At 26.5% G+C, this 125,689-nt stretch overlaps 3 protein-coding genes across 3 annotated transcripts; 1 reads left to right on the top strand and 2 right to left on the bottom strand.

Annotated features, from left to right (window-relative positions):
- Positions 1-37,293: 37,293 nt before the first annotated feature.
- On the top strand, positions 37,294-49,910 carry LOC145838259 (threonylcarbamoyl-AMP synthase-like). Its single transcript, XM_082945821.1, has 7 exons — positions 37,294-37,405; positions 39,611-39,705; positions 42,547-42,741; positions 43,756-43,905; positions 45,779-45,917; positions 48,366-48,541; positions 49,247-49,910. The coding sequence occupies exons 1-7, from the start codon at positions 37,383-37,385 to the stop codon at positions 49,366-49,368; spliced, it is 900 nt and encodes a 299-aa protein (XP_082801947.1). The 5' UTR covers positions 37,294-37,382; the 3' UTR covers positions 49,369-49,910.
- A 21,482-nt stretch (positions 49,911-71,392) lies between these two features.
- Positions 71,393-81,588, bottom strand: LOC145838942 (cysteine protease ATG4C-like). The gene is made up of 10 exons (XM_082946561.1): positions 81,497-81,588; positions 81,190-81,306; positions 79,425-79,538; positions 77,218-77,307; positions 75,690-75,797; positions 75,510-75,641; positions 74,730-74,873; positions 73,090-73,281; positions 72,744-72,850; positions 71,393-72,375 (listed from the first exon to the last, which is right to left on the bottom strand). Exons 1-10 carry the CDS (start codon positions 81,567-81,569, stop codon positions 72,010-72,012), a joined length of 1,443 nt encoding a protein of 480 aa, XP_082802687.1. The 5' UTR covers positions 81,570-81,588; the 3' UTR covers positions 71,393-72,009.
- Positions 81,589-111,499: 29,911 nt separating this feature from the next.
- Positions 111,500-120,880, bottom strand: LOC145838941 (uncharacterized). Its single transcript, XM_082946560.1, has 10 exons — positions 120,807-120,880; positions 117,709-117,794; positions 116,847-116,960; positions 116,230-116,333; positions 115,373-115,522; positions 114,789-114,972; positions 114,331-114,531; positions 113,078-113,227; positions 112,290-112,387; positions 111,500-111,571 (listed from the first exon to the last, which is right to left on the bottom strand). Exons 1-10 carry the CDS (start codon positions 120,827-120,829, stop codon positions 111,500-111,502), a joined length of 1,182 nt encoding a protein of 393 aa, XP_082802686.1. The 5' UTR covers positions 120,830-120,880.
- Positions 120,881-125,689: the final 4,809 nt, after the last annotated feature.

The following is a 125,689-nucleotide window of genomic DNA, read 5'->3' as shown; positions in this document are numbered from 1 at the left end:
TAATATGCTTGATTTTTGTTAATCTCTGCTGAATGAAAGTACTTGCTTCTTTTTATTAAGATAAAGTTGTTATAATAACAATAAAAATATTGTATAGTAATCAGAAGTCAAAAGTATAATGATAAAAATTACCGAAATTTTTAAAAAAGTATTTTATTTGTATTTTTCTGAATGATTATTTTATCTATTGTACATACTAATTGTTTCTATAAATATTAAAGTTTGGTAGCTCATAAAACTTAAAAGCAGTTCTAAAAACGTTTTTTCCGTCTAAATTAAAATTTCAGAAAATTATATTTCTATATGTTTAAAACATAATTTTAAGTTTTAAATACCTTATGAACAATTTAAAGTTGTATCAATAATGTTTGTAAAAAAATCAGTTGTTACAACTATTGTTTAAAACATATAATTTTCCAAACTTCTACTTTAAAAAAATAAATCTTTAGCAAGTAATATATTATACAAAGTATATATTTTGTTAGATAATGTTAAAGATAACACAAGTATTTTCGTAATTTTGATTTTGATTTCGAAAACTTGTGTTCGTTTTTGAAAAAATCGTACTTTATAGTATTAAAACTACAAAGAAAAGGTGTATTTTGAAATTTCTTAACAAAAAAAACTATAAAATAACTTTTATGCTTATTACTAAATAAAAAACACTTCAAATAGTTACGATTAAATTTTTGTTTCAAAAATTCTTAGATATTTTCATTTTAGATATGAAAGTTTCTCTTTTAATAACTTTTAACTTTTAAAAATAAATTTAAAAGATAATGTTTTTAGGCTACCATACATTATAAGAAAAATAAAACAGAAATTATTGATGTCGTTTGTATTTGATTTATAAGATATTAATATATAATAATTCTTCATATTATTTTGTGTAATAGAAGTCATAAAGTATGTTATAGTTGTTTAAAAAATTATTTAATGGCTAAAAGTTTTAGAACTAAGGATTATAAAAACATTTAAAGTTTTTGTTAAAGATTTAGATTAAGAAGTTATTTTCAACTGGCGTTGAAAGTTATGAATATTTGTTTCTGTATGAAACAAAATAATTAAAAATCAATAAGTCTGATTAAATTACAAAACAATTAGTATTTTACCATAACAGTTAGCTAAAAGTTTAAACAAATCTTTAATACTGTAAGTTTCTGTTCCTCTTACATTAACTAGCTCATTATACAACACAAATTAACAAATAGTTGTTTTCAAAAATGTGTAACTTACATATTTACATGTATTAAAGTTGTCAATAGTAATTTCTATATGAGTTAATTAGATTAAAAACGTAAAAATATTTTATTAAATGAAAAATTAAAACTCATTGAATTAAAAAATAAAAATCTATTACTTTACATTCTAAATCAAAAATTTTTGACTTTTTTTTTTATTATTTTTAGTCGTTTTAATTAAGTATATTACTATTTTTTGCAAACAAATGAAATTTAGTTTTGGTTTTAAAAAACATTTGTCAAACTAATTATAGATATAAATTCTTAAGTACATACACTTAATAATTTAGTTTTTCTTGTGACTTAAGTTATAAAGCTATTAGTTTAGTATTTTTTCATGTTTAAATACACATGCTAATATAAAATAATAGTTGTATATTGGAAAAGTTTAAGTAGTTATTTTATTTTAAACGTCTGACAGAAATACTTAAAAGTCGCAAAAATAGTAAGTACTTAACTTATTTATGTAAAAATACTTGGAATGTTCTTAAAAGCATAATTTATACTTTTTAATCTGAAATACTTTTTCAGGTATTAAAAATGACGTCAACTTACATGCATCATCAAAAGTGGAAGAAAAATCTCCCGCCAAATTACATTTTTGATGATCGAGCCTCTTTGTCAACGGGTAAAGCTGAACAGCTGAGTGAGTTCTACAAATCGAGGTACCTGTACTACGTTCAGCAAAAAATGAGGTGCACGCTCGACTATGACGACATGGCAGTGAAAAATATTGATGTTGATTTCGGCATGCGAGATTGTAAAAAGGTGTATGATAAACTTCGCGTTAAAATTATGGAAATTAAAGGTACTAATAGAACATTAGACATTGTTGCACAAAGTAAAGGGTCTGAATTAGTAGATGACTATCAGAAAAACAATAATAGTAATGAAGTTCCTAATCAGTTAAATTCAGATAGAACTTCAAAGGAAAATACATCGCTTAGTTCTGCTTCTGACTCACTTTATTCATCCAATTTTCAAAAAACTGATAAAGAAATTAACACACAAGCAGAAAAGTTAATAAATGAAGAAGTGATGCAAAAAGAAAGGAACGAATTGATTCAGCTTGTAAAAAATATTAGCTCTGGTAATAACTGTGATAAATATGTTGAAAAAAGCGAGAAAAAAGTTTCAGATGGCGGGCTACTAGAAACACCAGTTACAGGTAATCCAGATCATGAAACTAACAAGTTCAAAAGTTTAAATATTGAATTTGAAAAAGAAGCTAAAGAATCATTAAAAACAAAAACACAAGATCAGTTCAGTCATTTCACTTGGATAAAAAGTTCCTCTCAAAACAGTACAAAGATCCAGGGTTTTGTTTCAAACGCCGACTTGGATCTTTCTGACGACCTATGGCTGTCCCAACTGCCGAAAGTCTACCAATACATCCTGTTGATGTTGGAGGCGTCGGACAAGCAAATGAAGCAGATCACTTTGATCAACTCGCTTCTGTTCGCAGACTCCGAACTTAAGCCAGCCCACTTGATCATGCTAGCTTATACGCGCAAAAACCCCCTGATAAAATTTTGCTGTGAGAGGCAGGGTGAACCGCTTCTGGCAGAGAAACACTTCAAAAATGTTGATTTGAGCTTGGCGCGAAAGTGGAGCGTGAATGAAACCGGCGAGTCGGCGGTCGAGATGGCGGATCGCAAGCTGGTCTCCCTGCAAGTCGAAGTTCAGGCGCTTCTGCTGAAGTGCAAACAATTAAAAGTAAAGTTCGAAGAAATGAGTAGAAGCAGCATCGGCAACACTCTCGTGCAAGTCAGGGAGAGGTTCTTTTATTTTTTCGCCAAGAAGTCTATGAGCGCTCTGGAGGACGATGACTACTTAGATTCGGAAGATTGCGTTCGCGTTAACAAGGTGCTTGGAACCTGTTATGGTCGGTATCAGAGAGTCAACGCCATGTTTGTGAATTTCGAAGATGTTTTTGCTAAGACCGAACATAAACCAGATGATAATCATGATAATCGTTTTCGCCCAGAAACTATTCGGCAACCTGTACCGTTGTACAAAAAAGTACCGATGCCAACTAGTAATATGCTACGAGCAAGAAGAGCACCAATGCTGCCAGTTTTAGATCAATTCGATTCTTATGATGAAGAAAGTTTTGAAGAAGAATGTTATGTTGATGAAGGTTTTGTCTATTCCGGTTAATGTAGTGCCTTTAGGATCTGTTACCATTGCTGAAAACAGAGAGTGTTATTTTGATTATTGATTGCGTTTATCTCTTGTTTATATTTTGTTGAAACTGTATGATTTGAGTTCTTTAAAAAATAAACTTACAAAAATAAATAGTTTTGCAAAAGTTAGTTTTTTTATAAAAGCAAAGTCCATACGCAAAATAATATTTAATTGATTATAAAAATTGAGATATCATTCAAACAAATTTACCTACCTCAAAAATTTAATACATGTGACTTCAACGAGTTTCAGCTTTCAGTACAGATGTTGTTTATGAAAAATAGTTCTTTTTAAAGATAACTTTATGAAACATTAAGATGGATATATATTGATATAATTTGTTAAATAAAATTGTTATATATATTAATCGTAATAGTATATATATACTATTTTGTTCATTAATAAGGATCTACTTTTCACAATCTTAATGTAAAGCTGGGTTATTAATACAGTTTGTGGGCAGAATGTCTAAAAACTTAGAATTTGGTAGGGTCTAATTTAGTTCTCAAAAGTTGCTTAATCATCCATTTCATAAAAATAAAATACTAATTCTATGTGAACTTCTTTAGTCTATTAACTATTGAAAGTTTTAAATATTCCTTAAGCTGTACGCAACTTTTTTTTCTCTTCATTTCAAAGTTAAGAGTATTATCTGGTGAAGTTATTTCAAATTGGTTTATCGGGCCATGTTTAGCGGACCAAGGTCACAAAATTTACTTTTTTCTAGCCGGATTTCACTTAAATATTCTAAACATCGGCGGACCGGTATTTTACATTCTGCAAGCCGTACAATATTAAAATACAAACTTTAGTTTATAAGATCTAGTTATTGTGATTATATTCATCTAATAGTATTGGAAGAAAAGTACAATTTGAATAAGTTAAAGTAAAAATTGAAATTAAAGGCCAATAATCTTCGTAGACTTAATATTGTAATGTTTAAATTAATGTATTTTAGCTTTTGACCACTATTCAACATTATGGTATATATTGAATAAGTAAAACTTTTTTAAAAATGTTTATCAAAGTAGTTACAATTTTTAAGTCTTTTGAAAAATATTTCAATACCAATACTTGTTTTTATCGTTAATTCTCGTATTATTGTACTTTAGTTCAGAGTTAAGAGAAAAACTATCTAGTTTAAAGGCGCTTATATGCTTTTAAATTTGAGGAGGCGAAATTCAAGGTTTGAATAAATTAAATGTATTTTTTAATGTAGTTCATGCAATAAAAAGTCTCTTTTTTTAGCATAAATTAAATAGTTTACCTACAGAATGAATTTAAAGAAAAACAACAACAGTCCTTTAAAGTCCTCAACTTATTAGTCTGTAAATCTTACGTCTGACTTTTATTTCTCTTCACTTAAAACCCCAAAATATTTTGTTTCCCAAGTTTTCTTTCGCACGCTAAATGTTGTACTTTTCTTTGGACGCATTTGATCCACCGCGAACCACAATTTGCCGAATCTAGTGTCAGCTTCAAAATTTGGTTTGGCGAGCCAGATTAACACGCTCGTGGGCCGCAGTTTTACCTTTTTCAGGCCGGATTACAATTACTTTTCTAAACTTTGGTAGGCCAGTCATTTTCCTCTCACGGATTGGATTCGGCACGAAGTTTGCCGACCTCTGTCTTAAGCATCAGTTATTTGACTTAACTAAATATTTTCTTTGGCTGTGTAACGTATCTCATTAAAAAAACTTATTTTTCCGTTGTAATAAACCAAACTATTGATTGTTGATGCATCAAAAATTTTAAAGATTTTTTTTTTAAGTTGTCTGTTGTTTGTTGTTTGACGTAGAATCAAGAAATAATTTGATACTTTGAATATAATTTTGAAACTTGTTTTGAATATTACATGTTTTTTTAAGTTTTTTTATTTATTTAGTACATTTTATAAGGTATAAATAAAGTTACTAAACGGTTTATACAATAGAACATGATTTCTATCTTTTTTTAGTTTATAAAATTTTGATAACTTTGTTATTTTAGCTCGTAATGATTAGCTAGGCTACACTTATTTCAGAGAATAGTTTTGAGAAATTGAAATATTTATTATACTTACATACTAATTTAGTGAGCAGATGATAACTTTGTGAATTCAAGTAGTTGATATTCTATATCTACTGCTTGAAACCACAGTAATAGTACATACTAGCATAAAAAAATTCTCATAAAAGTATTTTATTTTTACAGTAGCTAAAATATTCTAAATTAACAAAGCTTCGTGTAAGTGTGAGAAAACTTTAAATTTTTTAAAGATACTTTACAACAGAATTTTAAATCGAAGTCTAATTGTTATAATAAATTAAAATACACAGCGTAAAAGTGTTCATATTCAACTTTATCGTAAAATATAAAAACTTTTACGGTAAGAAATAAAGGATAAACAAACGTATTATTATCTACTTCAATTCTTTTTCAGCCTTAACTGTGAAACATGCTTAAAAAAGTCTAGTTGAGGTCTGCCGACTTGTTGGAGTTTCAGAAATTATTTACAAAATTTCCAAAAGAAATCTTTACAAGTTTTTTACAAAAACAAATCTTTAACGTTGTGATCATTGTTTTCACCCAGAAATGATTCAGCCACAAGCGCGTAGAGGACTGATGCAGCCAGATTTTGATCAATTTGGTCATTCTGTTGAAGAATGTTTTGGAGAAGAATGTAATGTTGATGAAGGTTTTGTCTGGACCAGTTAATGAAATGCTTCTAGGGTAATTTATCATTGCTGAAGAAAGCGTGTGTTTTTTTATTTTTTAGTGTTTTTTCTTTTATTTATATTTGTTGAAACTAATTGATTTAAGTTCTTTAAAAAATAAACTTTTAGAAGTAAATTGTTGCAGTGATTTTATTCATAAAAAATATCTAAACAGACTTAATACACAAATTTAAATTTTAGAAAGTATAAAAGTTATTAATGTTCTAAAACATTTTTGTTCATTTTACTAACTTAATAAATAAGACTGCAACATTTTTCACTTGTGTTTCAGTTGTTTTGTTCAATTCGTTATAGTTACTCAAAGATTATTTCATGTTAAATAGCTATTTATATATATAACTGTTCAAAATATAGTTTTAATCGTTTGTTAACAAAAGATCCTAGTGAGGTAACTTCACTGGAATATAAATAAAAACAAATTATACAGTAATCTTCCTTTATTCTACCAACATATGCTTCTGTGTGTCAACAAATCAATACACTTCAACTGTGTTGTTAATGGGAAAGATAACTCATATCAGATAACTCATATCAGTTATTTTTCCCATTAACAACACAGTTGAAGTGTGTTGATTCGTTGACACACAGAAACATATGTTGGTAGAATAAAGGAAGATTACTGTATAATTTGTTTTTATTTATATATATATATTTATACTAAAATACACAAAATAAACTTTTGCTTCGGACAGCTGTTTCTGCGTTTAATACGCGTCTTCAGCCAAGTTTTATTCAATGAAAAGCAAACTTGTAAGTACAGCAATAAAATTATACAAAATTAGGTATTATGTAATAATAGAATAGTTAGTTGATTTTAGACAAAATTATTAACAGTGTTTTTAGATAAATTGTTTTCGATAATGTATACAGCCACTTTGGAATTCGTTTCTTTTGTTTAGATATTCAGATTTTTAAACTTTTAAAATTTCGATTTTTTCCGCATTTCACAATTTACTATATTTATCCTTTTTTTTAGCTATATTTATTTTTCGTTCTTGTTAACATTTCCCATTGAATTTTAAAATTAACTTTGCTTTTTTTTTATTTTCCAAATGTACTGCGATAAAATTGTCGTATTTCTATGTTTTTCGTGTTTGAAGCTGTACTTGTGCTTTGTAAATGGAGCATTGAAACGTAAAATACTTATTCTTCTTTTTTTCTTGTTTTTACCCTTCTCGTTTTTGTGGCTATAGGCTAACTCGTGATCGTACCCAATTTCTCTTACAGCTTCCTGGTATTGTTGGGTTGTTTCCTTGAAAATGCTTTGACTGCTAGAAATCTTTTGGAGGCGGTTATTCACTGCGACCGGTATGTGTTTAAACACATGCTCTGGGTGGTTTGACTTGCTATTCACATAAACCGTATGCGCATTAAGTTTTGTATACGGCTTATGGCTTTCATTTTGAAGATCTAAAGTTACATCTAAGAAGTCTGTTACAAACAGATTGGCTTCTATGGTAACATAAAAACCAAGTTTTAAAAAAACTTTTCTTAGATGTTTGACTTTTTTCTTAATATCTGGTCCCAGTAGAATTTCCTCCTTTGCTAAACCATCGTCACGGTATATGCCAAACTTATTATGTCTAAAGATCTTTTCATTCTTCAATATATCTAAAATATATAGGCCAACCAGTTCGCAAATTTCTGCGCCATGGAAGCTTCCCGTTAATACATCAAAACTGTTCTTTTTATGCTTTTTCGACCATGGTTCACCTTCGTAGAACAATACTGGTTTGCAGCAATGTCTGACTAGCTCTTTTTCATTTTCAGTGATTTCAGTTAGGCCTTCAGCAAAGTTGAAGGATTTTTCTAAAATTGTTGCTGAGATAGCTGGAAAAAAGCTGACTATATTAAATTTGATAAACCTTGAAGTTGATTTATTACTTAAGTTATTGTACCAGTTCAATACCTCATAAGTATTTTTCCATTGTATTAAATTACTTTTTGACCTTATTAAATTTTTGATCTTATCTTAATTTGTTTTCGCAGGTTTTACAATAAAAGTTTCTGCCGGGTTAATTATTCTACAGCTTAGTTTATTTGGGAAGTTTAGTTTATGATCTTTTAAAGTAATGTAACATTGTTGTTGACAAGGTTTTGGATTTTACCTTTTATTTTGTTTTTCATTACTATTTCCTTTGCTTAATTATCAATTTTTTCTATGATACTGTTTTCCGATTTTTTGTATGTAGATGTAATTTTTTCTATAATTAATTTTATATATTTATCCGGACTAATTTTGTATAGGCTGTGAGATTTATCAGCAAAAACAAAAACTTTTTTGGTGGACCTTGTTTCTTTTAAGTCTTTGTTAAGTTTTCGGGTAAAAGAGTTTTGGTATTTTTGGAGTTTTAAATTACTTATTAACTCGTCAAGGTCGTTTTCAAAGTTTGTTAAGAGTTTATCCTCGGGAGCTTGTTTTTTTGTTGGAAATAAACCGTCATAACCTGAAACTTTAGCTTTTGTGTTTTCATCCCTTAAATGTAATGCTTTCCATTTCATTTTATTTATCAGTTTATCTACTTTTTCGTACATTACAATTTTCAACTCTTTATTACTACTACTTATTGGTTTGATCTTTAATGAATAATTGAAGTTTATTGGTCTTGAGTCGTGTATGCTTTTAATCATCTTTAAATTAATAAACAAATATATATATATATATATATAATTATTTATTACATTTAATTGTTAACAAGGGTCTACTGTTATAAGTCTTGAGGTAGGGGTTGGCAATGTTTTTAGTCGGCGATCCAGGTGTCAAAAAAGTTTTCTTGAGCTGGCCGGACCATTTCATGTATTTTAATCACAAAAATTATTGAATTCCAACTTATTTCAACAACATATTAACTCTATTTAATGTTTTCAGTTAATAATCTAGATAAAGTTTTTTGTATAGTGTACCTCAAACCGTGTTGTTCTCTTTAGTTTGAATCTCAGAATAAAAAGTCTTAAATATAATTACTTCAAAAATGTTAAATATTTAAATTGTTAATAAAACTACTGTTAAATAAAAATTGGAAATATTTTAGCTAGTTTTGTATTTATTTTCTTCTGTAATAACTAAAATAGTTTTTTTATTTTGCTGTTTGCATAAGTAGTTTTTCCTGTTATTAGTTGAATCTCTAGTTACAGATACATATGTAACTACATTTTTGAACAATGTAAAACTAGTCAATAACCTGATATTTTGATATAAGCAAAATTTGTTCTACAAAATAAATACCGTTTGTGTATTTTTTTAACGATAAGTTATTCTGAGTAGAGTATTTTTTTTTTTTCAACTTGTGTTTTTTAAATGAAATGTCCTATAATTTTTAATTTTTTTAAAAACGTCCTACAATGCCGTATAAGCTACTTGAATCGTCATTATGTTGAGTACATATTTTAAGAAACCGCAAGTTAAAGTTTTAAATGGTTTATTCTCGAGCTTGAAAAAATCAGCAATCGTAAACTTTCACTTCGCATATACCATGAAACAAATCGTCGCACGGGTAGTCACAAAGTTTCAGCCCGGGCCACACGACAACGCATTCCTCTCCGTTCCCTTCTCCGTTGTTCGGTTCTCCTATTCCCCATGGGAACAAGGATCCTTTAGAGTTTGGGTCGAAATACTCGCTGCTAGGAAGCCTCCAAATTCCCTCTCCACTCCTATCGTTCAAACCCACAAACAAACCCATGTCCGCCTGAACCACAAGATCTTTGATTGTCCTGAAACGTTATAACGTCACACTCGAATTTTTCCAAAAATTGGTTTGTAATCAATTTTTTACTATATTAACTTCGTTAGATGAAATTTCACTTTTGTTCAGTTTTATTATTTACTGTAAAAACTCATCAAATTTATAAATTGTTATAAAACAAAATTATCAAATAAAGATAAAAAGATATAGTTTCTGGGGTTAGATAGTAAAGATTACTTTTAAACTCTTTTAATTGAAATAATTTTACTTTAACTTTAATAATTACATAGTATAAGACAAAAGATGTTTTTATATGCATATAACATTATAACTTTTAGAAAAAAAATTTGACACGAAAGTTACAAATAAACAATATTTCTAATGGTGCATATTTCGAATTTCACTGCACGCTGAATTTAATCATAAAATTCATACTTTTTTTTTCGGTACAGTTATGTATATCAATACAAAGTTTAAAAACACCATTTATATAGTTAAAGGTATTAAAAATTGGTGCAAAGTAAACATTTCTTTTAAAGTTTTATAAAAACTTAATTAATAAACAGTTCATATCTTTTGCTTGGATATTTGTTTTACATATCGCTAAAGAAGAATTTTTGATAATGAATGCAAATGTTTTGTCTTTCTAAAGCTTAATATTATACTAATAATATATTGTTACTATGTTATATTTATAGACCTTACAAATAATCTATATCTTTACAAACTGTACTAAGGTATCAGATTAAAAAGAATAATAATAATTTAATTTCTAAGAACAAATTAACTTATTTATATAGCCTAAAAAATACAAGTAGCATAGTATTTCAAATTAACAAAAAATAATACTACTGTTTTGATATGGTATACATTATTTCGAAACTACCAATTAGTTTAGAATGATAAGGGACAAAACAACTCATCATAAAACTAACCAAACTAGTATCTAATACTCAACATAAAAATTTTTCATATTATTCCTATCGAGTTATAACACACAACCAATTTCTTAAATCATTTAAAGGCTTAATAAGCACTGCTGTAATGTATTTTATTTACAAGTTTAAACATGTGTATAAACTAAATAATTAACACCAGTAAAGCAACATACTCGTGATACTGTGAGTTTTCTGCCTTCATGCTTTCACTGATCAGGTCTCCCCCCATCGAAGCGCATTGGGCGCGAACGTTGTCAAAAGTACCGGTACTTGCCGTGATCCTGAACTCGTATCTCACTGTTTTGAAAGTATAAACTTTTACGTCTAATAAATGTATAAAGATATGTAGTATATCTTAGTTATTTATAATTAAAAAAACCTCATATGTTTTAGCTACAACCTTTTGTTTAGAAACAGTTAACTTTAAACTTTAAAAACATTATTTTTTAGAACAAATTTAAAATTTTAATATTTCACTCACAATCAAGTATGCTTCTATAATGCTACGGTACTACAGTTTAGTTTTTGATTTCTAAAACTAAATGATTAAAACAGTAGCTTTTGATAAAATACTAACAAAAAAACAAACCATTGTAAGATTTTTCAACTTCATCAATTTTATCTTGAACAGCTGGGCATGTAGATTGAGTAAAAGTAGATGTATCAGATTTCAAACTGAAAACTCCACTGGTCAATCCGATAACAAAACAAAAAAATATAAAAAGTTTCATATTTTTATATCTCTACTTATAAATCGAAAGTTAATAATATCTAGCTTCGTTCATTATACAAAAACAAAAGTTTATAGAATATGTAAAACATATGTTTTGTGCTTTTTTATGTTTCTTTATAAGATACAACATATTACATCTTCATATAAAGTTGTATAAACTGATTTTTTTTTCTCTATTGTAAGCAGTAACTAGCATGAAAACTTTAATGAACTGACTTTTTTGACAGCAAACACGTAAATATATTTCCTCTGTACAACAGAAGTTTGTTTTCACACTGGAATAAAAATAGACAATGGAACGCCTATCTTTTGTTTGTTTTTAAGTCCAGATGTTGTTGTTTTTTTATTTGATGATGTGGCATTTTACACATTTCAACAAAAAATTGAAAACAATATGCTATATTAATTACTCAAAAGTAACTCAAAAAATTTACTAAATTGTATTTGACTATGTTTACATGGCATTTGAAATTCTAAGACTTCTGAGGTATTGTAAGCTAGATCTTTTGATATGTTTTTTAAACATTTCATACTACTGTCATGTTCTTAAAAATTAAAACTATGAGTTTATTCTTTCAATAATTTATTTCAATTAATAGCAAAACATATAATATTATTTAAAACTATATGAAAATTTTTATTTGTTGAATATTTGTTATATGCTAAATAAAAACATTTTAAAATCTAAAGCAAAGTAACACGATAATATTCTAAAAAGTAGTTATCTTAATAGAAAAATTCAAATTTTTCGATAAAACAACGTAATAAGAAGTGTAAAATAAAAAGAGGTTGTTTTTTTTTGAAAACACTTAAGCAAAAAATGTATAAGAAAATCCCAAAAATAAAGCATTTTATTAAACAACATTATGAAAGTTTATTTGGCCAAATACTTTTAAAAACAGACCAATTCAATACTCTGTTTAAGATAGCAGTATATAATTCACAGGTCAATAAATAAATTTCTAAGCAAATAATTCATTTTTTAAAGAGCGTAGTATAACTAAATACTTTTAAAGAAAAAAAAACTGTATAATAAAGCTAAGTTTGAACGATCGAAAGGTTTACATTTCTATGTTTGTTTTAAAAGATGCAAGCTCATAACTAATAACTATCTAAAATAAATTTTAATCAAAAACCTTTTAGAAACTAAACTAAAAGTTTCGCTAATATTACCTATTGAGATTTAAAAACAGTTTGAAAACTATGTTTGTTAAAACATTTTTGGGTTTTATTTTCGAAAATATTTTCAGTTAAGTATTTATAAATAAAACTGATGCTATTTATTAAATAAAAAATTAAATAAAAAAAATCAAGGTATATTATATGCAGGAGTTTTTTTTATATGTATAAGTATTTATATTATAGTATATCATAGTAGAAGCTTAAACATAACCGACTTTATACGACAAATAGCAGTTTTAAGCACGAGAAAAAAAAACAACTCAACTTTATCAAAATATATTTTACGAAAAGTTACCAACTATAGTTTAATGCTAACTTCTTTAAAGTGGTGTAATGCTTAAATCTGAACAGCTAGAGCAGTTTTTAAAGATGAACTTTAAACTTATACAGTTATTAAAAACATCTACTAATCAAAAAAGCTATACAGTGCTCGTGTTTCCGATGCGCTTTCTTTGAAACTGAAAATCTTAAAAAAGGGACTATAAGAAACTTTTTGTCGCAGGTGACGCAGTAAAACGTTTTTATTTGACTTTTAAATGGCTGCTTTGAATATGAAAATTGAGCTTCTTTTAAGCACTGTATGCTGCCCTATGCGGACTTTTAACTCGTAAATTTGGTTTTATAATAAAGACAAAAAAATAATGAAACAAGTTTGAGTTTTATCAATGTAATTTTAACAGCTATTTTTTTTAAGTAAACTAGTAATTGTAAAATTTGTAAAAAATTCTTCAAGTACTGTGGATTTAAAAATTATAAAAGTGACGGCGATAACGTACGTTCTTTGAAACAAAAAAGGTTTTGAAGACAAAAAAAAGGTAAATAACGTGAAAAGCGTTCCTTAGAGTTAAGCGAAAAGTTTAATTTTTTAACTTCAAGTAATTGCTAATGTATACCAACTTAATATTTAAAAACTAAATAGACTGCTCATGCTAAGTTTTAAACATAATTTTTTTTAAATAGTGTTATGCAATTAGCAGTATCATATAGAAATAAGTCGTAATAATCTTCCAAACGTTAAAACGAATTTATAAAAAAAAATTCTTAACTAATACAATAACTTGTTTCTATATCAAATGTTAAGTTTGTAATAAAGAAATTACGTTTATGCGAATTTAAAATAGAACAACTATTTTATCTATTGATTTAGTTTATACCGTTTTTAGATATTTATAATGTATAGTTATCAAGGTTACATGACAATTCAAGTTCGGACTATGCAAAACTCCGATAATTCAAACTCTTAAAAAATATTTAAGAGACCATATCTCAAAAAGCAAAATATGTATAAAAAATACATAAATAGGTATTTAGGTCTTATTAATATCAACAAGCCATACTTTCTTATTTTCAAAATTTTGAACATGAGTGTTGCCGATGCTGCTTCTACTCATTTCTTCGAACTTTACTTTTAATTGTTTGCACTTCAGCAGAAGCGCCTGAACTTCGACTTGCAAGGAGACCAGCTTGCGATCCGCCATCTCGACCGCCGACTCGCCGGTTTCATTCACGCTCCACTTTCGCGCCAAGCTCAAATCAACATTTTTAAAGTGTTTCTCTACCAGAAGCGGTTCACCCTGCCTCTCACAGCAAACCTTTATCAGGGGGTTTTTGCGCGTATAAGCTAGCATGATCAAGTGGGCTGGCTTCAGTTCGGAGTCTGCGAACAGAAGCGAGTTGATCATAGTGATCTGCTTCATTTGCTTGTCCGACGCCTCCAACATCATCAGGATGTATTGGTAGACTTTCGGCAATTGGGACAGCCAGAGGTTGTCAGAAAGATCCAAGTCGGCGTTTGAAACAAAATCCTTGATCTTTGTAACGTTTAGAGAGGAACTTTTAATCCAGCTGATCAATAAAATGTTTATGTGTTTCTGTTTTTACTGACTCTTTAAATTACTTTTCAATTTCAATTTTTAAACATTTGGTTTTATTATTTTTAGGACATGAATGGCAGCTAGCTGGTGTTTCTGGTAGCTCGCCATCTGAGATTTTTCCTCGCTTTTTTTATTATATCCTTCTTACTTATTACTAGAGGTAATTATTTTTACAAGCTGAATTAACTCATTCTTTTTTTTGTGCAATGTGTCTACATTCATTAGTTTTTCGACTTCTGCATTAATTTTTGCATCAAACTCTTTAAATGGAATGAATAAAGTAAGTCTGAATCATAATAGAGCAAAGTTTTTTCCTTTGAAGTTCTATATGATTATGACCTTCATGACTTTTATCGTTTTTCTGATAGTCATCTACTAATTCAGACCTTGTATTTTGTGCAACAATGTCTAATGTTCTACTAGAACCTTTCATTTCCATAAGTTTAACGCGAAGTTTATCATACACCTTTTTACAATCTCGCATGCCGAAATCAACATCGTATACATTAATATTTTTCACTGCCATGTCGTCATAGTCGAGCGTACACCTCATTTTTTGCTGAACGTAGTACAGGTACCTTGATTTGTAGAACTCACTCAGCTGTTCAGCTTTACCCGTTGACAAAGAGGCTCGATCGTCAAAAGTGTAATTTGGCGGGAGATTTTTCTTCCACGTTTGATGATACATGTAAGTAGGCGTTTGGTTTAAAACGTGCTAAAATATAGTTTGATTCAAATTTAGAACTTATGCTTTCAAGAGACATTTCAAAATATCTAGGTTTCGTTGTTTTAGCTTTTTAGTATTCAGATATATTGTAAAACGTTATGTAAAACAAAAAAGTTTATATTTATAACACATGTTTTTTTTTTCTTAGTACGTTTAAAAATTAAAAACAATTTTAGAAAAGATACATATTATTAATAGTATAGTAAATTAACTAACGATATAAGAAAACACTTTTTATTTAAGTAAATGCTTAAATTTATAAAGAGTGCTTTAAATTTTTATCTCAAAATTAAGTTGAAAATCTTAAAACTTACAAAATATGGTAATACTTTATTAAAATCACAAACAAAACTCTTGAAATATGTTTGAAATTCTTTCTTTTTTAAGCTAAAAATATTTAATAGATTTTTAATTATTTTTTTACAAAACCTGGTAATGCTTGATTGAAATTGAAAAACAAACTATTTGTTGTTAATTTAATAAATTGTTTTTATACAGTTTGAAATATTCATAATTTTGATTTGTTTAAAAAAAAAGATTTTAAAAATTGTCAATTGCAAAATTTGTTTTGATTTTTCAATTCAAGTCACTTATAGGTAACATTCTTACAGTCTTTAACAGTAATTTTCTTTTATCACTATTATAACCCCTGAAGTGTTGTTTACTAAAAATTTAACTCAATATACTTTATTAGCACTGTAAGATATGGGAATGGGAAAGATAACTCATATCAGATAACTCATATCAGTTATCTTTCCAATTAACAACCCAGTTGAAAGGTGTTGATTCGTTGACACACAGAAACATATGTTGGTAGAATAAAGGATGATTACTGTATAATTTCTTTTTATTTATATATATATATACATATATATATATAACTAAAATACACAAAATAAACTTTTGCTTCGGACAGCTGTTTCTGCGTTTAATACGCGTCTTCAGCCAAGTTTTTTTTAATGAAAAGCAAACTTGTAAGTACAGCAATAAAATTATACAAAATTAGGTATTATGTAATAATAGAATAGTTAGTTGATTTTAGACAAAATTATTAACAGTGTTTTTAGATAAATTGTTTTCGATAATGTATACAGCCACTTTGTAATTCGTTTCTTTTGTTTAGAGATTCAGATTTTTAAACTTTTAAAATTTCGATTTTTTCCGCATTTCACAATTTACTATATCTATCCTTTTTTTTAGCTATATTTATTTTTCGTTCTTGTTAACATTTCCCATTGAATTTTAAAATTAACTTTGCTTTTTTTTTATTTTCCAAATGTACTGCGATAAAATTGTCGTATTTCTATGTTTTTCGTGTTTGAAGCTGTACTTGTGCTTTGTAAATGGAGCATTGAAACGTAAAATACTTATTCTTCTTTTTTTCTTGTTTTTACCCTTCTCGTTTTTGTGGCTATAGGCTAACTCGTGATCGTACCCAATTTCTCTTACAGCTTCCTGGTATTGTTGGGTTGTTTCCTTGAAAATGCTTTGACTGCTAGAAATCTTTTGGAGGCGGTTATTCACTGCGACCGGTATGTGTTTAAACACATGCTCTTGGTGGTTTGACTTGCTATTCACATAAACCGTATGCGCATTAAGTTTTGTATACGGCTTATGGCTTTCGTTTTGAAGATCTAAAGTTACATCTAAGAAGTCTGTTACAAACAGATTGGCTTCTATGGTAACATAAAAACCAATTTTTAAAAAAACTTTTCTTAGATATTTGACTTTTTTCTTAATATCTGGTCCCAGTAGAATTTCCTCCTTTGCTAAACCATCGTCACGGTATATGCCAAACTTACCATGTCTAAAGATCTTTTCATTCTTCAATATATCTAAAATATATAGGCCAACCAGTTCGCAAATTTCTGCGCCTTGGAAGCTTCCCATTAATACATCAAAACTGTTCTTTTTATGCTTTTTCGACCATGGTTCACCTTCGTAGAACAATACTGGTTTGCAGCAATGTCTGAATAGCTCTTTTTCATTTTCCGTGATTTCAGTTAGGCCTGCAGCAAAATTGAAGGATTTTTCCAAAATTGTTGCTGAGATGGCTGGAAAAAAGCTAACTATATTAAATTTGATAAACCTTGAAGTTGATTTATTACTTAAGTTATCGTACCAGTTCAATACCTCATAAGTATTTTTCCATTGTATTAAATTACTTTTTGACCTTACAAATTTTTGATCTTATCTTAATTTGTTTTCGCAGGTTTTACAATAAAAGCTTCTGCCGGGTTAACTATTCTACAGCTTAGTTTATTTGGGAAGTTTAGTTTATGATCTTTTAAAGTAATGTAACATTGTTGTTGAGAAGGTTTTGGATTTTACCTTTTATTTTGTTTTTCATTACTATTTCCTTTGCTTAATTATCAATTTTTTCTATGATACTGTTTTCCGATTTTTTGTATGTAGATGTAATTTTTTCTATAATTAATTTTATATATTTATCCGGACTAATTTTGTATAGGCTGTGAGATTTATCAGCAAAAACAAAAACTTTTTTGGTGGACCTTGTTTCTTTTAAGTCTTTGTTAAGTTTTCGGGTAAAAGAGTTTTGGTATTTTTGGAGTTTTAAATTACTTATTAACTCGTCAAGGTCGTTTTCAAAGTTTGTTAAGAGTTTATCCTCGGGAGCTTGTTTTTTTGTTGGAAATAAACCGTCATAACCTGAAACTTTAGCTTTTGTGTTTTCATCCCTTAAATGGAATGCTTTCCATTTCATTTTAGTTATCAGTTTATCTACTTTTTCGTACATTACAATTTTCAACTCTTTATTACTACTACTTATTGGTTTGATCTTTAATGAATAATTGAAGTTTATTGGTCTTGAGTCGTGTATGCTTTTAATCATCTTTAAATTAATAAACAAATATATATATATATATATAGAATTAAGTTATTTAACTTAATAAATTAAATTTTTCACACTGAGCCCACCTTAAGGGCTTTATTAGTAAAAAAGTTTATTTAAAGATGCAAAACTCAAAGGACTCGAGTTTCGTGACTATTCACTCATCAGCTTCAAAACAAGTTTAAAATAAAGCACAAAACAAAATCACTAATGAAAGTAAAAAATTTTTTGCATAAATAGATTATGACGTAATTTTGAAACTATCAAAATTCGTGCAAAACGGCTTGTGCAAAAATTAATCTACCAACAGACAATAAACTAGCAAAAATTCATATAACTTCAGTGAGTAACTATATATTAGGACAGATAATTGAAAGAGATAAAGATAAAATTAAGATGCAAATTGAAATTTAGGTTATTTTAAGATGAAATTAAAACTTGTTAAACTTTAAAAGCGACTTTTTTATATGTCTACAAGACGATACAAACTCGCTTCTTTTGTTTAAACATCTCTTGTCTTTCAGTGCATAAACAACGGCTGATGCTTCTTTGAGACACAGCCTACATATTGGGCTATTGCCGTCGGCTATAGGCTGTGCTCTTTTTATAACTTCCCAGGATATTTCGTAGTCAATGCCGCTGCGCTTTAAGCCACAAACATACTTCGAAAGTTTAGTGTCATTTTCATATATGCCGCCTTTAAAAGATTTTTTATGATTGGCATACCTGAATCTAAACTGAGTCGAGCACAAGCCGACATAGAACCTCGTCTCAACGCCAGAGTTAACTGTGGCCTTGTATACGATGTTCTCTGAACGGCAATTACCCCCTTTCAAATTATATTTACAGCTACCAGCGCAGCCGCATTGACTTTGAATTCCTGAGGTTTGATTTAAAATTTTTTGGTTGTGTGCCTTAATAATATTCTCTAAATTTGCCGTACACGAATAACTGATTCGCATATTATGTTTGTTGAAAATTTTTGTTAGCGGATTTTGTTTATTGAAGTGTTTTTTGACTAGATTTATAAATTTTCTTCCAATATTAGTTTTTACAGAATTGCTAAAAGGAGGGTTGTACCAGATTACATTTCTTTTTCTTTTGTGTTTTTGATTATTAGGTTGTTGCTCAGGTTTTCAAATTTAAGTTTGTTTTCGTATCCGCATTTTTTCATTATTTTTTCATATTCATCTTTAGTCTTTAGAAAATTTTCTTCTTTGCTTGATCGTTTATTTAGGCGTTGATTTATTATGTTCGGAATTTGTTTTATAATGTTTTTAGGGTGGCTTGATTGTTTGTTGACATACATAATTTTAGCGTTTTGTTTAAGTTTAACAAGTTTTAATTTCATCTTAAAAAAACCTAAATTTCAATTTGCATCTTAATTTTATCTTTATCTTTCAATTATCTGTCCTAACATATAGTTACTCACTGAAGTTATATGAATTTTTGCTAGTTTATTGTCTGTTGGTAGATTAATTTTTGCACAAGCCGTTTTGCATGAATTTTGATAGTTTCAAAATTACGTCATAATCTATTTATGCAAAAATTTTTCTACTCTCATTAGTGATTTTGTTTTGTGCTTTATTTTAAACTTGTTTTGAAGCTGATGAGTGAATAGTCACGAAACTCGAGTCCTTTGAGTTTTGCATCTTTAAATAAACTTTTATATATATATATATATATATATATATATATAATTATTTATTACATTTAATTGTTAACAAGAGTCTACTGTTAGAAGTCTTGAGGTAGGGGTTGGCAATGTTTTTAGTCGGCGATCCAGGTGTCAAAAAAAGTTTTCTTGAGCTGGCCGGACCATTTCATGTATTTTAATCACGAAAATTATTGAATTCCAACTTATTTCAACAACATATTAACTCTATTTAATGTTTTCAGTTAATAATCTAGATAAAGTTTTTTGTATAGTGTACCTCAAACCGTGTTGTTCTCTTTAGTTTGAATCTCAGAATAAAAAGTCTTAAATATAATTACTTCAAAAATGTTAAATATTTAAATTGTTAATAAAACTACTGTTAAATAAAAATTGGAATTATTTTAGCTAGTTTTGTATTTATTTTCTTCTGTAATAACTAAAGTAGTTTTTTTATTTTGCTGTTTGCATAAGTGGTTTTTCCTGTTATTAGTTGAATCTCTAGTTACAGATACATATGTAACTACATTTTTAAACAATGTAAAACAAGTCAATAACCTGATATTTTGATATAAGCAAAATTTGTTCTACAAAATAAATACCGTTTGTGTATTTTTTTAACGATAAGTTATTCTGAGTAGAGTATTTTTTTTTTCAACTTGTGTTTTTTTAAATAAAATGTCCTATAATTTTTAATTGTTTAAAAACGTCCTACAATGCCGTATAAGCTACTTGAATCGTCATTATGTTGAGTACATATTTTTAGAAACCGCAAGTTAAAGTTTTAAATAGTTTATTCTCGAGCTTGAAAAAATTAGCAATCGTAAACTTTCACTTCGCATATACCATGATACAAATCGTCGCACGGGTAGTCACAAAGTTTCAGCCCGGGCCACACGACAACGCATTCCTCTCCGTTCCCTTCTCCGTTGTTCGGTTCCCCTATTCCCCATGGGAACAAGGATCCTTTAGAGTTTGGGTCGAAATACTCGCTGCTAGGAAGCCTCCAAATTCCCTCTCCACTCCTATCGTTCAAACCCACAAACAAACCCATGTCCGCCTGAACCACAAGATCTTTGATTGTCCTGAAACGTTATAACGTCACACTCGAATTTTTCCAAAAATTGGTTTGTAATAAATTTTTTACTATATCAACTTCGTTAGATGGAATTTCACTTTTGTTCAGTTTTATTATTTACTGTAAAAACTCATCAAATTTATAAATCATTATAAAATAAAATTATCAAATAAAGATAAAAAAATATAGTTTATGGGTTAGATAGTAAAGATTACTTTTAAACTCCTTTAATTGAAATAATTTTACCTTAATTTTTATAATTACATAGTATAAGACAAAATATGTTTTTATATGCATATAACATTATAAAGTTTTAGAAAAAAAAAAATTGACACAAAAGTTACAAATACACAATATTTCTAATGGTGAATATTTCGAGTTTCACTGCACGCTGAATTAAATCATAAAATTCATACTTTTTTTTGTGGTACAGTTATGTATATCAATACAAAGTTTAAAAACACCATTTATATAGTTAAAGGTATTAAAAATTGGTGCAAAGTAAAAATTTCTTTTAAAGTTTTATAAAAACTTAATTAATAAACAGTTCATATCTTTTGCTTGGATATTTGTTTTACATATCGCTAAAGAAGAATTTTTGATAATGAATGCAAATGTTTTGTCTTTCTAAAGCTTAATATTATACTAATAATATATTGTTACTATGTTATATTTATAGACCTTACAAATAATCTATATCTTTACAAACTGTACTAAGGTATCAGATTAAAAAGAATAATAATAATTTAATTTCTAAGAACAAATTAACTTATTTATATAGCCTAAAAAATACAAGTAGCATAGTATTTCATATTAACAAAAAATAATACTACTGTTTTGATATGGTATACATTATTTCGAAACTACCAATTAGTTTAGAATGATAAGGAACAAAACAACTCATCATAAAACTAACAAAACTAGTATCTAATACTCAACATAAAAATTTTTCATATTATTCCTATCGAGTTATAACACACAACCAATTTCTTAAATCATTTAAAGGCTTAATAAGCACTGCTGTAATGTATTTTATTTACAAGTTTAAACATGTGTATAAACTAAATAATTAACACCAGTAAAGCAACATACTCGTGATACTGTGAGTTTTCTGCCTTCATGCTTTCACTGATCAGGTCTCCCCCCATCGAAGCGCATTGGGCGCGAACGTTGTCAAAAGTACCGGTACTTGCCGTGATCCTGAACTCGTATCTCACTGTTTTGAAAGTATAAACTTTTACGTCTAATAAATGTATAAAGATATGTAGTATATCTTAGTTATTTATAATTAAAAAAACCTCATATGTTTTAGCTACAACCTTTTGTTTAGAAACAGTTAACTTTAAACTTTAAAAACATTATTTTTTAGAACAAATTTAAAATTTTAATATTTTACTCACCATCAAGTATGTTTCTATAATGCTACGGTACTACAGTTTAGTTTTTGATTTCTAAAACTAAATGATTAAAACAGTAGCTTTTGATAAAATACTAACAAAAAAACAAACCATTGTAAGATTTTTCAACTTCATCAATTTTATCTTGAACAGCTGGGCATGTAGATTGAGTAAAAGTAGATATATCAGATTTCAAACTGAAAACTCCACTGGTCAATCCGATAACAAAACAAAAAAGTATAAAAAGTTTCATATTTTTATATCTCTACTTATAAATCGAAAGTTAATAATATCTAGCTTCGTTCATTATACAAAAACAAAAGTTTATAGAATATGTAAAACATATGTTTTGTGCTTTTTTATGTTTCTTTATAAGATAGAACATATTACATCTTCATATAAGGTTGTATAAACTGATTTTTTTTCTCTATTGTAAGCAGTAACTAGCATGAAAACTTTAATGAACTGACTTTTTTGACAGCAAACACGTAAATATATTTCCTCTGTACAACAGAAGTTTGTTTTCACACTGGAATAAAAATAGACAATGGAACGCCTATCTTTTGTTTGTTTTTAAGTCCAGATGTTGTTGTTTTTTTATTTGATGATGTGGCATTTTACACATTTCAACAAAAAATTGAAAACAATATGCTATATTAATTACTCAAAAGTAACTCAAAAAATTTACTAAATTGTATTTGACTATGTGTTACATGGCATTTGAAATTCTAAGACTTCTGAGGTATTGTAAGCTAGATCTTTTGATATGTTTTTTAAACATTTCATACTACTATCATATTCTTATTAATTAAAACTATGAGTTTATTCTTTCAATAATTTATTTCAATTAATAGCAAAACATATAATATTATTTAAAACTATATGAAAATTTTTATTTGTGGAATATTTGTTATATGCTAAATAAAAACATTTTAAAATCTAAAGCAAAGTAACACGATAATATTCTAAAAAGTAGTTATCTTAATAGAAAAATTCAAGTTTTTCGATAAAACAACGTAATAAGAAGTGTAAAATAAAAAGAGGTTGTTTTTTTGAAAACACTTGAGCAAAAAATGTATAAGAAAATCCCAAAAATGAAGCATTTTATTAAACAACATTATGAAAGTTTATTTGGCCAATTACTTTTTAAACAGACCAATTCGATACTCTGTTTAAGATAGCAGTATATAATTCACAGATCAATAAATAAATTTCTAAGCAAATAATTCATTTTTTAAAGAGCGTAGTATAACTAAATACTTATAAAGAAAAAAAAAACTGTATAATAAAGCTAAGTTTGGACGATCGAAAGGTTTATATTTCTATGTTTGTTTTAAAAGATGCAAGCTCATAACTAATAACTATCTAAAATAAATTTTAATCAAAAACCTTTTAGAAACTAAACTAAAAGTTTCGCTAATATTACCTATTGAGATTTTTAAAAAGTTTGAAAACTATGTTTGTTAAAACATTTTTGGGTTTTATTTTCGAAAATATTTTCAGTTAAGTATTTATAAATAAAACTGATGCTATTTATTAAACTAAAAATTAAACAAAAAAAATCAAGGTATATCATATGCAGGAGTTTTTTTTTATATGTATAAGTATTTATATTATAGTATATTATAGTAGAAGCTTAAACATAACCGACTTTATACGACAAATAGCAGTTTTAAGCACAAGAAAAGAAAAAACAACTTAACTTTATCAAAATATATTTTACGAAAAGTTACCAACTATAATTTAATGCTAACTTCTTTAAAGTGATGTAATGCTTAAATCTGAACAGCTAGAGCAGTTTTTAAATATGAACTTTAAACTTATACAGTTATTAAAAACATCTACTAATCAAAAAAGCTATACAGTGCTCGTGTTTCCGATGCGCTTTCTTTGAAACTGAAAATCTTAAAAAAGCGACTATAAGAAACTTTTTGTCGCAGGTGACGCAGTAAAACGTTTTTATTTTACTTTTAAATGGCTTCTTTGAATATGAAAATTGAGCTTCTTTTAAGCACTGTATGCTGCCCTATGCAGACTTTTAACTCGTAAATTTGGTTTTATAATAAAGACAAAAAATAATGAAACAAGTTTGAGTTTTATCAATGTAATTTTAACAGCTATTTTTTTTAAGTAAACTAGTAATTGTAAAATTTGTAAAAAAAATTTCAAGTACTGTGGATTTAAAAATTATAAAAGTGACGGCGATAACGTACGTTCTTTGAAACAAAAAAGGTTTTGACGACAAAAATAAGGTACATAACGTGAAGAGCGTTCCTTAGAGTTAAGCAAAAAATTTAACTTCAAGTAATTGCTAATATATACCAACTTAATATTTAAAAACTAAATAGACTGCTCATGCTAAGTTTTTAACATAATTTTTTTTAAATAGTGTTATGCAATTAGCAGTATCATATAGAAATAAGTCGTAATAATCTTCCAAACGCTAAAACGAATTTATAAAAAAAATTCTTAACTAATACAAGAACTTGTTTCTAAATCAAATGTTAAGTTTGTAATAAAGAAATTACGTTTATGCGAATTTAAAATAGAAAAAATATTTTATCTATTGATTTAGTTTTTACCGTATTTAGATATTTATAATGTATAGTTATCAAGGTTACATGACAATTCAAGTTCGGACTATGCAAAACTCCGATAATTCAAACTCTTAAAAAATATTTAAGAGACCATATCTCAAAAAGCAAAATATGTATAAAAAATACATAAATAGGTATCTAGGTCTTATTAATATCAACAAGCCATACTTTCTTATTTGCAAAATTTCGAACATGAGTGTTGCCGATGCTGCTCCTGCTCATTTCTTCGAACTTTACTTTTAATTGTTTGCACTTCAGCAGAAGCGCCTGAACTTCGACTTGCAGGGAGACCAGCTTGCGATCCGCCATCTCGACCGCCGACTCGCCGGTTTCATTCACGCTCCACTTTCGCGCCAAGCTCAAATCAACATTTTTAAAGTGTTTCTCTGCCAGAAGCGGTTCACCCTGCCTCTCACAGCAAACTTTTATCAGGGGGTTTTTGCGCGTATAAGCTAGCATGATCAAGTGGGCTGGCTTAAGTTCGGAGTCTGCGAACAGAAGCGAGTTGATCAAAGTGATCTGCTTCATTTGCTTGTCCGACGCCTCCAACATTATCAGGATGTATTGGTAGACTTTCGGCAGTTGGGACAGCCAGAGGTCGTCAGAAAGATCCAAGTCGGCATTTGAAACAAAACCCTGGATCTTTGTACCGTTTAGTGAGGAACTTTTAATCCAGCTGATCTATTAAATGTTCATGTGCTTCTGTTTTTACTGACTCTTTAAATCATTTTTCAATTTTAATTTTTTAACATTTGGTTTTATTATTTTTAGGACATGAATGGCAGTTAGCTGGTGTTTCTGGTAGCTCGCCATCTGAGATTTTTCCTCGTTTTTTTTTTATATGCTTCTTACTTATAACTAGAGGTAATTATTTTTACAAGCTGAATTAACTCATTCTTTTCTTTATGCATTGTGTCTACATTCATTAGTTTTTCGACTTCTGAATTAATTTTTGCATCAAACTCTTTAAATGGAATGAATATAGTAAGTCTGAATCATAATAGAGCAAAGTATTTTCCTTTGAAGTTCTATATGATTATGACCTTCATGACTTTTATCGTTTTTCTGATAGTCATCTTCTGGTTCAGACCCTGTATTTTGTGCGACAATGTCTAATGTTCTATTAGAACCTTTAATTTCCATAATTTTAACGCGAAGTTTATCATACACCTTTTTACAATCTCGCATGCCGAAATCAACATCGTATACATCAATATTTTTCACTGCCATGTCGTCATAGTCGAGCGTGCACCTCATTTTTTGCTGAACGTAGTACAGGTACCTTGATTTGTAGAACTCACTCAGCTGTTCAGCTTTACCCGTTGACAAAGAGGCTCGATCGTCAAAGATATAATTTTGTGGGAGATTTTTCTTCCACGTTTGATATTGCATGTAAGTAGGCGTTTGGTTTAAAACGTGCTAAAATATAGTTTGATTAAAATTTAGAACTTATGCTCTCAAGAGACATTTCAAAATATCTAGGTTTCGTTGTTTTAGCTTTTTAGTATTCAGATTTATTGTAAAACGTAATGTAAAACAAAAAAGTTTATATTTATAACACATGTTTTTTTTTTCTTAGTACGTTTCAAAATTAAAAACAATTTTAGAAAAGATACATATTATTAATAGTATAGTAAATTAACTAACGATATAAGAAAACACTTTTTATTTAAGTAAATGCTTAAATTTATAAAGAGTGCTTTAAATTTTTATCTCAAAATTAAGTTGAAAATCTTATAACTTACAAAATATGGTAATACTTTATTAAAATCACAAATAAAACTCTTGAAATATGTTTGAAACTCTTTCTTTTTTAAGCTAAAAATATTTAATATATTTTTAATTACTTTTTTACAAAACCCGGTAATGCTTGATTGAAATTGAAAAACAAACTATTTGTTGTTAATTTAATAAATTGTTTTGTATACAGTTTGAAATATTCATAATTTTGATTTGTTTTAAAAAAAACATTTTAAAAATTGTTAATTGCAAAATTTGTTTTGATTTTTCAATTCAAGTCACTTATAGGTAACATTCTTACAGTCTTTAACAGTAATTTTCTTTTATCACTATTATAACCCCTGAAGTGTTGTTTACTAAAAATTTAACTCAATATACTTTATTAGCACTGTAAGTAACTAATTGCATAAGTCTTATAAACTAGTTATCTACAAAAACAATTGATTAGCTATGAATTATTTTTATATAAATTTAAGATTTTTAATACACCTAATTAATATGTTTATCTCTGCTGAATGAAACTACTTACTTTTTATAATTAACATAAAGTAATTTTACCGACAAAAAATAATTTATTATATATGAATCAGAAGTCAAAAATATAAAGATAAAAGTTACCGAAAAATTTTACAAAAGTATTTTATTTGTATTTTACTTAATGACTGATTTATCTATTGTACATACTAATTATTTGTATAAGAAGTAAATTTTGATTGCTCATAAAACTTAAAAGCAATTCTAAAAACATTTTTTCCATCTAAATAAAAATTTCAGTTTGAAAATTATGTTTCCATATGTTTAAAACATAATTTTAAGTTTCAAATACCTTATGTACAATTTAAAGTGGCATCAATAATGTTTGTAAAAAATAAGTTGTTACAACTATTGTTTAAAACTATAATTTTCCAAACTTCCACTTTAAAATAATTAATCTTTAGAAAGTAATATTTTATACAAAGCATAAATTTTGTTAGATAATTTTAAACATAACACAAGTTTTTTGTATTATTAGTTTTGATTTCGTAAACTTTTGTTCGTTTGATTTAAAAATCGTACTTTATAGTACCGTAACCTCTCGCTTATTTACGCACATTGTGTCCACAGAAAAAGTACGTAAAGATACGAGAGATCTTAAAGATACGAGAGGTACCAAATATACTTACTATAATAGCTGTTTTATGATATTGCTTCTAGTTAAAAGCAGACTGGGGACGTTCCCACTTTTAACAATTTGTTTATTTTATTTATAGATATGAAAACAAAAGATAAAACTATACATAAAATAGAATAACTGATTAAAACTTATATAAAATAATAATACTTGTAGAAAAACTTTACTATTTATAACAATAAGTAGGTTTTATCTTTATTTAATTTATATGTGACTTATTTTATACTTAAAATTTATATTCTATTCATCTAACTAGTGATATGCTTACTATAAAACCAATTGAGATTTGTGTTAAGTGTAAGCTCTATATCTATTAAGTATCATTGCTATTTTTTGCTAGGAAGTTTCATTAGATTTCCTTTTTAGATGTTTATTATTTATTATTATATAGGGCTGTATTATTTATTTGTGTTTTAAACTCTCATTTCATTATACATTCATTATTTAACACAGTCATATTTCGGTCAGAATTTTTATTTAATCACTTATTGTTAACAAAATTTCTGATATACTGAAGTATAACTAAATGTTTATCAATTAGTCTAAAGATATAGAGAGGTGGGTTAGCATTTAATAAAATATTTTAAATAAAAAAATTACAATAAACCTAATATGTGCAACATTAAAAATAATTAAAATGTTTATTTTTATAATTTTTAAAATTCTAAAATGCGTAACTAAACGAGAGTGCGTAACGTCACGAGTGCGTAAAGATGCGAGAGGTTACTGTATTACAACTACAAAGAAAATGTGTATTTTAAACTTTCTTTACAAAAAAGTTATTAAACAACCTGTCTGCTTATTACTAAGTAGAAAAAAAACTTTAAATAATTACGATTAAGTTTTTGTTTCGAAAACTCAAAGGTAACTTTATTGTAGATATGAAAATTTTTCACAATTTAACCCTTAAAAATAAATCTGAAAGATGAATTTTTTTTAACCAACAACCGTTTTATAAGAAAAATAAAACATAAATTATTGATGTCATTTGTTTTTAATTTATAAGATACTAACAAATAATAATTCTTCATACTATTTTGTAAAATAACATTTATAAAGTATGTTATGGTTGTTTAAAATAATAATTAAATGCTTAAAAAAATTAGAATTAACGATTATTAAAGTTTTTTAAGTTTTTATAAAAGATTTAGATTAAGATGTTATTTTCAACTTGCGTTGAACATTATGAATATCTGTTTCTGTACAAAACAAAAGAATTAAAAATCATTAAGTCAATTAAATTACAAAACAATTAGTCTTTTACCATGACAGTTAGCTAAAAGTTTAAACGAATCTATAAAACTGGAAGTTTCTGTTCCTCTTGAATTAACTAGCTCATTATACTACACAAAATAAGAAATAATTGTTTTCAAAATTGTATAACTTACATATTTACATGTATTAAATTTGTCTATAGTAACTGCTATATGAGTTAATTAGTATCATAACGTAAAAATCTTTTGTTAAATGAAAAATTAAAACTCATTAGTTTAATAAAGAAAAATTTATTAGTTTATATTTTAAATCAAAAACTTTTGATTTTATTTCAAATTATTTTTTGTCGTTTTAATTAAGTATATTACCATTTTTTGCAAACAAATTAAATTTAGTTTTGGTTTTAAAAAGCATTTATTAAACTAATTGTAGATATGAATTTTTCTTAAGTACAAACACTAAACAATTCAGTTTTTCTTGTGACTTAAAATAAAAAACTATTAGTTTAGTACTTTTCCATGATTTAATACAAATGCAAACAAAAAATATTTATTCTAGTTTAAATAATTTTATTATTAATTTTTTTTTAACGTCTGACAGAAATACTTAAAAGGTACATAAATAGTAAATACGAAATTTATAACTATGTGAAAATACTTGGAATGTTCTTAAAAGCATAAATTATACTTTTTAATCTGAAATACTTTTTCAGGTATTGAAAATGACTTCAACTTATATGCATCATCAAACGTGGAAGAAAAATCTCCCGCCAAATTATATATTTGACGATCGAGCCTCTATGTCAACGGGTAAAGCTGAACAGCTGAGTGAGTTCTACAAATCAAGGTACCTGTACTACGTTCAGCAAAAAATGAGGTGCACGCTCGACTATGACGACATGGCAGTAAAAAATATTGATGTATACGATGTTGATTTCGGCATGCGAGATTGTAAAAAGGTGTATGATAAACTTCGCGTTAAAATTATGGAAATGAAAGGTTCTTGTAGAACATTAGACATTGTCGCACAAAGTAAAGGATCTGAATTAGTAGATGACAATCAGAAAAACAATAAAAGTAGTGAAGTTCCTAATCAGTTAAGTTCAGATGAAACCTCAAAGGAAAATACATCGCTCAGTTCTGCTTCTGACTCACTTTATTCATCCAATTTTCAAGAAACTGATAAAGAAATTAACACACAAGCAGAAAAGTTAATAAATGAAGAAGTGATGCAAAAAGAAAGGAACAAATTGATTCAGCTTGTGAAAAATATTAGCTCTGGTAATAACTGTGATAAATATGTTGAAAAAAGCGAGAAAAAAGTTTCAGATGGCGGGCTACTAGAAACACCAGTTACAGGTAATCCAGATCACGAAATTTATGAGTTCAAAAGTTTAAATATTGAATTTGAAAAAGAAGCTAGAGAATCATTAAAAACAAAAACACAAGATCAGTTCAGTCATTTCACTTGGATAAAAAGTTCCTCTCAAAACGGTACAAAGATCCAGGATTTTGTTTCAAACGCCGACTTGGATCTTTCTGACGACCTCTGGCTGTCCCAACTGCCGAAAGTCTACCAATACATCCTGATGATGTTGGAGGCGTCGGACAAGCAAATGAAGCAGATCACTTTGATCAACTCGCTTCTGTTCGCAGACTCCGAACTGAAGCCAGCCCACTTGATCATGCTAGCTTATACGCGCAAAAACCCCCTGATAAAAGTTTGCTGTGAGAGGCAGGGTGAACCGCTTCTGGCAGAGAAACACTTCAAAAATGTTGATTTGAGCTTGGCGCAAAAGTGGAGCGTGAATGAAACCGGCGAGTCGGCGGTCGAGATGGCGGATCGTAAGCTGGTCTCCCTGCAAGTCGAAGTTCAGGCGCTTCTGCTGAAGTGCAAAAAATTAAAAGTAAAGTTCGAAGAAATGAGCAGGAGCAGCATCGGCAACACTCTCGTGCAAGTCAGGGAGAGGTTCTTTTATTTTTTCGCAAAGAAGTCTATGAGCGCTCTGGAGGACAATGACTACTTGGATTCAGAAGATTGCGTTCGCGTTAACAATGTGCTTGGAACCTGTCATAATCGATATCAGAGAGTCAACGCCATGTTTGTGAATTTCGGGGAAGTTTTTTCTAAGACTGTACATAAAACAGATGATAAACATGATAATCGTTTTCGCCAAGAAACTATTCGGCAGCCTGTTCCGATGTACAAAAAAGTACCGATGCCAACGAGTAATATGCTACGAGCAAGAAGAGCACCGATGCTGCCACTTTTAGATCAATTCGATTCTTATGATGAAGAGAGTTTTGAGGAAGAATGTTATGTTGATGAAGGTTTTGTCTAATCCAGTTAATGTAGTGCCTTTAGGATATGTTACCATTGCTAAAGACAGAGAGTGTTATTTTGATTATTGAATGTGTTTATCTCTTGTTTATATTTTGTTGGAACTGTATGATTTGAGTTCTTTATAAAATAAACTTACAAAAATAAATAGTTTTGCTAGTTATTTACACTAATTATTTATAAAAGCAAAGTCAATACGCGAAATAAAATTTTAACGATTATAAAAACTGAGATATTATTCAAACAAATTTACCTACCTCAAACATTTAATATATGTGACTTCAACGAGTTTCAGCTTTCAGTTCAGATGTTGTTTATGAAAAATAGTTCTTTTTAAAGATAACTTTATAAAACATTTAGATGGATATATATTGATTAAAATTGTTATATAAAATTGTTATATATACTAATCGTAATAGTATATATACTATTTTGTTTATTAATAAGGATCTTTTTTTCTCAATCTTAATGTAAAGCTGGGTTCTTAATACAGTTGGTGGGCCAAATGTCTAAAAACTTAGATTCTAGTGGGGTCTAATTTAGTTCTCAAAAATTGCTTAATCATCCATTTAATCAAAATAAAATACTAATTCTATGTGAACTTTTTTAGTCTATTAACTATTGAAAGTTTTAAATAATCCTTAAGCTGTACGCAACTTTTTTTTCTCTTCATTTCAAAGTTAAGAATATTATCTGGAGAAGTTATTTAAAAATGATTTAGCGGACCAAGGTCACAAAATTTACTTTTTTCTGGCCAGATTTCACTTAAATATTCTAAACATCGGCGGACCGGTATTTTACACTCTGCAAGTCCGTACGTTGCTACTAATAACATACACTATTAAAATACAAACTTAAGTTTATAAGATCTATATATTGTGATTATACTATACTACTTTTCATCTAATAGTATTGGAAGTACAAATTGATAAGTTAAAGTAAAAATTGCAATTTAAGGCCAGTAGACTTTATATTGTAATGTTTAAATTAATGAATGCTTTTAGCTTTTGACTACTATTCAACATTATGGTTTATATTGAATAAGTAAAACTTAAAAAAAAAAAATTTATCAAAGTAGTCACAATTTTTAGTCTTGTGAAAAGTGTTTCAATACCAATACTTTTTTTTATCGTTAATTCTTGTAGTATTGTACTTAAGTTCAGAGTTTAGAGAAGAACTAACTAGTTTAAAGGCGCTTATATGCTTTATAATAGAGGAGGCAAAATTCATGGTTTGAAAACATTATAAAGTATTTTTTAATTAAGTTTATGCAAAAAAAATCTCTTAATTTTTTAACATAAATCAAATAGTTTATCTTCAGAATAAATTTAAAGAAAAAACAACAACAGTCTTTTAAAGTCCTCAATTTATTAGTCCTGTAAATCTTAAATCTGACTTTTTTTTCTCTTCACTTAAAACCTCAATATTTTGTTTCGCAAGTTTTCTTTCGCACGCTAAATGTTGTACTTTTCTTGGGACGCATTTGATCCGCCGCGAATCACAATTTGCCGAATCTAGTGTCAGCTTCAAAATTTGGTTTGGCGGGCCAGGTTAACACGCTAGTGGGCCGCAGTTTTACCTTTTCCAGGCCTTTTTTGTGTAGAGTATCTAATTTAAAAAATTAAAATTTTTTCTTTGTAATAAATCAAGCTATTAAGTTTTTATGCATCTAAAATCTAAAAGAAGTTTTTTTTAAGTGAGCTATTGTTTGTCGTTTGACGTAGAATCAGGAAACAATTTGGTGTTTTAAATATAGTTTTGAAGTTTATTTTAAATATTCCATTATACTTTTAAGTTTTTTTTTAATTTAAAATGAGTTAAAGTTTATTCGAATTGAATCAAAAAAATTAACTGATAAAGCCTAGAAATTCTTAAGAACATCCTATTACAGCAAATATTATACATTCGAGCAACATTTACATTTTTTGAAAATTGTTTAAAAATGAAAAAACAGTATTGTATGCATAATCAATTTCTCTTAGTAAAAAAATAAAGCCTGATAAATAAGAAATGAAGTATGTTAAGAATAGTTTTAGTTTTTCTAAATATTTTTTTCAGTAGTATTTTGTTAAACGCATTTTCAACATTTTAATCTAAAAAAAGATTACTATCAATTAGTTGGAATGTTGCACCCATTTAAAAAATTTTAGCTAAAATCTTTTACACTACAAAAAATAATTTACTGTTTTTTGACAGCTCTTTCTGCAGTAAAAACTATTAATTTTTCCTAATAATTATACTGTATTAAAACTTGTTTATATTATTGAGTTGTTTGAAACTATTCAATGTTTATCTTTCATTATATATTACAATCATCAAAAAATCAGTGAACCAAAATAAAGCTTCTTTGATAACTAGATTATATCCAAAATATTTTCTTTAACTGAATGTCTTTTTCTTTCAGCTAAAAGTAGAGGAATGGTTTAGTTGAATCAATTAATTAAAAAAAGTCATTATGTTAAAAAGTTTTACTATTCTTAGTTAATTTAATTATTAACGAGGTACCTTACTTCTGCTTTTACATATTATTACTTATAAAGGCGAAATATTTGAAAGAAAATGAACCTAAAGATAGCCTGATTTCAAAGTTTTATTTTTTTAAATTGTATACAACCTATTTAAGAAGCTATAAGGATAAAATTATAAACTTAAAAGATGAGTTTTAGTAGATGATGGATAAGATTTAAGTTAAGAAGGGACCAAGTTTTGGAAAACAAATTTTTTTTGAAGGAATTTGAGAAAAGAAAAAATAAGTTGATCGAGAAACAAAGGTTGCTAAATTTTTTTTTAAAGTTCGATGGCGAGAATGGTGATTCTTAAAAATTGGTTAAGGTCTTAAAGACAATAAAACAACAGAGTCGGTGTTGCAAGACAAGATAGTTGAACAAAATAGAATTTTAGAGCAGTTGTTTAACTAGAACGACGTCCTTTAAAGCTCTTCTAAAAAATATCAATTTTTTTTTCTGTGTTTAAATAAAAAATATTTAATTAGAATAAAAGTGTTAACCAGTTAACTTGTATTTATTATGCATTCTAAAAAATTTTAAATAGAAAAATGTATTTTTCTAGCAAAATTCTCCTAAAAGGTCTGTTAAGCCTTTACTACTTTTTTTAATGCAATTAAACCAGTTAAAGTTAAATAAACATAACATTATGTTTAAAAATAAGAAAATTTATCTATAAAAGAAGTTTATTTATACGGTTTAGTAATAAATAGTTTAAAGATATTTTATTTTTAAAATTTAACCGCAAATACTTTTAAGCGTACTAGTATTAGTACACAAAAATAATCAGACATTTTAGCATTAATCGATTTATTTACAAATTTTTTAAAAGTTCTGTTTTGCAGCTTATTGCGGTTTATTAATCGAAAAGTTCATATTTTTATTAAAAAAAAAGATAAAGTTTAGATTAAGAAAATAAACTGCAAAGAAGTATATTTAAAAAAAAATAATACTAATAATTTTTTTTAATGCATATATGATATATCAAGACTAAGTTTTTTTTTTAATGCTATGTAGAAAAGTAATAAATATTACAAAATATATCAGAATTTTTTTTTTGTCAATTTTCTATAAGTTTCGGGCTAGTTTTACTAAAAAAACATGCTAGCTTGCCACTTTATACAGAAAAGAATCCACAGGGCACAGACCGCATTTATTTGTAGTGATAGCAGTGATATGTCTAAAAATTATTATTTTTAAAACAAAATGTAATACAATAAGGATTAACAAGAACAAGTCATTCTTAATCATTGAATTTAGAAGCTGATTAAAACTTTCACGATAAAACTTACTTTTTATTTGTAGAAATATTTGTTAATGGAATTTAGTTGCTAAAAAATCTAATGGTGTGTGATAAAATAAATAAACGGCTCGCGGGCATAATATGAGCCAATAAGTAAACAAATTTGCCCGTAATATGCCTACTAGTTGAATTAAAACTTTGCTAATGAAGCATGTTTAAGCTTTTGTTATATTAAATTATTAATCTAGTCAAAAAATTGCGCATTTATATATTTCTAAATACATATATTTAAGAACAACAGCCCCTAGATGACTTTTTCTTTTTACATGGCTCGCGAAGAATTTTTCAGTAAACCCGTGCCTTTTTCGTAAAAAGTTTTTGACCCATTGCTTGGTATGGCATACTAAATTTTTGGTTACAAATTTAGTGACTAATAAATTAACAATTACTTTATTAGCTTTGATAACATAAACTACAATTCTTTTTCAGCTCAAAATAGTTACTTTGGTCACCATAAAAGCTTGCAGTAAATGATATTAATTCTTTTGCAGAAAACCAAGCTGCAGTTAGCAGGTTTAGAAAAATTTTGGCTATCAAAACTTGCAGGTTATGTAACTAAGTCAAGCTATATTTTTATATTAATCCATAAATCTTCCATCGTTTTTGAACAACAGTTTAGTATTTATTAAGTTAATGGGTAAATTAGTTTTGTAGTCAAATTTATAAAATTTTGTTAGTACAAGTTTTGACTTGTTGCAACGTTTTCACTGGAAGGTACCTAAGTTGTTTAAAATCAATAAGTACTTAATCTAACCAGATGAGGTAGGGCAGGTTTAAAAAGGAAGAATTTTAATTCACTTAAAAGATCCTATCTATCAAAAAAAAATTACCAAAAAATTACTCAATAGGTTATTTTTCAAAGATAAAACTAAATTTTTTAAATTTATTTTGAAAAAAAGCATGTATTAAATAAGTTTATAAAGATTTATAAAATTATATATTTAGCCCGCATTTTGCTGACCCCTGGTGTAGGGTCTATAACAGGGTTTCCCAAACTTTTTTGCTAATGGCCCCCTTCAACATATAGATTACTCATAAACTACGATAAAATACACATAAGACCTTTTTTTTTTTTTTTGCTCTTCATCTGAAACTAAAGAATATCTAGTGTAAGTTTCTAAACTGCTATAAAATACACATTAGACTTTTTTTTTTTTTTGCTTTTCATCTGCAACTCAATAATATCTAGTGTAAGTTTCAAGTTATGGCCTCATGGCCCCCCCTGTGGCTCCTTTACTGCTCATGGCCCCCCCTCTTCCCCCTTTGCTGCTGATGGCCCCCTGAGTATCTGTCATGGCCCCCTAGGGGGCCACTTGGCCCACTTTGGGAAACCCTGGTCTATAATGTTTTGAAAACCCTGTGACTTCAATGCTAAAACCTGGTAGTTAGCACATGTACAAAAAAAAAACAATCTTAATGGTAACAAACTGTTTGCTAAAAGCTATATCGTTAACATCTTAGCAGCTCTGAACATTCCAAAACTGATTTTAACTTTAAATTATAGTATTTTGAATAAATTTGAAGTTAACCAGAATGTTTTTTTATCAGTTTGTTTAATTAGTGCAGGAAATTTACAAAACTTTCAAATTATTTTAGCTTTGAAATTAAAAGGCCCTTTACATTATTTTTAAAGTTTTAAGTCCTTAATTTTGACCTACTGTCCTGGGTAAGCTTATAAGTTTTTTTAAACAAAATTAGAAAATTAATTATTATTTAATCTATTTTCAAATTTACAGTTTGGCATTCCAGTTGAGCATTTAAAATAATGTGTATTTTACAAAATATTATAATTCTGTAAAAGATTTTTTAGGGTAGTTAAGTTAAGAACAACTTAATAGGAATTTAATTAATTTGCATAATAACTGCTGCTAAAAATTTTTTCAATAAGGTAATCTTTTATTGCAATTTTAGTTACAATAAAATTAATCATTAAACCTTGAAATAAAAAAAAAAGTTACAAGTTTAACAATGATATAGTTGAACTAACTAAATACTTTTCTGTATAACTTGAGCAAAAAAAAAGTTTTTTAAGGGATGCATAATGAAACTAAAACATTTTTTTCCCTACAAAATAGTATTTAAAAAACTTATTTCAACTTTTAATGTGCACCATCAGATATTATGGTTATTAGGAAAAAAACAGTGTTTTAGAAATTATATTGTAAATAAATGGATGACTGTCTTTAATTGTTTTAGTCCTGGAAAAGACTTATCTGTGGTGTATAACAAAAAGGTTCTTAGTGCACCATGTCTAAGGATATTGCTTTTAAGTACGTAAATTTAAATTATAATTAAATAAAAGAAATTTAAATAAAATTTTAAAATAAAAAGAGATTGGTCTTCTAAAACCTCTGAAGAGGAATCCAGTAAAGTTTCAGGATTCCAAATGAACCAGAAGTTACCTTTTCAATTTCGCAAAGTTATATAATATTTATTTATTTGTATATCCCAATATTGTAATGTTAAATATCACCTAAACTTCCTATCCATGTATTTTATGCGCTTTTTTTGTTGCTCAATAAACTATATTTTAAAAAATCAAAGTAATTTTGAGATAAAGCACATCAAAAATGTAGAGTTCATTGCTAAACTAAAACACCAAAAAAAGGGTATTGATAATCATTTATCTTCACATACAGTTATTGAGCAACCTATTCAAAATGTCCTAGTTTAATATTTATAAAGTATTTACTAGTTTGTTGAATGGATTTTTTCAACTTTCAACAGTTTTTTTTTTTTGTATGAAAAAAAGCTCTTTTTTCTTTATTTCTTTACAGTTGTCTACAAAAAAATGTTTGAAATCATGCAAGTAACATTCCTCAAAAATTAACATTTAGATAAAAAATATTTGTAATTATTTTTTTAGCAAACTTAAAACCTTTTGAGGAAATTAATTGAGAAATATTTTTTATCATTTGTTTTGGGAACTTTTCTCAAAACTGACTACATCTCAAAAGTTTGTTAAATATTTTATTTGCTAAGTTTTTACTTATAGTTTATACTCTAAATTAACTTTATACCTTAAAGGCATCAAACGTAAGAATATTTTTAAACAAAAATTAACATTAGCTGCCATATGAAGGCTTTATGTAAAAAAATAAGTCAGTTTTTAGAAAATATTCAAAAGTTGATCAACTTTTGAGACATAATACACTTTGTAAAAAGTTTCTGATCCAAACATATTGACCAGTTTTTTTGTTGGAAACTTTAAAATTAATCAAAATTTAGTCTTTCTATTTTAGCTATAGACCTAAAAATTTCAAGAAATAATTCTCAAATAAAAACAAAGTGCCACAAACTCCGGATATTTTGAAATTTTAGAAAATCTAAGGATGACCAATGTACTTCAGCATAACTCGAAATATTTTAAAACTTTTTTTCGAGTTTAGGCTGACTCAAGGTAGTTTTTTTTTTTTAACTCAGAATAATTTTTAAATTTCTGAAAAACTCAGCCAGTATTAGATTCCAAATGAGGTTTATTTTATTCAAATTTAATACTTTGTTATTTTATAACCAATTTTGTAGAACCACTTGAATTTTTGATTTTGAAAAGTTTATAATTTTCTTTTAAGGATTTGAAAAACTCAGGATGAATCAGGACAGTTTTTATGACTCAAAAAGTGGCAACCCAAATAAAAAGAAATAAAAATAAAATAAAAAGCTTCTGATGGATTTATTAAGTAACAGACTAACTCTTAAAGTTTGAAGATAATTGGTTAAAAAATGAAGGAAATAATATAAATATGATATTAAATAATTTGACCAATGAAGTCAATATCATCCATATTTTCTTTCTGTTACGCCTGTTTAAGGAGTATTTATTTTAGTTTAAGTTTTGATTTTTTTCTTATGTTACAGATTCTTGATACACATAGTTTTTTCATTGTTTATTTCACTTTAAGTGGTTTTGAATTTACATTGATCATTATAATGAATTAAAACAGTGCAAAATAACTAAAATTTGTTCTAAATAACTAAATATATATTAAAGCAAATTAACTAAATAGATATATAAAGTTATACATTAAGATTTATACAGTACAGTAAAATTACAAGGCTGTATTATTTAGGTAGATAAACCTTATACATTTACTTAACATAATACCAAAATTTATAATATGCAGTTTTGTAGTATGTTATTTTTAATGTATTACTTTATAAATCTTGTAAGTTAATTTGTCTTATATGTTTAATTGTTTAGCACTAATTCTAGTCATTTTGGACAGTTTTGTTTATGATAATGACTAATGTAAAGTCAAAATGCCGTCAAAGTAAAAAAAAACTATGAAAAATTTATGTGTCTTATTGAAATGGTTTTGAAAAGTTCAAATTTGAAAAGTCCCTCCTGTATTTTGTTATAGATTCTTGATAATTTGTTTTACTTTTCAATAATAAAATAACTTTTCAATTATTAAAAATTCAAATAAATTTTAAGTTTTAAAAATGCAGACAATAAACATTTTATCCTTTTTAAGAAATTTAAGCAGTACTTCAAAGAAGATGACTGGTGTGAAAATTACCTCAATCAAAAGTGCTGATAGCTTGAATGAAAACTCTAAAATGTACAAAGGTTAGATTTTAAATGATTTGTAAAAACTCATTATTATGTTTTGAAATAGGGCTTAAAAAAGTAATGAAAATTTATAAATGTAAAATTTAAGACTTTTAATATTTTGAGTTCAGAAAAATATACATTATATGCAAGCTGGGTTCATTATGTTTTGCATACAAAATGCTTCATAAAATTGAATATTTTCTAAATAAAAACATTTATTACTAAAGCTTTGCCTGATTAGTTACACACTTAAAGTACTACTTTTGTTAAACTTAATAAAATCATTAGAGATTTATAAAGTTTTTTAAGTATTAATGATTTTTTTTTACACTTTATATGTTTCTGTTAATTTTGTTTGAAATAAAAAATGTCATTAAATTTAATCTTTTGTTACATATCATTGCTTAAAGCTTAAACTAGTGTATATCCTTTTAGTTGTGTTTTACTTTTTATTTAACTCTATTTTAGGTTTTCACCTTTGTAATTAGAAGTAGTTAAAAATTTAAATTTTTAATATCAATTTTTTTATTACACAAATATAAATTTAATTTTTGTAACAGAAGTCTATAAACTAAATAAATCAATGTTATTATAAAGAACTATATTTTGTAAGTGTCATTTTCAAATAATTTGGACAGAATAAATTAAAATAGTTATAAATTAAAGAATATAAAGAAATCTGTGTAAAAAAACATAAACTTAGATAACAAAATACATGACTTAAAACAGGGTTGTCAAAAGCCTGGAATCCTAGTAAAACCTTGAGTTTGAAATTATTTTTACATGTAAAGTAATGAAATTACAATTACATATGAAAAATGTAGTCAAAGATAGAAAATACTTTGAATCATTAAAAATTTAAGTTTAGAAAAACACATTTTTAGTAGCTTCACATATTTTTTCAATGTTGTCATTCTATTTAAGATAGTTCTTAACCTTGAATTATGTTTTAAAATAAAGATAAACCTAAAATATTTTTCTTTTAAAAACTTGAAAGAAACTCAGAAAACTTGTATAAATTCTGAAAAAAAAACATTTAACAAACCTGAAAATATCTATGAAAGTACAATCCTTATTCACTTATCCGGACAAGTTGGGCAAGATTTTTCTGCAAACATGTCCGGATAACCTAAATTCCAGATAAGTACAAAAATGAATTTTTTCATATAATAATATGAATTTGAACGATGCTTGCTAAAAATGACAATGTTCACTGTAAATTAAACGGTGTAATTTAGAGGCATTTTCTAAGAGTATTTGACCAGTTGTTGGACAACCCTTATTGCGTTCCTGACAAAACCATATATATAACTTTTAAACTTATATAACTTTTTAAAATGTGTATATAATCATAGTCATGCATATCATGTTAAACAAAAAGTGTTAGAATTAAGAACTTTTGTAATGCTGTTTGAACTAAAATCTAAACATAAACTAATATTCTAAAAATCAGAATTTAATTACCTATAAAAAAAAACTTTGAAAGTTTAAATAAAAAACTAAAAGTGATGTTTTAAATAACATTTCTTTAAAAATTTCTAAACTGACTTACTTTACATGCAAAGGTTTTTGATAACTAAACTAGTTTTAAACAAAGATAGAATGTAATCTTTAGTAGGATTATTATGTCATAATAATGAATAAAATTGTAGAACTTATAAAATCTTTGAACAATTTTCTTACAGCATGAAAGATTAAACATTTGTATCATACAAAAATGTTAAATTTTAATATTAAAATTTTTTTTTGACCAAAACTGTCCGGATAAGTGAAGTCTGGATAAGTGAATAAGCACTGTATTATCTTTTTTTCACAGATAATCTTTGGTAAAAAACCAAAAAAACAACTAGCAAATACACAAGATTTACAATAATTTACTTTTAAACTTACAAGCAACAAATAGCAAATAATGCTTATTACTTACAGAAGCACTTTTAAAATTATTACAACTTAATATAATCATAATAGTTTATTTTTAGTTTTTAAATATTAGAAAAAATTGTCAGGCATTCAAAATTAAAAGTACTACTTATTGAATAAGAATTAAAAACAAAAGTAGTTAGAGATCATTATTAAAACTAATGTTTATTTACAATCATGCCTTAGCTTGTATCAGTAATAATGTAAAGAGCTTTTCTCCAACATCAGGCTATATATTTCAATGGAAGTTATCTTTCAATTTTTTTTGTGTGCATTTAAGGTACATCAAGTTATTTTCAATCGAACCTTTAAGGTAGTATTAAAAAAAATTCAGTTGAATATATTTTTAGTGTCAAAATATTGCACAAGTTAGCTGCTTAACCTTATTTTGTTTTAGCTTATCTAAATTACCAAAACACAATAAAAACTTAATAAGTAGATTTTGTATTATTTTTTTGCAAAAAGTAAGCAATTTGAAATTTATACCCTAGGGAAAATAGTTATAAAAGTTAAAGAGAATATTCACAGCATTATAATCAAGTTAATTTACTATTGAATATTTGCTGCAATATATGCATTAGATAAAATATTTAAAATTCAATCTGACCTTTTTGCTGCAGAAAATTAGTTGTTTCAATAAGGATTAATAAGCATTAAAAACACTTTTAACGTTTAATAGTTGGTGCATCCTGCTTCTTAAAAATTCAAAAAATACACTTTAATAATTTTTTCAGTAACTAAACAGCTAAAAAAGTAATTTTAAATGTCAAATAAGATTTTCTTTATGTTTTCAAGTTATTAAGCTAAATAAACGGCTTTACAATGCATACAAAGCATATAAAAGTAAATGTTGTCTTTAATCAATAAAACATATATGTGCTTTAATTTTTTGAGCTGTTTACATTGCCTATAAGTGAATTTATACTTTTTTGTTAGAAACAAAAGCAAAAGAAGCAACAGGCTGCAAAGTTTTTAAGCTGTCAAAAACAAACGACAACAGCGACATCATTGAGATGATAGTGCCAATTTTACAGCACGGCGGAGTTGTGGCACTCCCGACCGACACCATTTACGGGCTGGCATGCCTTGCTCAGAGCACTGAAGGCATTGAAAAGCTGTACAAAATCAAAGGTGATTTTTGTTTAATGATGTTGCTAAAGCTAGTTGCAAAAATTATTCTTGATCAACAGTATTAGTCGAAGCATAAAACATAATTGTTCAGACAAATGCTTGTTTTAACTTAAATACTCGTTGAACATTAAAAAGTCATTATTTATTTACTATTATTACTCTTACGTCAATTAATTTTAAATACGTGAGTGAAATTTTACTTAAGCATGCAGGCATTTCGTCAAAGCTACATGTACTTTTAAGAAGTAGAAGTTAAAATTGTCTTAGCTAAACTGTGTTTCTGTATTGCTATGTTATTGTTAGTTTTAACTTATTTCTTTATTAATTATTTTTATAGTTATTTATAGATCAATAGATTAAAAAGTTATGCTCATATAAAAGTATAATGAAATAGTATTTGGCTAAAAATTACTAAACGCCAGGACTTAGTTAAAAAGGTATTTAGTTAAGTTTCAACACTTAGGTGCTTAATTATACAACCTTTTGAATATATTAAGTATTCTAAATTCACTATCATTTCAAATCTTATGCAGTCTTGTTTTCACTGAAAGTTTTAAAACTTTCTCATTACTTTATTTTTGCTAACAAGAAAGCTTATTAGACTTGTTTAGGTAAATATAAATTTCTTATCGTAAATTACCTTAATAACAAAAATATATTAGAACTTTTAAAAAGTTTAAAGATAAAAAAAACAATAACCTATTTTTTTCACAGCAGGTTTTTTAAATGTTATAAAAAGATGGGGAATAGGATAAATCTCAAACATGAAAATAACAGTTTTACCTTAAAAATAATTAAAAATGTATTGTTTCTTTTTTCAAGCAAATTAACTATTATACTCTAGTTAAATCCTTATCACCAAAGTTGACAAAAAGCATTTAATTTTAGCATTTTCTCCTAACTTGTTTAGAAGAATCCTTAGCTGTAAGTTATTGAATAAAGTATAAGAAATAAAATAAAACACGCTTTAGTAAACAGCTATAATTAATGAAGTTATCACAAATGTTTTTGCAGGCAGGGAAGTTTCCAAACCGATTGCGATTTGCGTTGGTGAGAGTTACGATGTTTGCCAGTGGACGAGGTTTCCCCAGCCGCTCATGGACATGATCGGCGAAAAAACCGGCAAGGTCGACGATCAGACCTACCAGAGATCCACATCGCCTGGTTTGCTTGGTTACATGTATACATAGCTAGTTTATTGTTTTAATGATATTTTGAAGCCGTACTGGGAGATGTAAATTACTTTTTTTGATAACTAAGTCTTATTTTTATATTAATATTAAGGCTACTAGTTTGAGTTATAAAAAATCAAAGTTTAAGAGTTAAATAGGTTATTATTGACAGGCTTTTTTTCAAACTTTCTAAGTCTAATTATTAGAAAATAAAAAAAAGTTTTGTTGAAGGTCTTTTAATTTAAAAGTAATTAAAAAAATTGTAAAAAGCACATTTTAAAATTGTTTATTTTTTATTTCAGTTTAAGTAATATAAATTTCTTTGACATCTTTCTGTAAATTTTAGTAAAAAGAAAAATATTTTTAACAGCATTGTATAAAACAACATATAAATACTTTATGAGATTTTTTTCGCGCTAACTATGTCCTTTTAATTTTTATTACTTGAAGCTTTATTAGTACAGTTTGTATTGTATTAATTATTCAAATATCACATATTTTTTGTAACTCCTTTGTACTTAATTGAATAGTTTTGAAATAAAATTTTACAGTAATTTTGTTTGATATTATTATTATCCTATGATAGTAAAATTCCGATTGATGTTATAAAAACAAGTAGGTAGAAAAGTATAATGTATTTTGAAATCTAGCAAGTTTTCTTTATAAAATTTGATGTTTTAATATATAACTAGAAAAAACTGTCCTAGAAATTTTAATTTCTTAACAAATAAACAATTCTTGCTTACGTGTTGCGTAATTGCTTCTTGCATTCAGCTGTCCACATGAAAAAGCTTCTTGTGTTCTTCAATCAAGCGTGTAGTATTGAACATTTTGCTTTGTTGTAAATGAAACTCTTATATATATATAACAATTGCAAATAATGTATTTTGAAGTTGTTTTAAAAATTTTTAAAATCATTATTATTTTTTTTAGTTGAATTTTTATTTATTTTTTAATTGATTTTTTTGATAAAAATAGTGAAGAAAATTTGTTCATAAAACTAAAAACATTTTTGTGAATAAAGCAAAAAATTGCACTAACTTTGTAAACAGAACTATTAAAACTATTAAATTACAAACTAATTTTGATTGTTAATAAAATACATTATCGTTTACTAAGGCAAATAGACATATACAAATTTGTTTTTGTATTATTTTGCAAAATATAGCTTAGTTGATAAAATATCTGCAAAACTGATTTCTTAAAATAAAAGTTTGTCGTTGGTTATAACAGTCTAGCGAAGTTTAAATCACGTATACATTTGAAAAATGTATCATGCAAGTAAAATGATAAAATTTAAATCAATAATAAGATTGAAGCCAGTGAGAAAAAAATTTAAAAAATTAAATTTGAACGAACAAAAGCAAAAGGTAATTGTTCTAACAAGAAGTAATAAAACTATACGAGAATTTTAGTATAAATTAATATTTAAACTAATAGCTTATAAATAAAAATTCTAATTAATTTAAACTGTAAGCTTAAAAATTTACAAATTTTGTGTGCAGGTTGCTAATAACAAACAAAATATTTTTATAAATAACGATTTAAATTTTTTTTTTGCAGATCAAGCTGTAAAAGTTTTCACCATAATACTTAGGAATGTTATGATTGATTTGAAATAGAAATTTAGGGACTTGTTAATTACATTTTCCATGTAGAATAATTTGGCCATTTAGTTTTTATAGTTGTTTGTGTCTTTTCAAACAAAACTATCAGACTTATCAATTTTCAAGAGTTCCGAAAGGAACAAAAAATTGTTAAGTGCAATTTCTGTGTAAAATAATTTATTTTATTCAAAACCGTGTGTATTTTTTAATTTTAGACGAAACTATAAAACCTTTGTCATTTAGTTATGAAATTTTCAGGAGTGTTAAACGAACTGCTCCGCAACTTTCTTCCAGGCCCGGTGACGGTGATCACCGAAAGATCTCAGGCTCTCAACACAGATCTCAACCCGAAGAGCAACACAGTGGGTGTGCGAGTACCCGATGACGATTTTATCAGGTTTGAGTTACAGAATAGTTAGTTTTTACATAAAAAAAATGTGACTAAAAGTTGTCACACAAATTTGTTTAAAGCTATGTTGACGATTTTATGAGTTTTAAGTAATTAAAAAATAGTTTATTTTTACAAAAAAAAATGTGACTAAAAGTTGTGATACAACTTTGTTTAAAGCTATGATGTCGATTTTATTAGGTTTAAGTAATTAAAAATAATTTGTTTTTAAATAAAAAAATGTGACTAAAAGTTGTGATACAACTTTGTTTAAAGCTATGATGACGATTTTATTAGGTTTAAGTAATTAAAAATAATTTGTTTTTAAATAAAAAAATGTGACTAAACGTTGTGACAGAAACTTTCCAAATAGGTGAAGATGTAAAATAACTTACAATATTAAATAATATTGCTTTAATGAGTCTGAAACTCTATAAAATATTCAAACAAAGTCAAAATTAATTAACATTCAAACTGATTAACTTTTAAGTGAAATATATAGTTATAATTAATTTTAATGATAGTTTGGTATTACAACTTATTATAGTTTACTTTATTACAGAGATTCAATGCACTTTACCTAGAAACCTGGAAAAATCTGGAGTTTGACAATTTAGGGATAAAAAACCTGGAATTAGAGAAATTTTGAAAAAAAAAAAACTGGAAAAACCTGGAATTTTGAACATTTTTAACATGTTCTGGAGTAAAATTTCGATTTGACACAAAAAATCTATCATATAAATAAAGTATTTTTGACATCATCAAAAATTTTTTTTATTTAAAAACACATTTAAAGTAACTTTACAGTATCTTTTCAATGTTTTTATACTATTTAACCCAGTTTGTTACATTAAACTTATCTTTAAACTAAAATCCAAAAACGTGTACTTTTAAAAACCTGGAAGAAATTTGAAAAACCTGGAAAAAACTTTGAAAAAATGAGTGGCAACCCTGATCAATAAGTTAGCTTTAATTTATTTAAATGTTTGTGAAATTACTCCTTTAAGCGTTTTTATTTAAATTTTTATGGCTGTAAATGTAATTATTATTAGTAATATTTATTTAAGTTGTAATAACACTACAGCTCTTGATTTTAAATTGTAACTTTCGTATTAAACGTATACAATTTTCAATAATAATCAGAAATTACTAATTATTCGTCTTTGAAAGTTGGTTTTTTAACCATTGCGATTTAGAAACGTTAAGCAAGCATACAATGGCACTAGTATAGTGTTATAAACTAGATTATCTTTATAACTTTCAATTAAGGCATTTTTAACATAGTACGGTTGAAACTATTGTTGCTACTAATGCTTTAACTGTTACCTTCACTAGCCCTTTACTAAGATTCGTGTTGCAAAGCTTAAAATCTAAGTTAAAGGTTTATTATTATAAAATTTAAAATGTGTATAAGATTTTTAGTTTATCATTACCTTTTTTAGGATGACTTCTTAGAAACACTATTAGATATGATAACTCAGAAAGTTTAAAAGGTTTCTAATTGATTAATTACATACGCATTAATTGTAGAACTTCAGTGTTTGTATATTTATATTTCTTTCTCTCAATTAAAAAAGAAGTAATTTATGACCTAACTTGTTTCAAAACAAATTCACTTTTTGAATTTAACTTAATAAATGCATAAAGACTGTTCATTTTCCACTCCTCTGCAAGTTATACTGGAAAGCACTTGGATAGCTAAGTGTTATTTTAAGTTTTCTGTTTAGATAAGTTAAGGTGTAGTGTATTTTTTCTTATGGTTTTAAGTGTTTGTTGAAAATGAAAAAGCTAAGGTTCGACTGTTGAAATTGAAATATTATTGATTTTGTGTTATTTCTATAATTAATTATTCATTGAAAACATGTTATTGCCTTGAAGCAATTTATTATAGCAGTACTTAAAAACATCATCTTTACACAAATAAATATTAGCATCAACTTTTTTCCTTTTTTTTTATGAAATTAAAAAAGTTTAGACTGTTTTCTTTAAATGATGTTTGTTGAAGTCAAGAACTTGCATTTGAAATTAAAGATTAATGGTTATTTAAAAAATAATTTACCAAAATTGTTTTATGTTTTTTAAATCACATGATATATGATAAAATTATTGAAACAAATTCATAAAATTTCGATATTTTTATTCTAAAGTAATAAGAATTTATGCATGTTTAAAGTTAAACTGTGTTCAAATCTACAGTATATATAAAAATTAAACTTTATTTTATTTTTAGACTTTAAATGTCATTTAACTGCTGAATAATTAGCCGAAAAACTACAGCTTAATTTAGTCCAATTACTAAAATTGTAGTTTCAATATTAAATTAAGTAAGAGATGTATTTACTTCACTATTTTTTTACTTAAAAACGTGAAAAAGCTGTGCACTTTATGACAGTTTTCATAAGAAAAAATTAAATTGTAAATGTAGAAGTTTTTTCACGCATCATTAACTTTTCACAGAGCGCTGACCAACAGGCTGCGCGAACCGATCGCGCTGACGTCAGCAAATTTCAGCGGCGAGGAGTCGAGCCTGCAGGTTGAAGACTTCCAGAAGCTTCACTGCCAGCTGGACGCTGTTGTGGACGGGGGCACCATCGGAAGCAACATCGACCACAACTTGCTCTACGCCAGAGCTGGTTTGTTATTGTTGACTTTTAAAATAGCAAATAAAAAGTTGAAATGATTAAATAATATTGTAGTGAATTTTAATCAGTTTTAATAACTTGAGAGCAGGTTGTTATTTTTTATCTTATATGTTTTAAAAAAGAGACAAAACTTACTTTTTATTAAATTTTTTTCAGACAAATTAAGCATAAAATGATCTTGAATTAATTTATTTTTACATTTTCTACGAAGTTTTTTTAAAAACTACATTGTTTTTTTTAGTTACAACGATTGCAAAAAACAATTTTCACAATACAAATCATGTTTTTGTCTAACTTTCATGATTACAGTTATGACAAAAAACTAATTTTATCATATAAAAATGTATCACTGTTAAAAATAATTTGTTTGAACATCTGCATAGTCCTTACGTATGTAAACCATTTAGTCTCAAATGCAACATTCAAATACAATTATACAGGATCGACAGTGTTAACACTGTTTGTAAATACGTATCACTTTCAATATACACTGTCACCTCCAATACATATCTTAACATGTATTTCCAATTAATAATGTAAAATATCTAAATTAACCACGAGTTTTAATTTATGTTAGTTGTTTTTCAGGATAAACATTTAGGTTTTTTTCAAAATTATATTAATTTTTACATTGTTTTTCAGGATCGACATTTATGTTTTTTTCAAAATTTTATTAATTTTTACACTGTTTTTCAGGATCAACAGTGTTCACACTGCTTCCAGACGGCAAGTCGTTCAAAGTGAATAGGGCGGGATGCGCTTACGAGGAAACTGTGGGCAAGTTGAAGGGAAAGTGGGGACTCAAGCACGAACTTTAGTTTCGGTGAAATGTTTAGTTGCACATTATTTACACAAATCAAGCAAGTGCGTTACATTCACTTTTGAGTAAGAATATTTAAGTTAAAGCATTAATAGTGTTTGGGATTATTTTGCATTTTTACTACCTAGTTAACGATTCCGACCTGTTTTAATGCTTTTCTACACATAGGCACTCAATTTAGCAAATATTAAACAGTCTTTAAAACTTTTTAGTCAAAGTATTTTCCATTTATCTTTAACTCGTCTTGAAATTTCTATTAAATATCTCAAAAATTTTATTTTGATTTGTGTTTATAGTGAAATTTATTATGTAATCTAGTTACTTTTTCGCTTTATACAGACAACTTAAAATTGTTCAATGAGTTTTTAACTGTTCTAAAGAAAATGTTTTACTTAAGCATACAAAAAAATATAAATTATTGATTATTTTTTAGTCATAAGTAATGTAGATAGTTAAATTTTGTCGTATTTAAACTCATTTGCTATCATTTTGGCAGTTTTAGAAATTTTTTTATTGGTGTAAAATAAATGTTTGTATTTATATATTGTTTACTTTACTCAAAATAAATAAATAAGTAAGTTCATAGAAAGAAAGCTGCTACAAAATATACAAGAGAAAAATTTCTTATGTTATAGTTCATAGGCAAAAAACTTGAATCTTAGTAATTTTTTTCTACAGATTTTTAATAGCAATTTTAGTTTTTTTCAAGAATGCTGTTCAAGAATTCAGGATAAAAAAACGGAAACTCAAAATTTATTTACCAAAAGACTTAAGAAAATTAGCCCTTTTATTTTTTGTTTCATTGATTAAGTTTTTAAACCATAGGTACACAACATACCGCGGGCTGAATTATCATAAAAATCATTTTATCAGTCACATATTTTAAAGTTAAAATAGCTTGTAAAAAATAAATAAAACTATAATTTAGTTTGATAAATGATAACAATGTTACAACTTTTACTGTTAGTAAGATATTTTACTCATTTAATTATTATTTTGTTATAGTTTAGTGATCCAGAGTGGCCACAATTTAGTGGGAACAATTTAGGCAAAAAAAAAAACTGGAATTTTGAACAAAGATCACTAAAAAATTTAAACAATTTTACATGTTTAGTAGTTTAACATCGATTTGACACAAAAAGTTTATCATATAGATAAAAAAAAATTGTCATCATCAAAACTTTCTTTCTTAAAAAACACATGTATAGTAGTTTTACATTATCTTTCCAATGTTGTTATATTATTATAAACTTAATTATAATCTAGACTTAATTATAAACTAAAAAAAAAAACAAAAATAAATACTTTCAAAAACCTGGAAGAATTTTTTTTTTTAAACCTGTGATCACACAAGAAAGATTATTTTTAAATTTACAAAAACCAGTAACGAATGCTTAATAAATCCAAATATATAACTACATGCCCGTCAGGTAGAAAAATTGCCACCCTTTGTGCTAGCTAATACCTTGTTTTTATGCATGAATATTTGTAAAATAAAATGACGTTAATCGATAAAAAATACACTTACACTGTTTGTTTTGTAGTATGTTAAAAATAATAATGTATAACCTTTTTAAGGAACAAAATAACACTTTACAACTTTTTTGATTTACGAATTTAATCAAAGAATTATGTTTCGTTCAATTAATGAAGTCTTAAGTTAGAATAAGTTTCTGAAAACCTGAATAAACATGTATGAAGACATTTAGGCTTAGCTTAAGTATACCAACTATACTCAAACACTTAAAAAAATAGCTTAAGGGTACTTTGAATAGAACTAAAAGTTTGACACAAATGTGTGTTCAAAAATTGTATTAAATGTAATTAAAACTGGTTGTTAAATAGTTAATACTAATTAAAGTTAAAGTGCTTAATTTGTATTTAAATAGTTTAGAAAAATGTATTTTTAAATGTGGCAAAATATAATAGACACTAGAAAAATTCTGTTTTCAATAATGCTGTAGAAGAGGTTTGATACTGAATTATTGAATAAACTTACTAAATAAGGTAAAAAAATTAAACACTAACAAAAAGTTTACAGTTACTAGGTGATTTTTATTGTTAATTTTGAAATAAACATTGTATATAATATAAAATACACTTATATAAAAAACACTTGTAAAAAATACACTTTATTATAAAAAAAGTTAAGTTAGCCTATCTTATAACTAGACTAGCATTTAATTAGTTCAAATGAAGTAAGTCTAGACATAAAGTATGTAAAAGTATAACTAGTTCATTTTAACTTTCAATGTTTTCAATTTTATATGGTATACAAGATTTTTTTCAAATAGCTGTAGCTTTCCCTTATACCAGTTTGTGTTTTAAGCCTGTTATTGTATTATCTATAGAACTTTTAAATTTCTGCCTCTCAATTTTGTAACAAAACATATCAAAGATGTTATCAGACAGTGTTAACTCATTAAATTACAGATATTAAAAAATGTTTTTTAGCTTAAAAAAAGCTCGCCTAAACCAGTGGTTCCCAACCTTTTTAATGCCTCGCACCCCTAAAATGTTTTTATTTGCTCTCGCATCCCTTGCAATACATGTAATGATTTATTTAAGAACAATTTTATAGAAAACGATAAAGATTTGTTAATCAATTTTTGATAGTGGTCAAGAATTAAATAATACATTATCATTATAATTTACATTATATTATATTAGATATATGGAAATAAAAAAATACAACAAACTGCATAAGTTTTTTTCTAAGGTAAAAAAACAGCAGAACTCACACTCCTTCTGCAACGATAAACGTTTTCTGAAGGTCAAGCAAGTGAGTCTTAATTTCATCACTCGTTATTCTACCTGGCCTATCTTTAAATAAGTTAAAAAACAAATAACTTTTAATCAAACGAAATAAATATGACCCTATGTTTCAACACAAAAACTAAACTGTTATTTTTAACTAAAAAAAAATAATCTTATTTCTTTTAAAAAACTTCTATTGACACGTCGTTTGGCAAATACCCACAACGTATTTAACGGAAAATTAGGTTTTTATTTATGCTAGATTTTCTTGAAAAGATTTATAATTCAACAAAAGATTCACTTTAACTCTAATGACCATTTTTTCTTATTTATTATTAAATCAATTTATAAATAAATGTTATTCTTTATTACTAAATTAGTATTAAATTTGAAAGCTTAGGTTAAAATTATTAAATTGTACTACGGCGTAATTATCAATTTTTTTTTAATGATTTGAATCGCTTGTTAGCTTTAAAAATCGATAGTTATGTTTAGTGAACGAAGTTTTAGCTTACAGTCACCCAAGTTAAAGAAAAATCTCCTTATCTATCAAACAAAATTTAAAAGCCATCTTGCATCCCCTTGAATGCTGCCTCGCAACACCAAGCGGTGCGGGCACCCCTGGTTGGGAAATCCTGCCCTAAACTGAAGTTATTTTATTTTAAGACAGTTTTCTATTAAAAATAAGTAAAGTTCCAAAAATTGAAAAAAAAAGGTTTAAAACTAGTTTTTTCTATGAAAGTGTAAGTACAATCGTTCAAAACTGTTTAGTTTTCCTTATTATGCTTATTAATATGATAATGTAACTTTTCTGATCTCTAAGTATAATAATGTAACTTTAAATTCTAACGAACTTACTTTTATGCCACTAGTTGATAAACTATGACATAAAGTAGAGTAAAACAAATACTTCTAAATTAGTAACTCTATAGAAAAGATGCAAGTTTGAGTCTTACAGAAACAAAAATTTTAGCCACAGAATAGTTTGAGCTTATTTAGAATTTAAAATCATGAAAAACACAGTTCTAACATGACTTTGACTGTTGAACAGAAACAGTACTTTGAGAGTTAAACGGTTGTAAAAAAAAAACAGTTTCAGTTGAAAATAATTGTTCAGAAACTCTTTAATGAAAAAATAGAATTTTGTTTGTTATAACCATTCTTTTGATAAGAAATGGTCTGAAAGAAACATATTAACTCAATATACCGCACTTGTAGTGAATGAAAGGACTTAGTTTTAAAACTTTATCTATCGCTGGACCTCACAGAAACATGCTTAAGAACTATGTAAAAAAGCTTGAATCACTATTGTTATTACTTAGTATTAAAATAAAGTTATTGTTTCAATTTTTTATACTACTGTGTTTTGAACTCTTTTGGTTTTACTTTAATATATGTACAAATAAAAGTTTTTAATTATTTTCAAAAACTTAGTTGTATTTAAGTATTGTGAATCTTTGTATTACATTAAAAAAAAATAAAAAAAGTAAAAACATTTATGAACTAATTAAATGAGACGTTAATTGCTTCAACTGAGAGTTTACATTTAATATTTTGGTATATGACTATCTACTTAATTTCAAATCAAAATAATCTTAAACAAATTTTCTCCTCATCCCAGTTTCTAAATATACTGTTTATTCCTTTAAGGTATAAAACTAAACGGTTAATTTAATTTAAAAATTTTACCTTTGAAAAAAAAAATGTTTTAAACGATTTGTAAAGATTCCAAGATCACTTGAGTATTGCTTTAATAATTTAGCCAAAAAATATTTGTTCAAGTTTTCCAAAACTTTTAAGTCAAGACTTATTAGATAATGTCATAAATTTTTATCAAGAATATAGGTGCATTTCTGAGAACGTGCAAATTTAATGCTTATACCTTAAGTATTATTAGAAGTTTTTTTGATCAAATATAAAATACAGTTTAAGCAGTTTCATGTTTTCGTAAATGTTTTTATAAAAGTTTACATTAAACATTTTGAAATGGAGTTAAAAAAAAACGACGCGTGAAACTATAAACATTTCTTGTACGACTTTATTGTGGATCACTTTCAAGTTATAAAATCATAATGACTTTAAAAAGCTTTTGAAACACTTGTTAAAGCATGTAAAGGCTCAACAATCTTATTTATAGAGTGTAGCAATTGTAATAGTTTGTGAAACCCTTTAAAATTTTAAATTTCGCTGTGAAAATTTTTAGTAAGTTTTTAGTGGGATCATTTTTTATTGGTTATTATATTAATACATTAAAAAAAAAACATAAAAATGCTTTTGTTGAATGAAAAAGACGGTATTTATATAAACCTGTATATAAACATTAACTGACCTTAAAAAAATAGAAAAGACGTCACTTTTTGATTTATAGTCTGTTCTAATTTAATTTAAGTTAATCCTCATAAAAACCAAAATTATTATTACCTGTCAGTTTATCATTCATTACAAACCCTATTTGTTTAATTTCTATCCGAATTATCATTTAGATTTAAATATAAACTTAAAACATAAAAAAAAGTTAATCAAGTTTAGTTTTCTTTGTTTATTCAAACCTTAATGAAAAGTTTTAAAAATTTACTTGGTTTTTAGTGAGTAGGTACTGTTTAGAAATTACTTTTACGACAAGAGTTTCAGCTAATGTTTTTTACTTCACGTACAATGAGTCCCTGTAAAAGTATATCTTCATGGATTAAACAGACACTTTTTTTTTATAGTTTGATAAGCTTTTTATTTTTATATTAAACAATGAACTTCAGTACACGATCACCAACAACAGCATCCGAGTAACCTGTGACTGGTCTCGTTTTTTTTGTTACAAAAAGGTATCAAAGTGGTGTGAGACTTGATAACCGAAAGTTTTTTCGTGCATGAGGTCCTAGGAACAAACATTTTGAGCGCTTTTACTTGTCGTTCAATAAACAATAAAATAAATAAATTATATTTAATAGAAACTAATTGTTGTATTTCCACAAAAATTCACAGTATTAATTATTTTTATATTTTTTTGTCTTTTTAAAAGCAGCTTTTCTCTATTTGCAAAACTAACTTTAGAAATTTAAAATAGCCTTTTTAAACATAAATATACAGGTATGTTTTTTCATTTAAAAAAACATTTATAATAACAAATACATCTCGAAGAGCTTTGTCTTAAAACCTTATTTAATTTTTTTAAGAACTTCTAGTATTTCAATTAGCTGAACCCTTTTCCAAAATATAGTATTTTTTTATTAAAATAAACAACTTTTTTTAATTATTACTGATTTTTTGTTTGAAAAAATTAGGTTTACTTTTATTTTAAAGCTTTATTAAGATTGAATATTATAGTATAGCAATCACAGTTGAGTTACAAAATTATGTACTAATACAATTCTTTGTTTCATAAAATCTGCCTTTTTCTCTTAAATAGGATACTATCTTTTTAAACATAAACCTATGTTTAGTTTTAAATGTAAAAAAAAGTACTGATATGTATTTTTAATTCAAAAAGCCGGCTGTAAAGCAAAGTATGTCTCAGCTTAAAGTTTTACTTTAAATCAGGTAGATATTTAAAAAAAAAGTTTTTTGTAATTGACGCAAAGTTTTTAATATACTAAAAATAGCATAAAAAAATTGTTTCTCATCTCAACTTCAATTAAAAACTAATGAAATTAAATAAAACTTCTTCTTTTTTTGACCACAATAAGTAATGCTGAATTAAATCTATCAGTATAAAACTTAAAATAATAAACTTCACAGTTTTAAATTTCTGTTTCAATTTTTTAATTTTTTATTCATAGGTTACTTTCTAAAACTGAGAATCCTTTCCTGTATGTAAACCAAAATTTTGATGAAATGTCTTCTAAAAACAATTGTTTTGCACTTGGTTCTTTTGAAGATGATGGAAAATCATTGTGCTCTTAAATAGATTAAATTTGTTTTAAATGATAAAGTTATTTCTTAATTCATGTACTATAAACTCAACAAGTAATATATTTTTTCTAAGCAATATGTTAAATTTATGATTTCAAAAATGTTTATGTTTCCTCTTCAACAGCGTACACTGTACACGGTTTACCAAGTAAAAAAGTTTGTTAATTATTTTAAATAAAGTGGTTTAAACATTAATATAAAATAATTTAATCAGTTTAACTTGTGTTCGGATTATTTTCAAAAATACACTAGGAAAAGTAATAACTTAGTTATGTTTTACTTATTTTATGCAACACATGATATATAAAATCGTGTTCAAGCAAATTGATAAGATTAATGCTAAAGCATCATGTATTAATTTACGCAAAAGTAAACTGTAGCGAATGATAGCATAAAAAGACACGAGTAATCAACGTTGCTATTGTAAGGCGTTTCCGAAGCACAAGAATAAAAGCTAGTTGATAAGCTCTTGTTGACTGCAACTTGAGAAATAATATATGAAAGTGATTTGCATTATACTGGCTTGTTTTGTGATGTCTGATTACTAGTAATAGCAGTTTTGTTTTTGGCAAATATTTATATACTTTATTTAAATGATAAACATTTGTTTTTTAGATAATATTTTATTATTAACATCTAAAACTAGATATTAACGTTGTTACTTTTTACATAAAAAACTAATAAAAAAGGTATTTCTTTAATTTACTTTGTTGCTATAACATTGTTTGGCACAATTTTATTTTAACATAGCTATGCTGTAAATACAAAGGCTGCAATAATGATGCTAGAATAAAGTATTAAAGCACATGGTTTGAAAGACTTTTTTTTAAGATAGTTAATAAAAGCTCCCTATAACTAAAAAAATCATTTTGATTTTTTATATTTAATAAAACTAAGCTTACACTTAATTATTGTGTAAACCTATCCTATGTTTTAATATAGTTACTAAAAATGGAACAACTTTTTGTAGAAAACAAAGACGTTCGAAGAGTATTGTTTATAGAAAAATAGAAAAAAACGCTCAAAATACTTGGTCCTGGGACCTGGTGTACGAAGATACCTTTCGGTTATCGAGCCGTACACCACTTGGATACAGTTTAACGTTATTGTCCAGGACAGAAAAAATTTAACAGAAAGGAGTTATACCAAGTGGCTTATTTGCATGCTTTACTGCGATTGAATCTGAGAATCCGAAGACTTTGAAAGAAAAGGTGGATAGTTACGCATTCGAGTTCATGACTAAATCATGTAAATTTCCAAAGAATAAGCAAAGCAAATAAAGGAAAATATTATGGAAGATACAAAAGACATTCTAGATGAAATTCATAGAAATTTAAGTTGTACAGCTGAGATTTCAAACGAGAAAAAAACCTTTTCAAAGGCAGTAGAAGAGCTTATAAATTACTTTTCGACAAAGGCTTGTGTACCAAAATTTTATAGTAACAATGTTAAAAATTGCATATCAACTAGAGTAAAAATAACTTTGGTTTGGAAAAAACTTGTTGGTAAGCTTTCAAAGACATCGGTCGTAAACAATTAGAAAAAGCGTAGGATGTTTTTGATAGTCGAGAAGCTTTAATGTACTTTTAGGTCATAAAAGTTATTTTTAAATGGAATTAGGTTATTACTTGAACAAAATAATGGAAAATATGTTTGTTTATAAAAGCTTAACTACTATTTTTTAGTTTTTGATTAATTGGTACTTCATTTTTTGATATCAGTTTTTTATTTCAGCCTCTTATAATGTTATTTTTTACAAACCTTTAACAAAAAATTAGTTGTCTTACATTTAACTCAACTAAATATTTATTTTTTACAGTTTTAAGTTGTATGTTTTTACAACTTTTTTACTTTTCTTTATATTTATTTACAAAATGTACTGCAGTGTAAAAATTGATGATTTTTATATTAATATTATTATTATTGAGAAAAAATACAACTTGTTTCTTTAAATAATTTTTCCACTATACAAGTATGTGTCCTTTATTCATTTAGTAACGACGTTCTTATTATTTAAAACAAACTAAGACCAACAAAATTTAGTTAAACTTTAAAGATTACTTTGATTGAAATAAAAAGTTATATTCAGGGGTAGGCAGCCTTTTCTAAGTCGCGGGCCAATCATTCTATAAAAAGTTGCTCGCAGGCTCGACTAATTAGATAAAGTATTTTGAAACAGTAATTATTTACTTTTTTGATTAAAATAATAAAAAATAAGTAATGATAGCAAATCTTTTAGTAAAAAGAAATTATTAAACTAATAGTAGTTATTAAATTCGTACTTATGTGTTTTAATATGAAAACTATTGCTTTTATTGTTTTATAGAAGTATGTTTTTAGCTGTAAAGTTCTAAGTATGGCTGCAATATGCCAACCCTTTTACTAGCCTGGTAATTTTAGTACTGTGTTTGAAGAAAAGTAACAAAATGTATAAAAAATTGTCAAAAATACGTAAGTAGTCCCTTATAACTTTTTACAACATAAAAAAAAAATCAAAACATTTTTTTTGTAAGTCAAATGAACTTTGAAAATAGCAACTTAAAATGTTATTTATACCTAACTTGGTTAAAATAGTAAAAATTATTCCCGATAAAAAATGTGTGAATAATAATTATTTAAACTTTATTAGTATATAAAAGTTCTTTATTTTCAAAATTTAATTTTCTATTTAATATTTTTAGATGTTTTGTTTGTAAACATATGTTTTAGCATAAAACAAAGTTTTACTATTGCGTTCGCTTACCAGTATGTGCTTTTTTATCAACTGCTGAATTTTTCTAAACTATAAAACCAAAAAAAGTACTAAACAGCTGTGATAAATCTGAAAATAAAAAATAAAACACGTGTTACTTTACTAAAAAAAATTTCCTGTGAAGATAAAACGTAGGCTGTATATTTTAGTAAATGTTAAGTTAATTAAATTTTAATTCATACTCGCTTAAACTAATTTATAAAATAAACCATAACCTAAGATTTTAAAGTTAAACAGTAGCTCTACATTTTATTAGTTATTAAAACACCATAGTTTTTTTCAAAACTGTTTAAAGAAACGGGTCGGCAAACGGTTATATCTCCATGCAAAAAGTACGAAGGGACACTTTTACACGAAGAGTCACTTTTGTTGTTATAGTCACACTATTATTTTCAAATATTTTTCACATAAAGTTACAGTATAACTAAGTAGACTGTAGAGTTTAACAAGATTTATTCTGAAGTTTTTGTTTGGTAATTAGTAAGCACATACGAGATGTTTATGTTAAAATTAAGTAGAAATAAACAACTTTTGTCTAACAACAAAAGCGGTGAATAACTTCTTACAATAAAATGTAAAACTTTAAAATGACTTATTTTGATTTAAAAATACGGTTGATAAACACGCTCACGCTAATTTTATCTATGTGAAACAGGAAACTTACAACAGTTTTTTTTATATAGTAGTAGTAAAATGTACCTATAATAAATTGGGTAAAATACTACCTAAAAAATTAGCAATCGATGAAAAAGTTTTAACTTAAATCAGTGTATTAAAACTAGTTTAAAGGTCTTTGAACAAACCAGATTTCTTTATTAAAAAAGTTTAACTTATCAGTCGTAATTTTAATTTTACGTTTAATAGTGAATTGAGCATTTGTCTAACTAGCTTGAGTGACTTAAGAAACAGAAATAACGTTTAAAAAACCTTTTTTAACGTTAAATCCTTTTGTTTAGATTTTATAAGTATGTTCACAAATGGTTTTATATCCTAAAGTTCGAAGATTTTTGTTTTCACGTTTGTGAAACATCAATATTAGTATTTCTTAAAAAAGGTCAACATCTTGAAATTTTATGTCTTTAAATCTAGTTTAGAATTAAATATTCATCAAATTAATTACACAAACTTATAAACAAAAAGTCTTCAAGTCAATTAAGATATAAGCGTTAGTAAACATATTTCAAAACAAAAAGATTTAAAAAATCAAAAATTTGTTTTAAACGTTATTTGTTTTTGTAAGTTACTAAAGCTAATTAGACAAATTCTTATCACAAAATAAACTTAAATAAAACTACGACTGTTAGGTAAAGTTCAAACTGTCATAATAATAAAAACTTTGAAACCTTGTTTGTTCAAACTTAAAAGTAAACACCGATTACAACAGATATTTCTTTAGAAGATAATGAGCCTTTTTTTTGTTTAAACTTCTTAACACAATAACTCGTTTCTGAATAAAACAAGATGTTTGAATAAAAAAAACGTTATTTTTTTTCCAATATATAAATATACTTCACCTAGCTTTATTTTTTACTGCATGCGCTGAGCTTTTTATGTTGCAAACATTGTCGACTGATCGGCAAAAATTTTATATTTTCAAAGGTAAGGGTGTTATTCTTAGTATCTGATTATGTTTTGAAGTTTAAAATTTATCCTTGAATAAAAAAATTTCTAGTTAAAGCGTTGTTATAAGTTTTAAAAAAAAAACTCTTTAAATACTGGGATTCTTTTTCTGAAATAGTAATAAACAATACTATTTTAAGACGTTATTTAAAAAAAAAAGAATACCAAACACGTTTATTAAAAGTTCAAAAACACAAAAACTAATAAAACTAAATATTTTTTTTTTCTCAGGTAAAATAAAAACATGAAGCTTTTTACACTTCTATTTGCTTTTGTTTTAGCAAAACTTACATTTTCTATGCCAAAAACAGCGAATGATACTCTGGTAATCACAAGACCAACTGTTACGTTTACTGATGGAACAACTGAAGTAAGTGTTGTATTCTGTTGAACTTTATCGGCAAGCGTGTATAAAAAAAATACAAGTAGCAGATGCAACTCTTATAGTATTTAAAAAGATTCACATTATATACTCATAAATTATTTCAAAACCTTATTTTAACTTCTTTATCTTGAACTATAAAAAAAGCGAAAAAATATACACTCTATTAATAACAAACGTTTTTTACTTACATTTTAAGTTCTACACATAAATAGCTAAGCTAATATGATTTGAAAAAAAGTGTATGTACGTGTTATTTTTAATAAAGTATATGTGGTATAAATAAAACAGTTATTTTTAAGGTATATGTAAGCAAATTAAAAAAAAGAAATTGGTTTGAAATTTTAAATGTAGTTAAATATTTTACTAGAGGCAATTTTTCATTCATAGACTTTATTTTTATTTACTCTGAATAATTTTGAGCAGAACTAAAAGAACTAAAGTTTAAACGCTTTAATAAATGTGTATTTGTTTTGTAAGTAAAACTTACAGTAATGTTGTCATTTGTAGTAAATACTACAGATGATAATAATGTAAAATTTTAACTCTTATACCAAAAATAAATGAATATTCTTTGGCTAAAGTATTCCAGCTTCAGAAACTTTAAAATACGCGTTAATTGCTACAAAAGGGTGTATTTTAAAAATAAGTCTGTAAATAAGATTTAGAAGTCAAAGTATTAAAAAAACTTTTCAAAAAGCATGTAACATTTTAAAAATGCATCTTTCCATTACTTATTTAGACTGCCAATGCATAAATAATCAATAGAAAAAAAACTAGATAAATTAAAATTTTGTTAACAAACAAATATTTCTATATCGTATGACTTAAACGAGCTAGAATGTAGGTATACAATGTTTTATAAAAGTTTGTATCATACATTAGATAAACATTTAAAAACAAATAGACCAACAACCAAGTTTCTGAACCAAGCTCAGACCGTTTAAAACTCTCAATCGCCAATTGTGGAGATGAGAACACGTTTGTAAAATTTCAAGTTTTCTTGAGCAAGCATCTCGAGCTATTGACAACTACCACTAAGCAAAGAACACAAAACAGCAGAAATAAAAGACAAATCGAAGAGGAGCTGGAAAACTTTCCCTCAGCTTATGACGGTAGTGAGAAATAAATAAAATTTGATTCAATACTAGAGCTATAATCTTTAGAAATCGGCTGTATAAATTAAGCTAATCAAATTAATTAAATAAATTATTTATTACTTGAAGTTTCGACGATAATACTGATACTAAAAGTTGATTAAGAGCTACTAAAACTACTGAGTAAGATTTCTAGTAAAAATTCTAAAATATTTATCTAATTAAACAGTTATCATAGTTACAAAAGTTAGCGTTACAAAACTACAACTATAATATTATTTTAAAGTTTTTACTTATTTTAATGCGTTTTAAAAGGGTACAAAGTTTATAAGTATAGTTTTCTTAGAGTAATAAACTTAATTACTGCAAAAAATAATAAAGCATGTATTTTTAAAAATCTAAACAATAATGTGTAAACTTTTTTAGTTACTAGTCACCATATAAGTAGTATAGAATACTTATTTTTATACACTTAGTTTTAAGACTGAAAATGTAAATAAAGTTGTTAAATGCTACAACACCAAGTTTCTAACTAAAATAAACTTGTAATGACAATTAAAATTCTTAAAAAACAAAGATTTAGTTTTTTATCGTATAAGATATTAACTAAATGGGTTATTTAAAAGTTGCTCAGCACAAACTATATATTAAAAAACAACTTTAAATATATGTATTTCGGCAAAACATTTTTTCAGAATGATTAAATGAAGAAAATATGGTATTTAAGTTTTTATATCAACTAATCTAAAAGAATTATAATTTCAAAAATATAAAGCAAAGCCTAATTTTTGCTGTATAAACAAACTTAGAAGTTTATAAATCCAACTATATTGACAAAAATACAGCTACAACCAAAAGTATAATCAACATACGTTTCTACAAAAATTCAGGTAACAACTTCGCACCTAACGAAATGCAGATGACTACCACTGCCATCAGGCTGTTGAGCAACCACTACTTGATCAATGAAGTCGAATTCACCAACATAAAACATTCTTCAGTGATAAATAAAAACAACCAAGTGCTCACTCGCATCGAGTTGCCACCTAACGGACAAATTTCCGTTACAATCTCAACTCCCAACTACCCATCAACTTACCCTTCCAATAGCAACGTCGCATTTTTTATTTGCACGAGCGGCGCATACTCTCTTCAGTTGGAGTTCACAGACTTTGACGTGGAGACTTCTTTTGACAGCGTGTTTGTCATCAAAGTTGATCGCGAAACTAACGAAAGAACTCTTGCAGCCTTTCCGTCAAATAATGACCATTTTGTTTATAACAGCGACGGTAAGGACCTGCTGGTAGTTCTGAAGACCGATTGCACGGGCGAGAGCCGCGGTTTCAGCGGAACTGTAAAAGTAACTGAGCATGTTTCTTCAAGTACGGTAGTGCCACATACGAACTGGCCGTCTTTTCCTACCGTTTCAGATGATAATTTGCCGGAAACCGACCAATGTGGTGAGTTAGAGCTAGTAGGAAACGGTATTGTAAAGTCGCCTGGATGGCCAGATTATTATCCGGTCAACTCTTCTTGTGTTTATCTGATGACAGCTCGAAACAATCGCAGCATCGACTTAGAAATTGTTGTTGTTGGGATTCGACTTGATGATTATTATATGAAAGATCATATCATAATCTACTCGGGAAAAAGTGAAAAGAATCCTGTATTAGCCGTTATCAATGGATATAACCAACTACACCACTTTATTACAAATACATCTCAAGTTCTTATAAAGTTTGCATCGGTACATGATAGTTATTTCAACCGTGGATTTTCCATAACTTACAAGGAAACTATTCAGCCACCTTTAAACCTTCCTAGTTGTGGTGGCAATGTTAAGCAAAGTGGTAGAGTTTATATTCCGAACTACAAAATTCCTGAAAGTATCGAGTGTGGGTGGACTTTACAAGCTGGTATAGGAAAAAAAGCAAACGTCAACGTGTATATCAACAACTTAGTCTACGGCCAATTCGTTACTTTTTATAACGGTCCCAACGACACTAGTTCTCTTTTCAGAGGTTACAACAATCTCGCTTATAATCAAAACGCAACTTACACTTCCGATAGCGAGTATTTGTATGTAAGGTTTCTTTTTCAAAATTACTATGAAGAAAGTGGTAATAATTCTTATCAATATTCTTCTAGCTATTTTGACTTTTTTGAAACAGATTAAATCTTTAATAACTGTTATAGTGTTAATTTACTTATACTGATTTTAAAAACTATAACAACGCTGTTAGATTTTTTAATCTGAGAACTTTACTTAAACTTTAGCATACTTTTAGTTTTTCAATATTTTAAGTTGTAAATGTTCACACACTTTCTTTTTTAGTAATAAATGCTCAAATTAGTTGTGTTTTTTTTTAATCTAATCAACATTTCATATTTACTGCTTCATATCGTGAGTTTTGATCTTTGTTGTAAAACAATTCTTTGTCTTTAAATCCTCAGTTGCTAAACCGTAAAAACCATAAATAAAATTGTAAAATTCGTTCAAAAATCTTGATTTTAGGATAAGACTTTAATAATGAGAAAATTTTACGTTCAGACTTATACAATTAAATTTTAATTTAAAGTATTTTTTATTGAACGACAAAACAGCGCTCAAACTAACTGGTCCTAAGACCTTTATATAGTTAATAAAACAATCTTGCAAAACTGATGCCATGTAAAAGTGTCTATTCAGAAAATCAAGTTTAATATCTTTTATGCAGTTTTGTTTTTTTTGTTTCGCATAAAATCTGTTAAAACCAAAATAAATTAAATAGTAGTAGAGTAAAACATGTTCCTTAAAAAATCAAACCGTCTAGTTTAGTGTGTGTATGTAATCTTTTTAGCTAGTTTTACTGAACTTATGAAACAAAGTTGTTTAAATAACAAAGTCACACAAAAGAAGATGAGCTAAATAGTAGGAGTAGGTGTCAGAAATACACAAATGATCACTTTTACATGACACCAGTATTGCACGAGTTTTTAATTAGTTGTAGAAAAGTCCTGGGACGAGTTTTTTTGAGCGCTGTTTTGACGTTCAATAAATAATACATTAAATTAAGAACTTAATTGTATAAGTTTTTTAAAAACTAAGTACCGCTTTTAGCGGTAGATGTTTATTTTTACAGCGATGTTTCTTTTTTCGTCTTTTTACTGCTTAAATAGGTGTTGCGAAACGACGTGAGTTGTACAGCAAGCCGATTAAAAGCAAGACCTCTGTTGCCAGTGTGCTATATTTTTGTTTTGTAGTTATGACTTTTTGTCTTCTATGCCAAGATTTTTGTATATTAAACTGTGTGTTAAAAGTAAGTTACCTTTTGTTTTAGATAAATTATAGTTTAACCTAAAGTAAATTTTAAATAAACGTAGATGTTGCATTTAGCTAAACTATCTAAAACTAAAATACTATAAATCTAAATGAGTGGGTTTAATTGAAAGATCTAAGAAAGATATGTTATCGAAAGAGAATATACAAGAGGCGTTGACAACCAGGACATCCTGAACAACGTTTTAGGAAGCAGATTGGGGAATCAGATAAGAGCAGAAAACCCCCGGCTCCGGGTAGTGAAGCCGGGGGCAGTACGTCAATAAATCAGGACTTAGGCAGCACTTCGTGTGGACGATAACTGCAATTAAATTATTTTATATTTTTAATGATATGAAAAATATTTTAAAGCAGTTACCTCTCGCAAACCTTGGCACTCGTTTGGTTACGGATTTTAGAATTCACTAAATTTACAAAAAAAAAAAGAAAAATATTTAGTATTGTAAATATGTTGTATAATAAAAAAAATATTTTTAATTTATTATACATAGTTTTAAATGGTAAACCCTCTCTACATTTGTTTATACTTTGTAAAGTTATATTCCATGACATTTAAATAAAAATTTAATTGTGCCTCAGTTTATTGAAACCTATGGCAATGCTTTTTATATTTTAGCCTCTTTTATATCATTTAATAAAATGAGGTACAATCTTTAACTTCTCACAACATTTGTGGCTTAAATTTCCATTTCAACTCAATAAATTTATTATTTTCAGCTAATTTGTCCCATGCTTACATGATATCAAATTTGTCTTGCATGAAATTATACAAGTTAGATCTTATGTGGGCAAGGAACAAAGTAGAAAAATAAACTGTGTACACATAAACACTATTTATTAAAAAAAAATCAAATATAAGTACAACTTAATTGAAAAATATTTTTGTAAACAAAAAAAGTGGGAAAGTTCCCAAGCTGTGTTTAATCAAATGCATTATCAGGGTTCGTGCGCGAAATTCCTTTTCATTTAGCCTGACATTTTTTCAAAGTAGAAAAAATCACCTTCAGAAGGCATTTTAGGTATCGGGGGGTCTCAATTAGCAAATTAACACAATAATAGTATTCACAAAACTACTTTTAAAGAAAATAAAAATATAAATGAACTATTTTTCAACATCTATCAATCGCTTACCCAGCAATTTGAATATTTTTAACTGGTCATTGTAATTTCTGCTTCAATAAACTCATACCTTTATTAAATTTTGGGGCTTAGTTACATCCACCTATATCACCCATATACAGGGTTCGTGTCAATTAGTACTTGAATTCGTCAATTATAAGTTACATGACTGGACCAGAAGCTTTTATTAAAACAGAAATGTGAATAAGTCTGTAAAAGAAAAACAAAATGTAATTAAACACATCTCTCAAAAACTTTGTTATCATTAAAGCATCTTAATTTTTAAAATAACTAATTAAGCTAATCATGATATTACATAAGTTATTTCAAAGAATCCTTTTAAACGAATACATAAAGATAAGTATTAAACACATGATCTGGACTCTAAAACTTATCTTTCCATTAACAACATAATTTTGAAAACAATAAGTTTATCATATACCTGTTTTTAAAATACATGCTTTTATCACTTAACTTAAACTTTTTAAATAAAAAAAATAAATTTTAAAATAAGCTTCATTTTGCTAAGTAAAATTATCTAAGCGTTATAATAAACTGAAACATTTAAAAAGAATAAAATAAAAGTTACTATCAACTCATTAACTTGCAAAATATGATTCTACTACTTATGAAACTTATACCTTTAGGCTAAGTTTTAGTCTTGTGAATATCTCTAATAACTTTGAATGAACAGAAAATAAAATATATGAGTAAACTGCTAAGAGTTTTAATCTAAAAAGTATTTGGTATAAAGCCTTTATATTAGAAATTAAAACAGTTTAACCAACTAAGCTCTGAAAAACAAAGCTCATGTAAACAAATTCAGAAACACAGCTAAGATGTTGAACTAAACTGTAATGTTTAAACTGTACTTTTTTATGAATTTTTATAATTATGACGTATATAATCTACTAAAAACAAAATAATGAAGATTCTTAAAATTATTTGAGAGATTTAACAAAAGGTTTTAAGCACTTATTTTTACAAATACTGACTGATTTTGTCTTTAATAATTAATCTTTATTTAGAAATAAATTTACATCTCAATTTATTCTTAATTAAAAAAACTTCATGAATTTGAACTGACAAAAACTGAGATTCTCAAATTTTTAAACATAAAAACTGATTTAGCCTGACGTTTTTCAACTTTTTTTCAAAAAAACTGATTTAGCCTGACGCGCACGAACCCTGATTATAGAAAACAGCCAATATAGTAAGTATACCTGCTACCTCTTGTTTAATTGCGCACTTTTGCTGTGAACGCAATGTATGTAGATTCGCGAGAGGTGACTGTAAAAATAAAAACTATAACATCGCAAAATTTAACAACTATTTTTATACATAATTAGAAAATCAATAATAACTTATTTTGCGATATATTTATAAAGTGAAATAAACCCTCCGAACAAAACTGACTTTTCGTACAAAACAGACCCTTCCGTAAATAGTAGATTTACTTGTTTTTTTTTTTAAATACAGTATGTTTTGTAGTAAACTAAACAATTCATTTTTATGTTTAAAAACTTTATAACAAAATTATCAAATATACAAACTATAACTATATTTTTAAGCATGTTAAGTATTTTGTCATCATAATAATTTTGGTTCATAACTTTTGTTTGCAATAGTCAACTCAATTTATTAAGCACATGCATTCTAATTTTATGACAGCATTGCTAGTTTGGTGTAACAAAAAAAAAGTATACAAATATTTTATGTTGTAATAGTAAGTTTTAAATAACTTAAAGTATGTAAATTTATAGATTTGGTTGAAATGACTGCGAAAATTCTATTGTGCTAGAGCAGGGTTTCCCATACTTTTCTTCAAATGGCCCCCTTTAAAGAAATTAAAAAAGCTATGGACCCCTCCAACAAGACTATTCAAAAACCTACCACTAAAAATTGCTCTTCATCATCAACTCCAGAATATCTAGTGTAAGTTTTGAAATTATTAATAAAAACACCTAAGACGATTTTTTAGGTCTTCATCTGCAACTCAAGTATATCTAGTGTAAGTTTTAAATTATGACCTCATGGCCCCCCTCTGGCTCCTTTACTGCTCGTGGCCCCCTGAGTATCTGTCATGGCCCCCAAGGGAGCCGCTTGGCCCGCTTTGGGAAACCCTGTGTTAGAGCATAAATGATTAATCACTAATCAGTCAGTTAATCACACATGGTTGCCAAATGTTTTTGGGCAAAATTTCTCCAGGTTTTTAAAAGTACACATTTTTGGGTCTATTTTTAGTTTTAAGTTAAATTAAAAATTCTGTTAAATAGTATAAAAAATTAAAAAAACACTGTAAAGCTACGTCAAATGTGTTTTTTAATAAAAAAAATTTGATGATGACAAAAATTTTTATTTATATGGTAGACTTTTTGAGTCAAATCAAAATTTTTCTACTTAACATGTAAAAATTCCTGTTTTTTTCAAAATTTCTCAAATTCCAGGTTTTTTAGCAGCCCTGATCACAGTAATTGTGTACTATAAGAAATCTGAAGTATTGATTTAAGTAAACAATAAAGGTGAATTAAAGAAATATAACAAAATTACAATAAAAAGTATTTAAAAAAAATTAAAGTTGTTTGATAGTTAATTACTTCTTATTTATATTAATAAATATGATATGTTTTGGTTTCAAGAAAACAAATAGAGAGATCTCAACTGCTGGAGGAGAAGTAATATATTTATTCTTTCAAAAATTTATTTTACAAACTAAGTTTCGGTCAAAGACCTCTTCAGTGCTTAAATAAATCTAAAAAAAGATATGTGACAGTCATGGAAAATAGCAATTGAACAATTAAATTAAGATAAAAACAAAATATTACTGAAAATTTTTACTTAAGAAGCTAAACAAATCAAATTTTAATATTAAGACTGAGTTTTTGTAGGAGTTTAAATTTTTAGCTAAGTTTTAAAATCAATATAACAACAATACTAACAATAATCAAAGCTGTATGTAGCTTTCTTTTATCTTCTAAATAATTTACAGACTAAACATTGCTTAAGTAAAAGTGTAATTAATGAAATGTAATTAAAATAATCCACACCAATTTCAATTAAATTTTAAGCTCATTTCATTAATTACACTTTTACTTAAGCAATGTTTAGTCTGTAAATTATTTAGAAGATAAAAGAAAGCTACATACAGCTTTGATTATTGTTAGTATTGTTGTTATATTGATTTTAAAACTTAGCTAAAAATTTAAACTCCTACAAAAACTCAGTCTTAATATTAAAATTTGATTTGTTTAGCTTCTTAAGTAAAAATTTTCAGTAATATTTTGTTTTTATCTTAATTTAATTGTTCAATTGCTATTTTCCATGACTGTCACATATCTTTTTTTAGATTTATTTAAGCACTGAAGAGGTCTTTGACCGAAACTTAGTTTGTAAAATAAATTTTTGAAAGAATAAATATATTAATAAATATGATTTAAAGCAATTTTATAGTCTTTTAGTTGATAAAATCTTTTAGACATAATTAATATTAATTTGAGCAGAATATAATTAAACGATAATCAATTGCTCGAAACGCATTTGATTAGTTAGAGTTATAGTAAGGTATTACGCCTAACTTGAACTTTTACATTACTGTGTTTGAAAAGTGTACAGAAGTTAAATTGTATAACATCTACTTTACTGCATGTTAAAGAAATTCCTAAACGTTGCTATCTTTTAAGAATTAACCGGTATCTAAGATATGCATACCATGCAAAAATTATCAGGTTATTTTTAAATATAAAATATTCAACTATCTGAGATAAGATAGTAGGTCATTAAATATTTTTCAGAAAAGCAAGGACAGTCGGAAACTTCATGAAAACTTTTAGTATTCAAGAATTGCATTTTGTCAGAGGCGCGTTTCTTATGAACTTTACAATTTTCAGGGTTGCCACTCTTTGAGTCACAAAATCTTCCCTGAGTGACTAGAAACATCCCTGAGTTTTTTTAAATCCTTTTTTTTTTTGCTTCTGGCGCAAATTACTAATACCTCCAGCTCATTTTTCTTCTTTAATTATAAAAGGAAGGTTGTATGTGTATGCTTCTGCACTAAACTTATGAAAAAAAAACTGTTTTCAAACATTCAACGTTAAAAGGTTAAATCAATAGAGAGTAAAAACAAAATTTTGTGTATACTTGTTAGTTAATTTTATACACAATAGAAAATTGTTTAATTTTTTTTGACATTTTAATTCAAACACTTTAATTATTCTATAATAATAACTATTTTTTACTCATATTTTAAATAGTTTAGAAAGAAAATCTGTAAAAAAAAACTGTAAAATATACTGAAATATTCACATTAAAAAATTAATTACCACTACAGCTATTTTTATTTTATTACAAAATCTAACCTCTAATGTAAAAGTAAAACAACACTAATTTATACTCATTTTTGATTTTTTTACTGAAAACAAGTAGTTGTAAACAAATAACTTTGTTTTTAAAATAAGGACTTATAGTACAACATAGTTTTATTAAACTACATAAGTGACTAAAAACAAAAAGTTTGTTAGAACTTTTCATTAAGCACAACTTTTATTTCTCTAAGCTGTTTATTTTCGTTAAACTTTAGTCATGATAAAAATAAATTTAAAACTTAAAAAATAATACAATTTTAATTAATTCTAAGAATATTAAAGAACTAGCCGCAAGACTAAAAAAATTATAAATAAACACTTAAACATAAATTAAATTTTTTGAACAAAATTTTGAAACTGGATTAACTTAATCTCATTCTAGATCAAAAAAAAATCTTTTAAAATCTTAAACTTCCCTGAAAAATCAAAACTGCCCTGAATTCCCTGAGTTAAGAAAAATCAAAATTCCCTGAGATTTTCTATAATTTGAAAATTCCCTGAGTTTCCTGAGTTTGTGGCAACCCTGATTTTTAAACAAATGTAAAGACTTTTTTCGTATATAGCCTGCAAAAATACAACACAAAAAATAAATAACAGTTAAACAAGAATTATTTATTTTTAAAGAAATAATTTGATTAGATTTTTGTTAGAATTTTTTAAAATTTATTTACAACACACTTTAACTTTTTTCTGAGAAAATAGTTTGGTTAGAAAGTAAGAAAATTATGTGTAAATCTACAAAAAGATTAACTTAAACACTGCATAAGCACTTTATGTATATATGTATAATTAATAAAAAACTCATCAACTTGCTCTGATAACTTATGCTGGTGAAGAGAAGAATATTAGTGGCACCAAAACAAATTCGATAAATAAAAAAAGACTACAAATTTTCTATTTTTATCAGCTACCGTTGCATAAAAAAACTAATAAAAACTTTATGAGGTTTTAATTTCTTTAGTTAGAAATTTTAAAAATGTTAAAAACCATATTAAACAATAGTAGTAGTTGTTCTAAACACAACAATCCTATCAAAAAAGTGTAACAATTTGAGTAATGCTGTATAAATAAATAAGTTTCAATAAAAAATAGTTTATGTTGTGCAAATATAATACACATATGATTTTACATTCATTCCAACAGATAATTTTTTTGCACAACTAAACTTAATAAATAACTAAGTACTTATCACCAACAACTCATGCTTAAAATTGTTAGTAGCATACTTGCTCAGGTATCCGCACAATTTATTGGCCCACTCTTCATCCAGTTTTCAATTTGATACAACCCAACATTAACGTCTTGACAAGCCAACACAAAACATCATCATTTGACATCCAAAACCTCAAACTCCTCGTACGACTCCTTTCCAGCCAAACTTTTTCCCGCCAACTTTTTTCCGGCCTTCGCGAAATACTTGGACCGGAACGCGTCCAATTTGGACTTTTTGCTTTCGACCTCTGGGGATTCGGGCCACTCCTCCAGATCGGTCAGGTCCGCATTGGTCTTCACCTTGTGGTCGACGTGGGTGCCGGGCATGGTCATGAACAGGGGGTACTTTCTCCTTTCCGCTTCGTTGAACTTGGGTCCGTTCATGAGCTTGTCGGATTCGGAGACGAAGTTTCTGAAGTCTTCCAAGTCGCGGCAGTAGAAGCCCAGGCAGCAGCAAGGATCCAGCTTCTTTGTTGAAATCTGTTCAAAGTTAACTGTCGTTTATTAACAATCTACTGTTATATTGTAAAGAAGGTCTTTTCAAAAAATCTGGCAGAACTAAAGCCATTAGTCAATGACTACTTATAGTTGGCTGTTGAAAACCAAATAGACTACAAATAGCTATCTAACTGCTTTTTAGCTTTTACAAACACATAAAAACGATAGTACATTTGGTTGTGCTTTTACAATATAAAATGAAGTTAAATCTTAAACAATCTAGTAGTCAAAAATTGCCAAGCATCAAAATGAAACGTTTTTTTAACTTTGCGTTTTCGGTACTATTAACTATACTAACAGTTTAAAACTTTAAACTCATTGATAGCATAATATTTCAATAAACAACAAACTTTTCTCGGTTCGTCGTTGTGGTACATGTGAAGACATCTATTGGTGAAATCTGCCAACTTGTGTGACTGCTGGCAGTAGTGAGGATCCAAATACAACATGCTGTTACCTGACAAAAAATGTTATTTGCTAAATAATATTACTTATTTGACTGTTTACTTAGATTATAACAGTGTTTATACAAAATGAACTCGCAACTGACTATATAAAAACAACTATTTTTTTCATTAACAATTTATGCTTAACACTATACTTTTGTACTAAATGTATTAATTTACTACTAAAAACAACAGGTTTAAACAACTGCTATTAAAGCATAATAAATGTTATTCTACCAAACGAAACCACCTTGAAAGCCGACAAAGTACAGGGAATGCTTGGGCTTCCCGCCGATGACTCCTATGCACTGCTTGAGTGTGAAGAAGTTCTGCAAAGTGGAAATGTAATCTGAGTTGATGGAGGTGGCACCCAGCCTCACCGATATGAGAATTATCACCGAATTGTTCTGCTTCAGCAAGTTCTCCACGTCTTCCAAGTAAACTGCATTGATATTGTTCGTATATTTTAAAATTTTGTGATTTTTTGATTGTAGGGGGTTGTTAAAAGGATTTGTTTTATTTCAATCTTGGGTAATTTAAATAAAGTAAAATTAAAACTTATAATTAAAGACTATAATATGTTTAGTTTATAAAATGTACCTATCTTTACATAAAATTAAATATATTAAAACATTTTTTATTACAAAATACACTAAAAAACTTGAAAAAATAAATTGAGACTAGTTTTCATAAATTTCCGAATCTATTTTTCTTAGTATTTCAAGTTGAAGAAATGTATTTGTCAGATGCGTGATGCAAGTATATATTTATATCAGGGTTATCCAAAGTGGTCGATATAGCCCTTTTCAAGAGCAATAACTAGTAAGGTCAAGAAAAATTAAATAAGTTATTATTAGTAAATGAATTATACTTAAAAAAGTAAGTCAATTATTTCAAGTGAATGCGAAGGTAATTTTGAAAATTATTTTAGGAAATTGTGATTTATATGAATGAATAATGTAATACAAGTATTTTACATTCAAATTTATAAATATATATTTTTTTATAAAGCAAAAGGATGTTTATTAAAAAATTAATGTGTAATGAATTAAAAAAGAGACTAAGACTGCTCACCTATTTAAAATAACGGACTTAAAAACTTACTGACCAGATTTTAAAATGAATTTTAAAACATGTTAATATTAAAAATTTAAAATAAACCTAAACAACTTAGTTTAGAATTGGTTCAAAATAAATAAAACTTTTACGTTTTAAAGTATAAACTAAATATTAAAGTATTTCAAACTTAATGTTAAACTTATTGAAATACAATCTATTTAACTATTATTTAACTATCGTGAACCAGCTATGTGGTCCTTCTTACAAGCTTTCTGATAAACTGTCTTTGTACAAATACTGGTTTACACATTAAAAAAAAGAAAAGTTTTTTAGCAAAACATGATAAACTTGACGAAATTAAGCAGCAATTAATTTTCATAACGAAAAAATTTGGCTGGAAAAAGTTTAAACATGTAGTAAAGTTTACACTGCTTATAAAGTTTAAAAGAAGAAATACTTGATAAGAACTGCAAAACTAGTTTGTAAAAGGTTTAAATAATTTTTCAAATATGGGTAATTTTTGAGAAGGTTTTTTTTTTTGGGTGTATTCTACTAAGAAACATTAAAAGTATATACTTTTTACGTAGTGAGAAAATATTTTATTTTTGATATTAACTGACTTTAAACAAAAAACTTTTTAAAATCGATTAAGTGTTTTTTAAACTTGCCAGTCACTGGAGTTAAAAACAAACCTTCCAAATTTTGCTTAATCACAAAGTCTAAAGGATCGGTACTTTTATATGGTGCAGATGCAAAAGTATTTTAAAACGCAACATATCTAATAATTATATCGAATTGAGCTCCATACAAATGCAACTCTGAAACACTCACCCGTGCAATCCTGAGCGACGTATACGAAGAGATTGTTGATGGAGGAGTTTTCCTCGCATTTGGCCAGGTCGCAAGCGTTTTGCAGGATGTAGGCCACAGTAGATGGGCCGTACCAAGTACCTGCCTTGTTGTTGAACGTCTCGCCTGTAATGTATTTTTGTTATATAATGTTAAGTGCCACTTATGTTTGATTAAAAAATTCAATCCCTTTTAATGTGTTTTAATATAAAAGAATGCATGACGAGCAAAATTCTAGTAGTTCTGAGTTATTATCAGTTATCTCATTTAATTTTTTTTACTATCATAATCTTGATAATTAGACTTTTAGAAGAACTTTGAAAAGTATAATTTTTTTAATACAGTTAAATTTATTTTTTTATTTACGAATAATTTGCTATATTTGTAAGTTATGAATAATCTTCTTAATAAATACCTTTTTCAAATTTTTATTTTTTACCATTATAATATTATGTAACCTTCAACATTTTTTTAAGTTTGAACTACTTTTTGCAATATGGCCTCTTAAAATGTTTTAAAGAACTTGAATGTCAGTCATCAACATAAAATATTGTTACTTCGAGGTAATAAACCGTAAGTAGACTATAAAAAACCTAGTTCTATTTCATGGCAAAGTTAAAACAATACAAGTAGTATACTTGTTTTAGGCCTAATATGAGTTTGTGAACACAAAAAATAACTTTATTATCAAGTAATGTCAAGATAAAAATGTTCAGCAAATTCAAAAACATTTTTTAAGCAATACTTTCTATTTAAACAAACCTAATCTAATAAGGTTGTGGATGCTGAAAGGACATTTTTTATTTGGTTCGTCAATGAACCATTTTATTATTTCCCTGTGAACTTTCGCCTCTTTCAAAGTGTAATTTGAAGATTTCCACTTCCAAGACCTTCCTATTTTTATACTGATTTAACAAAAACATTAAACTAATCCACTTTAACCATTATTAAATATTTTAACAGTTTCGTCAATGAACCATTTTATTATTTCCCTGTGAACTTTCGCCTCTTTCAAAGTGTAATTTGAAGATTTCCACTTCCAAGACCTTCCTATTTTTATACTGATTTAACAAACACATTAAACTAATCCATTTTAACCATTATTAAGGCCATAGGGGGGTAGAAGCCATTTTTTGACCAAAAATAACATATAACCTTATATTATAGTAAATTTCATAATCTTTCAGATGCTTTTTTTAGATTTTAAAAATATTAAGTAACTTTTTTTTTATGACCGGTTATATAAAAATATTTATATAAAAAAATAAAGTTTACCAAAACTTTAAAGCCGTTTTTCTCGAGTTTTTAAAAACGGGCTTTAAAATCTATCTTCTCCTTCATTTTTTAAGCAATCTTCTTCAAATTTTCAGGTAATGTTCCTTACATTATGAGAAAAAAACGTTATTTGTGAATTTTAATATTTTTAAAAAATAAAAATTTTATGACAAAAATTAAAAAAAAAAGTGATTTTTTATCAAAAATTTTTTTTTTTTTTTCAAAAAAAAGGTATTTTTACTTGAAATTTTTTAAAGTTACAAATAACGTTTTTTTGTTATTGTATAAAGAATAGACTGTGAAAGTTTGAAGAAGATTGCTTAAAAAATGAAGGAGGAGATAGATTTTGAATGCATTAGTCTTTTTTCGCCGTTTTAGTTTTTCCTTCCCCATAAGGAACCTGTTATGCGGCCCGACTTTGGCCGGTCATATCTCAAAAACTAATTCGAATTTTTAAAAACGGTAAAAAGCAACTTGAAGCTTAGTAAAAACTCTATAAAATAAGATCAACTTGTAAAAAACATGGCCTACCCCCCCTATGGCCTTAAATATTTTAACAAATTCATTTATTAAAATAAGGCTAACAAAACTAATTTAATTTTAAAGTTAAATAATAATAAAAATTAACAAACTAAATTATAACTTTATAGATTAATTAACATTTCATGTAGAGCATTTTTACACGGTTAATTTTTATTAGTTTGATTTTTATTTTTAATTAATTTGAGTAAACAAAGACTTTTTAGACAATGATCGTTTTTTATCTTAAGTAACTTGATTACTGAAATCGATGAATTTTAATATCGAATTGTCAGAAGAAAAACTCAGAAATTTTAAATATTTTCAATAACCTAAAGTTAAAGTTATAACATATATTTCAAGGATAAATTTTAAAACGTCAATGAAAAATACATATGCATAAATTTTTTAAATCTATTTACAAACTAAAAAAAAATAATACTTTTCAATGATACTAAAAATGGATACAACAAAGAAAAAAAACAAATGAAGAAATTATATAATCTGATTTGACTTGCTTTGATCTGAAATAAATAAAATACTGGAACACTTCTTTTGAAAAAATTTTGCAGACTACTTAATTCTAAATTTTATTAAAATTAACCAACAAGCCAAAAATTCAAGTAAGAGCAACCTTTTACCGATGTTGTTTATTTAAAGTAAAAATGAAAACTACCTAACAGATGCATAGTGAGTCCCTGAGCGAACATCATCTGCGCGCTTCTCAGCATGCAACCCCACCCAGTGTCAGATGTCAATGTCGATCCTAAGCAGTATATTTAATAACACAAGAAACTCAAACTTTTTGCAAAATCGATTTAAGTATAATTGAATAAAAACTTCTAGTTCAATATGATACTTATTATAACTGAGGATCTCATTAATATTATCAAACTAGTGAAACATTGTTTTATAAATAGTTTCGTGAATCAATGAATCAATGAATCAATACACATGGTTGCCACAGATCAAGCTGAGAAAAATTTCCTGACTTTTAAAAAAATATTTCCTGACTTTTCTAAATCAAAATCTTAATTTAAACTTATTCTAAAATACACAATCTAACACTTGAAACTATATAAAGCTTTCAATCTAATTTTAATACAGGTTAAAACAACTGTTTTTTTGCTGAATTCAATCACCAAACTTCCATTACATCACTTGAACCATCTGTGTATGATTGATGTATTTGCAATAAACAGCTCTATCAGCAAAACACTTATATTATTACCTTATAAACACAGCTTGTCCATTATTATTACAGCAAGATGTTTTCGAAATGTGGTCCAAGGCCAAAATTTATCATGTATGATAATTTTGTTCGGGCCATCTGACATGACTGTGCTATTGCACTGTCAGGAATTTTTTTTGTTCAGCTCCGCCCGTTTGTTACACAAACTGGCTGAGTAATTGTGCTTGACAGTGTGTAATGCCTATAAAATTTCAGCGGTTATGGTTTGTGACTTACTTACCAAACCTATTGATGGGCTTACACCACTGCTCTCACAACTTGCTACTCTGCCGCTGCTCTGACCACTTACCCCACTGGAGCTTGATCCAGCATTATAGAAAAATTATTGGATTTGGTGAACTCCTTGCCTTAAATTTTTATGTACAGCTCCATTTATACGTACAGTGAGTGCTTTTCTTCCCATATTTTACGGTGACATAATACATGAACACCACTTGCATTTAAACTTTTGTGTATATATCACAGTTTCACTATGTAAGTGTTCTTGCAACAGATCTTCAATACTAAAAAGCTTACAAAATCTGCCTGGTCAATTTCCTGACTTCCTGATCATGTGGCAACCCTGTATACACCTTTAAAATGTATAAAAATTAAACTATACACTTTGAATTGATTTTTGATAATAACTTTTTTCAAATACTGACAGCATCAAATTTTATTGAAATGTTTGTTCAAACTACTATTTTTAAAAATGCATGTTATCTATCATTTATACTTAACATAAAGGTTTGATCATCTGACTTCGACTATCAGACCACAAGCTTTTGGTAGACTGAGACCCAGGTTTCATCTACCAAAAGCTTGAAGTTTGTTTATCGAAGTTATTTAACATATATGTTAACTTGAGCCTATCCCACGACATATGTAAGTCCAGACTCAGGCTCTGGTAGACGTCGCCTATGTTTTTTTTGATCTACTAATATTTAGTAGTGAATTTCTTTAACATGAGTCTAATTCAATTTGAGTCAAATTTGAGGATTCTCAAAGATTTTGAATTACTTAGTCATAATAATAAGTAAAAATATTCAATTTTATATGACATCAAATCAGACATTAGTGAGACTAAAAATTTAATGTTGAAAATATCAAACTTCCTTCATACTTTAGGTATATTGCCTAATATGTTATGGCAATGAAAGTTGACTTACAAAAACATATAATAAAGCAACATGCTAGTTTCTAACTTCACAAGATGCTCTTAAACAGTTTTATAACTAATAATAGATATTGAATTTTAACTTAAAAAATTAAAGAGATGCTTAAAAATACAGTATATTTGTGATTTAAAGTGTAGGATGAACAGAAAGTCATAATTCAGTCTTAAAGTTTTGCTTTAAATTTGCAACATGTTTAAAAAAAAACTTTCCTTAACAGAAAAGATAAAAATTTTGCAAAAAAAAATACACGATATGCCATAAAAACATTAAAATAGATTTTTTTTTAATTGTCTTGAGTATCAACAAAATTGAACACTTGTGAAAACTTAATTTTTTTGATTACAAAAGATAATACAGAATGGTACCTATCAGTGGAAAATTAAAAATAATATTTCACAGTTATTATTCAACAGTTGTTAATGTTTTTCTATTTAAGATTTTTTTTTATTGTTAAACTAGTTATTCATAGGTTACCTTCTAAAACTGGGAATTCTTTTCTGTATGTAAACCAAAATTTTGATGAAAAATCTTCTAAAAACAATTGTTTTGCACTTGGTTCTTTTGAAGATGATGGAAAATCATTGTGCTCTAAAATAGATAAAGTTTGCTAAAAACTTATACTATAATGCTCCATGTTTTATAAGATTAACAGTTAACAAATTTTTCGAACAGAAAATTAACATATTTTCTTTATTGTGGTTTATAATGTGTTCTAACCAAACATATACTTGGCCAAAAACTTATTTTTCAGATCAGATAAAGTAGTTTTTAATAAGAAAAACTTGGTTTATGATTTTTTTTTTAATAATCTTGAATAAAACTAACTTAAACTAAACATTAGTTTTATAATTAAGTTATGATATAAAGTTCTAAATTAAAACAATTATAAGTTATGGACTTCAGTGCTTTGCAAAGTATTTGAAAAGCAGCAAAAATTTTTAATCAATAAATTTCTCAAACATCAAAAAAAAAACAAAAGGACTGGATATAAACCCTATTTTTAAGAATAAAAAATTTCTATCAAAAAAACTAGCATGAGACTTAAAAAAATCTAGTTTAGCTGGGTTTGTAAAAAAAAATAAAACAAAACTGAGTCAATCAGTTCTTCAAAAATCTCAACTAAATGAGTTATCCCAAGTTGCCTGAGTGTTTGGTAATCATGAAACTAGTTACTTTGAATAGTAGATATATTATTTTAAAAATAATATGCAAAATTTATCATTTAAGAAAGTAAAATCAATAAAATATAAAGTAGTTACTTTTTAATATAAACATTCCCAATAGTTTTGTTAGGTTGCTACTTAATAATCTACTTAATCTGCTACTTAATCTTGATAACCAAAAGATTTTTTGTGCACCAGGTCCTAGAACGAAATATTTTGAGCCTCTGTTTTGTCATTCAATAAACTAATAAGACAATATCATAAATAAGTATTAAATGAACAGAGAAATATACTTATGTTAACATTCTTTGTGGTACTCATTGAACCTAATTCTATAGTAAATTAGTTTCTTTGTACTGTTTGCAATTTACTGAGCTAATATGAGAAAACTGCTTCAGACAACTTTAAACGGTACAAATTTATTAATATAAAAACTTGTAAACCATTAACAAAAACAAAATTGGTCCTTGTTTTAATTACACACAAATTTGTTTTTTTTTACTCAGGAATGGCACTAGCATACACTAAGAAACCAACTGCTCAAGAAATTTTGTAGTCAACAAAAATTCAAAAAATATAAAAAAACCAAATCAGAAGATTTAGAAAAGATTTTTTGATTTTTTTTTAACAGGTATTTTGAATTTCTTACAGTTTTTTTTACCTATTTTTATTATAAAACAAACTTAAGATAATACTGTCTTAACTAATATAAAAAATGGGGAAGATACTGTAATGCTGTTTTGATAGTGTTTTAGATTAATGATACCAAAAAAATTTATTTTATATGATAAATTTTTTTTACCTAATAAAAATTTTATAGTTTTACATGTAAAAATAGTATAAATTTTAAGGTTTTTTAGTGTTTTTTGTTCAAAACTCCAGGTTTTTCAAGATTTCTTTTCTAAATTTACCAAATTTCAGATTTTCAAGGATTCTAAGTTTTTTTGAAACCCTGTCTAATGTAAAAAAAAAACAATAAAAACTTGTTTCATGAACTTAACAAACACAAAAAATAATTTGATACTTCCATTCATGATGCCCCAGCTTAAACTCAACCTTAATACTTTTATACTAACCGTCAACTATAAACCAGTTTTTTGAATAATCATCAGATGATGATGGCAAATGGTAACAAATTCCAAGCAGCCATAGTGGCATGTCTTTCTTCAAATTTGTTGCACCTCCGCCTAGCTCTGTTGTAAATGTAATCATTAAAAATAAAGTCTTTTTTTCAAGAACTTTTTTTTTGTTAATTAAGTTTCTAGTTTTGAAACTGAAACAGTTTTGTCAAAAGGAATAACACAGACAAAATACAACTCAGGCGAATTTACAACAATTTTACAGCATGTAAAGATTAAAACTTGTATAAATTCTTATTCTTACCATACTTCAAGTTGTTGAATGTTTCAAAAACTTTGTTCTTGATAGTGCTTGTTTTGAAAACTTTATCATTCATTGAACTGTTTCTATAAGTATGGTCTGAAACATAATATGGTTTATAATTGCTACTATTCTTAGAGTTTTATTAAAACTGTTAAATTTTTGTACATAAAACTAAACAGTTTATATAAAAAACTGTGATTGTTACAAGTTATTAGAAACTCAAAAAGAAAATTGTAACATGAAAGAGTTAAATGACTTGAGAAAAACTTGCTTAAGACAAAAACATTGTAAAAATTATGACCTAGGTCTATATTTTATGTTTATTATTTATTTGTATAAGTTTATAGATAAATTTTTTAGTTAGTTTTATGAACTGTTATCAAAAAGATGTTGTTTAACTATATACAAAGTACTAATTTTTGTTTGTTTTTAAATTAAATCAACTAAATAATTTGTATCAGAGTTGTCAATTTTTGAAGAAAAAAAAATCAGCCTCAGTGACTAAAAACTAGTCTGAGTTGTGTAAACATTTCAATAGTAAAAGTCAAAAACTTAAAAATACAGTTAATCAAGCACAAAATTATAATACTAGGTTGCCACTCTTTGAGCAAAAAACTGTCCTGAATGACCTTAAACTGCTCTGAGTCATCCTGCATTTTTTCAAATCTTTAAAAAAATAAAAAACTTTTCAAAAACAAAATAATCAAATTCTTTAGGAAATTTTTTTTTTAAATAATAAAATATACAAGTATATCAATTAGCAGCATAAGGGAAGGTAAATACTTTTTTCACAATTTGATTTTATTTTATGAAGATTTTACTATGTACAAGATGCTTTTTACATATTTTGAAAATTCAAAATAAATTTTGATATATATCCTATCAAAGTTAGAGGCAACAATAGATTCTTTATGGGAGGCACAAACTTAAACAGCAATAAACTAGAAATCTTTAAAAATATATTTTCTTCTACATTTTTTGAGATAAATACCTCAAACTTTCAGGAAATATTCCTTGCAATATTTAGAAAATTTTGCTCCGACAGAATTTTCTAAATATATCAAGAAACACTACCTTAAACTTTGAGGTAGTTATCTCAAAAAACGTAGGAGAAGATATATTTTTAGTGAAATAGTCAATTTTTGCTGTTTTAGTTTGCGCCTCCCATAAGGAACTTATTGTTGCCTCCAAATTTAAAGTTTGTCCTAGTATTTATTTAATCATTACTTTTTGAGATTATACCTTTTTCTTGAACTAAATTTGTATTCAGCAACAAATAGAAGTGCTAAAGAAAAATTAGCATACTAACAGTTAAACAAGAAGGTACAAATATTTTTTAGAAAAGACTTAAAATGTAAATTTACTAGTTAATTTTACTTAATACAAAACTTATCCTAAAATCTTAAAGGTAGCTAGTTGAAAAATAAATTACTTGAACTGAGTTGTGTTTTATAACACTTGCATTTTTTGAAACTATTTATTCAAGATCACAAACTAATAATCAAAAATATTGTAACACTTAAACAAAAATTGCTTTCTTAAAAGTAAAAACATGTAAATAATTAACAATCTACATCATTATAAAAATACTTGTACAATGAACAAAAGTAATGAGTAGCTAAAAGTATTCTACTGACCAGTAACAAATTTAAAACAAAATGAGGTTTATATAAAACTATTACTTCAATTATCAAAAAAAAATCAAGTTTCAAGTTGCTAGCCTAGATGATGAAGCAGTTATTGTAGTCAAGTAAAACAATAAATGGAACTAAGAGTTCATTATAAGCTGTGTATTAAAATGTTTAAAAGACAAAGTTTACATTATTTTTGATAAATCTTCTACTACACTGAAACTAATGTTTCCATGAGCTATTAAACACTTGACCTAAAACCACCATGAAAGACTCGTAATATAATACAATAAAGACTTTGAAATTTATTTTAGTTGAAAGTCGCAAGATTGAAACCCATGGCTGACACATTTACAAAAAAAAGATATAAATTTTAAAGCCAAACTTATAGCAACAAAATAAAAAAAATGTTAGAAAATAATCAAAACTATTTAAAACTAAATTTTATAATGAACAAAAGCTTAGTAAAAGTAATTTATTACCAACATTAAATTTATAAGTCCCATTTTTCAACATTAGAGAAGTTTTAACTTCTGCTAATCAAAAATAAACTGCGAACCCTTGAACATATGTTTAACTTAAGTGGGTGGGTGACACTTTTGCATTCCAACACTTTTGCACAAGTGTCACTTTAGCATAAGAGAACACTTTTGCACAGCCACTTTTTTGCACAAGCGTCACTTTAGCACAACGGGACACTTTTGCACAAAGACACTTTTGCACAGGTTGAAATTTTTTTTTTTTTTTATTAACTTTAATTAATATTTATTTTTACTTTCACTACTACCCGTAACACTTACCTTAGTTGGTAAATTTTATCTTTATTCTATTTTCAATTTATTTTTATTTTTCCTATTTTTTTTTATAATTTTTTTTAGGTATAAATATATGTTTTTTCAATCACTGTTACCCCTAACCCTTACCCTCAGTTGGTTTTTTTTTGTTTTTCTTTGTTTTTTTACTAGTTTATATTTATTTTTTGTGTAGTTTTTTTTTAATTGTAATTTTTCTATTTGATTTTTATTATCACTGTTACCACTAATCTTTAAACTTTTTTTTTTAATTAATATTTTTATTTTTTTTCTTTTTTCTTTTATTTTGTACAATTTATTTTTCTTTTTATTTTTTTTTACTCTTGTGCAAAATTGTCCACTTGTGCAAAAGTGTCCCCTTGTGCAAAAGGGACGTTTGTGAAAAAGTGACCTGTTACCAATTTATGTATTTGTCAGCTTTATAACAAACTAAAATATTTAAAACACATTTCACATCAGATTAGGTTTTCCACATGTATTTATTCCCAAACAAACAAATTTTAAGTAGTATTATGCAATAATAGTTGAACAAGTAACAAAAGGCTTTAGTTTAGTAAAATTCCCCTACCTAGAAATTTTCATTCACCTTTCTCTATTGTTTACTCCAGAAACAACATATATATTCAAAATCCGTAAGGAAAGGACTTAGGTTATAAAATTGTAGATTTAAAAAGTAAAAAGTATAATAACACTACAATATTTTTTTTCAACCATCAATTATTTAATTTTAATTCAAACTATTTGGTGCTGATATAGTCGTCATTTAAACGTCTCTGAACTTCAACTGAAGTATCGGAATTTGATTTGTTGACATTTAAAATTAAACTCTTGTATTTTGCCTGCAGTTTAACTTGTTGCTTTTGAACAGTTTTAAACTATTTTTTTAAAGTATGTGCAGTAAGAATTGAATTGATTTTCTCTTGTTGTTAAATACTTTGATAAAACCAAATCATAAATTTTTAGATAAGTAGAAAAGGATCATTAAACACAAATAAAGTTGTCATATAATAAATGTATTAATTTTTACTCTTTCCATTAATTTACAGGCCATCTTACTTTATAGATATTTTAAAACAACATTAAATAAATATTTGAAAAAAAAAGATGTATTGAAAATATACTTGTATCTGAAAGTGTTTAAAACATTTTTTTGTGATATTTCACTTTTTTTTTCTGTAACTACTAAAACCTCAAATAATAAATCATACAATGAAATTTGAATAAAAACTGATTTGAGTAATGATTCATCTTAAATTAGTAAATGCGTTTGTTAAAAAATATTTTCAAAATTTTAAGAAGTAATTTACCTGAACAACTACCCCTCATACTGTTTTATACTTTAACCCTTGTTAAATTTTAAAGCTTACAATATTTTCATTTACCTAAAATATTATACACTTTTATCGTACATAAATAGTTTTTAAGAAATGAACATATAAATAGCACTAATACATTATTAAGAGGACTTTATAACATAAGTATTAACAACGGCTATGTAATTTTAATTAATTATTTCTAATTTTAATTACTTTAATAATAAAAATGTACTATAAAGATAATTTTAGGATTGTACTATTTTAGTCAACAAATCTTTTTTTGTTATTGCATTAAACTACTGTCTTTGTAACTTACAAGTTTAAAAAAAGTTAAACTACATATTACTTTTTGATATTGTTTAGTTTTCTAAACTACGTTATTATCATTTTAACTTTTTATAACACGGTTTTATAAAAAAAAGTCTTTTAATAAACAATTATTTTGTTTTAAGTAAGTTATCAAAATTGTGTCTACAAAAATTTTGCAAAATTATAAGTTTTATCTAGTTTAGCTTTAAAGCTTTATATGAAATTACTATAGTAAATCATAAACGATAAGAAATAAAGCGAAAATCTTAAAATATTAAATACTTTTTTATAATCTGTAAAAACATTAACTGCTTTTATAATATATAATTAATATTTATAGAGACTATTAAAAAATAAGTATTTAATTTTTTAGAATTTTTGCTTTTAAACTGCTTTTAAAATATTTAACTTGGTATAAAAGTTTAAACAAGTTTATTTACGCTCAAAAGTCAAAAATCGAATTTACTTAAAGTTTTTATTTAAAAGTTTATCCAAAGGATTTTTTACAAAAAATAAAACTAAAGAATGAATATTTATTTTTTTTTTCGTTTCATAATTTAGTTAGAAACTTTCTTTGTTTTTAAGTATTTTTTTTTAATTATAAGAAAACTCTTATGGTTTGTAAAAATCAATAAAAAAAAAGAACCACCCATAAATTTTATAGTACGTCGTAATATTAGCTATATATAAACCAATATGGTTGAAAATACTTGTACAAAAATAAATTTACGACACTTTCTTGACAAATTCGTTTTTTTGACAAATTTAACTAAAAAACTATTTATTTATATTTTTTTGTTACAAAACTTTTAATTATTAGTAATCAAATGTTCTGATGCGTCTTCTCAGAGGAAAATATCTTTCCTTTCCGCATTTCGAATCTTCCTTCAGACACTCGTAGAAAGACTTGTGCCTGTCAGAAACATAAATGTTCTACAAGTTTTTGATTACTTTTAAAAAGCTGTTCGTATCGCTTCGATCTAACACACTGTTAAGCTTTCTATAAAATTGATCTTTAAATCTTTAAGTTTTAGTTTAAAGTTTTTAAAACACATAAACAGTCAACGAACAGTAGCAAAATATTTGTTATTGTTGTGTCTTTTTTTTTATGTATAAATGATTTAATTGGTCAATTGGTTATAAAGTTTTAGATTGTCGTTAAAGAATACTTGATAAATATCATTAAAGTACAATAATCGCAGTATTTTTTGTTAACAACGTTAACAAATCTTTATATTATTCAAATAAATAAAAAACAACTATCTAACTTGTAACAACCCTTTTTTAAACCAATGAATTCTGAAGAGTTTAGTAAAAGCGTAAAAAATAGTTAGACCCCATTTACGTCAAATAACTATGTGAGCAAACCCTTAGTTTTTACTAAAAAAATTAATTGTTTGTACTTTTTTTTCTAAATACTTTTGTTTAACTAAAAAAGTGTTAAATATTTCGTAAACATATCTTGAGTAGTACCTTCTACAGTTAAGTCATAAAATAAAAAATCCTCCTTCAACGATTTTCTTCTGTAAAAATCAGCCTTATTTTTAAAGTTAACGTCCGGACACCCATTATTTATATTATTCATTTTAAAATTTTCATTGATTGTCTTATTATCTTTCAAAACTTTGTCCCAAGTTTCCTTTCTTCCATATATTTTTTCTGAGCCATACAACTCTTTAGATATAAAAAGTAGTTTACGAAAGTAGTAAGTTTTCATTTTAATTTTGAATTTATTTACTTTTGCTAGTTAGTTAAAAACCTTAGAATTTTTCAAGAGTTATGTGTTTTGAGAAAAACAAGTAGTTTACCTTCTTTGAATCAAATCGATCAAGTTTTATATTCACTTTAAAATTTTTAGTTAAATTACTTTAATTATATACTTAGAATTTAGCAGCTTGTTTTTGACTTGTATTAGCAACTTTTTCCCCAAAATAAATTTAAATATTTCCTTTTTATTTACTTTTTAAAAAGTCAGTTTTCAACACCGCGTTTTGAGGACTCTCAGCCCTATTCAATTTCGTTGTTGGAATGTACATTGCGCGTTCACCAACGGAGAGCGTCGAACCGGCCAAAAAATGTTCGGATTTAGGCTCAATTTCCACTGTTTTCACTTGAAACTAGTGATCTACTGGATCCACTATCCGGATATTGCATTTCTTCACTACTATCCGGATCCGACCGGATCATAACTTAAAGAATGAATATGGATCGAGCATGATCCTAAGTTTGTGGATCCGGTAGAATTCAAATTAAAATATTGAAAACAGGGCAAGTATTATTAGCATATTTCCAAATCCAAAAACTTTTTTTTTTGCTTTTTAATGGTTAGTCAAACGAAAATGGAAAAGTTAAAACTAATTGTTGAAAGATATTTAACAATAGAGAAGATAGATGGAGGAAAGTTTAGTTTTATTTTCTATCATTATTTTGAAACCATAAAAGGAGTCTTAAAGTGCACATGTAATTATTTTACTCCGTTTTTATAAGTTTTGATTATAAATAAATTACTTGAAATTTTAATTTTTGCGTTGATCTACATTTTCTAAAAAATTTTAACTATGTGTAAATATTAAGAAAATATTTGATGAAGAAAACAGCAAAACTAAAAACTTTTCCTTTATATAAGAAATAAAAATATTACCTGCCTTATGTTACACTATAATAAACAAAAAGAGTTTTTTATAGACTACTACTTGAAATTTTATTGTTAAAAAATGCATAAACTTCAGAAACTAAGTTATATTTTCTTTAAAATAATTTTGTTTCGAATTCTATAAAATGTAAATAATGACACTTAGAAAGTAACTTTAGTTCTGATAGGCGATAAAGATGCAATTATTTTAAAAACAACGCAATCTTAACAAGTTTTGGAGTCTGCACAGGAATCGGAATACTGCAGTCTGCGGGTCAAATGCGGCCCACAAGTTACTTTTCAGGTCAAACATAAATTTTAAAAAACTGTAGAAAGAAAATTGTGGTAAAAGCTTACAATTGGGCTCTTAAATTTAATAATTACTCACTACTGTTGCTTTACTACTGCTTATTTTATCACACATTAGGTTTAAAATGTTATTTTTATGTTGATTACTACAGACATTTTGAAATAACTGCAGCTCGCTACCAACTCTTTCCAGGAAAACTTACCCGCAACATATAAAAGGCTCCCGTCCCCTGAATAAGTACAAGTTATATTTAATTTAACTTTTAATAAACTGTTAAAAATTGTCAAATTACTAAACGTTGCTATAGTGATTAATTTACCGTCAATTTCGGTATAAAAATTACTCTAATTATATATAATAATTCGAACTTAAAAATTTGAAACCAGCTACAGTGGATTGAAATACTCTATAAAAAATATTCAATATTAGAAAATGGTTAGTTTGTTTACCATCTACTTACTAATAACGATTACTCACGAAGCTAACAAACTTGCATAATAAATTTACTTTGCTAGATTTAAGTTTATTAAAATAGCAGTACTTGTCTCATTAAAACCTTTCCAAAAAAAGTTTATCAACTTAACTTTCACATAAAAAAGGTTTAGATTAAAGTTTTGATTTTTATCGCAAACATTTGTTTACTGAATATTTTGTCTAAGTTTGAAATACATTCAATCAAAATATAAATTTCAGGAAGACTTAATTGAAATGCGCAAAGCTCAGGACGAGGTAATATTTTATAATATACTTATCAGTAAGAATATTTTAATTTTAAGTGTCTCAAATCTTCCCTTGGTTGTGTGTTGTTCTTCGTGATTTTTTTGTCTTTATCAAAATCGTTTTAAATAAAAAAGGTTTTTTTTTAACAAAAAATTCTACAAATTTATTAGTATTCGTTATATTGCCTAAAGTACTTTCAAATTCTTCTTCAGTAGGCAATTAGAAATCTTGCCTAGAGTATTAATTGAGTTCTAATTGCCTACTCAAGAAGAATTTGAAAGTACTTTAGGCAATATAACGAATACTAAAAAATTTGTAGATTTTTTTGTTAAATAAAAAAAAACTTTTTTATTTAAAACGATGATATACTTATTTGTAACAACTAAAATATTCTTTACAAGGTATTTAAAAATATCAAGTATTCCGATACATAAAATTAAAATAAGAAATATTAAAAGTATATTAACAGCTAGTTGTAGCTAAAAGACATTGTTCATAAATGTATTTTCATAAAAATAAAAGTATAACCAAGATGTCGACCAAACTTAAGATTTTTTTTTTTTGGTTTTAGATAAAACTTGCATTAATTTAAGTTTTTAAAACTTATTTAGAAAAAATTCACAGAACATTGTTAACTTTGCTGATTTTTTCGGGAACCTTTCAGAAGACAACGAAAAGGTATAGTTTTTAGTTTAAGAAAAAATGCTTTATCTAAAAATGTAAAATACCAGCATTTTGTACATTAAAGTTAATGTATAAATAAGCATTCTCTATCAAAACTAAAAAGTATGTTATTTAGAAAAAATATTTACTAGGACTGCTAAGAAATTGAAAATATAAATTAATTGTGCTTTACTGTAACAAAAAAAAAAACAACACAAAAACATTTTTGATCAAGACAAATTACCAAGCATCTTATGTGTATTCAAATTATTTTTTTAACAAAGATTCTAAATTAGCTCACTGACTTATTTGTTAATTTTTTAACCAGAATGCAACACATACATTGTATTATATATTCTGTCCAGAAAATCTTAGCAATAAATTTATAGTAACAAAAATCGTACGAGATTTTTTCTACTTTTTGTTAAACGATTAACTAGTGATTAAGTTTGTTGCAAAACTACAGTTTCACGGTGGTAAAACTACCATTAATCGTCAGTTACAATAAACTAAGTAAATCGTTTACCTGAAGCTTTTTTAAGCTTTAAAATTGAGCAAAGTTGGGTATTAGCTTAATTAAAGTTATTTGGAATATTCGTATTTTTTGTTAAGTAAAGAACAAAAACTATAAAAAATATATATAAATGTAATAATAAAGAACAAAAGCTGAAAATAATAAAAGTACATTATAATAACAACGGAACATAAACTGTTTTTATATAACTATATTTGCATTATAACATAAAACTTCCAAAGAAGTTAGTGCCTTTTTATTTTTACGAGCTCTACCTTTAAAAATGAGTTATCGTTAAACTAGGAACTCAAATAGAGTTAAGGTGAGTAGTAGGCTCTGTATAAAAAAAGTTGTGTTTGCAAGCGTGCCTTAAAAAAATAATTAAATAAATAGTATTTTGATTATAAAATTGATATAAGCAAAACTTTTATAGCTTTTATTAGTTAAAACTTATTGAAATTAGTTAAAAGTTTGGTTTTATACATTTTCTATTTACTTTGTGTTGACTTAAAATCTGACATGAATGCATGCTCTTTAACTGCTTACAATAATAGTGTAGGTATAAATAAAACCAAGAGCTGTAGTATAATAGCAATTTTTTTGTAAAGAAAGAACCAAGTAAGAGAAGTTCTTCGACCGATGAAAAATCTCATAGAACCTCATTAAAATCTTTGGACCAGCGCACCACCAAAATAAAGGTATTTATTAGTTTCGATCGAAACTTGATTAATACAAAAAGAAACAAGTTTTTATTGAAAACATAAACTCTTAGAGCAATGACTCATTTAAAAAGTCTAAAAGCAAAGATGAAAATAAAAAAATTCCTGTTGAAATTGAGAAACGGGTCACAGAGTTGTTAGAAGATGAAAACAAAAAACGCACAACAAAAAAACAGATTAATGTTAGTTTAAAAAACATAAATTTCTTTATTCTTTAGCTATAAGTTAACAAATTTTAACTTTTCTTACTTACATAAAAAGTTACATAAGTTATGATGGTTTTTATTTTAAGTAAAAAAGTTATGTACAAGCGGCTTTAATATTTGAACCGTAGCTTATTTCATCATGCCAAAATTGCGAAATTTTTCATATAAAAATAACTATTTATTAAATAAATAGTAAATATATACTATTAATTAATTCACTATGACTTTAAAAACTGGTACTAATCTCCTTAAAAAAGTTTTAAGACATAATTTCATTTATATAATGAATAAAATAGTTACAATACAGAATTAAGAATTACATACACAATACATAAATTTAAAGAAGGTTGTTCTTTGGAAATATAAAATTCATTCCATTAGAGATTCATAACTTCGTTTTGATATTATTAATACTTTGTTTTAGCTGAGAATTAAGCTTGAATAAAAACATTAATTGTTATAAGCGTAGTTTAAACTTATTAAAGTTAATAAATACTTTTTGATTTACAAAATGCCTAAAATGAAAACTATTAATTACTTACAACAGCTAAAATAAACTAATTAAAACTTAAAAATTATCTTAAAGCTAGAGGTTAAATTATTTTAATTTATTCTTTGAAGATTTGACACTTTTTATTTATGTCAAAGTTTTGTAAATATCTTGCTTTGATCAAAATATAAAGAAACAAAATTTTACAAAAAACATGAACTCTTAGAGCAATAACTCAGTTAAAAAACCTAAAAGCAAATATAAAAACAAAAACTTTCCTGTTGAAATTGAGAAACGGGTCACAGAGTTGTTAGAAGATGAAAACAAAAAATGCACAACAAAAAAACAGATTAATGTTAGTTTAAACGACATAATTTAAATTTTTATTAGCAACAGTTTAACGATTCCTAACTTTTGTTAGTTATACAAAATTTCATGTAGTTTTTGATCATTTATATTTAAGGTAAAACTAACATCCTCAAACGTCTTTGACTTAAATTATTTTATCCAGGTCAGAAATAAAAAAAGAAAAAACAATAAACATTTATGAATATAAGTACGAATTAGCTATAATGGTTTTTATATAGATTTACCGCTTGTATTGTATAAAGTATTGTTTTTAAAATTGTCTAGACTAAAACAAAGTAAGTTTTTAGCAGTACAAAATTAATCTGCAAAAAAGTAAAAGAGTAAAAGTTTTAATTTTCGTACTACTAGCAAATATATTTAAACTGAGTATTGAGCTTGAATAACATAAGTAATTTACATAGTTAAATTTGAACAAATTTAAATAGTGACTGTTTAAAGATTGAAGAAAAAAGACAAAAAAAAGAACAAGTAACTTATAAAACATTATAAATAATTAATTATTATTACTATAATTTCGTAGAAAAATAGCTTAATTAAAAAGAGAAAGCCAAGTCGGAAAGATGAAATTGAAAAAAGAGCTGAGAAATGTGAGACTCGCGAAAAAATTATCTTAAAAAATAAGCACAAAAATAGCACACCAAAACAAGAGATACATGTTAGTTTGAAAGACCTAATTTACGTGATTTATTAGCAAAACTTAACATTTTCCAACATTTGTTATTTACTAAGAATTTAACTGTGAAAAAATTGTATAAAAAAAGTAAGATAATCTTTAAAGCCTTTTGTTAAAATTGAAAAAAAAGGCTTATGATGCACTATAGATAAGTTATATAGATCTAGCTAAATTTTATGTTGGATACATACATAAAACATTAAAAAAAAATACTATTAACAGTTACAAAACTACGTACTGATTATTTATTACAGTTTTACCAAATGTATACATAAGTTTTTTTTAAGTAGTGTTAAATTAATAAATGATTATTATAATTATTGATATTAGTTTATTATAAATTTCCTACAACAGTTGTAGAAGTAATTTAAAAAGTTTTAATCTTCGTATCACTAACTTTTAGTTAAAAGTAGCAATTGTTTTAACTATAAGCATCTGTTCAACAAATTGAAATAGTAATTACTTTTTATTAAAGTAATAGATAAAAGCAAAATTATAAACAACTTATAATATGTTAAAATAAAGTATGGTCAGTAAAATTAGTTTTATTCAACTCGAATTAAACTATACTAATTTACCTATGTGTTATTTATGTAAAAGGTTTATAAATAAATATCATGGTATATACGAAAAAGTGTAAGTAAAACGAAAAAGCATTGTATAAAAACAAACTAACTGTAAGAAAAAAGCAAGTAAGAGAAGTTCTTCAACCGAAGAAAAATCCCTGAAAAGCTCCACAAAATCTTTGGGTCAGTGCACCACCAAAATAAAGGTGTTTATTAGTTTCGTTAAAAACTTTATTAATGTATGAAAAACTATAACTCGTTATAAATTCTTAGAAGAACAGCTCAAACGAAAAGCCAAATCGTAAAATTGAAACTAAAAAATTTGAAAGAAGCAAAACGAAGTTGTTAGAAGATAAATACAAAAAAACGCTCACCAAAAATAGATGTTTATGTTAGTTTAAAAGACCTAATTTTCGTTGTTTATTAGTTGCAATTTAACAATGTTGCTAACATGTTTTGAGGTTTATAATTTTATGCTAAACGCCAAAAAGAGCATGCTTGTCTGTTTATTTTTTATTTTTTCAGACATATATTAAAGAAGTAGATAAGACTAATAAATGATTATTTTGCAGTAGAGCTTTTTATAAAAAAAAACTATTTTAAACATTGTTAAATAAAAATTATAACTTTTATAAAACAAAGCAACATAAGATTATAAAAACTAAAGATCTTAGAACCATCATGGTACATAAAAAAGTTGATTATTTGAATTATCGGTGATTTTCAGCGGGCAAAAAGTAGTAAGAACATTTTAAATATTCAAAAACTATGAATTGTATTTCCTAGTAAAAGAGTTTAACAAAACAAATTTGTTACAATATCACAACAAAAGTTTGCCAAGTACTTAGTTTTTAAACAATAACGACGTTACTTTATTTTAAATGCTTGTAGAAAAAATTAAATATAAAGTAATATAAGGTATGGGTAAAAAATTAATTGCTAATAATACTTCAACAAATATCAAATATATAGAGTAACAGTTTATAGACAGCAACTAGTATAAGTTTACTGTATTAACAAATAAGTTTATATAAAATAATTTAAAATAATCATTTTCAATAACGATTAAATAAAGGAATAGCCTCAAACATTTGAATATAGTATATCCAACTAACTTTATAAAAAACATGAGTGTTTAATTGAAGGTAAATTAAGAATTGTGTCACTTTTAGTAAATTAAGTAATTTTAGAATTTTTGTCACAAAATTATTTCATTTTGTACTGTTGAAATCTAAAATATTATAAAACTATGTATTACTTTACTTATAATATTTATAGTATAGCTTTACCAAGTATATAGTGTTGCTTTTAAAATTATATAAGCTAAAACAACAATTTTTTTTTATACAAAATTCATTTTATCAATCAGACTTAATTGCGTTGTAAAACTATGAAAGAAGGTGATATTATTTAAAAGAATCTAATTTAATGCAAAAAATTAGTTATATTTCCTTTAAAGTAAAACTGTGCTTAAAATAAAAATTTTAATTTTAAAATTTTGACTTTCGCTATACTGATTTAGGCATAGTTATTTAAATAAAGAGTTTATAAATATATACCACCGTTTATAATAAAAAATACTGATAAAATTAAAGCACATTGTAAAAAAGAAAACTTTTATTGTATAGAAAGATCTAAGCAAAAGAAGTTGTTCTACGGAAAACAAATCTTTATCTAACAAAAGCTCAAAAAAGTCTTTGGAACATAGTTATTATCAAAGTACAAGCAACGTAGAGGTTTTCATTAGTTTTGTTCCAAATGTAATTAAAGCATAAAACAGCAGTACCTAATTAGAACTATAATTTCGTAGAACAACAGCTCAATCAAAAAGAGAAAGCCAAGCCGGAAAGGTGAAATTGAAAAAAGTGCTGGGAAGTTTGAGACTCACGAAACTAAATTGTTGAAAAATGAAAAGAAAACAAGCACACCAAAGAAAGAGGCTTATGTTAGTTTAAATAAAAATCTTGCTACATGGTTTTGCTACATGGTTTTCTCTCTAGTAGTCGCTTAGAAAATAAATCGATAAACTTTTAAGTTTTATACTATCAAACTAAACAGTAAAAGTTAGCTAACAAAACTAAACAATTGTTAATTATACGAAAATAACATTAACTTATAATATACACGATTAATACAAAAAATATAAAAACTTAAAATCTTGTTTAAAAGAAAACGAAAGTATATATTTACAACATACTATGAAACTAAATAAATATTTAGTCTTTTTTTTATATTTACTATTATAGTGTTTGGTAAAATACAAGTTACTCCAAATTAGATCAAAGATATTACAACAATTATATTTTAGATATAGGCAATCGCTCAGTTCCAACCCGCGATCAATTCCCACCTGATCAAATCCGAGAACCGCTTACCGACCAAGGGTAAGGGTTAGGGGTAACAGTGAAAGTAAAAAAATAATACACAAAAAAAAAATAAGTACAATAAAAAAAGTAGGTGAAGTTGTACGCGGGTGGGATTTGATCGCGGTTAGGAGTTGTAAGTATACCGTCATTATAGCTTACTCAAAAAGTATTTTATACTTTTTTAAACTAAATTTTATTTAATTCACACAAATTTTATTTCATTGTTTGAAGCCCTTTTTTTTACCAATCAGGTTAAACTACTAATAAATGAAGACAAGTCATTTGGAGATTACAGAGTTGGGAAAGTAAGAACAAACTGTTTTTATTAATTGTCTTTAAAAGAGCTTGAACAAATTTTTTCTGGTGGTTAATTAATAGAAATTTAAGTTTTAAACTACACAAGTTTCATAAAAAAGGTTTTTAAAACTTTTGACTAAAATATTTTAATACAAAAATCTAAGAAAGAACAAACTGTAATAAAATTACGTTAAAATCAAAACGATTAAGAGCTTATAGAATTTAAATCATTCTATATTTTTTAAATTTTTACATGTTTAAAATCTAATGTAACGTTTTTTGACCACTCTTAGTGTTCAGGTTGATTATTCATTTTGGACGTACGAAGAACTCAAAGCTGTAAGTTTTTAAGTTGAATAAAGTAGTATGTCAAAAAAATAAACCAAACAATGTACTATATTCATAAAACTTACTATACTAATAAAACTTAACATTTTAATATCTGTAAATTTTCAAAACTTTGCTCTCTAGTAATAGGCTGTAACTAATATTTATACTTTAATGTACAAACAGAAACTAATTCAAAGGGATTATGAAAACGCAGTTCTAATGAATGAAGTTAAGAAAAGGGATAAAAGAATTATCGTTAGTAATTGTAGAAATAAAAATTAGTACTAAAAATAATTTAATGTAAAACTTGCTTACTGAAATTAAAAGTAAAAGAGTAAAAGATTAACAATTTTGATAACTTAATTTAGTTAATGGGTAACAAACAGAAAAGTTTTTAAACAAATAACTTACATTGACTAATTTTACAAATAAAAACAAAAATATTTGATTGTCAGAAAGTTATTTATTTAAAAATATAGCTTTACTTTCGCTGTAAAAAACCATTTTTAGTAGTTTATCATCAATCGATATAAAAATCAAAACAAATAACTAATTTATCGTTCAGCTTGTGTTAATAACCTTATGTGTATGCTATTTGACCGGCTGTAAGCTTTCATTTTTCTTTTAAGAGAGCCAAATGGGCAATGGATACGTTTAAAGAAGAAGTGAAAGAGCTTACTTCAAAGTTTGACGAGATCAAGTATGATTATATGAGAGACATAGAGAGAGCAAGAGCTGATGAGGTATGTAGTTGTTTTCATGCAGTTTGGTAGAATATTTTGTTGTTTTTATTAGATTTTTTACAGCTTTGTAAAGTTAAATAAACCTTTATTCAGTTTTTATTAAAAGGCTTACCATACTTTCTGTACAAAAGTAGTATATATATTTTTATTACTTATGATAAACTTAAAAATTTTGTGATATTTAGATGTTAGTTCTAAAATTAATAAAATTGTGCTTTTTCAGCGTATAAAAAGAGAAAAAGAAAAATGGTTGTACGAGTACAAAAAAAGTAACACAGAAGTTAGTCTAAGTTTAAACGTAATATTTATTTTAAACTATTTTCGGCTTAATTTGTTACAAGATTTATTATTTTAACAACAACTAAAGTTTTTACGAAGTCCTACCATATCATACAAGTAAACAGAAAAACATAACTTTAGATTTATTTTTATATTATATTAACTTTAAATGACTACAACTAAATTGTTGTACTCAAGATAGTTAAAATACTAAATTAGTATAATTTAATGTAAAAGCAAAACTTAACTTATACTTTATTTTAAATTTCTCGCAAAGTTTGTTTAAAATTTTTCAATATATAAAATAATTCAGGTAGAGCAGCATAGAAAAGAAAAAACGTTCAAAGAAAAAGTTGTCAAGGTTAATACATATGTTTTTTAACATTATCATGAGTTTTTTGTTTCTTCCAATAAATAACTGTACTGTGAAATTTTAATAAATATGTTTAAGGTGATAAGGAATATTGTATGAATATGCATTTTTTGATTTGTTTTTTTTAATTACAGGCTGTTTTTAAACTCTTAGAAGACTTAGAAAAGGACAAAAAAGAAAAGAGTTAGTTAACTATTTGTCATTTAACCCAGGGGTTGGTAAACTGCGGCCCGCGGGCTAAATGCGGCTCTTAATGCCAAAATCTGCGTCTCGCGAGGTTTTTTAGGTTAAAACTTACTTTTTTTAAACATTGAAAAGAAAAAAAATGTGGTAAAAACTTACAGTTAGGTTTAATTATTAATTATTTTTACTAGTCTTCTATTATCGCTTAATTTTTCATATTTTTGCTTTAAAACAGTTTTTTTTTTCGATTATTATAATTATTTTAGAAAAACTGCGTCCCTTAAAACTTGTTACTATATAGTGTGGCCCACAAGCAATTTTATTGTGACTCATAAAAGGCTGCTGATCCCTGATTTAACTTACAAAAATGTCAATACGTTTCAACTAAAGTTTTCAGTAGTACAACTACAATAATTCTCAGCAATCTATATGCTTTAGTGATTTTAAAATATTTTAAATTTTAACTGAAAGTTGTGAACAACTACAGTCTTATACTTTTTAATAAAAAAATCAGATCTTAAAGGAGAAGCTTGTAAGAAAAGAAAACGAAATAAAAAAATTGAGGGTGGAGAAAAAATATAGAAATACACAGGAAAATCAAAAGAAAAAAAACAATTACTGTAATAAATTTTTTGATTGAGAACTTTACACATTTTAAATGAAATATCATAAACATACATTTGCAATTTTTAAATATTAAATTTTATGCTGATTAAAGTTTAAATTATATATATATATGTATATATATGTATGTAACAAAATAAAATAACAACTAGTTTACTATTCTCTTAAGTTTATGTTTTTAAACTTCAAAGTTTTTTAAGTTTAACTAGTTAAATGTTTACCTTTAAAGTTAATGTGTTGATTTTTGTAATATTTTTCATTAAACGAAAAAAAAGTGCTCAATAAATTTGTTGTTAGAACCTGGTGCACGAAGAAACCTTTCGGTTGTTAAGTCGTACTTTATTTGGATACCTTTTAACTGTCCACGACAAGACTAGATAAATATATAACATCAAATTTAGACTAGATTATGAAATGTTTTAATTCAATTTTGCTACCTTAATATTCTATTTGTATAACAAAAGTTTTTTTTCTTTAAATGATAAGCTTTTTTTAAATATATAGTAATAATTTCTTAACTACTATAGAACAGATTAATTTATAAGAAGTGTAACACTAGTTAAGATAATCAGTTTTATTTAAGAATAGTTCTTCAAGATTATAAAAGTTTATATTAAATTCTAACATTTTTTTCAACAACTTATAGAAGTGTTTATCAAATATTTTTTAAACAATTTATTCATTTATCAATTGTAGATAGGTACCAAAAACAAATGTTAGAAGAACTTTCCAAGAAAGACTCTGGGGATGAATTAAAACATTGAATACATTGAAGAAATTTTGTTTAATTTAAAAAAAAATAATAAAGTATTTTGTTAAATTAAATTTTCGTTGTTTCTATACTACTTTTGTAATTTTATTTTACATTAGCTCAGTTCTGTAAGGTTCTCCATTAAAAACTTTAATTAGTTATTTAATAATAAAGCACAATTGTACTTGTTTAACTTTGTAAGAAAGTATTTTTTTTAAGGTATGTGTTTTTTTTCTGGTTTTTAATGATTTTTTAGCTCAATAAAAACGCTTGTTTTTGTTTTAAACGTTTACCAACAAACTTTACCGTAAAAAATAAAAAAGAAAACGATTAATCTGATTTTTTTTTTTCATGTAGGAGCAAGTAATCATCAGGAGCAGTAAACTCCTAAATAGTGATATTTCTGCTCATTATTATTAGTCATTGAAAAATTTCCTTTTAAAATTTCCTTATCTATGTTTAAATCTTTAGAAATACCTTTTATTAATAAAAGATCTGTTTGTTTGTAGAAGAGTATTAAGCAACTACCAAGTATTATGTTTTCTGCTGTAAAACCCAGGGTAATTTTTTCTTCAAGTTCTTTATTGACACCTGAAGGCAAAGACCATATATTAAAGTTTGATAAAAGCATGGTTATATACCAGTTTGATAATTTTAATTATTATAGTAACAATACTTATATCAGAAAATTTCAATTTAGATAGAATTTATATAAATAAAAGTTATTGTAAAACTTTTGACTCAGTTTAAATGGGTTCTACATCTATTTTAGACAAAAAACCCTACCCTTATAAGCAAAAGGACTTTGAAAATTGTATTACTTCATTTACTTAATGCTTTTTTCGGTGGTTGTATGTTTTTATTCAAACTTTAATCATCATTAGTATTTTGATTATTCTTGTGTAATTATATATGTAGTTAAAACTAATTTTGATATTATTGTTTATTGAACGATAGAAAAAAGCGCTCAAAGAGTTTGGTCCTAAGAACTGATGTACAAAGAAACCTTTCGGTTATCGAGTCGTACACCACATGCTTTTAAAATTTCTTATGTGCTATAAGGCATTTTTTTTTTTACCATCTACATATTTAAATCTTTAGTAATAAAACAATCTATTAAACGAAATGAAAAAGAGAAAAACTAAACAAAAATTAGCTGAACTTTGTGTTTGTAAAAATAAAAACTTGTTTAGTAAATAACATAAGAACTAAAAAGATAAAACGATGAAACAAAAACGATAAGAAAAAAGATCCTGAAGTATTTTATACTTGTTTTTTTTTAATTGTAATAACTTTTTTCTACAAAGTTAATTTAAAATAAATTTTAAATATATCTTTATGTGCTTAAATAAGAATTTTAATTGAAATTTCAATTCAACTTAAAAGTTTTTTAAAGGTATAGTTTTACTAAAATTAACCGTATAGACTAAATTTTTAAAACATTTTGTTTTATAGCTTAAGCAGTTTTTTTTTTGTATTCCAATGTTTATCAATCATCAGTTTTTAAGTAATCCATGGTCAGTAAAAAATACTACAAATTATGTTGATTCCTTGAAAATGTTAAAATAATTTTAAACCATGTCGTAATAGCTGTAATAACCAAAAAAGGCGTTTGAAAATACCTTTAAGAACCAAAAATTTACGACTTTTGCTAAAAGTTTTATCTTTAAAGTTTAACTTACAATTTATTAATCTTGTTTTTTTATAAAGATACCTTAATTATTAGTAATCGAATGTTTCAAAACGTCTTCTTAAAGGAAAATCTCTTTCCTTTCCGCAATTCGGATCTTCCTTCAGGCACTCGTATAGGGATTTGTTTTCTTTTATACTTATAATGCTGTTGGGTACGACTCGATAACCGAAAGGTTCCTTTGTACACCAAGTCCTTGGACCAAACTTTTTGAGCGCTTTTTTTATCGTTCAATGAACAATAATAACAATTATTAACACTAATACTACAACAAATACTTCAGGTTTCCTTCGGTATCACTTACACACAGGTATTGTCAATCAAAGTTTTTGATTAATTTGAAATTTATTTACTTTAGTTCGCAGGTTTTCATGTTAAAGAAGAAAGTTGTCGTTTAATTTTTAATTTAGCCAATTTCGTACAACATGCTTTATTCATAATTAACAGTTGGGCTATTAAAATTAACATTTTTAAAAATTACACAACTTTTAAAACTATCAAAAAATAAAGATATTAATAAAGTATTTCCCAAACTGATAAAAAATATAAAAAATCAATCATATTTTTGAAAGTCTTAAGTATGGTCTGGCCATAAAAAGTATAGTTATGGTTTTAAAAAACTTAGATGTTTTCATAACTTGCATATTTATTATGTTATGTGATCTAGATCAAGAAACAAAATTAATTTACCGAAGAGTTCTATAGAAGCTGTAACACAGCATAAATGTAACACATTTAAAATCTATGGGTAATAAGATACAGACGTATGAGAATATTATACACCTTACTTTTTAATTAGTCGTAAGGAGAAAAAAAACTATTACCAACCTAGAAAAAAGTTTTTAATTTTTCACAAAATACCTTAAAACATTATGTTTAACTCTATTGTATTTTACGTTAAAAAAATGATATTCTAGACTTACTTATTATACATACTTTAATTTCTAAAAGTAACTAAAACTACTTAACCGTTTGTAAAATTAAATTAAATTTATAAAAAGACAAGTTGTGTTTGTTGAAAACCATTATTAATTGCATTGTAGTCAACGGTATACTTACGATTCCCACCCGCTTAATTTCCACCTGGATCAAATCCCACCCGAATCAATTCCAACCCGATCAAATCCAACCCGAATCAATTCCCACCCGATTAATTCCAACCCGATCAATTCCCACCCGGATCAATTCCCATCCGAATCAAATCCCACCCGATCATTTCCAACCCGAATCAAATCCCACCCGATCAATTCCCACCCGATCCAATTCCCACTCGATGAAATCCAACCCGAATCAATTCCAACCCGATCAAATACCACCCGAACCAAATCCCACCCGATCGAACTCCACCCGATTAAATCCCACCCAAATCAAATCCAACCCCCACAATTCCAACACAAATTAAATACCGGCCAAACCAATTTTCAACCGATCAATTCCCACCCGATTAATTCCCTCACGTTCAATTCTCATCCAGGTAAGTTATCACTCGAATGAATTCTCATTCGACTCAATCCAGTTCATAAATATTTCATATAAAATAATCATCAACCTTTATATATGTTATACGGTTAGTTCAGATCAATAGTTTTATGCATAAATTCTATTCCATTTAATTTTTGTACATGTAAAGTTTAGAAAAAAGAATGATTATAAGTTTCAGTCAAGTTCCATTCTTTTTAAGTTTAAAATTTCATATTACCTCATGTATTTTGACTAAAAAATTTTTCTTTAATAACGTTTAACAATTAAAAATTTTATTTTAAATAACTTTTAATGAGTGAAGTTATTAATTTAACAAAATTTCATTGTTTTCATTTTCAATAAGCTGTACCTAACTGCAGGGGGTGTTTAAACTGGTTACCCGGAGCCTGTGCGGTTACCTGGAAGTTTATTGATAATATGTCTGGTTATAAATATATATTCAACATTTCATCTCTCCATTTTCAATAATGTTGATATTTTAGTTATTTTAAAAATGTAGAACACAACGTTAAAAAAAATTCCAAGTTCTTTAGTGGGATCGATTCAGTTAAATCAATTTTTATATAAGGCATTTAAGCTAATAACTTAAATATTGTAGTATCTGTGTCAGTTTTCGTTTTTGTTCGTTATTAAATTCTTTTATCTCTGAAATTGGTTAATAATATTTATAATTATAAATCTTTGTTTAGTTCTCATACTACATTCTTAATGAAGATAAATTTATTGAAAGTGCTTTTAACATACATATCTAAAAATCAATTTTTAAAAGTCCTATAGCGGTAGATATTAAGTTATAATATTTTTTCGGAGGTGTTTGAAAATAGCATAAAAGACAATTGATAAATATGCATTTAAACATATTTAAGGTTATATTGATTTTAAATTAAACAGTAAGACAAATGTTTTTTACCCTGTATTATTTTAAACATTTACATCAGTCTTTGTTTAACAGTAAGTTTTTGTTTGTTGTTTAAATTTTCTTTTAATTCATCTATTTTCACATAAGTAATAAAACATATGTTTTAGAAAAAAATACTTCATAGTTACAATAAAAATAAGCTTATTTTTAGGTAGATACAGTACGCAATTAATTTAGTTGGTTTAAAAGCTAAGACTTAAGGAATAAAATGAATAACAACCGAATAAGAACTTTTTTGAATAACAAGTATTTTTTAAAAAAGACTAACTTTTTTATAATATTCGCGCCGCAGGCATCAAGTACTTAAAATTGGTATTAAATTAAACTAAGAAAGTATTGTTTTAAACAAAAAATATGAAACATTAAGCTTATAAAACAAAATAATTTTAAAAATTGCACTTAAAAAAATTATGCCGTGTAATAATAATTTCTATAGTCATTACAAAGTGATATTTAATTGGACATAAATCAATTACCGTAGAATACTTTGTTATAAAAAATAATTCGGATACTAAAAAAACTTGAATTTGCTTTGAACCTAATTTGGAGTAAATTGTATTAGCCGTAAATTCATTCTACAAAAGATAGGCCAATTTTCCTTGCCGGCCGTAATTACTTAAAAAAATCTAGTAATCAACGAACAAAAGTAATTAAGGTCTAGAGTTTAATAAAATAAGCATTAATATAATTTTTTAGTTCCAAAGTTCTTATTAAAGAAAACTATGTTGTACAGTAATATATTATTTTTTTGTGTTAATTAATTACAAAAACTAAAATATAATTAAGTGTCAATGTAAATTGTTCCAAATCGTACAAAAAAATAAGTGGACATAAATTAGTTACCATGATAGAAAATGGATCCGATACTAAAAACTTAATTATTATTTAAACTTGATCTGGATTAAACTTTAGTAACAATGGTAGCATTTTACAAGTAACAGACCAATTTTCTGTTGCACGCAAGTCATAATTATTTAGTTATCGTAGTTATCAACAAACAAAAATGACATTAAACTAAAAACATGATAAAATAAGCAACAGTAACAATTTTAGCTTAAATAAAAAAAATCACTTTTACCTTACTAATTTCATATTTTAAATGATTTTTAAAAATACAAATACTAAAATTTTAATGTGTGTTCCAAAAGTACTAAAATTTTTAATTCGTACAAGAATAAATGTAATCGGGTTTGATAGTTTAGTGGGAATTAACCGGGGAGCTTAATGTTTTCTAGTATAAGTTAGTTACAAGTTCTTTGAAAACTGTTAAGAAATCAATAAGTTAATTCTGTTTGGATGACAAAAAGATTAAAAAAAGTGAACGGCTATTATATATATAACTAATTATTGAAGTTAAGCTTTTTAAAACAAATTAAAATAGTTTTAAGACTATGCAATTAAAATTAGTACATATATAATCAAAATTAATGCTTATGTAATTATAATTAATCAAAACCATAATATCTCAGTTAATCTAAACCAATTATGACAAGCTTAAAGAACTGCATATATACAGCTTGAAATATTTTTATTTTCGGTAAAAAGGTAAACAATTAAAAATGTATGGTTTAACAAACATTTTTAGAAACAAAGAAGACAGAGAGTTTCAAAAGAACAAGGAAAACATCCAAAAACTCCTGAAAAAGCTGAGCCGTTGGAACAATGCGTTCGCGATAACTATTGTGGTGTACGTCAAGTATTTAATCAGGCTGTACAGAAACTTGAACCACGGCGCGCGCGATTACGAGTCAACTTTGGCAAAGTATAAAGAAGTTGAGCGGGAACTGCGCAACTTCTACTCGTACTACGACAAGATAAGCTACGACCACATCGGCATGCGCATGTTCTCCAACCCAGGCTTGTTCCGCAGAGTTTCCGGAGAAGTCAACGCGAGGTTGTGGTTCAACGAAGCTTCGGAGGTCAGCTTCTTGCCGATCGGCTTCCTCAGCGACGCGTCCGAAATGCGCTTCGACGAGTACCGCGTGCAGGCGAGGACCAAGCTCAGCAGGGGCTGCAGGCACTGGCGCATCGTGAGAGAAGTTAAACACTTGCTGGCGAGGAGTGAATCCGGAAAGCTGGAAAACGATGTGGTGCGCGAAAACGTGTCAAGACTTACTGGGGAAGTGGAAGAGTACATCCGGGTGGTTGGGGACTGGGAGAAGAGGAAGAAGGAGGTTGAGAGGAGGTACGTGGAGTATTGCAAGATGAGGAGGAGGTTTCGGAGCAGGGGGGACCCCTCAGCTGCTATCAAACATTACAACGACGACAACAGACCTTCTTTTGACCACGTTGTAGTTACAGAACATGAATAAAAGTTTTTTAAATGTTGTAAAATAAAAATGATACAGTTTTTTTTTTGTGTTTAATTTTAAAGTTTAAAATTTACTAATCTACTTTTTTAAAGCAAAAAAGTATTTAATTTTATAAATATCTTTTGTAAATTAGGTACAAACAATATTTGTAAATACTTTCGATTTAAATAATTTTTTGAAAAGTTATTTAACTTTAATAGTTAAAACTATTTTAAAGGGGATATATAACAATGATTTGAAAGTGTTTTAGGGATCTAAATAACTTTTTTTAAACTTTTTTACAGCGAGTATGACATTTCAAATTTTGGAAATATTTAAACAAAGAAAACTTGCGTACCAAACTTAATACTTAATGTAAATTAGTATTTATAGCTTTTAGAAGTATATAAAGGATGCTTAAAACAAAAGCAAAAAAATTAAATCGTTTGAAAAAATAAAGTACCAATTTTATTTTTTGCCATTTAGATTTTTTAATTCAAGATGCAAATACATAACATATGTGGAAATGTTTGAGTCTTTTTCACAAACTATTGTTTAGTTGGGCTGGTTTTAAGACAGAAAATATAATTGTAAACCCGCCTATTAGCTCTTTATGCAGCTAACATATTCCACTTAAGTACGCACTTTGAGCACAACTTAAAAACAGGCTGATCTAAGTATTCAAAAAAACATTAGTGTTGTATGGTGATCGAAAAATCACTTAAAACATAAGATAAACCTTGACAATAATCATACTTTTTGTTGAAGCTACTAAAAGTGTTGAATGATTGTCTTTAATTTTAGATAAAATTTTAATCTTCAAATAACTTTGTGGTATATTTTGTATATTCTAAGTTTTAGTTTGTTTAACGATTGATTAAATAACTAAACGAAAAAATAATTAGCTTTGATGAAAACCTTAAATTTTTAATACTTGCAATGTTGTTAGAACAAAAAATCAATATTCTTATTATAAATTGTAGTTTTTTGAAAGTTTTTAGTACTAGACGAGTTTTTCAAAAAAAATAGAGAAATTTCAAAAATCTGTAGTTCTGTAACGTAAAAAGAAATTTGATAAATTAATGCTTTTTTTACTTAGTTTAAATCACAGAACAAAAAACAAAAACATGAAAACATCAGATTTATTTATGAGCATTAATATTTTAATCCGTCAAAAATATTATCAAAGTTTTATGGATTTAAAACTGTCTATTTTATCTTACAGTTAACTTTCGAAAATAAGTGTTCTAAAAGTTTTAAAAAACATAGACTAACATTTTGTTGGCGAATAAAATTTCACTATATAATATGGCATGAAATCAGCTTAATTGTAAACTGAAAGACAGTTTGTAGTTTAACATGTTAGCTTGAAAAACAAAACAAACCAATTTAAACTAACCAATGATGGTTAGTGATTGAAAACTAGAGAAAAGTAGCCAAGCAATTAAGTAGATATAGCTGTAAAAAGTTTATAGAGAACATTTATTTTTTATCAATAAGTGTTTTAGACACGGCCTTAATAAAGTAATCAAATAGTTTAACACTTTTTCATTTTGTTTTGTTCCTTACTTAAACTTTTTCACTTTATATTAACTATTTAAGTAGTAAAATAGGTAAGAAGTTATATAAAACTTTGAAGTTTGGATTACAAAAAAATTAAATACTAATAGTTTTCAATTACTTAAAACTTAATAATAAATTTAAAACATTTTTTTCTTAAGGAAAACCTTGCAAATTATCTATCTAGTAGTTTGTCAAAATTTTTTATTAATCTTTTTCTAAATTAGTCAAAAACAGTTAATTTTTTTATCAAATATGAAAAATTTACCTAAAAGTTAGATTCTGTTTTATTGTAAAAATACATAAATTTAAATAATAAAGAAAAAGTCTGTTATATTGTTAAGTCTAGGACTTAAAAAAAATATCTTTTAATACCAGTGTTTCTCAAAGTCTGCACCTGTAAACAGTAGTGTGCATGGAGTTTTCTTTCTTTGGTATAAAAATTTACAATAGAATAATTATAATAAAATTTATGTACTATCAAGTTTTAGTTTAAACTTAAAATAAACTCAAAGAACAATGTATCCAAAAAATAAAGCATATTAAGAGTATTTTTGATGACATTAAAGTTTTACTTATGCAAAAAATTCACCTTTGGTAGTCAACTGTAAAAAAAAACTCTGCTTTATAGAAGTACTAAAATCATTTCGTAAAACTGCTAAAGCTCTTAAAAATACATTTTACTTTTTTTTCAGATAAAAATTACACTATTGTGCATATAAACCTTTCTTTAGAACAAATAAATTTGGTTCAAAAGCTTAAATTTATTATTTAAAGAAAAAAAGTTTTACTGAATAAAACATTTATCAGTCCAATTAAAATACAATCATTTAAGTTCAAAAAAGTTTTATAAGTTTAAGTTAACTTTGGCTTAAAAGTGTTGACTATTTTTTTTTTCTAATCTATCAGATACACAGTTTAAAAAACGAACAAAAACTAGCAACAGTAGTACAAGTACATGACAAAATTGATGCTTATTGTAAAATTTCAACCCCGTTTTAGTTTATATTATATACAGTTTTTAGATCTGCTAAAAAAACTATTAAAGTTATAATTTGTAATGATTAAAGTTTAATACTTAAAGTTTTGAGTTATAAATATATTTTGTTCTACTTAGTAGGTTTGACTATTTGACAGTTTAGTTTTTAAAATTTATTTATACTGTTTAAAAGGACTTTCAAAGTAAAAAGTATGTATTAGCTTTTGATATCAAAATAAGACTAAAATTCTGTCTGAAAATAAAATAAGTATGATTTTATTCAATTTAAAATTATAACCAATAGCTTAAAATTATGTTGAGAAATTAAATACGATGTAAATTGTCATTATTAAGTTTTTACTAAACGATCAAATCTAACTTTTGATACAATTATTAGCTTAAATTTGATATTTTAAAAAATCATATGTCTTGTCCTGGACAATAGGGTCCTAGCGTCTTGTCCTGAACAAGACGTTAAAAGGTATCCGTGGTGTGCGACTCGATAACCAAAAGGTTCATTGTGCACCAGGTCTTAGGACAAAGTATTTTGAGCGCTTTTTTTTAATCGTTTAACAAACTATGACATATGACTGTTTGGTGCATAAAAACATTGCTTTTAAAAAAAGTTTACAGTACAAAGTAGTTGAGATAACTTAATTTCGTTATACCATCACACAAACGACGTTTTAAAACCATGTATCGGTATGCTGAAACGATTTGTAGAAAAATGATGATATTTTTTATGCCGTATGACTATACTTGTTCGATTAGGATTTTGAAATTTTAAAACTATTTGCTTTTTGTTTTGGTGACTTAGGGTAATAATATTTAACAATATAAGTTAAAATTAAACTTTGAAATTTCTGTTTTTAGTTTAAGTTATTACTTTAAGCTTTAAGGCTTTACTTTGGGTAAACACATTACACTGATTAGAATTTATAACTAAAAAAAATTTAGAGTTTAAATATGTATTATTAAACCTTTAATTACAATGAACTTTTTGAAATTTTACACATCTAAGTACTATTTTTTACAAAATTGAATTTCAATCCTTGTTTGAACAGATCCAAACTAAAAAATGTCTTTATTATATTTCTCTTTAAGCAAATAATTTTCAGTAAAATTTCAAAGTGTTTTAATAAAACGAAATATCTCGATTTATTATTGTTATGGTTGTTTTTGTTTTTAAAGAGTTGAGACAGCTTTTTTCTATGTCTTTTTTAAACCACCTTCTTTAAGTAAGATCATATCATAGTATTAAAATAAACTTCTAAGTTCAGCTTTGATCTTAAATTTATTTAAATAGTTTTTCTTTAGACAACATACCATAAACAAATATATTTATCCTGTTTGTAATTATAAATATATGTTTATAGGTTGACTTACCAAAAAAATATATGCATACCATTTTCTTATTTACGTTGATTTTTACAGAATTAAAAGAGCTGTTTATACTTAATTGGCAGCAGAACACTTTTACTCGAACAAGTTGTTTAGCTGAAATAAAAAAACAAAATTGTAGTAAACTGAATTATCTATGTCTTAAAGATAAATACCAAATTCAGATACACCTTTAAAATTTACAAATCAAGCTTTACTTACTTACAATGCGGAAAAACAACTAAGCATATGGAAGTTCTGATTAAATTAGTGTTATGTTCAGTAATCAATGGCGTTTTGTGTAAAGTTAATAATAATAATAATAATTTTCAAGCTACGTATTTTGATTAAAAGGTCATGCTTTTTAATTTTTTTTCTTATAAAAATATACTGATTTATTTTAATATATTATACCATATATTTAAAAAAGCTACAAGTTTTTTTTTTATCTCAGGCATCAACCAACCTTAAAATAAAAAAAAATGCTTATAGTTAAATTTGACACATAAAAAAAAATTGTTATGTTTGGAAATAATTTGTTTATTATGATCAAACTTTAACTCTTTGTTTCCTAAAAACCTTGAAAGTATTATAGCTGATATTTTGAGACAAAATTCTCTAAACGGTTTTTGAAAACCGTTAAAAGGCTACAAAAGATACTTAGGTATATAATAAAATTGTTATTTTAACAAGTATATGTATAAATAAATGATCAGCTTATGTACTAGTTTATAAAAACGACTATGATTTTAAAAAAAATTATACCTTGTACATCTTTTATTTTTCGATAACAGAGATAACAAACTTTTGTTTGTAACATTTTTAATTTAATTTAAACAAATTAACAGAGATAACAAATCTTTATTTTTGATTACAGAGATAACAAATTTAAAGACAAACCATACATACAAGTAAAAATTAACTTAAAAAGTTTCAAACTGTAGCTTAAAAATGATAAACTTGTAAAATTTCTCTTTTCACTTTTATATATATCGATAAGGTTTGATTCAAATTTTTTTAAAATCAGTAATAAGGATGTGTAAAAACAACACAACCGAAGTAGTTTTTGTTTACAGTACTTTAAACTTTAATATATAAAACAGTATTACGAGTAATTTTTTTTATAATTCTATTTTATGACTTACTAATAGTTTCTAAGTAATTATTATATATTGAACACACGAAAATTAGGCGCTAAAAATACTGTCAAAGGACCTTATGTATAGAAAATTTTTTCGGTCATCCAGTTACTACAAAAAACGAACATGATTTAAAATGTTTTAACTAAAAAACAACATTTTGAAACTTATGTAAAGGATGAAAACTAAAAAATTTGTAAGAATACTTATTAATTCTTAACATCTAGTAAAAAAACCTGCATAGTTTATACTACCGTCACAACAAAAATTAAATTGTTTCTTTGGTCATTAGTAATGTAAGATACTTTTAAAAGTGTTTCTAAAACTTTTACAGCTATAAAACTTGTGTTTTTTAAATCTAGACATCACACTTTACTAATAAGTTTAAAGTACTGATTTTGTCATATTACATGTGTTTTAAAGGCGAAAAATACACTCTAAAATTATTTTCAAAGTAAGTAATTTTATATCAAACACAAAAAAAAATTAAACTTATAAGTTTTATCATAAATAAAAGTTCAAAAAAAAAACTAATTTCAGTAATAGTAATGATTGAGAGATAAAAAAAATGTTGATATTTGAGGGTTAGAGTCAGTAAATAATTGATTTTAAACAGCAAATTTGAGAAGCAGTCAAACTATATTATATTTGATAAAAAAAAACATTATGAGACAATTCTGAACAAACTCAATATCCTGATATCACTGGATTTCCACCACCTGTATCTTCTGATTCTCTTTGGATAGTAATCAAGTTTTCCTGTTATTTGTGTCAAATTAACGTATGTCTATGGTGGAATAAGCTTTTAATGTGATAATATGTAATTAAAAATTGTATTTTTGTTAAAACTAAACTCAATTTCATGAATTGTTAAAATTGAAATACATTAGAAAAAAACTATTTTTAATCAATTTAAAACTGCATAAAACTAACTTTGTTTCTAAAGGTTGCACGTTTATTACGTAATCAATAACAGTTTAGCATAAAATATTTTAAACAACTATTTTATAAGCTATTTTGTTTACTTATAATGAAAGTGTTACGTCCTAAAGCTATGTGAAAAAAAAGCAGCAATAAAAAGTTAAAAAAAAAGTTCTAAAACATTTTCATAACAAATGTCAACTTCAATTAGTTAATTGAACGACAAAAAAGTACGCTCAAAACATTTGGTCCTAGGACCTGGTGCACGAAGAACCTTTCGGTTATCGAGTCGAACACCACAGATACCTTTTAACGTCTTGTCCAGGACTAATTCAGATTTGTAATTAAAGCTTTGTTGTTTAAAAACTTAATCTAAATAAACTTCAGAATATAGTTAAATACTTTTTCATGGAAATAAAAAGATTATTTGAGTTTAAATACATAAATACATCTATCAACTTAAATGACTTAAGCGGCACCAAAATAATAGTGCTACTTTTTAGTTTTGCACAAAAAAAAAAACATGTTTTATGTGAAAACGCAAAAAAAATCTTACGTTCAACTGGGGGCTGGAGGAGTTTGTTTGTGAGGAGTTTGGAGTGAAATTCTGCGGAGGATAAGAAACCTGCTCGTACGAATGTTGAATGTACCCGTCTGCATTTGTTAAAAAAAGTCAAGCATTAGTCTCATTCGTTTTAAAGTAAAAGAAGTTCAACAAAAGTAGAGTTAGATTGTTTAAAATTGTTACTTTTTCAGAAAGATTTTGTATAGTTAATAAGCGACTATTTATTAAAATAAGTCTTTACTATCTTTTTGTTTCGACGTTTAAAAAAATAATTGACCATTTATAAAAAAAAAGTACTTTAAATAATATTTTAAATTCTTGTGAAGGTTATTTTTTCACAAAAAAGTACTAATTATCTGATAACTTATATTTAATTTAAGTATTTTTCTAAATAACCATATGCAAAATGTTCACTAGTAAATAAACTTATTAAAATAATATTACTTTTGTTATTGAAAACGCTAGCTTCACTTTTTTATTCTTTATAATTAAGTGTTTTTGGTACCATAAAAATAGTAAGCAAAAATAATGAAATAGATAAAAAAAGTTATTGTTTAAAATTACTATTAAACTATTTAAAGTATCGTTTTTTTTTTGTCACATCCAAGCCGTTTAGTAGCTTTTTAGTTTATTTTCTTTAAGTTATTTTATTGTTTTAAACGTTTGTTATGAAAAAACAACTAAAAAACAACGAACATTTTTGACAGGCATCTGTTTTAACAAATATTTAACTGACTAGATTTAAGAATATACAAAATTTAGATCTATTTTTTACTAACTTTGTAATAAGTAGTCGTAATGATTATTTTCTACTGGAGAGTTTCCGTTTTGTTGTTGGTGTCTGTATGACGTAAGAGAAGCTAAAACAGGTTGTTGGGTAACGAAATTGTTGCTATGGTTACTTGATTGGGTTGATGGTTGTGAGGTGACTGAGTTTAGTCATTTATTTAGTTAGCGTTAGCTTAAAAACAAAAATTATTTTAAATTTAAAATTTTTACTGTATAGTTCTTTCGTAGAATTGGTTTTTCTATACTTAAAATATTTAAGTAATTTCTTTGAAAACCTTAAAACTTTTTTGTTTGTTTTTCCTTTTATTATATAACTTTTTAGAAACTTAATTTAAGACAAAAGCACAACTATTTTTTTATATAAAATTGTAATATTTACAAAAATATTAAATTAAAATAAAGTTATAGCTGCATATACTACCTCTTGGAATCAAGTTAAAGTAAAAAGCATCTTTGTCACTGTTTGGCTTGATTTGTTGCAAACTTGATGATAGAGTATTTACTGATGGCAACACATGGTTTGAGTTGGTCTATAATATAGCAAAACATATTAGTTTTTAACCTTGTTCAGCATACAAAAAAATATCAATTTACAAATAAATTTGTTGTAACTATTGATTTGTATTATTTGATAAGGATAAAGATCAGACTTCAGATAGAACTAACCATTGTTGTGATAACATTGGATAGGTTACTGTAGGTACTCATTATAGAAAATCTTGGAACTGAATCTAAATCTGTTTTTGTTATAAAGTTTTATTGAGTTACAATTGAAAACGAATTTAGTTTTCAGTTTAAATAATATACAATTATCAAACAAAATTATATGTAAAACTAGCTAATGTATTTAATAGTGACATACCTACAAAAGTTTTCCGAATTTCAGTAGTTTAAACTTTCTTTAAAATTTTACAGAAGTAAAACCAAACAATATAATTCTGGGATTGCTAAAAATTTTTTTTCAAGCTTAAAAAAAGTAAGTAATTTTTTTTTAAACAAAGCACAGAACTTTCATACTAAATATAAATTAGTGTCCTTAAAACAAAAATAGTTTAGTGAAAACATATAGTTAAATAAAAAGAATGTTTAAGTTTAGTATTCCTATGTTATAAAAAAAAAACATTATTTATTTAGTAAATAATAATACTAAAAACAATTTTTTTTTGTTGAATTTTAAATTTAGTACTGTTAAAACACATTGCTTTTCAAATTATTACTATTACGAAGTTACAACAAAACAAACCGTTTTTAGCGAAGATGCTCTCCCTTCTGGGGCTGACCACTTCCTGGTAGCTCTTTATCTGAGAAGGAGCTTTCACAATCTTGCTCGATCTCATGTCGTACTGAGAAATGTTGCTCAAAAAACCTCCGCTAGACGACGCCCGCTTCAAAGGCGGCGTCATCGGTTTGTTGTACGTCACAGGCAATTCGCTCGTCAGCGGAACTGCAATCAAAATTAATGTAGATCACAACTTTAAAATATCATTTTAATCAAAACAGTTTATTAGTGTTGGCTACTCATCAAAGCAAAAAAAAATGTCTTAAACAAAAAAAAATAAACAAGTAGTTTTTAAATAAAAAATATCAATGTCTTTTGACTTTACTTTTTAATAAAAATTACGTTCGTACAAATTAGTGTTTGTGCTTTGCATTCTGACGTGATATGTCGTAAAAATAATTTTTCAGTAACTTTCAACTTACATTGTATGTGCTGCTTGTTAACTACAGGGCTCGACTGCGAGTTTATTATTCTTATTTTGTTGGGCGGCGGTGAGATCCTGTCTCCTTCTTCTTCGGTCGCCTGCGAGGAGTCGGGGTCCTGGGATATCTTGTGCTTGAACGCGTCTTCTTTTCTCCGGTTGGCAAACCAGTTGTACACTCGAACCTGGATTTTTTACTTGTGCATAAGGAGTTGTAAATAAATTTTAGCACTGAGCAGCCAAATCAGAAAAAAAGTTTAAAGTTGTGTACTTTTTTTCACTTTAGAAAGTTATTTTTATGAATGATAAAAAGTTTAGGTTACGCATACTAATTAAAAAACTTTTAGAATAATCAATAAATTGATTATTTAAAAATGTATATACTCTTTGTTCATAGGAACAAATATGAGTTGATCAGAAGAAATAATATTCTTAACAATTTGTAAGTATATTGAAAAAAAAAATTTAGATTTTAAGAAAAAAAAGTACCAAACTGTAATAGTAAATAGCGTTGTTAATTACTTGTTAGTGTAGTCACATACACGATAATAAATAATATATTCTTAAATAATTAAAACAGTTTACTTCCGTCACCAGGTTGGATCCGAGCCCGTTTGCGTGACTGGGGGAAACCCCCCTCTGCTCGCACTCCGCCCTGTTGCACTGCGCCACCAAGTGTTCTCTGTCGTCCTTCGTCGGATTCCGCTGCGTCTTGTACGCCTCGTACAATATTTTCTGTTAAGGGGATTTTTTTGTTAGTTACAGTAGAGTTTTGAATATATTTTAGCGGTTATGTAAGTTTTTTTTTATATTTGATACACTTACTTACCAAGATTTTAAATATTTTAAAAGGAAAGTTAAAAAGTATTATAATGTTCTTAACTTGTTTTTTGACGAATTTTTACAAATATTTGTGTTAATGCCAAGTTTACAGAGTTAATTAAAAACAAAATGTAACTAAAAATTACTTAGAATAATATTACTAATAGAATGATAATACTTAGAATAAATATACTAACATAAAAACAGTTGAAAATCTTTTTTGAATATAATGTGCAATACACAAGTAAGATTTTAAAGTTGTTTTACGCAGCTTAACTATTGCTTTTGGAAAAACTAAAAAACTGTTTATAAAACTGTTTTTAGAGCATTATATAAAACTTTTTAACTAACTGTGTAGCATAACTTAAGTTGTTCTATTTCATAAGAATCTTGAAGCGTTTAAAGTAAGTTTCAATTTTTTTTTAAACTTAAATGAGCAGGTATTTAAACTTACAAAGGAGAAAGTATAAAATACACAGATCAACAAAACTACATAAAGAAGGCAATTAAAACAAAAACTAGTTTTAAAGTACCCTCTTCTTTACTAATTATAAAACTGATGGCTTTATGTTAAACATGCTGTTTCTATATAAAATTAATTTGTTTTGAAAGCATCAAACCTGTGAAGCGGGTCCCCACTTGAATCTGTTTCTTCTGTTGTTCATTATTCCGTTTGCTTCTTCTATCTGTTCGCCCCTCATCCCTTCCGATGCGTTTTTGAACTCTGTTAAGAAATATATTTGATGAACAAAGCTTGCACAGCTACTTTTAGGTTTGGTAAACATAACTCTTTGTTGACTACTTAGTTTATATATACCAAATTCATGATTTTAAACCAACAAGTTTAAAACTGTCTGTCTAACCTTGGTTTATATTTTAAAACTACTTAGTTTAAAAACAGTATTCTTTTTTTTTTTTGAAAAAAAAACTTTTTTCAGCAAGTTCCAAACTTTAAAATGTTATTAAATAATGCTTGTAATACTTAAAAGCTCAGTTGCCATAAGTTTAGTTTATAAAATCTAGCAGTTGTAAATGCTAGGATTTAATTTTTTAGATCTTCATGCGTATAGTCTTGACAAGTTTTACAAACAAAATATTTAGAACCGCTAGATTCAATTAAGCCTAATTTGTAACAGCTCTGCTTTGAAAATAAGTTTACACTTTGTTGTAAATTCGTAGCCATAGGGCGACTTTGCTTGAGTTTATCTGAGTTGTTTTAAAAGCAGTAGTGGCTAACGTGTGTTGATGACCTCCTTCTTGCGGATCCACCACGCGTACAAAAGACTCCTCTTCTGGTGCTTCATAGGAGTGCCCTTGTTCAAATGCTGCGACAGGTGGCTCTGATTCAAACCTGACGTTCAAATTAAGCTGGTTAGATTAGTGTAAGTATGTTTAATAAAAATTACCAAAACGATAGTTCATTAAGAGAAAAATTCAACTATAGAGTTTTTTTAAAACATTAATAAGCTTTGCAAAAAAATATGAAAAAATAAAATGTAAAGGGATAAAAACCGTAACTGAAAAAATTAACCTTCAAATATTAATTTGTTACAAGTTCAAAGATAGTTATTAATCATAATAAATACTAAATATTTTTAGTTTAATCAACACGATGACAAAATGGTCAATATATTTTTATTGTGTAAAATAGCTTAAAAGTTCTAAAAAGTATGTTTTCTTCTACGAAGTTTAGAAGAAATAGAAAATTTTTGTTAACTTCTACTCTAAAACTTTTTGGTAAAAATTAAAACAAAAGACATATAGAAAAATATTTATAATATAATACTTCAAGATAAAAATTAAGGATTAAAAACCGTATTGGTATTACTTGTTTAAAGCGAGTTTTAAATACTTTTACAAAGTTTCAACAGTTATATTTGGCAATCTTTTTTACAAATTAATGAAAATCTGTAGTGATTGACCACCACTTTTTTTGATAAAGCAACGTTTTTTATTACTAGAAGGTTTAGTAAAATCGTTTACGGCTTTACTTTCGTATAATTTGAATAAAGTTTTTTATTCCGAGTTAAGAAAAAAATGTTAGAAACAAGTATATAGTAAAATATATGAGAAAATTTAATGCAAAAACTTGTTCTTACCAGTTGAATCTACAATTTCCCTTTGAGGAATGTTGTGTTGTGCCATGTAAAGTTTCACTCTGCGAGCAATTTTCCATGGATCTTCTCTAAAAATTAATTATAAGTAGTATACAAATAATTTTTATTCAAAAATTAAATGTTTGCTTGTTCTAAACTTTGTCGTGTTATTAAAACTTAATGTTCTTGTTGTTTTTTCATGTTTGGAAAACATAATTCAAGCTTTCAATAAAAATTATAGGTCAATGACTTGTATGGCTGTAGAGGCTTGTATTAAAGCAAACATTAATACTGAACATATTGTGTGCTTTTTCTGATAAGGTAAGCGCACTAAGTGCTCTGCAAACAGAAAAATTTGAAAAGCTTGTCAACATTTTTGTTAAATTGAAACCTTTTGTAGTTTAAAATTTTTCACGTATCTTATACATTTTTAAAATATAATTAATGATTACACAAATACAAAATCTACTAAAACCAATGTCTAATAAGCCAAATTTAAACACATAAAACTAGTAAGAAAACTTTTTTAATTGAAATAGTTATAATTCGTACAAAAACATAACTTTAAAAAACTTTTTTTTTATATAGAAATTTTAATTACTTCTTATTTTAAAGAAAGTTTTAAAATATAACTGAATAGATAAATTTTAGGACTATACAATAGATCTTTAACAAAATAAAAACTTATTTTTTTTTAAATTTAGTATTAAAAATTAAATATATTTTTGAAACAAAGGTTTAACTTTTATTAATGGACGTTGAATATGTAACTCTAAAAAGTTAAACTCTAAAAGTTTAAATTACAATTTAAACTTTGAATAAAGAACTTAAACCAGCGTAAAAAGTAAGTTAGAAAAAACTATTGTAACAAGAAAAAAACCGTAAATTATAAAAGTTTTACAACATTTACCGCTGAAAAAAATAAACAAGTTCTTCGTAATCTTTGAACTGTAAAATAGAACAAAACAGTATCAGATTAAACAAAGCTAAAACATGTTCTCAAACACAACTCAAAAAGCTAACAAAATAATACAGTCCTTTTCTTTCTTTTTTTAATCTAAAAATACTTTTGTAGTCGAAATTTTATACATTATCTTTTTTTTTTTCAATCTAATACCATACCGAAGCGAAGTTTATTTATACAAAAGTCAAAATAGAAATTTAATTATATAATAATCGATTGTAAAAATTGGTTATTACAAATAGAATTTTTATAAAAAATACGCAACGGTTTTAAACGAAAAGACCAAAAAATGTTTTAAACTAAGTATTATAAACAAAAAATATCTAACCTTTTAGGAGTAAACAAAACCAAAATACTGATTAAAAATCTAAATTTTCACGTCTACGACCGTAAGAAGCTGCTTACACGTTCAGTACTACCTTAACATTTTAAAACTCATACTTCTAGCTAAAATCCGAATAAACCAGTTTTTTATTTCAACAAACCGCACATCTCACACACATTGCAAATGCAAAATGACTTCAAGGTGCCAGACAAAGAAAATTTTAGTTATTTATTAATAAAAACCCATTGTTATGTCATAAGGAAACGTCGCCAAGAAAAGTTAATTTTTAGCCCGACCGAGCTGCTGTAGTCTATTGTCATCACAATTGAGACCAATCCTACATTTGTGCGACGAATGGTTAATGCTTAACAAAACCCAAGAAGGTTCGGGTTAATGCTTAACAAATTTCAAGATGACGACTCGTAGTTTTAGTCAAAGATTTACAGGCGAGTTTGAATAAGCGGGCTAATGTTCAACTAGCTTTTTTTTCGGTCATTCATTTATTAAAGTTTTGTTTTGGTAATCTAGTTTGTCAGTTGCGAATTGTTTTTTTTTTATTTAAACGTACTTTTTAAATTTAAGATTTTATTGATTAAAAGTAATTATAAGTAAACAGTTAGTAAACTAAGTTTTTTATTTAATTTTGTTTTAAGCCTTGTCTACGTCAGTTGGTAAAGAAGTCGACATCTGCTATTTTATTACGTCAGGTATTTTTTATAGCAAAAACTTATAAAATTTAATGATTGATCGAAAAACAGTTTAAATACTTCAACAACAAACTTTACGTAAGGTGTATGTTATTTTTTAAACGTTTAAATTAATTAAAATCTACAAAATACATTAATTTTTTCTGTTTTAGGGTGTAATATTAAAAATTACAATACACCTTTTTTCTTCTTTTTAATTAACTTTTAAATACTGTCAAAAAGTAGTTCTTTTTTTTTTGTATAAAAACTGTTGAATTTAACTTCGATTTATAAAACTTAAAAAAATCTCTTTTTAAATACTTGTTGAGAAAACATAATTTTAAACCGTGAAGTACTTTTTAACGACACTTAAAAGCACAAATTAGAGGCACACGAAATAGTTTATATTTATATATAACTTGTTTAAGTTTTATATAAACTTAAATGTTATTACATCTTTTCATAGGTTAAAACGTCACTTTGAAGAAATAAAACTCACAAATCGAAAGCTATAGAATTCGTTCATCGACAGTTCAAACCATTTCGTTAATAATTAAGCCTCCAACGGACTTCTTCAAGAAGTTAATATTAAGTAGAAATGCATAACGAATAAAATGAATTATTAACTTTTACACATATATTTGTGCGTGGTTTGACTGTTCGATGTCAGTTTGTGTTTTTTTTAGTCAGGGTTGCAAGTTTTTTCTTGAGTCGTTGTTAATATATAAAGATTTTTTGTTAAAGTAGTTTGTTTACTTTTTAACTATGATAACTTAGAAGCTCGAGTTTGCTTTAATGCTTTTACAATACTTTTTTTTTTCTAAAACGACAAATATTGTATAGAACTTCTTTGTATTCGGTATAAAAAAAATTATTCGGCTTTGTGCTATTTCTGAAGAATAATTTATTCATAAAACACTAAATTCGAAACATAAATAAATTCAGTGTTTATTTTATACTAGTTGTATGCAGCTTTTTTTGTCTACATCGAACCGAGCATCTAACACCAAGTTTAAACAAAACTACACTTCACTGAAAAAGCTTTTATGCTTATAATTAAAAAGCAAGTGTTATTTCCATTAAGAATCTTTTAGAATGTAGTTTAATTATTCAAACTCCAACTAACTTAATCCACTCCTCGATCTGCATCTTCCTCTCCTCGTTTCCCCTCGTCCCCTTCAAAATGTCGTCGATGTTCTTGTCGGGCGCGCAGAAGTTCTCGTACCCCTCCGGACCCTCCGCCCCCTGGTGCTCGTGGCCCTCCATCTCTTGTTTCTCCCCCTGGTACTGGATGAAGTGCTGCTCCTGCAACCCCTTATCCTGCTCCTCGATCAGCTCCATGCCCTGCTCCCCCTCGTACATATGGTACACCCTCCCCTGCTGCTGCTCCTGCTGGTAGTTTTGCTGAAACTGGATTTCCTCGCTGTGGGGAAGCACCTGCTGGAAGCCCCCTCCTTGGTATTGCTGGTAGCCCTGCATCTGGATTTCCTGCTGGGGTCTGTGATGGATGACGTGGGTGGCCTGATGCTGCCTCTGCTGCTGCTGGTGGCTCAGGTCGAGGAGCGGCTGGCCGGCCTGTTCGTGCGGGTGGTGGCTGATGTAGGCCTGGGAGGGCGGAGGCGAGTCCCTCCTCTTCTTGCTCTCGCTAAAATTTTTCATTTTTGGGGAAAAACCCTCACTGGCCTGCTTCCTCATGCCGTCGCTGATGATGTCGACTTCGTTCTTGACGTCACTCCCGAACACCATCTGGTCGCCCTTGTGCGGCTCGAAGCCGAACATGTCGCCTGCCAGTTGGACGTCCTCGTTGGCCGCCGACTGTTCGGCCTCCTGGTAGAACATGGCGCCCAGGTTATTCCCCTCTTCCAGCACTTCCGATGACGTCATCGCCTCCTTCGCCACGTCCGCCTGGTTCATCTCCATCATGTCGTCCGGGTCGTCGTTTTTGTAGAAGCTGTGAAAAGTTGCAATTTAAAGAAATTTTAAAGAGTTTTAGACAAAAGTTATTTTTACCTTTTCTACAGACAGATTAATTATGTGGAACAGTTTTAAGTTTTTAAATTACAGACAGTAGCTAATCTTGTTTTATTTTAATAAAAACCAACTATATTGCTTTTTATTTACGTGGATGTTTTTTTTTTAATTTATGTGAAAAGTAAAATAAAAAGTACAGACCAGCTTATATATTAAACGAAAGAAAAAAAGTTATACAAGTTACAAAAATGTTGAAAGGTTACAGATAATAAAAAATATATTAATTGATTCATTTAATTTAAATGTATTGAAAAGAAACTCACTTGCTAAATTCGATTTCGGTTTGCGTTGACTTCGAAACTGCTGCCGTTGTGGTTTGAGTTCCGAAGGAGCATTTATTATTGTTGTAAGCCTCGTTTGTGAACTCTTTTTTGATCGTCACCTTGGCCGAAGCTCCCTCGTCAAAGTGCAGTATCAACTTGGCCAGCTTCTTTCTCGACAGCCCGGAAGCTATCAGGGTCCTCACCATGCTCTCCTGGCTCTTGCTCAGGAAATGATCGCTCTTGCTGAACGGCTTCTTCTTCACAAACCTTTCGTAGCAGTTTGAGTAGTCGATCGCCTCGCCCCTTTGAAGCTTCCCTGCCGGCTTCATTGTTGTTTTTGGTCAGAATGTTATCAGCAGAAAGCACTTTTGAGCACAAAAACACTTCGAGTGTTGTTAATTCAGAGTAAAGTTTCAAAGCGAGGCTGGCTGAAAACACAAGCTCGTAAAATAAAAACTCGGCAGAAACTTTTTACAATGAGCTTTGAATTAACTTAATAAAATTTAACGCGTTTTTTTCTTTCTTTTTTTAAAGCTTCTACGAGCTGACTGGTACGGCCGCTTTTTTATTTGCTTAACAAAAACACGTCCCAATATTTGTCGCGAGCAAACATGGAGCGAAATTTGTAAGCGCTCTGCTTTTCGATTTTAATTTATATATTTTTAAGAAATAAGAAATATTGTATGGAGCTATTTCATGTAATTTTACAAATAATTCATGGCTATTTTTTTGTTCTAAATACAAAAGTGTTTTTGAAATTTGTTTTCAAATTTTTCCTTTTTTTATTTTTGAAATAGTTGTAATACAGTTCCTTTGTAAAGGTTAAATATATCAAACAGAGCTCATTTAACTTTTTTAGCTTAAAATAGACTTTGAGTAATAAGATAAATAACAGTTGTTCAAGTATGGTTAAAGCTGTACAAATATTAAGCCCGTTTGGTTTTTAGGTTTGTTTTTGAATATAAGTTAAGAGAAAAATAAAAGTAAAATTTTTAGTCAATAGTTTTAAGCATAAGTTGACATAAACTTATGAAACTCTTCTGAACTTTCGTGTGCTTAAATTTAATTTATGTATTTTTACTTCAGTGTACTAATATTTTACTTTTTAATTATTTTTTTTATAAAGTTAAGCTTTTGAACCAACTTTATTTGTTCTAAAGAAACGTTTCTATGCACGCTAGAACAATTTTTATCTGAAAAAAATTGCAAATACATTTTTTCTTTAACTTTGAGCAGTTTTCTGGAGTGGTTTTAGTTATTCTATAATGCAGTGGCTCTCAAACTATTTAGAAAATATTCCACCTTGGATTATCAAAGATAAAATTTGTTGCATATCTAATTCGTTAACTTTATCAAAAAATATTCCTTTTATACTTTTTTTGGTAAAACGTTTCTTTAGGTTGATTTTAAGCTCAAATTAATACTTGATAATACATAAAAAATAATTTAAGTGTTTTAATTTATTCTGTATTTTTTATAAACAGTAGAGGGAATTTCATGCACACTACTGTTCACAGGTTCAGACTTTGAGAAAAAATGGTAATAACGATTTTTTTATCTAAAATGGAAAATATTCAAAAAATAATAATAAAACACAACTTTTTAGTAAGTTTTTCATCTTATAGAAAAAGTTATAACTTTTTTTGACTAATGTAAATTAAAACAAATTAATAAAAAGAAGTTTTGCACAAACTACTTCTTAAATAATTTGCAAGATTTTCTGAAGCTTGTAAGAAAACTTACCTAACAAAACTTATTATTTTGTAAGAAAAGCATAAGTATGTTGGTTTTATAAAGCAAAATTTGTTTTTAATTTTATTATATCTAAATACATACTGCAAAAGTTTGTTAGCATAACTGCTAAATAATTTATTTATATTATAAAACGTAATTAATTTTTTAAAGCTTAGAAATTTTTTAAGCTTATTTTCAACATTTTTGGCATAAAGTAGAGAGCAATCATTTATATAACTTTATATACCATAGCATACTTCATTTAAAATTAAATTCATCTAGACACAAAAAAAAGCAGATACAAAAAGAAACTTTTGATGTTTAATTATAAAGTAAATCAGCATAAAAACATAACTTAAAAACAAAAGGCATAAAAATTTAAAGTTAGTTCAAGTAACACTATTTTTATAACAGCAGTATTAAAGTTGAACATTAAGGTCTTTTTACAAAGATTTAAAGTTTGTAATATATACTAAGTATTAAAAAAGAGATAATCAAACATAAACTTAGAGTATTTAATTAAGTTGTTAAACAATTCTAATTTCAAAAACATTCAACTAAGCCTATTAAAGGTTGTTAAAGTTTTATTTTTACATAAGTTTTGACAAGTTTTATCATTATGTTCTTTTTATTAATACCAATTTAAGCATAGAATGTTCCTAATTCTTTATAGTTTTTATTTAAATTTTGTAAGTTTAATTGTTCAATTAGGTTAATAATTATAAAGCTTTTAAAGTATTTTTTTAACTTAAAGATATAACTTGTTTTGGTACGTTGTTTTTTTCAAACTCAAAATGTTTTTAACTATACATAAAATACTTGCAGCTTTTTAAACTAGTATTTTTAATCTACTTATATTTTTATTCAGAATATGATAACATAAAGTTGTTTTTTTAATTGTGATACAAAGTTATTATTTGTACATATTCACTTATCTTATAAATGAAATATAGTTAATTTTATACAATTAATAAAATGCATACATAAATATAATATATAATAAATAGTATGTTTTTTTATTAGTGTCAAGGAACTTATTTTCAGCAAAACTTTTTATCGCTTTAATCATAGTTTATGTTACAAGTTAATTTACATATAGGATGGTTTGAATAAGACAAATAACAAAAGTTTTGGTTTTAAACACAAATTATAAAAACTTTTACACTTTGAAAAAAATGCTGATAATGGATTTTTTCAAGTTCGTTTTTAAAAAACACAAATAAAATTGATTTTCAACATGTTATAATTTTTTAGGTAACTAAACTTTATTTAACTCATAGTTTTTAGTAAGCGTTTATTAAAGTTTTTTTAATACTATGTTGGGCTAACTAAAAAGTACTTTTTAGATAAACAGTGTAAATTATATGAATAATTCGTTTGGGAGATGACTACTTTGTTTTGGCTGATAAACAGTTCCGGTGAATAAACCAAAGGTGTGAAGCTCTGTCCTAAGTACAAACAGTCGCATTAAAAAGTTTTACTGAAGTTATAATCGAGGCATTGTTGAGAACCGAGTCGGAAAAACTTGTCTTGGGTAGACAATATGTACCGCAGCAAATCATTTATAGGGTTTTAGAGCCTAGAAAACCGTAAACTGCTTTATAGCTGTGCATTTTTTTGGTTTAAAAGCTATATTTAACTTTAATTAATATTAAGAAATATTTCACATTTCTGCATTATCGGTTTGCACTTTTTTATGTATTTCTTTACATTTTGTTTAAACATTTATAGTTCTAAGTCGTACAATATCAAGTTTTTATAGTCGCAATCATAATTTTTTTAAATTTTTTAGGTTCTTTTCTTAAACCAGTAGAATAAAATAGCTAAAAAAAATCTTTTCTACATCTTAGTACTTTGTATTAGTTTACTTTTAAATATATTACCCAAAAAAAAGGAATAAGTACACTAACAAATGCTTACATTGCTATCTTTTAAAATATGAGTTGCATCGATGCTAGCTGAATTCTGTACACGTCTTACC

The sequence above is a fragment of the Thalia democratica genome, chromosome 6 (genome assembly GCF_965202585.1).
Source record: "Thalia democratica chromosome 6, ktThaDemo2.hap1.1, whole genome shotgun sequence".
Taxonomy (NCBI): Eukaryota; Metazoa; Chordata; class Thaliacea; order Salpida; family Salpidae; genus Thalia; species Thalia democratica.
This window is presented reverse-complemented; position numbering and strand designations above follow the sequence as displayed.

Coding starts and splice junctions, on each gene's coding strand:
- LOC145838942 (XM_082946561.1), bottom strand. CDS start 81,569: ATGAATGATAAAGTTTTCAAAACAAGCACTATCAAGAACAAAGTTTTT. Junction 81,307..81,496: donor ATTCAACAACTTGAAGTATG/GTAAGAATAAGA, acceptor CATTTACAACAG/AGCTAGGCGGAGGTGCAACA. Junction 77,308..79,424: donor AGAATTCCCAGTTTTAGAAG/GTAACCTATGAA, acceptor TATACTGCTTAG/GATCGACATTGACATCTGAC.
- LOC145838259 (XM_082945821.1), top strand. CDS start 37,383: ATGTCTAAGGATATTGCTTTTAA. Junction 45,918..48,365: donor CCCGATGACGATTTTATCAG/GTTTGAGTTACA, acceptor AACTTTTCACAG/AGCGCTGACCAACAGGCTGC. Junction 48,542..49,246: donor CTTGCTCTACGCCAGAGCTG/GTTTGTTATTGT, acceptor ACTGTTTTTCAG/GATCAACAGTGTTCACACTG.
- LOC145838941 (XM_082946560.1), bottom strand. CDS start 120,829: ATGCAGATCGAGGAGTGGATTAA. Junction 114,532..114,788: donor TAACAAGCAGCACATACAAT/GTAAGTTGAAAG, acceptor TTTTGATTGCAG/TTCCGCTGACGAGCGAATTG. Junction 111,572..112,289: donor CCTCCAGCCCCCAGTTGAAC/GTAAGATTTTTT, acceptor CACAAATAACAG/GAAAACTTGATTACTATCCA.